This window comes from Leucopleurus acutus (genome assembly GCF_964270905.1).
Source record: "Leucopleurus acutus genome assembly, chromosome: 1".
Taxonomy (NCBI): Eukaryota; Metazoa; Chordata; class Mammalia; order Artiodactyla; family Delphinidae; genus Leucopleurus; species Leucopleurus acutus.
In genome coordinates, this window is record NC_139142.1 from 195380197 (window position 1) to 195518157 (window position 137961).

Here is a 137961-nt window from a genome sequence, read left to right on the forward strand (position 1 = left end):
GAGTTGAGATCAGTCTCTCTCCTCTATTGCAATAGTCTTTTTATGTTTTATTTTTTAATTTATTTGGCTGTGTCGGGTCTTGGTTGCGGCACGCGGGATCTTCATTGCGGCATGCGGGATCTTTCGTTGCAGCGTGCGAGCTCTTCATTGCGGCACGCGGACTTCTCTCTAGTTGTGGCATGGGGACGGGGCGCTCCCGAGCATGTGGGCTCAGTAGCTGTGGCATGCAGGCTTAGTTGTCCCTCAGCATGTGGGATCTTAGTTCCCCGACCAGGGATCGAACCTGCGTCACCTGCATTGGAAGGCAAGTTCTTAACCACTGGACCACCAGGGAAGTCCCTACTGCAATAGTCTTGAATAAATTCTCCCTTGCTTTTTCTGGTGCAGTTTTAACTTTGACAAGGGCACTGACTCAGCATCTCATTTGATCCACCAGGGAAAGAGGGCATAACTCATGTAAGTGGAAATGATCCTTAGGGAGTGGGTCCGTGCAGGTGAGGTCACCAGATGCCATGGCCCAACTGTAAGTGTTATCCTGAACTAAATATAGAAAAACCCTTTGTCTATAGCTAATACTAAGAATATATTATGTTCTTTCATTTCATTTCATTTTCAATGGACTAATTCTACCCCTGAGCACCTCCCCGTGTGGTAGAGGTGAGTTAAGGATTGTACCAAAAAGGGGACTCATGACCCTTGGAAGCAGGAGGTCCTCAGGGCTCGGCCCCCTCAGGAGCCCTCACAGAGCACGTAGATGGACACCTTTCCTGCCGCCTCCTCAGTGAGAAGGAAACACCCTATAGATGTGAATGTGAAGGCTTATTTGTTGGGCAAGAGAGTGAAAGTTTGCAAAATATAAAGTTTCAACTCATTTGAAGTGCCTCTGGATCTGACTGTGTTGACACAGGTGGGTGTGGAAAGTGAGGACTTCGTGAGTCAGGACAACATTTCTAAAACCTTCCTGGTTTCTTATTTTCCTGTGAAAGACATTCATTTCTCTAAGCACCTAGCCAGAGTGTCATAGAGCTTCTTTATAGCTCTTTCCCTCATGTACCATGGAAATATTATCAGTCCCTATGAAAATGGTGTCTAGAAGTCTCCTCCTGAAATTAAGTCTGGCAGGAGATGTCTCCATTCAGTGCAATCGGCATCACTAGGCTAATGTTCTGTTCTCAGTGTGACCAACGACGTCCTTGAGTTTATAGAGAAAATTATAACCCTTTCTCTGTGTCTTGCTTTCCCCACATGCCATGCAAGGAAGCCAAGAAGCATTTGCCTTCCACCATCACCACTAGGTTATATGACACATTAGCGGAGAAAGCTCTGAAAAGGGCATGGGGTATTCTGCAGCTGCATGGAGTACTGCTGTGAATATCTGAGTTGATATTCAGCAGGCAAGCACTGTTATGGCTAAAACAAGTTACTAAAATATCAAAATACTTCCTTATCAATTGTTCAGTATCCACTTTCCTGAGCCATCTCTCACCCACTGTTGCCCCAGGTACCCCAGGCTACCTCGCAGGACTCCTGCTTTCCATAGTCCATTATCCAAGGGGACGATGCTTGGCCCAGCGGGGAACCCTGCTCTGCTCCCACAGCTGGCCTTGATTCTGATTGGTCAATGTCTGTCCTGTGTCAGCTAAACATATTAATATCCCTCTGAATTCAGAGATTTCTAATTACTCACGAGTCATCTAAAATTACATTATATTTTTTCCCACCTCTCCTCTTTGCCACCTTTTGTGTTTCTCACACTGAAGTACTATCCCTAACCCTCACCCAAAATCCCACACCTATTACAAAGACTCATGTGCACCAAGGTTTAAAGTATCTATACTTACAAAAGTGAAAAGTGGAAACAGTCTAAATAAAACAGCAGGGCACACATGATGGTGTATGTGTGAGAGAAGAGTGTGTACCTATTGGAAATGTTACGAAAGATGGAGAACATGATGGTGTAATCGTTGCTGATGAGAAGCCACAACAGTGTAGGTAGCCAGAAAGGTGTTCCACCGTGACAGGTTCTCCTGGTTTGCTGAGGAATCCCTTTAGAGTAGGGGTGAGTAAAGTAAGTTAGTGATGTAAGGGAAAGGTGAGTTGGGCCCATTTTTCTGGAAGGAGATCAATCACCTGGAATGGGTAGATCTTCACTGTTGTGAAAATTAGTCACTTTGGCAGGTCTTATGGGACGCGGAGGGATTGGAGGGGTAGAGGAGGAAGAAGAGGGGCTGGAGGGACGCTTCAGGTCAGTGAAGGGGGGTCTTGGGCAGGTCCTCACCCAGCATCCCTTGGGCTTCTTGTCAGTGGAAACAGCAAGAGCTGATCTTTAAGACTGCTGAGACTTGTCATAGCTTGGGCTTAAGACCCTAGACTGAGAGTCACCTGGGGCTCATCTCCACACAAAGAAACAAAGTGAAGGACGTTTGTTCTACTACCCGTGGCAGCAACTAGAGCAGAGCACGTAGCTTCCACTTCTGGAGCGCCCTGTGTCGCCACGGTCACCTGTGCCCTAACCGTACGAGCCTGAGCCGTGTGACCCAGACTCACTGGCTCCCACCTTCCTCAACAGCCTCTTGCCTTTGACCCATGAGACTGAACCACTGCCCACTTTCCAAGCTGCCCCAGGCTTTGGGAGTAGCATCTTGGTGCCTGGGTTACTGGTACACCACAGCCCTAGCCTTCACTGCTCAGAAGTTGACCCGTCAGGGATTTAAAAAGCCTCCCAGTCAGAGTGGCTTGAAGCCCCTGTCCTGAAGGTGACACTTGAAGGTGGGAAGCCCACCCCCAAGGGTTTACTGCTCTACATGGTGACAACAGCTTAGCAATTACAACCACTTTAGGAACTGAAGACTTGACCCAGCCTGCTGACGGACCCAACTCACCGAGGCCAGGTTCCAGCGCAAACCCTAATCTCACTCAACCCAGTCAGAGTGGCTTGAAGCCCCTGTCCTGAAGGTGACACTTGAAGGTGGGAAGCCCACCCCCAAGCGTTTACTGCTCTACATGGTGACAACAGCTTAGCAATTACAACCACTTTAGGAACTGAAGACTTGACCCAGCCTGCTGACGGACCCAACTCACCGAGGCCAGGTTCCAGCGCAAACCCTAATCTCACTAGGCCATGGTCCCAAGATTAACCTCCCAAAGATGCAACCAAGGCAGATTGTACGGCTGCCTACAGGACCCGTGACGTACAGTGACGTACAGTGGGAACCTGTGATGAACCATAATGGAAAAGAAGGTGAAAAAGAATGTATATATATGTATAACTGCATCACTTTTCTGTAAAGCAGTAATTAACACAACGTTATAATTCAACTATACTTCAATTAAAAAATTTGTTTTTTAATTTTGCAAGGACAGAGGTATTATCGATAACCTAGGTCTGCAGTGGCACCTAGAAAGTTGTGCATTTTTCTCAACAAAGGTGCGCTATCTCTCTGGAGATGAAATACAGAGCTGCTTTCTGGTTTCAGGATGGGCTCTCTGGGGGAACAGAAAGGCAAGGCCCATGGAAGAGCATACAGACAAGGTCTATGGGACAAGAAGTGTGGGCCAAGCTGACTGGGGTCCCTGGCCATCCAGGAATCCTGTGAATATAAGGCTTATATCCTGGGTTCTCCACAGTCTGGACAGCTCGGCACGACATAAGGCAGGCCCAGGGAGGAGAGAAACTAAGTCACATCAAGAAGCTTGGGCCAGGGCTGAGCCGTGTTAAAGGAAAACAGGCACACAGTCCCCCTCAACTTGTCTTGCCCAACTTGTGGGGACAGCTTTGCAGGCAAGACTCGGGTGCGAGGGGACTCTGTTAGGCTAAGTCCTACACGACAGGCCTGGGGAACCAAAAGGACTGGTAAATAGCAGGCAAGACCCCTGACCCTCTTCCTCCCACCAGATGCCAAAATGCATCTCACCGGAGGGAGAGGGCATCATCCTGTCACTCCCAGTAACAGCCCAGCACTGGGGAATATTGTAGGGTGTAGGTTCCCCAAAGTTTGGACACCCTCTACTACAAGATACTCCAAGATGAAAGGCTTCCAGGGTCAAATTTGGGGAGTACTATATAGACTCTGTTCTCCTCCTTTGTGCCAGATTCACAATGCACAGGAGCATATTAAAGGCTCTGACAAGGCCTGCAGCTGGAAAATCTGTTTTTATTTAGCATTCCCCAAATTTAATTGACCATGCCATCTTTATCCCCCGGGATAAGGGAAAGAGTCAGCAGTTAAATTGCTCCGTTGCTGCCCCACGCCATCCTCTGACGGCAGAAGTTCCCCAGGCCCTCTCTGTAGATGTCCCTGTGACCAAGCTGCAGGCTGTTTTGTTGTGAAGCTGTGGCTGGTTCAGTGTCACACCAGCCATCTGGCCACTGCTCCCTCTCCTTCCCAGCCTCCCCTCCTCTCCCTCACTCTCGTCTCCTGGAGTTTCACTCCCCAACAGAGTCAGTGCAGAAGTTTTTGCGTCCAGTTCTGAGACTTAAGGAATCAGAGCTCACACAGACACTTCCTCTACATTCTACCAAGGAAAATAAACCACAACCATGATTTTCTTTGTGATTATAAGTAAACACCAGCAGCAGGTATTCTGAGTGTGGTGTGATAGAAAGCGTCTGATCTAGGAATTAGAACTCCGGGATTTTCCAGTCTCATCTCTTGCACAAACCAACTAAATTACTCTTCAGAGAATGGATTACCAAAAATGGGGCAACACATGTTTGTCCTCATATCTCACATTTGTGAGGATTAATAAGCATTATAGGGATTTCCCTGGTGGTGCAGTGGATAAGAATCCACCTGCCAGTGCAGGGGACACGGGTTCGATCCCTGGTCTGAGAAGATCCCACATGCCACAGAGCAACTAAGCCACAACTACTGAAGCCCGCACGCCTAGAGCCCATGCTTCGCAACAAGAGAATCCACCGCAAAGAGAAGCCCGTGCACTACAACGAAGAGTAGCCCCCGCTCGCCACAACTAGAGAAAGCCCACACGCAGCAATGAAGACCCAACGCAGCCAAAAATAAATAAAATTAAATATTAAAAAAAAAGCATTATAACTAACACTTGTTGAATGCCTACTACACTGTATGATCTCTTTTGATATTCCACCAACAAGCTGGATATTTTTACTTTCAAAGACAGGCCTTATTAATTCCATTTTTCAAATGAGCATTCTGAGACCCAGAGAGGTTAAGTAACTTGCCCAAGGTCACACAGCTATTTAATATCAGAGCCAGGAATTAAATGCAAGTTTGTCTGACCTCCAAGCTCATCTTTCCACCGTACCGTCCTGCTTGTCCAGTGAGGAAATGCATATGAAAATATGTTAAACTCCACAAAACATAGATAGTAAAATGTACTCTGTCAGAGACTTCCCTGGTGGTCCAGCAGTTGGGACTCCATGCTCCCAATGCGGGGGCGCCCAGGTTTGATCCCTGGTCAGGGAGCTGGATCCCGCATGCCACAACTGGGGATCCCACACGCCGTGGCTGAAGATCCTGCACACCGCAGCAAAGACCTGGCACAGCCAAATAAACAAATAAATACTAAAAGAGAAATAGTAGCATCAAAAAGTTTTTAAAAAATGTATTCTGGGAGTTGAAGACACCGCTGACCACATTTATCCTAATAAAGTCTATGTTCTTTGAGGCCTTTTGTTCTGGAAATGAGACACAAAATCAGTGACTTAGACAAGAGTTAGGTCTTTTATGTATATCCTTTTGGCCCCTAACTCCTTCTTTCCACTAGAGATACCTCCACACATTGCCATAATTTTTAAAAATTGTCTCAGACCGGTAACAAATATTGGCCGTCTCTAAGCCGGTGTCCTCTCTCTCCCCGCCTCGGTGGCAGCCAGCAGGTGGCATGTGGCTCACATTCTGTCCCCAGAGCTTGTCCCCAGGTCTTGGCTCCAGAGCAGGGGCCCCAGGGTCAGGGGTGGGGGTGGGAGGGTCACAGCTCTTGCTGCGGCCACTGGCCCAGCCCATCTTTCGTGTGTGCTCTTGTCCACTGCATGCCGGGCCTCCTGGCTGCCTGCATGTTTCTGAGCCCTAGATAGCCTGCCAGCACGGCACATGACTGTTGCCTATGGTCATGATCTGTGTCTGTTGTTTGTAACCAAGAGTTTTGATGGACATTGATGTATATAATTAAGTGGATTCTGTGACTCTATCAGCATCTCCACTGCACCTCAGAGGAGCTCCTTTCTGGGCTACAGACTACACCACAGGTCTCGGGGGTGTCCCTAACTTAATTGAGATCAACAATGGGCCACATCAAGGAAAAAAATAAGGATGTTAACTAAATTTATGGTAGTCACTTTGCAGTATATATGTAAATCATCATTATGTTGTGCACCTAAAACTAATACAATGGTATATGTCAATTATATTTCAATTTTATAAAATAAGAATACATTTTTTTTTTTTTTTTGCAGTACGTGGGCCTCTCACTGTTGTGGCCTCTCCCATTGCAGAGCATAGGCTCAGCGAGCCCGCTCCGCGGCATGTGGGATCTTCCCTGACCGGGGCACGAACCCATGTCCCCTGCATCGGCAGGCGGACTCTCAACCACTGCACCACCAGGGAAGCCCAAGAATACATTTTTTAAAAAGAAAAGCAGAAAAGGGAACAGCCATCCATCACACGTGAAAGCAAGCCACACTCTGCCCTGGGCAGGGCCAGGCTCACGGCACCTTCTCTGTCCTAAAGAAGCACTGTGCGGGGACTTCCTGGTGGCACAGTGGTTAAGAATCTGCCTGTCAATGCAGGGGACAAGGGTTCGAGCCCTGGTCTGGGAAGATCTCATGTGCCACAGAGCAACTAAGGCCCGTGCGCCACAACTACTGAGCCTGCGCTCTAGAGCCTGCGAGCCACAGCTACTGAAGCTCATGTGCCTAGAGCCTGTGCTCCGCAACAAGAGAAGCCACCGCAGTGAGAAGCCCGTGCACCCCAATGAAGAATAACCCCGCTCGCTGCACCTAGAGAAAGTCCGCGTGAAGCAACGAAGACCCAACACAGCCGAAAATAAATAAATTTATTTTTAAAAAAAGAAGCACCGTGGGTGCACCCCAAGCACAGCTGCCACTAGGCCAGATGCTTCTTGCCCAGGTGCAAAGGACTTGTTTGCTCTGCTGACTCCGGGCATTCATCCAGAGCACGGGGGCAAACAGGAGCTGGGGTCAAATCTCACAGGCCACCTGTTTTTGTAAATAGAGCTTCGTGGGGTCACGGCTACTGTGGTCCCCAGCTGCCTCCCGGAATTGTTGCAATAGACGCAGTATGACCGGTGAAGCGAAAAATAAATATTTTTGACTCTTTGACCCTTGACAGAGAAAGATCACTGACTGCCGACCTAGGGCAGAAATCCGGAGAAGGGCAGAGAGAGTTTTGCTTGCACCCCTTAGTGACCAGTCTCTGAGTCACTCTCAGTTTCTTCCTGTTCACTTTTTTTACTTTAAAATTTTGCTTTAGTTTCTGAATGGGGAGTGCATTCACCTGGTTCAATCAAAGTCAAATAAAAGAGAAAAGTCCTGGGCTTCCGTGGTGGCGCGGTGGTTGAGAGTCCGCCTGCCGACAGGGGACATGGGTTCCTGCCCCGCCCACATGCCGCAGAGCGGCTGGGCCTGTGAGCCATGGCCGCTGAGCCTGCACGTCCGGAGCCTGTGTTCCGCAGCGGGAGAGGCCACAACAGAGAGAGGCCCGCGTACCGCAAAAATAAATAAATAAATAAATAAATAAATAAGAGAAAAGTCCTGGGCCTTCCTCTCCCCACCCAACTCTGTTCCAAGAAATGACAGTTCTCAGGAGAATTGTGTGTATACCGGCTTTCTTTTTTGAGGTGACAGAAATGTTCTAAAATTGACTGTGGTGATGGTTGCACATATCTGTGAATCTACTGAAAGCCACTGAATTGTGTATTTTAAATGGGTGAGCCCTCTGATATGCAAAATATCTCAGTAAAGCTGATATTCAAAAAAATCAACAGTGCAGAATATGGGTGCGTGTTAATTAAATTTAATCTGCACCCTCGGAGGGATTAGTCAGCATTGAAGCATCCCCACCAGGAACTCATGTTCAAGTACTTTAACTATCATTATCTAAATCTGCACCAGAGGGTTTGTCATTCCCGTAAGGGAAGATAGAAACGTGCTCCATCCTTAATAGAGGTCGCTTGTGGCTAGAAAGAGTGTGTGGCCACAGCTCTCCTCGCATGTACAACACAGAAGCAAGCGGCCACCAGACCCCAATGGTGTGGCATTCTAGGTCCAGGGACCCTCATTCACAAGGACCCTGTGGCCAGATCAAATGACAAGGCTCACCTGCTCTCAGATCACTGTTTCCTACCCCAGGATGGCAAAGGAGAGAGATCTGAGATGAACAGACCAGGTTAGATGACTGACTCCTCTGTCCCTTTGCCAACAGCTGTTGGAATCGGTAGCAGAATCTATCCTGAGACTTGCTTTTATTGTCCACTTGACAGTTGTTGGAAGCAGGTGACATCAAAATGTTGAATAACTAGTGAGGCTTGGCATGTTCACGGTCCTGGGGCAGGTCCCCTCTGGCCGCTGGATTTGGGAGGTTGTGGGGAGGAGTCCCAGGAAAGAGGTGGGAGCAACTGGGATGGAGAGGCGGCACTTGGCCTGGGGGGCGGTGATGGAAATGCTCGGGACAACGGCTCGCTACCCACTGTTATGACGGTTTTTCCGTATTTCAGCAGCAGATATAACTGCTCTGGTACACATGGGCTCAGTGCCAGTTCTGGTGAAAGGCCAGTTTTGGCCTATGTCACCTTGCATCACTGTTACACACCTCCCGTGACCCTCTTCCCTTTTGCTTTTCTATCCCCATTTGTTGTCTTTCCTTTGTTCCCAAGGCTGTCCCATTTCTCTTATCAAAAAGGAGGAAATTTCCCACTAAGATGTTAGGATTTAATGCCAGACTTCCTGAGGCACTTGAGTTTTAAAAGAGAATGTCTAGGGACTTACCTGGTGACGCAGTGGTTAAGAATCTGCCTGCCAATGCGGGGGACATGGGTTCGAGCCCTGGTCCGGGAAGATCCCACATGCCACGGAGCAGCTAAGCCCGTGAGCCACAACTACTGAGCCTGTGCTCTAGAGCCTGCGAGCCACAACTACTGAAGCCCATGCGCCTAGAGCCTGTGCTCCACAGCAAGAGAAGCCACCGCAATGAGAAGCCCACGCACCGCAACGAAGAGTAGCCCCGGCTCACCGCAACTAGAGAAAGCCCGCGTGCAGCAACGAAGACCCAGCACAGCCAAAAATAATTAATTAATTAATTAAAAAATAAAGTCAATTCCCATTTTTTAAAAAAAAGAGAGTGTCTAGAAAGAGGCTCTGTCCTCAAACTCATGGCTAGGGCGGAATTTGTGACATGGGTGGAAGATGATTTGAAGTGGGAACCTTCTCAGCCCTCTTGCAAACACATGACAAAGGGGGTCAGCCTATGTGGGACCTGCCTTGTTCAGGATAATGGCATTAGAACTAAAACCCAAGAGTGGCTTATGTTTATTTGGAATAATTTTGTCGCTGTGAACTTCCAAAGGTATCCTTCTGAAGAAGATAGAATTGATAGTTCAGAGACAATGTCTTAGCCAAAGACTAAAGTATTGTGAGATAGAGAAGTTTCCAGGTTGGAACAGTGAGGGAATTTACATAATGATAGAGATGTACACCACCTCCCTCCACCTACTCTATTTCAGTAAGGTAGTCAACTTTCAACTGTCCTTATAAGTCTGAGCTAAGAATTTTACTTTGGTTAAAAATATCTAACCCAGCACCACCTCATACCTATTAGGATGGCTACTGTAAAAATACCAAAAATAATAAGAGTTGGAGAGGATGTGCAGAAATTGGAACCCTTGTGATTTTTCGATGGGAATGTAAAATGGTGCAGCTGTTGTGGAAAACAATGTGGTGGGTCCTCAAAAAATTAAAAATAGAACTACCATATGATCCTGAAATTCGGCAAAAGAATTGAAAACAGGGTCTCAAGGGGTTATTTGTATACCACGTTCATAGCAACTTTATTCACAATCGATACAAATTGGAAGCAACCCAAGTGTCTGCAGATGGATGAATGGATAAGCAAAATGTGGTCTATCCATTCAGTAGAATACTATTCAGCCTTAAAAAGAAGGAAGTTCTGACACTTGCTACAACGTACATGAACCTTGAGGACAGTATGCTAAGTGGAATAAGCCAGTTGCAAAAAGACAAATACTGTATGATCCCACTTACATGAGGAACCTAGAATAGTCAAATTCATAGAGATAGATAAAAGGTAGACTAGTGGTACTATGGGTTGGAGGGAGGGGTAAATGAGGAGTAGGGGGTTAGTTTTGCAAGATGAAGAGGGTTCTGGAGATAGATGGCAGTGATGGTTGCACAACAATGTGAATGTACTTAACGCCACGCAAATGTACACTTAGAAATGGTTAAGGTGGTAAATTTTATGTGCATTTTACTACAGTTAAAGATTTTTAAGCATATCCACCTAAAAAATAGACATCAAACTCAACACAATCAAACCCGTTGTGGAGCTTCTGATGAGTAACCAGACTTCTCAGTCACAGTCACCTCCTTTCCCAGCGTCCCTGTCCCCCAACATATGTGAAAGAGGTACTGGTGAAGAGGTGAAGAGTGCAGTGGAGCGAGAGGTGGCTGGAACACTCAGGGGAAAACACGTCAGGAACCGGAAATCGGGGCCAAGGCTGCACAGGCCAAGTGTGTTTAAGAGGGACATGCTCTCTCTCCTTTTTGATGTACAGTGTTGTGTTAGTTTCTGCCATACAGCAAAGTGAGTCAGTTGTACATATATATATATATATATATATATATATATGCTCTTTTTAAGATTCTTTTCCCATATAGATCATTACAGAGTATTGAGAAGAGTTCCCTGTGCTATCCAGTAGGTCCTTGTTAGTTATCTGTTGTGTATATAGCAGTGTGTATGTGTCAATCCCAATCTCCCAGTTCATCCCTCCCATCCACTACCCCGCCTTTCCCCCCTGGTAACCATAAGTTTGTTTTCTACATCAGTGACTCTGTTTCTGTTTTGTAAATAAGTTCATTTGTATTATTTTTTTAGATTCCATATATAAGTGGTATCTGATATTAGTCTTTCTCTGTCTTACTTACTTCACTTAGTATGATAATCTCTAGGTCCATCCATGTTGCTGCAAATGGCATTATGTCATTCTTTTTAATGGCTGGGTCATATTCCATTGTATGTAAGTACCACATCTTTATCCATTCATCTGTCGATGGACATTTAGGTTGTTTCCATGTCTTGGCTATTGTAAATTATGCTGCTATGAACATTGGGGTTCATGTATCTTTTCGAATTAGTTTTCTCCGGATGTATATCCAGGAGTGGGATTGCTGGATCATATGGTAGTTCTATTTTTAGTTTTTTAAGGAACTTCCATACTGTTCTCCATAATGGTTGTACCAATTTACATTCCCACCAACAGTGTAGGAGGGTAGAGGGACATACTCTCTTACGAAAGAGAAACAGTTACAAAAATGAGGGACTTCCCTGGTGGTCCAATGGTTAAGACTCTGCACTTCCGCCGCAGGAGGCAGGGGTTCAGTCCCTGGTCAGGGAACTCAGATCCCACATGCTGTGCAGCACAGCCAAAAAAAATGAGAAGTTTGGTGCTTACATTGAATAAGCAATAAATAGCAAGGGTCTCATATGTGAGGGCACTGTGAGCACTAACAGAGGTGCCCAAAGGAATAGGCAGGACCTTCAAGGGTCTTCACTATCTCTATTCAGGAAGGCAGGGTATTTACAAATGGGAAAACCATACTTTCAGGAAATGTATTAAGTGCCAGGTGGTGGTATGTACTATACATACAGGATGGTTACAAGAGTTGAGTTGAAGGAGAGATTAATTCAGGTTGTGTTGGGTTAGTAAGAAAAGATTTTGACAGGTAAATTTGAGATGGTTTGAACCGTTGAGCTGTATTACTAGAATTAGCTTTGGGAAATGTTATCATGTTTTGTTGATGCAATCATAAGCTTTTCAAACTCATTTAACCTGTGGTTTAAAAGGGGCAAGCTCAGGGGCTTCCCTGGTGGCACAGTAGTTGAGAGTCTGCCTGCCGATGCAGGGGACGTGGGTTCATGCCCCGGTCCGGTCCGGGAAGATCCCACGTGCCGCGGAGCGGCTGGGCCCGTGAGCCATGGCCGCTGAGCCTGCGCGTCCGGAGCCTGTGCTCCGCAACGGGAGAGGCCACAACAGTGAGAGGCCCGCGTACCAAAAAAAAAAAAAGAGGCGAGCTCCAAGCAGATACCAGGAGCAAGGGTTTCTGGTTTTCCTATGATTAGTCCCAAATATAGAAAAAGAGGAGCCTTTCTATTTGTTTTGTTCTGTGCTTTGAGTACCTCATATACTCTTTTTAGATGGGTCTCTGGTGAAATAAACATAAGCCCAGGATAAATCCCCTTCACCCACTGTGAAGCCAGGCTCTTGTTATCTTCCAGGTTTTTCCTTATTCTGCCAAGATCTAGTGATATTCTTATCCCAGCCCATCAGTTTCCAGCGGACATTGGCTCCCACCTTTCCAGGGGTCCCATAAGCAAAATAAGCAGTCAAGTTCATCCTGCTACTGTCTTCGTTCCATACTTGGGCCTGTTACACGGAGTGAATGTGAAAGCGTGGGTAATCGTTAGTCAAATCTATTTCATCTGCCTCCACTAACCAAGGTCGTTTTAATTGTTGCTATACGATGTTTGCCTGAGTTCTTGTCCCAGAACTTGGAGTCAGCTGTGTCTGCTTGGAGGTGAACTGGTTAAGACCGGATGGGACCACCCACCCTCCAACTGGGCATGCGCGAGTCTCCGTTAAGTGACCTTTTGACATCAGGGGGCTGAAGACACCACCCTGGGTCTGTGCGGAGCGCCTGCCTTTTTGAACGTGCAGAGACCTGAGGCTTAGCCACACCTGCGCAGAATAACAGCGATGACCTGACTGCACCTTTCCCCAATCACCTTTCCCACGCTCCCCATGCCTCAGTCCGCCCTGCTGCCTTATCCCATAAACAGCCCAAGCCCCTTGCCTCCAGGAGGCAGAGCTGAGGCTTTGTTCTTCCGTCTCCTCCCTGCTGCAAACCTCGGGTCTCAGCATTTCGGCTTGAAAAACTTTTCTAGAAACTGGTGCAAAACGAACCTGGTTCAGTAACAGATGCTTGGATATTTGTTAGATAACTAGTAGGCAAAAGGGACACGGCTAAGATGGGAAATGTTTCCCAATTGACTAGTTGGAGTTCACTCAAAAATGCACAGGGGGGCTTCCCTGGTGGCGCAGTGGTTAAGAATCCGCCTGCCGATGCAGGGGACACGGGTTTGAGCCCTGGTCCGGGAAGATCCCACATGCCACGGGGCAACTAAGACCGTGCGCCACAACTACTGAGCCTGTGCTCTAGAGCCTGTGAGCCACAACTACTGAGACCACGTGCCACAACTACTGAAGCCCGTGAGCCTAGAGTCCGTGCTCGGCAACAAAGAGTAGCCCCCGCTCACGGCAACTAGAGAAAGCCCGCGCGCAGCTACGAAGACCCAACGCAGCCATAAATAAGCACAAGGGAAGTGACAAATTCTGCTGTCTGGTTTTCCTGCTGAAGTCTACTTTTTCACATTTATTTTAAATTCAAAATTAGTTGGGGGCTTTCCTGATGGTGCAGTGGTTGAGAGTCTGCCTGCCAATGCAGGGGACACGGGTCCGAGCCCTGGTATGGGAAGATCCCACATGCCGCGGAGCAACTAGGCCCGTGAGCCACAACTACTGAACCTGCGTGTCTGCAGCCTGTGCTCCACAACAAGAGAGGCCGCGATAGTGAGAGGCCCGCACACCGCGATGAAGAGTGGCCCCCACTTGCCACAACTAGAGAAAGCCCTTGCACAGAAACGAAGACCCAACACAGCAAAAATAAATAAATTTTAAAAAGAAAAAAAAAAAAACCTTTAAAAAAATTAGTTGGAAAAGTTTATTGCAGAACAGTGCCCCATACATGCTGTTACTGGCTTTCCCTATGTACATTTTATTTCCAATTATTCCATAATCCTTAGACGCTGTCAGGGATTCTCATGTCTTCCCCAGTATCTAGCGAGACCTGAGCTTAAACTGGGTGTTCTTACAGAGAAACTGACAAAAACGGTGAAGCTAGATTTAGGAAAACATGTGCATAGCAGAATGACAAAAACGGGGACTCTTTCTTTCTTATTAAAGCTTTAACTAGAATTCTTAAGAATAAGGACTGTGGCTCCTTGCTGCCCTCAGCTGGTGTAGAAATACAGTGCTCTATTAAATTCCCCCAGTCCACACCACTCGAAATCCAAATCAAAAGTATCTAACCATATGGTATTTATTTTTCTCTTTCTGACTTACTTCACTCTGTATGACAGACTCTAGGTCCATCCACCTCACTACAAATATCTCAATTTCGTTTCTTTTTATGGCTGAGTAATATTCCATTGTATATATGTGCCACATCTTTATCCATTCATCTGATGATGGACACTTAGGTTGCTTCCCTGTCCTGGCTATTGTTATAAAGCAGAAACTAACACACCATTGTAAAGCAATGATACTCCAATAAAGATGTTAAAAAAAAAAAGTATCTAACCATTTTCCAAGACCTTTGAAAGAGGTTAGATTTCATTCGTAAATGCTGCCCTGCCCAATATGAATTGACAGAGAAAGTGACCCTGGTCTTCTCTCTTTAGAGAAAAAGGCTTGGAAAGATCGAGTCTTTAAGGAGGTTGGTTGGGCTGGAGAGGCCATGGAAGGAAATCCTGTGTCAGAACATGAGTCTCCACCCACATTTTTACTCCCTGATGCCCTTCTTAGGCCCTCCACTAACTGTGCCTCTAATATTCATTGTTCCAGATTTGAAAAGAAATCTCTCACAACACGAAATTGGGAGGTGGTGGGCTTTGCGTTTCAGAACATTAATCCCTGCTTGGGTAAAGAGCTAATTGAATGAAAGAAACTGATCGAACAGACTTCAATTATGCATCACCTTTATTAGTTGCAACCCCAAGTTTTCCTTAAAACAGTAATATTTCACTTTTACTGATTTTATGTCCATTAAAGCCACGCCACCGTGCTGCAGAATTACCTGTATGCAATTAAGTACCGGATCTGTGCACTTTGATTTTGTTAACAAGTGGATAGAAAAGATTACATCATCTCATTGAGAAAAGGTTTTCCTCTGAGACCTTGTTCCATCCTGGTTTTCTTGAAAAGAGTTCGAGCAAAGGGCTATTTCAAAGGTTGATTCTTTCTCCTTTCACGACGCGTGCTCGAAATCTCCAAACATCCTGGAAATAATACCAAACACAGTGAGTTTATGGGACACTTTGATTTACCTATTCACCATAAGACAAAGTAGATTACTAGCATCTACAAGTGGTTAAATACAAAAAAGAAAAAAAACCCATCCACAATGGTCATAACAGTAAATAAACCACATTCTGAGAGTCCAGATAATGTACCTGCCAACATCTAAAATCATGTTTTGTAGCCAAGACAGTGAGTCCCCACTCGTGTCAGTCTTGTTTTACTTGGCGCTCGTGCTGATTACAGGTGTTGGAACTGGCGGTTAAGTCTGGTCACAATACAAACAGTTTAGTACCCAAGCTCCTGCTTTCCTTGGTTATGTTTGCCTGCCCCATTCTGAGCCATGTACCCCTGATTAGATCATTATCATGAAAATGATGTCCTGGGCTACTGGTTTGGGTTTTTTCTTCTTTGTTCCTAATAAAACAACTCAGACTTTCTTGTTTATTTTTGAGCAAACAGCAAGGTATCCTGGGAAGAACGATTTTGGAACTGGACCTGACTCTGAAATCTCCGTCACTTACGTAATTGAGGGCAATCTCTTGAACTCTTCATTTTCTCATTAAGAACTTGGAGCTATAATGACTGCTCCACTGGGTTTTGGTGAAGAAGAGAAGAAAAGGGATATGAACGTGCTTTTGTACCTGACAAAGAACTCTATAGCAGAAGTTAGTATTGTTCTTTTAAGTAAAGCCAATGAACTATAGCTGAGAGAGTAACGAAAAATAAATACAGGAACTGATTCATTTAGTACAACTGTGACAGACCTCAGACGTATATACATTTTTTTCCTGCCTTGAAATTCAGGGTGTTGGATGGACGCTCCAGTTGGCAAAATATGTTGCCTTTGTAGGACATTTAAGTACTGGACAAAGGGAGAAGGACAAGACTTCCAGGATGTGCAAGTGTGAGACCAGAGCATTTTCAGATATGGGATACATTCACAGATTCCAAAGAGAAAAGGGGTTAAGGGTGGAGGAAGATTTGTGCTCTGGGAAGTTGTTTCAGAAGGTGGTACCCTGCCTTTGGTGAGCAAGGCTCTTCAGAGTACTAGAAGGCCCTGAGTTATCATTACACTCAGCCTATTTGGGGGTCATGTCGCCCCCAGAATAGATGCATTTAGTTATCTAATGCACATTTAACAAGTAGGGTCAGGTTCTTGGTTCAGATGCTAAAATGTACACAATCTACGATGCAAATAAGTTTATTTGCCTTGACTGATAACTTGTTGTCGATCAGCAGCAGCATGGAATGTTCACCAGTTAAAAACAAATAATCTGCAGATGAGGTGTATTAATTAGGGAAGCATATGGAATACCGTCTTACGCCCGCTATGACAAGCATCCGTGATCTCTCATCTCTGCTGCGTGCAGGCTCTCGTCAAACTCCAGATGCAAACTGACCCAAACAAACACTTGCTTGAGAATTGCTTTCTGGGAGTCTTACTGGAATTCCAAATGCATATACTCTCTTTACAAACAAAGGAGGCCTATGACTGACAGCCCAAACCTTTAAACCGTGTGCGTTCAGAAGGTAGCCTTGTCCTCCATTTGCTCTCCTCTGAATTTGTCATCTACTTCCTCTCCTACCTGTCCGTTCTGCAACACGACGGCCTGCGTGCCACAGGACAGCCCAGAGACTTACAGAATTCAGGTCTCCCACGCTGGGGAAGCAAGTAGTACAAACAAACTCCACTGTCATTCTTAGGTCTCAGCAATGTTTCTGAAACGAGCTCTAAACCCAAGCATTTTATACTTTCAAATTAAATCAGGTATGAGAATTATTAAGCATCTGAAGAAAAGAAAAAACCAACATCTTTACCTTGTCATTTCATACAAACATACATACCTTCAGGCTGACGTCTTTCACTCCATGGATTTTACTGGCTATCTCTAAAACTTCCTCTCCAATGTTTTCTTGACTGGTACCCTTCACATCGATGTAGTGGCAGTTGGCATCCGCAAAATGGCAGGAAATTGCCTGTGCAAAGTGAATCGATTCATGTTACAAAAACAAGAACAAACAAACAAAAAACACCCCGTTAACACCAGCAACCTAGCAAGGAGGCTTCTTTTAGAAAGTCAGTTCTGTCACTGAGAGTTCGATTTCTAGACTGAACGCTGTTCCCACGTGTCCTGAATCAGTCTCTTGACGGCTCAGCTGCTTTTTTCCCACCCAGCTAAAGGCTAATTGAGAATTTACATGACGTTTTTCACTAGCTGTGTTATTTATTTTCCAAAGGTATATACGGGGCAGGGAACAGAATTATGTAAGTAAGAAGTCTTTAACCTTTTAGCATTTGATTTTTCTAATGAGTGGATACTGCCAAGTCCTACAGAGGAATGTATTGCAGGGTTTCTCATCACCTCAGTTACAGAAGTTACTCAGTTAAGTTTGTAATGAGTTGGTATTTCAATGGCCACAGATGATGGGGTGAAAAGACCTTGCAAAGGAAATAATAGGCAGACACCCCTCTTGAATCAGAAGGATGTTTAAAGTTTGATCGCATTCACATACAATACCCACCTCGTTTCCTTTTGAAGGTAGGATGGAAGTTCCTTGGTTCTCCCCATTCTTGAAGGAGTTATAAACAGATCTAACTTGCAAGGCGGTAGTTAAAACTCATCTTCCTTGTCACAGGTTAGTTGTCTTAGGGTGACTGCACCCATCAGAAGAGCTTCCTACTTTGCCCCAAATATCAAATTTCGAGGCAGTTGAGTCACAAACTTTATTTCCCATGGAAGCCCTAGTGCCATACCAAGCCATACTGGAGCCTGAGGCAACAGGGAAAAAATGTACAGTCCTACCTGTACCCTTTTATGTATTTTTTAATGGTTAGTACTTCCCCAAACATAAAGCAGTTAAAAAATATTGAAAAATTATAAAGTCGGTATATTAAAACACATTATTTCCAGCGTAGTGCCTGTACCCCTTTGCACAGTTCTGAGGGTCATGGTAGTGGAGGGTCTGACCTCGTCTTTAAAATTTTGGCGTTGTGCTCACCATGGATTTTTTGGCATTAATTTTGATTTTTTTAACTACTACATTAAAATATTATGTAACTGGACTGTGGAGTGTTTTGGGTACCCCTGAGGGGAGTGCCTTCTTCCGTCATGCCCATCCCTCACCAGGCTCATGGAGCCTGCTGGATATTTGAATGAATGGAAGATGAAATCTGACAACTAACCCCCAGCCTCAGGGAGACACAAGGGCTTGTTGTGACAGACTGGAAAACTTCCCTCGGCCCCAAAGAAGCCCCTAATATTTAGTATAAACAGCCATGTCATCATAGGGAAATGGGAGCCCATAGTATCGTCAGATCTGCGGAATCTTAGAGACGCAAGAAATCTGGGAATTTATGAGAAATTATGTCAATTTTTAATGTAAGCACTGAAATCATGAAATTGAAAACACTGAGGCTAAGGGGTGAAAAACATGGCCATATCTGATTTCCGGGTGGCCAATTCAGACCTTCCTTTGCGATCAATAATATTTTCCCCAGTAGCAAAAATATTACAAACGTTCCTCTTATATGAGCTGTACACATCCCAGATGTTCTTATTTGGTATGTCTGCCTTTGTTTTTGCCTCTGAAACCATAGGCTAGCAGCTTCCAAGTAAGTAAGCTCTCACTCTGAAGCAATTCCATGAATGTTCAGTAGGCTGGGATCCTGAGGTCACCTGGCTCCTTGCTGCTGTGAGCAAGAAAGCGTGACGGAGGCAAATATATTTCCTGCTAAATAAACCAGACTAAAGGGCAGTTTAGTTAAAAGTCACAAATCCTTTAACTTTGAATATATCATGGCACTTTTGTTCCTAACCCGTTCATCTTCAGAAAGAGCTGTGATGTGAATGCATACCTTCCGGAATCCTTGACTTTTGTTCCGACCAGATCCATGGATGAGCAAAGGATGAAAGAAAACGGTGTCTCCTTTCTCCATCAGGAGGTGCACCCGGTCATTATTTTTGTCATAGTCCTGGATCCCGTGGAACATGATGTTAACCCCTCCCTAAAACACGAGAGAAGCCAAGTCCAGATGTGAGGAAGCCACTAATTAAAACCCTATCAATGACTCATCAGGAAAAAACAAAGCTTCTCTAAGTTCTTCCAAGAGAAACAGATAAATAAATTAGATTCAAAAAACCCGAAAAACCTTACATATACCAAAGCTTCTCAGATGACTGGTTTTAAGAAAGCCACATGTTGATGCTAAAATTTTGGACTTTTTAGACCGGATGAAAAATTTGGAATTTCCACCTACCCTTCATTACTGAATTATAAATGAAGATCTAGATCAGCTTTGCATTTTGTGGTAATGCAGGAGACCAGCTTTCCAGGTTAACCCATAATCATTCTTTCCCACCTGGAACTTGGCATAAATCATTCTTCTGTTACTCAGGAGCATCTCTGAGAAGCTAACTATTCTCCCAAACTAGGGGAGAGAAAATACTCAGTTTTTCTGGGCTGAAAAACCACTCATGTCACGTGCAGAGTAAAGAAAGAATAGTAAATTATAACATTATGGGGACTTCCCTGGTGGCGCAGTCGTTAGTAATCCGCCTGCCAATGCAGGGGACGCAGGTTCCATCCCTGGTCCGGGAAGATCCCACATGCCACAGAGCATCTAAGCCCGTGCGCCACAACTGCTGAGCCTGCGCTCTAGAGCCCGCGCGCCACAACTCCTGAAGCCCGTGAGCCTACAGCCCGTGCTCCGCAACGAGAAAAGCCACCGCAATGACAAGCCCGCGCACCGCAACGAAGAGTAGCCCCCACTCGCCGCAACTAGAGAAAGCCCACACGCAGTAACAAAGACCCAGTGCAGCCAAAAATAAATAAATAAAATAAAGAATAATTTTCAAAAATAATAAAATAAATAAAACATTATGTTTGTTTATAACTATTTTCAAAGTTAGTCACTGTATTAGGTAATGGTTATGTCTTTATGGAAGAAGCTAAAACGAGAAGTGACAAAGTTTGCAAACCTTTATGGGTCTTTGGAGGGTAGCATCCCATTTCCTTTCCTAAGACTATCCCAAATACAAATTCCTTTTGGGGAATGACTACTTTCGTACTGCACTGTATTGGAACTTTGACCCAGTGAGCTTCTCTCCGTGCACAGGGTTGATATGTAACCAAGATAAGCTAATCTGACCTCCCACCGAGGCCACTTTGAATCTGAGCAGAGGATCGAAGAGACCGGATGTAGTCAGGGTCCACTGCCCATGCCAGGTACCCCACCCAACTGTTCCCGCCGAGCAAGGACTTCCGCTTTCCTTCCCCATCCCCCAACCCCCAGAGCTGGCCAGCCTTCCCACCGGTTCTGCCTGCCCCTGCAGCCCTCCAAAACATTCCCTTCGGCTGAAGTCAGTGAAAACCCACTTCTGTTGCTTGCACCAACCTTTCCTAAACCTCAACTTAATCGACGAATTTCAGATTTTATATCAGAATCTAGACTAAAATATTTTCACTTAGCACTAATCCTCAGTGCAAGAATTCTAACTAGGCGCTTCCCTGGTGGCTCAGTGGTTAGGAATCTGCCTGCCAATGCAGGGGACACAGGTTCGATCCCTGGTCCGGGAAGATCCCACATGTGGAGCAACTAAGCCCATGCGCCACAACTACTGAGCCTACGCTCTAGAGCCCGCGTGCCACAACTACTGAAGCCCATGCACCTAGAGCCCACGTTCCGCAACAAGAGAAGACACTGCAGTGAGAAGCCTGCACACCGCAGCGAAGAGTAGCTCCCACTCGCCACAACTAGAGAAAGCCCGTGTGCAGCAACAAAGACCCAGTGCAGCCAAAAATAAAATTAATATTTTTAAAAAACAAGAATTCTCACTAGTTGGCACAGAAGTCCTGAGAGCCATATTCTTTACATCCCACAGAACCGTTTCCATTCTGTCTGCCTTAACAACAGGTGCTCTTCCCACCTTGATCATCATTATGGGATTTTTGAGACATTGCCTTATACCTAAAATGCTAAGAGTCTCCTCTCTGGTTTCTCTGCCTCTGGACTCTTATACCTGCAGTACATTCTGTGCCAGACCACAAGGTTATCGCCTTGAAGAACCAATTTGACCTCATCATTCATGGGCCCCAAAGCATTAAACAGTCCTCCAGCATCATCAGCTGAATCGATAAACCATGAACAGCCTCGCAACAGGATACTACTCAGTCCTCCCCAGAGCCTCTCTCTGCCGGTCTGTTCAGCTGGAAGGAGATGATCCCACTTCTTTACTGCGAGACCCACCAATCAGGGTGTAAGACTCATGTGGCACTTGGCACACACATCTGGTGTTGCCGCTTTGTGTCTTACCTCTGCACTTAGGCTTCATAATCTCAGATCTTTCATAGCATCACCAAAGTTCCCCACTTTGGTTGGCTTTCAAGCACTTGTTGAAAGAACAAAGATAATCATTTTATCTGACATCCTTGAATTTTCCCTGATTCTTATTCTAAATCCTAGAACAATGTTTTGCTAAGAAAGGAAATGTCATCTTATTGGCAAAGCTCCTTATGTATACTGATGTGAAATCAAAACAACAAAAGATTCTGATCAAGACTCAGCCTCCAGGCAGACTTACCTCCCACTGGGGATAATCGTGTGTCTTCAAGGGGCCTCTGTGTGTCCCTGGGAGCACAACCAGACAGCCGTTGTCCCGGTTGATGTGCTCCATGGCTGTCCAAGCACAAACGATGCTATTGCTGGGCCTGAAGGGGAAATAGTGCAGATCCTGGTGCAAGGGGTGACGGGATGTCTTCTTGCCTAAAACAGAACCTGCTGTTAAAATAAGTAAACACAAGTCTCAGAATTCTTCTCCTCTGCCTGAAAAACCAGAACAATGACCTATCCCTGCAAAAGCAAACAGATGAAACAATGCTAAAGAAAACCAGCCTCAACAGATAAGCACCAAATTGGAACACTGAATCAGCACAGTGACTGTCTTTTTTTTTTTTGGCCATGACGCGAAGCATGAGGGATCTTAGTTCCCCAACCAGGGATTGAACCCATGCCCCTTGCAGTGGAAGCATGGAATCCTAAGTGCTGGACCACCAGAGAATTCCCATCAGCACAGTAACTCTGGATCCTGTCATTCTTTCTGGGCTTCTGGTAGCCAAGGACTACTTTACACTATTTTCTAGCATGCTGTACATATGTCATCATCTCTGTTGTGCTTTATTCCTTCCTAACTCTGGTTTGGGCACAGAGCTTAGTATTCCCAAAAAAAGGCTGATTAATTAAAGAGAGTGGTCAAATCTGAGGTCCTCTGATAGCCTTCAAAGTGCCTGGTACAAAAAAATATATCGTTAATTAACTAACTAACTAAATAAAAGGCCTCTCAGAGGTTTCCCCACCAAACTAGAAGCATTTGGTGTACAATCAATGTGGATTATCAGAGATACTAGGCCCATGTTTACATTTTTCCCTAGTTTTGCCCTCTGAACGTGGTTCCCCCAGGCCACCAGATCTCTCCAAGCAAGACACCCAAGGAGGGAAAGACTTGATGTTAAACTACAGACCTGTCACATAAACCTCTCCCAGCCATCAGGAGGAAGACAAAGTAGAAAAGGATCCAGAATCTCTAATGGCCGATTTACTACCGCTGGTACAGCTGAATTTCTCAGTGTGGCCCAAGAGCCATCTGCATTAGCATCTCTGGGTATGGTTAATAAAAATGCAGATTCCTGGGTTCTGTTTTCTGAATCAGTCTCTCTAGGAGGGAGGTCTTAGAAGCTACATTTTAGCAAGCACAGGAAATTTTAAGAATAACTGTGGTATATGATTTATAAGAATAGTTTTAACTTTGGTAGTAATAGTAATGGCTTTAGATCAGGAAGGCAAAGTCCACACTCTCATGCATGGGTGAGACTGCTAACAAGGCTTAGAGATGTTGAATAACAGCCTCTGGGGTGTAGGGACAGTCGTGTTTACTGAACTGCATCTTTCAGAGGCCAGTTGTGTAAAAACCCAGCGATAACCCTATACTTCAATGTTTTTATGATGTAAGCTATCTTAAGACTTAAATAAAAGTACATATATTCATTTATGCGAAGTTTAGCAGTTGTACACATTGCTATTAGTTAGGACATCAACCTTATGTACTTAAACACTTTTTTTGTTGTTGTTGTTGCTTCTACTTTACAAATAAGAGCTCTTTACCAGAATCTGGAGGTTTGTTTATCAGCATCGTATGCATGGCCATAATATTGGGTCCGGTGAAGCACTCCACATATTTCAGAATCTAAGGGAGAGGGGGAAGAAAGTTCATGGGAAATCAGATACACAGGCAGGTGGCACAAAGTACATCTGTCTATACAAGAACTCGGATGGCAACTGTTTAAAACAATCAATTGATGTTTCACAACCTTGCAAACAGACCATGGAAAAGTCAGCAACTGGAAATCATTGGAAATTTACAACACTCTGAACTAAACAGGCTTTTTGGAGCCAGCTGGAAACTTGCGTACTTCTTCTACAAGAGAGACGTGAGTTTCTGTGAGACACCAACTGCAAAGGGCAGGAATGCCCTTCTTTCCACCAAAGCTGTTGGCAGTTGCCCAGTGAGAAGGCAGCTTCCTTTTCCTTCACGGAGACTCTTCGTAAGAAGGGACCACGAAAGGCCCCGACAGGTTTGCCGCTGTCATGAGTAACCCCGAGGGCAGGAGAACAGGGGCCTGGAGACCACTTCACAATCAGCATGGCCATTAATTCAACAACTCCCTCCTAAGGTCTCTGAACCAGGCAGAGTGACAGCAAATAGGACACAACAGTGAACAAGATAAGCAGGTCCCTGCCCCAAAGGAGTTTATATGCTGGTGGGAAAAAAGGTGTTAAACACATAATGACGTGGGCCGATGTGGTTGAGACCCACGCTCCGAGGAATAAGCTGCAATGGGAGCAAGTGACAGGGAGGACCACCTCCTGCATCAGACCCACTAGAAAGGGGTAAAAAGCAGAAAGGACCCAACACTGCATGCCTCCTACCTGCCAGGGGCTTTCTATATATTGACACATCAGCTCGGTTAAGCCTCACAATAGTCCCTGAAAATTAATGCCCCCATTCATTAATAATACTTTGAAATGAATGCCCCACACAAATAAGATGCCTAAGTTTGCAGAGCCAGTTAAATGAAAAAGATGGTATTCAAACTCCCTTTCTGTCTGCCTCCAAAAAACGAAGCCCAGTCTACGGCTCTCTCACTATTTGATCTCTTGTGTATAAGGAAAATCGGCAGTTTGAGTATGAAACACTTGAAATGTTACAAAAATCTCAGGAGTCAGGCCTCTTGCTTGTTTTTTTAATAAGAAGTTTGTTTTTGTCTCTTTTTCTTTTGGTATTCACTTAGGCTGCGATTTTCTAAACCTTCGTCATTCAAGAGCCATCCTCACCGTTTCTGTCCTGCTTTGCAGAATTTCCCAATATATTTAGCCAATACTCTCTCTAAATTAAATTAACTCACTTCTTTTACTTAGTTTTTTTTCTTTTTTAAAATATTTATTTATTTATTTATTGGCTGCGTTGGGTCTTCGTTGCTGTGCGCAGGCTTTCTCTAGTTGCGGCGAGCGAGGGCTACTCTTTGTTGCGGTGAGCGGGCTTCCCATTGCGGGGACTTCTCTTGTTGCGGAGCACGGGCTCTAGGCACGCGGGCTTCAGTAGTTGTGGCACACAGGCTCAGTAGTTGTGGCACATGGGCTTAGTTGCTCTGCGGCATATGGGATCTTCCTAGACCAGGGCTCAAACCAGTGTCCCCTGCATTGGCAGGTGGATTCTTAACCACTGCGCCACCAGGGAAGTCCCTCTTTTACTTAGTTTTATCCTGATTAATAATATTCCTGAAATCATGAATTTGAGGTGCTGGTTCATTTTTCCAATACATATTAAAATAAATACCCAGCTATTAAAAGAATGCCTACCTCCCTAAAATCATTGCATGAACCACCAGATACGTGGTTCACATGTTGCAGAGGTAGGAAATCTGAAAGTCCCGATAGAGCTTAATCTACTACATGTTGCCTGTGATTTCCAGCTTTTTATCCTCGATCCACCCACACAACTTCCATTTCTATAACAGGACTTGAGGTTGGGAAGCATGCATGGCTCAGAGGGGCCACTTCTCCTCCCACCCCTAACCCAAGGGGCCCTACATCCCAGGTGGCTCAGCTGTACAGTCTTTCTTCATGAATCAGATTTTTTAACAGCACTTGAGATTATAGTTTCTAATGAGTACTTTGTGCAAAGTGTCCTTTCAAACCATTCTAAACAAATGGTCATAAACTGTAGTACATTTATGCAATGGAATACTATGCAATAGTTTACTAAGTATAAAGTAGATCCAGAGATACTAATATGGAAAGATGTCTCAGATCTACTGCAAGTGGAAAAACAAAGTGACAACCAGTACGTTCCCTGTCACACAAAAGGTGGGGTTATACAGATATGCTTGATTATACCTGAAATAATTCTAGATGAATACATAAAAAAACTGAACAGTGAGTGGTGCTGGGGGTGGGAGAATTCACTTTTCATTTCATGTCCTTCCATACTATTTGGATATTTTTATAAATATGAACTACTCTTAAAGAATAATTTTTTAAAAACTAGTTTACATTTATTCGTTTGCTTTTTTTTTTTTTGGCTGCGTTGGGTCTTGGTTGCTGGGCACAGGCTTTCTCTAGTTGTGGCGAGCAGGGGCTACTCTTAGTTGCAATGCATGGGCTTCTCATTGCGGTGCCTTCTCTTGTTGCAGAGCACAGGCTGTAGGCGTGTGGGCTTCAGTAGTTGTGGCTCTCAGGCTCTAGAGCTCAGGCTCAGTAGTTGTGGCGCACGGGCTTAGTTGCTCCGCGGCATGTGGGATCTTCCCGGACCAGGGCTCAAACCCATGTCCCCTGCATTGGCAGGTGGATTCTTAACCACTGTGCCACCAGGGAGGCCCTAGTTTACATTTAAAAACAAACTCACACCTCTACTGACCAGATCATAAAACAAAATGAAAAAATAAATGGATATTACAGTAAGTAGCCTCAGCATTGTCACCCCTGTAGAAGTGCCTGTATGAAGTGTGAGAAAGGCTCTCTTGCTCTCTCTTACCACAGAATTCCTGCTCTTCTTCACCAAAAATAATTAGCAAAAGCAGGATTTCTCAGTCTTGGCACTACTGACATTTTGGGCTGGATAATTCTTTGTTTGCGGGAAGGGGCTCTTCTGTGCATGATAGCATCCCTGGGCCCAAGTAGCAGCATCCCTGACCTCCACCCATTAGAAGCCAACAGGACACCATTCCTCCTGCCTGACAAGCAAACATGTCTCCAGACATTGCCAAATGTCCATCTCTGACTGAGAACCACCACTCTAGGACCCCAGTAGAAAAGGGCTAGATGAAGTAAAAAATAATAATAATATTTCAGAGGTAGGCATGCAGATGGGCAATTAGCTTAAAGAGAAAGAGAACACAAGAAGGCCTTGAACCTCAGGGAGGGTGCAGTATCTGAAGAGTTCCTTATCTTCTTGGAAATCTTGGACCTTGGTGATCACTTTCTCACTTGGCACATACTCTGATTTTGCAATGGTCACATCTCTCATCACCATCAGTCCCAGTGGTTTCACCTCCATTCTGCAGATTCTTTCAAACTCATCCCTAGAAAAGTCAATTGGTAAATGATGTCATTACCGCAGGCTCCAAGCACCTCCCTGGCCTTGTTCTGTGGAAAGACTCGAAGGTTTGGGGGTGGTTTTTCTGCACCAAGTTGGCCTCTAGCCCCAGGTTGCATAGTTCTGATGGGAGGAAGGAGAAAATGGCCAACTCAGAAGTGCCCGCCTCCTAACTGTGAGGCTGAAACTTGCTCCCAGAGTTCAAATATTCCTTAGCTTGGCAGACCAGTGGGGAAATATTTGTGAGTTGGTTTCATCTGAATGAAAGAGCAAACACCTCCCTAGCACTACAATAAGCCAGGCCCTGTTTAAAGTATTCTCTCTCTATTTTACCTATTTAGTCCTAAAAACAACTCTAGGACATAAGTACTGTTATTTCCCCTGTTTTGCAGATATGGAAACAGGCATGGAAAGGTTAAGGAATTGCCTCATACACACAATGTTAAGCGACGGGGCTAAGATTAAAGCCAGCCACCCTGGCTCGAGCCCAGGTTCTAACAACCCACTTCCTAACAAACCCAATCCCTGAAAAATATCTGTACAGACACAAGCTAATCTTACTCATATTCCCACTATACACATATAATACATATTTCTGTTATATAACAAATAGTGTTACTGTACCTAAAATTTTGAATATCAGCATCAGACACCAAATTTTTAATGACAAGAAATCCATTTTCTTCATAAAATTTTCTCTGTTCTAGGCTTAGAATATTATTATCCCGAGTATACCTAAAGGAGAAAAAAATCTCAAGTAAGTCCAATTTAAAAATCACAACCTAACAGTATGTATCAAGAACCTGAGAAATGTATGTACTCTTCCACTAAGCATTTTTATTTCTAAGACTTTAAGGAAATAATCTGAAAAAAATGTTAAAGCTTTAGATACAAAGCATTAATTACTGTCACCAAGAAATGGAGGAGTAATTAACTAATCATATTATATCCATTCAATGGGACATGACTCAAGCATTAAAAACAAAGAGCCTATAATAGCATGGACAATGCCTATTAAATTAAAATATGACGACAATGATGTAAAACCAAGACACGACTTCTTTAAAAAAAAGACTGTAAGGAAGTACAAAAAAAAATTTTTAATAGTGATTGCCTTTATGTAATGGCATTACGGATGATTTTTTTTTAATTCCTTCTATTTCTCTGATTTTAAAATTTATTCTGTAATGAATATGTATGGTTTTTCAGATGGGGAACTAATATATTTTATGTTTTAAATTGTCTAGTTCGGGGCTTCCCTGGTGGCGCAGTGGTTGAGAGTCCGCCTGCAGATGCAGGGGACACGGGTTCGTGCCCCGGTCCGGGAAGATCCCACATGCCGCGGAGCAGCTGGGCCCGTGAGCCATGGCCTGTGCTCCGCAATGGGAGAGGCCACAGCAGTGAGAGGCCCATGTACCACAAAAACAAACAAACAAACAAACAAAAAAATTGTCTAGTTCGTGCATTCACAGAAGAAATCAAAGTAACAAAAATCTGAATAAGTGTACAGCGCACACACACAAACTCAGATCACCCTGTCCATTACTCTGGTTTGGAACTGTGACCCTATGAGAATATTCCACGGAGATCAATGTTTTCCACTTCAAAGGTGATTTTAAGACAAATCAAAGATGCTAGCTAATACATCAGACTAACCAAACGACAGGCTAATTTAAATGAGATATACGATGCCTGAATTTTACAAAATAAGATTATGCACTTTCTCACATTTTTCCCCCTTTCTGAATTTTAAAATACATATAGAAAAAGTCAGGGTCTTCAAAATTTTCCATGATCGTTAGAACAAATCCTGGAAATGTAGGATTTGTATAATGAATTCTCATCGGGCAACATGTATTTTAAATCCCAGTTACCACTAGAAAAAAAAAAAAAAACCTTTATATACATTGTATGGTTAAAAATTAAAATTAGATCTACTCACTGGAATTGTTGAGGATGGAAGCCGGCAGGAGAAACAGTCCCTGAAGTGTGGTGCGCTATCTAGGATGTGAATTAAGGCAAATGAAGTAAAGTTTAGGTGTCAACCTTTTCTAGAAACGGTCTGCCCTGGATTGGTTTTCACAAGGGAAGACGGGCTCTAAATAGTCACCAAGCAAACTGATGACACACGTAAGCTCTGATGCACTGCTGCTCACCTCATTTCATTTCACAATAGCCTGAGGAGGTGGCTGCAAGCCAGGAGCTTTACTATTCCTGTTGCATAGAGCAGGAACCCTAGGCTAGGAGAGCTCAGTAACTAGTCCAAGGTCACCGAGCAGAAAACAGCTGAGCCAAGGCTTCCACACGGTTTTCAGAGTTTCCATCCATTTCATTCCCCCGGCTATTTCTCCCACCGAACTCCTGAACGAATAAAAATGGAAAGGCTCTATTCTAGAAATAAGGAGAAACCTGTGCTATTCAAAAGAGGAATTTAACTTAGTAGGAGTCTAGTCCAAAATATTAGCAATATTGGCTGGTCATTAGAAAAAAAAAGTCTACCTTTATAGAAAATGTTTGCCAACCCTGGCTCAAGACGAGGAGCTGTTGGGACTTCCCTGGTGGTGCAGTGGTTAAGAATCCGCCTGCCAATGCAGGGGACATGGGTTCGATCCCTGGTCCGGGAAGATCCCACATGCCGCGGAGCAACTAAGCCCGTGTGCCACAACTACTGAGCCTGTGCTCTAGGGCCCACGAGCCACAACTACTGAGCCCCTGTGCCACAACTACTGAAGCCCGTGTGTCTAGAGCCCATGCTCCACAACAAGATAAGCCACTGCCTTGAGAAGCCTGCGCACCATAATGAAAGAGTAGACCCCGCTCGCCGCAGCTAGAGAAAGACCACGCACAGCAACGAAGACCCAAAGCAGCCAAAAATAAATAAATTACAAAAGAAACAAAACTGAGTTATTTGTAGTGAGGTGGATGGCCCTAGAGCCTGTCATACAGAGTGAAGTAAGTCAGAAAGAGATAAACAGATATCATATGCTAACACATATATATGGAATCTAAAAAAGAAAATGGTTCTGATGAACCTAGGGGCAGGACAGGAATAAAGATGCAGATGTAGAGAATGGACCTGAGGACACGGGTAGGGGCAAGTGTAAGCTGGGATAAAGTGAGAGAGTGGCATGGACATATATACACTACCAGATGTAAAATAGCTAGTGGGAAGCAGCCACATAGCACAGGGAGCTCAGCTCGGTGCTTTGTGTCCACCTAGAGGGATGGGGTAGGGAGGGTGGGAGGGAGACACGACATGGAGGAGAACTGGGGATATATGTATGTGTATAGCTGATTCATTTCGTTATACAGCAGAAACTAACACACCATTGTAGAACAATTATACTCCAGTAAAGATGTTTAAAAAAAAGACAGCCCAAAGAACAGGAAAAAATGTTTGCAATCATATATCTGATAGGGGACGTGTATCTAGAATATAATAAAGAACTATTACAACTCAATAATAAAAAGATAAATAACCCAATTAAAATTTGACAAAGGAGGGACTTCCCTGGAGGTCCAGTGGTCAAGACTCCATGCTCCCAATGCAGAGGGCACAGATTCGATCCCTGGTTGGGAGGTAAGATCCCGCATGCTGCACAGCACAGCCAAAAAAAAAAAAAAAAGAAACACTAGTTGCCTTAGACTTAAGATTTGCAGCAATACAGCCTTTCACAGGCCTCTGAATTACCTATGGTTTCTCAAAAGAAAAAAAAAAGTCTATAAAATAAACGATGACTCCAAGAAAAATATGATCCACATAGCAGAGTATCATTTTAAATATCTTACAGAACTAGAAATTCCTTTCTGTTTTCTATCCAGTAATCACAGATGACTGACTTAGCATCTTGGTTTTTTTCTTCTCATTTTTTTCATTGTTTCTTTAGCTTAAAGAGTTACTTTCAGAATGTCACTTCTCTTAAACATGTTATCCTTTTTGAATGATGTCTTTATGTAACTGGGGACAATATAATAGTCAAGGAGATGGGAATTCCCTGGAGGTCCAACAGCGGAGGGCCCAGGTTCAATTACTGGTCAGGGAACTAAGATCCCACAAGACACGCGGTGAGGCCAAAAAGAAAACGTCAAGGAGGGGCTTCCCTGGTGGCGCGGTGGTTGAGAGTCCGCCTGCCAACGCTAGGGGATACGGGTTCGTGCCCCGGTCCGGGAAGATCCCACATGCCGCGGAGCGGCTGGGCCCGTGAGCCACGGCCGCTGAGCCTGCACGTCCAGAGCCTGTGCTCCGCAACGGGAGAGGCCAGGGCAGTGAGAGGCCCGCATACCGCAAAAAAAAAAAAAGTAAATAAAATAAAATGTATCAGAAACAAGTGCAAACAGATCGCTGGGCCCCATGCCCAGGTATTTTGATACCACAGGTCTGAGATGAGCCCGAGTATCTGCGTTTTTAACAATTGCCCAGGTAACGCTGATACTGCTGGTCCGGGGACTGCACTTTGACAACCACTGCTTCCCTTAAATGACCTTGGTCAGGAGTTTTCATCTCCCCTAGCCTCGACTGTTTTCTCAACTGTAAAATGAGATTACAGAGTCACCTGGGTTCCCTTCATCAGTTTGTGGATGAGATTTTAAATTTACAACGGTTCCGATTCATCCAGGCTTGGAATTCAGCAGAGAGAGCAATAGTGAAAGTAAAAGAAACAGCCAGTAAGATCGTTTTAGGAAAGATTTCAGGATCCTAAATATAGCAGAACAGGCCACAAGGGAAAAAAATCCCAGGCCCAGTTTTCTGCGGAGCTTCCAAAGGTTCGCGCCGAACGAGAACACTTAAACTGAGCGGGCAAAAACAATTCTATAAAGCTACTTGACTTCTATGCCACAGTGGCATCTCTCTGGATCCGACGCCCGCAGCGCACACATGCTCTCGGGGAGTAACTTCTCCAGGCCTGACCAGGAGGGGACACAGGGCACCCAGCCCTTCTCCAGGAGCCAGTGTTAGCTCCACGGGGCTCCCCTGGAGAAGCAAGAGCTGCTCCGCCCTGAGAGGGCTCCGCGGCTCCTCCAGGTGGCTCGGCGCCCCCGTTTACGGTCTCGGTCTCTGGGCAGCCGCGGCCATCAGGCGCGGCCAAGTGCAGAAAGCGACAAGGTAGCAGAGAGCAGGCCCGCTCGGTAACGACTTCCCCCCCGCCCCCCCGCCCCCAAAGCCGGGGAACAGAGGCCCTGAGGGCCCGGACGGCTGCAGCGACGCCACTCCAGTCGCTGGGGCCAGCAGTCCCGGGCCTACCGGGCGGGCCGGTCCCCTCTGGGGCATTGGGGACCACCGGCTCCTGGGGTCGCACCGATCCTCGCCCCCAGGGCCCGGAAGAGACGTGACCATTCACGGGGACAGGCGGCGCGGAGCAAGGAAGAGCCGGCGCGGCGGCTGTGTGATGCGCCCTGATAGCCACCACCCTTCCAGCTCGAGACCCCCGCACCCAAAGGATACGACGGCCCCGGCCGAGCGGCCGCCGAGGTGTCGCAGCAAGACGCGCAGGCGGGCGGAGGCGCGATCCTCGTCCATGGCATCGGGCGGGGGGACAGCCGGTGGCCCGGCCTGGGCCGCACTTAACTCCGCGGGCGACCCCGCCTCCGCGCGGCGGGCGGGGCTTGGCACGGACGCAGCTCAACCCGGGCCGCGGGGCTCGGGGAAGCGCCGCCTCCGGGGAGCGGCCTAGGTCGCTACACGCAGCTTCACATGGCGACCACAGCGTGGGGTCGCTGCCTGCGCACCTTGCTTCTAGCGGATCGCAGAGGTCATCTTTGTCGCACAGAGCAGGAAGCTAGTCCCCAAGGGCTCAGTCACTAGGGTAAGATCAACCAGGAGGAAATCCAGCCAGAACATAACATGCTTAATGGCATAGTTTCCACTTATTTTATGCTGTATGACTGATCCTTCCACTAAACTGCTGGAGGAATAAAAATTCAAATGTTCAGCCCTAGAAGCAACATGTGCTTTCCAAAAGAGACCTTTAATTTAGTGGGAATCCAGTCCGAAATATTAGAAACAATTTGGTCATTTTAAAAAAGTGTAATAAATGATTCTATGAAATGTCTAAACCACGGTCTAGTATAACATTTTTTATTTTTATTTTTTTGGCGGGCCACGCAGCATGCGGGATATTAATTCCCCGACCGGGGCTGGAACCCCTGCCCCCTGCAATGGAAGCGCGGTGGGTCCTAACCACTGGCCTGCCAAGGAATTCCCTAATTTTAAATTTAGTGAAGAACCAGAATTTTTTTTTTTTTCCCCAATGGGATGAGTTTGGGGATGAGTGTGTGAAACCATCACCACCATCAAGGACATAAACATCCATCGCCTCTCAGTTTCCTCCCACACTGTTTATCTCATTTGTGTGTGTGTGTGTGTGTGCGTGTGCGTGTGTGTGTATGTGTGGTAAGAGCACAACACAAGATCTACACTTCTAGCAAATGTTAAGTATAGGATGAAGCATTTTTAGCTACAGGCACTATGCTGTATTGCAGATCTCCAGAACTGTTTTCTCTTGCATAACTGAAACTTTGTACCCACCTCTCCATGTCTTCCTCCCACATGCCCTGGTAACCATCATTCTCCTCTGTGCTTCTATGAGGTTGACTTTTTTTTTTTGAGGTTGACTCCTTTAGATTCTACATAGTAGTATCATGTAGTATTTGTCCTTCTGTGATTAGCTTATTTCACTTAGCATTATGCTCTCAAGGTTTATCCATGTTGTCACAAATGGCAGGATTTTCTTCTTTATTAAGGCTGAATAACATCCCACTGTATGTATATACCCCGTTACCTTTACCCATTCATCCATTGATGGACACTTAGGTTGTTTCCATTATCTTGGCTATTGTAATAATGCTGCAGTGAACATGGGGGTGTATGTATCTCTTTGAGATCCTGATTTCAGTTCATTCGGATAAATACCTAGAACTGGGATTGCCCGATCATATGGTAGTTCTATTTTTAATTTTTTTGAGGTACCTTTATAGTGTTTTTCATAGTGGCTGTAAGAGCTAGAAATTCTTTCCGTAAGATCTCTTTTCCATCTAATATCTACAGGTGGCTGGCTAAGAATGTCCTTGGGGTTTTTTCCTCTCATTTTTAAATTGTTTCTTTATCTTAAAGAGTTACTTTCAGAACGTCTCACCTCGTAAACATGTTTTGATTTCTTGATGATGCCTTGATACAATGTGGTGAAACTGCCTTGGTCAAGGAGAGAAGCAGGACTCAGAATTACTGTAAGCTGCTGCCTGTTTTCTCCAAGGCAGAAAGGAGAAAGGACTGTCTTTGGGCTTCCACCTCTGGATTCTTCATTCTCTTTCCATGATTCCTCCTTACCCACACTCCCAGATTCTTTTACTTAACAGGAGGGCCCTGGGCCTTCCCTTATTAGCTCTTAACCTCATTCCCCTCAAACTTCTCATCCCGTGGCTGGAACCTGACCCTGAACTTGTCGACTGGATCTCTAAGGGTTTCCAGGAGATATACTTGTGTTTATCATAGTTTGAAACGAAGTATCTGGCCTTTGATAGGTACACGAAAGAAAATCTGCATCTTTCTGAAACTTTCTGAGAAAAACCCCTGACGGAACGGGAATGGTCAAATAGGTATCTCCTTACTGCCCTCGCGTGGTGAAAAGTGGAGACTGCTGGGAGGAGGCAAAAAAAGTAAATATGTCAATTCAGTCTACCTCTACCTGAATTTTTTTTTTAATTGAACTGTAGTTGATTTACAATATTGTGTTAGTTTCAGGTGTGCAGCAAAGTGATTCAGTTATACATGCATATATATGTATATATAGTCTTTTTCAGATTCTTTTCCATTATAAGTTATTAACAAGATTTTGAGTATAGTTCCTTCTGCTATACAGTAGGTCCTTGTTGTCTGTCTATTTTATATATAGTAGTGTCTGTCTGTTAATCCCATACTCATAATTTATCCCCTCTCCCCCTTTAGCAACCATAAGGTTGTTTTCTGTGTCTGTGACTCTTTCCGTTTTGTAGATAAGTTCATTTGTATCATATTTTAGATTCCACATGTGATATCATATATTTGTTTTTCTCTGTCTGACTTAGTATGTTAATCTCTAGGTCCATCCATGTTGCTGCAAATGGCATTATTTCCTTCTTTTTTATGGCTGAGTAATAGTCCATTGTATATATATACCACAGCTTCTTTATCCATTTATCTGTTATGGACATTTAGATTGCTTTCATGTCTTGGCTATTGTAAATAGTGCTGCTATGAACATTGGGGTCCAAGTATCTTTTCAAATTATGGTTTTCTCTGGATATATGCCCAGGAGTGGGATTGCTGTGTCATATGGCAACTCTATTTTTAGTTTGTTAAGGAACCTCCATACTGTTTTCCATAGAGACTGCACCAATTTACATTCCCACCAACAGTGCAGGAGGGCTCCCTTTTCTCCACAACCTCTCCAGCATTTATTATTTGTAGACTTTTTGACGATGGCTGTTCTGAGTGGTGTGAGGTGATTGTAGTTTTGATTTGCATTTCTCTCATAATTAGTGATGACGAGCATCTTTTCATGTGCATGTTGGCCATCTGTATGTCTTCTTTGGGGAAATGTCTATTTAGATCTTCTGCCCGAATTATTTAAAGATTAAGACATTTATCCTTACAGGACTTGAGAGAAGCCTTGGCTTTCCTGACCAATGAGAAATAGGAATGAAATGAAGTTATCTACACCTGTATTTTTAATGTTACCCTAAAATATCCTCATTTTACAAGTGTGTGAAAATCCCTGCCCTCTCCACCACCAGCCATTTACACAATGGTTGTGTGTAAGTTTATGACTGTTAGAAGAGATGAGGAAATCCCTGAGTACTTCCAGTTGTTATCTGCCTTTTTAAAATTAGAGGCAATGCTGGGTTTAACTTTTCCATCTAAGATTCCATTGGGAATTAAAACAATAAATTGTCCTTTAGGTAAAGAGGCAAATGTTACTAGTTTTTTGTTTTGCTTTGTTTTATCTTTAATGTTACTAGTTTTTTAAAATAGCAGTTTGGGGGGTTCCCTGGTGATCTAGTGGTTAGGACTCTGTGCTTTCTTTGTCGTGGCCCACATTCAGTCCCTGGTCAGGGAACTGAGATCCCACAAGCTGTGCAGCAAGGCCGGAAAAAAAAAAAAAAAAAAGGTAATTTGGATCATTTGGAAATTCCGTACGTAAGCATCTTTAGTAATTGTGTTATTAAAATAAAAACAGTTTACAACCATTGAAACAAAACATTAATGGAATGTGAACATTATCACAGGAGTGACGATTTCTTCTTCAGCGTTTGATATTTATTCATTTCTTATTAAATAAAATATTTATTTTCCCCCCTTCAAGCAATGTACTTGGTTTACCCAAATATTGAAAGTAATCTTGAAGACAAATGTTGAAACATAACAGTTTTCAAAATCATCTAAGGAATAGTTTTTCCCAACGTGTAAGATGTTTAAGGAAATGATTTTTTAGATAATAGCCATATATTTGAGCAGCTAAGAGAAATTAGGGGAATTCCCTGGTGGCGCAGTGGTTAAGAATCCTCCTGCCAATGCAGGGGACACGGGTTCGAGCCCTGGCCTAGGAAGATTACACATGCTGCGGAGCAACTAAGCCCGTGCGCTACAACTACTGAAGGCTGCACGCCTAGAGCCCATGCTCCGGCAACAAGAAAAGCCACGGCAATGAGAAGCCCACACAAGGGAGAGTAGCCCCCACTCGCCACAACTAGAGAAAGCCTGCACACAGCAACAAAGACCCAACACAGCCAAAAATAAATAAATAAAATGAATAAATTTATTAAAAAAAAATTAGGACCTAGGAAAACCTTGGATTAAATTGTTCAAGTGTTGTGCACACTAAGAAAATTTCATTATATGAATGAGAAAATGTAATCAATTCCAGATTGAAAAATGCCATTTCCTTTTGAGAAAAATAGATATGACTATAGGCCACGTTATTTGGTAGCGAGTTGTTTTTTTTTTATTTTATTTTATTGGAGTATAGTTGATTTGCAATGTTAGGTTAGTTTCAGGTGTACAACAAAGTGATTCAGTTATACATATATTCATTCTTTTTCAGATTCTTTTCTCATATAGGTTATCACAGAATAATGAGTAGAGTTCCTTGTGCTATACAGTAGGCCCTTGTTGGTTATCTATCTTATATACAGTAGTGTATATATGTTAATCCCAAGTTCCTGATTTATCCCTCCCCCTTGGTAACCAGAAGCTTGTTTTCGATATCTGTAAGTCTGTTTCTGTTTTGACAATAAGTTCATTTGTATCATTTTTTAAAATTAGATTCCCCATGTGAGTGATATCATATGATATTTGTCTTTCTCTGTCTTACTTCACTTAGTATGATGATCTCTAATTCTCCATCCGTGCTGCTGCAAATGGCATTATTTAGTTCTTTTTTAGGGCTGAGTAAGTGAGCTTTAAAGTGCACTTAAGGAGCTCCCTGGTGGCCTAGGATTCCGGCCTTTCATTGCTGCGGCCGGGGTTCAGTCCCTGGTCGGGGAATCCGCAAGCCAAAAACAAACACACCAGAAGCCAGCACACTTGCCATCTACCTGCAGCTCTGCTGTTGAAGGACCGTTCAGTGCTCCCAGCAAAAGCCAGCCCTCCCCTTGTGCATCCCTTGTCTTGATGTTTCTCCTCCTCTCCTTCTCCATCTTGTTGGGTCCTTCCCCCATCAGCATACAACATCCTCTTTTCCCCCCTATTTTATAAAAGCTCCCGTTGGCCTCACCTCTCCTTCCAGCTGTCACTCACACTTCTCTATCTTTTTGCAGCAAAGCTTGAGAAAATTGTATAAATTCACTGTCTTCAATTTTTCTCGTCTCATTTTCTTTGGAAGCCAGTCAATCTTTCAGCCTCATCATTTCACTGAAACTGCTCCTGTCAGGTTCGCCAGTAATCACGAGCTCGTTGAGCATCCAGTGGCCAATTCTCATTTCGAAACTTACTGGACGCCTGAGCAGCTTTGGACCCAGTGAAACACTGAAGGGGCCACTTCCTGCTCTTTCTCAGCCTCCTCTGCTGGTTCTTCCTCATTCCCTGGGCTCCCAATTCAGTCCTTTTGTTGCAGGAAGGGGGACCCCTTTCAGGGCCCGAGAGTGGGCTCTTGTTTAATGCTTGGAAATGAACTGCCCGAGGAGACACACGTGCTGACAAAGCAAGAGACCTTGCTGGGAAGGGGCGCCCCGGGCGGAAAGCAGGAGGGTGAGGGAACCCAGGAGCACTGCTCTGCCACGTGGCTCGCAGTCTCGGATTTTATGGTGATGGGGTTAGTTTCCCAGTTGTCTCTGGCCAATCATCTTGCTTAACCCGTCGTCTGCCTCAGGGCCCTTCTGGTGGCTTGCGCAGCTCTTAGCCAAGATGGATTCTAGCGCGAGGGTTTGTGGGAGGTTAGCGGGACATATTGTCTCCCCCCTCCTCCTTTTTCACCACCCGAATGCTTCTGGGTTAGTTTTACAAGACATACTATGGGCTGGGGCCTCCTGCCTCCTTGTGGCCCCTCCCGAATGCTTCTGGGTTAGTTTTACAAGACATACTATGGGCTGGGGCCTCCTCCCTCCTTGTGGCCCCTCCCGAATGCTTCTGGGTTAGTTTTACAAGACATACTATGGGCTGGGGTCTCCTCCCTCCTTGTGGCCCCTCCCGAATTCTCCCGGTTAGTTTTCAGCGGCAGCACCATGTTCTTTATCGGGACCTCGTGATGTGAGACAGCTCAGGCCAGCGGTTATCATCGTGCCTGGCCCAGGCGGGTGGTTTCGGTCAATGGTTGCTTAACACTTTGACATCTGTCTTCTATAAACTCTAGTTCCCTCGGTAATCTCCGGCCTCATGATGTTAAGTTCCTTCTGTAAACTGGTGATCCCTAAATTTATATCTCTGGCCTGGACTCTCCAATAAATTCCCAACCCTGTGTATCCAACTGCCTACTTCACGTCGTCACTAGAGTTTCGAACAGACGTCTCAGAACAGAATTTCTGACCTTCCCTCACAGCGGAGGCCCCTCCAGAAGATCTGTCCATGTCCTAACCCCTGGAAAGGGTCATTGTGACCTTGTTTGGAAAAAGGGTCTTTGCAGATGTCGACTGAAACGAAAATACATAGGAGAATTATGTTTTATTCGGCGGACTTGCTGGCCATAAGCCCAGGAGAGAGAGAGCCTCTCAGAGAGGTCTGAGCGACTGTAAGGGAGGAGGGGCCAGGATATAGAGAAGTTTTTGCCAAAAGAAAACCAAAACCAAACCAAAACCAAACCCAGGTAGTTGGAACGTCAAAAGACTACCATTAGTTACAGAAAAACGAGCTGGCCCAAGTTAATGAATTTAGCACTTTTCTTTTGTATGGGAAGATGCAAGAGTCTGGGCTCCTTGAAATCATTCCTCTGATGTGCACCCTAACTATCTAGGGCTGGTATCCCGTGTTTTCTCCACCCTGAGTCCCCTCAGGGCACACAGTCTGGGGCGGCTGCAGTGACTGCTGGAGGATGGCCACAACATCCTTTGTTTCCTGATATGGAAGGTGACATTTTTTTGTCCACACAGATGTGATTAAGGATGTAGCCGTGAGCTTATCCTGGGTGAGCCCTAAACCCAAGGAAGAATCTCTCCAGGTGACTTTGACATATCACTACCCTCACTCCCATCCCATTGAGAACCACTGATTTCTGGCGTTTTTGTGGTGAAGGTAGGGTAGGGAGGAAGGAAACAAGAAAAAAAAAAAATCGCACACACACACAGCACTCATTTCCATTCCTTTAGCTCTGACTTATAATTTCTGCATCTGTCCCATAAAGATCATGGTCTTCTCTTATGAAAATAATTTAAGTAAAACAGCATAAAGATATTTCTAAGGGCACAAATATAATTAAGCTGTGTGTTGAAGTTATAATACAAACCTCCTATAAATCATTTCCAGACAAAGAGATGCAAGTTTATTTTCTCCAAGCCCATTTCTGGTGTCAGCCATAACTAAAACAAGTCTGAAGAGTTGAGAAAATGTGTGGTGCAGAGAGGTTTTTAATCTTTCAGGAGGAACTAGAAACTAAAGGCTATATATGTACAAATTCAGCAGAAAATGAAAGGATAAAATTATCCCTTTATGGAATTGTTAGGATTGAAAAATGTCAAGAGGACTAGGGTAAATTGTCCAACATGAAATGAAGATAAATCAACCAACACAACTTCACACACTTCTTGGGTACCGAATTTGTGCAGGGCTGTCTGCAAAGTACAGGGGGAAATAGAGAGGGATGCGGGTCAGCATTCACGTTAGCAGAGGGTTCACAGTCTAGTTGAAGAGGAAGACAGTAGGTCCCTGGCAAGGGCTTCAGGATCTGTACAAGGCATTTCTCCACGGGGAGTACATGCAGCCAGAGGGGACAGGGGACAGGGAGAGAAGTTGGTACCAGAGACCCTGGGAGCTGGTGGGTCGGAGGGAAACACTATAAACCAGGGGAGGGAAAGATCCTTAGAAGATGTATCAAGTCCAGAATTTCTCTGCTGTTTTACAATTCAAGTATTTGGGGTTTGGCTGTTTCTCTAAAATACCACTTATAACCTGCTGGTTTATCCTTGCACGTCAGAAAAGCAGACTATGCCACAGGGTACCTGTAGGCCCAGGCTTGCCAGGTGCCCAGGGCTCAGCAGTGAGTGATGAAGGAATCTTCCTCCCAGCCGGCCCTACTGGGCAGGGCCGCGTAAGCAATGCTTGTTAATTGATTTTCAGTGAGTGCCCTACGTACGAACCTTCAAGTGTCGAACTTTCCCAGATGAGAACGTGCGTTTTCATGTCCAGTCACGTGGGTTAGTTCACGTGTCCGGCATACACTGTCATGTGAGCGCATCCTCTACAAGTGGTTGCACTTTTGTGTACTTTACAGTACTGCATAGAGTACAGTAGTACAGTATCTTTATTTCAAGCTAGATCTGCGAGAGGACAACCTCATTGAACTCCTTGCTGTGCAACACGAGCTTACTAATGAAGATCTGATGGAATCTGCCTCCAGAGAAAGGACGAAGAGAGACGAGAGGAAGAAGTAAACTGAAAAACTGAAGAGATTCACGACGCAGGAGACGGCAAGGGGATTTTCTGTATTTGAGGAGGCACTGTGAGTTTCTGAGGCACGGGACCTGAACGTAGACTGGTAGACGAAGGTTGCAGCAGCCATTCAGAATGCAATCCAGTGCTACCGTGTCATCTCTGATGAGAAGAAAAGAGCTACTACCCAGACATCACTGGATCGTTTTTCAAGAGGGTAGGTAGACTTGAATTCAGCAAGGAACCAGAACCTGTGCCATCCACGTCAGGCGTGCGTGAAGTTGCAGCTGGCCCTGTCTCCCATCGCTGACGATCCTTCAGCTCTACCATCGCCCACCTCCTCTCCCTCCTCCAGTCAGTAACTCTTCTTGCCGGTTCACTCGATGCCAGCCCCTGGATGCCAGCTGTTGTACTGTACTACTGGGCTTTTCAAGGTACTGTACTGTAAGATTAAAAATATTTTCTTTATTTTTTTAAATTTTATTTATTTATTTTTTTTGCGGTATGCGGGCCTATCACTGTTGTGGCCTCTCCCGTTGCGGAGCACAGTCTCCGGACGCGCAGGCTCAGCAGCCATGGCCCACAGGCCCAGCTGCTCCGCGGCATGTGGGATCTTCCCGGGGCAGGGCACGAACCCGTGTCCCCTGCATCGGCAGACGGACTCTCAACCACTGCGCCACCTGGGAAGCCTGTTTGTTTTTTTATGTATTATTTGTATGAGACTATTCTAAACCTATTACAGTAAAGTACTATATAGCTGATTGTGTTAGTTGGGTACCGAGGCTAACTTTGTCGGACTTATGAACAAATTGGACTTACGAATGTGCTCCTGGAACGGAACTTAAGTACTGTGTTTGAGCCAACACTTGTCGCCTCGAACAGGAGGGAACATTTAGGTTTTCAGCATTTCAAGGATTAGTGTTCAACAAAACTGAAGGTGAGTGAACTGGAGACAATTAGAAGCATCTTCAATATTTCTGTTTCAATGCCCGAGTATCCTACAGCCATACAAGTGGATACTACATGAGGGTTGAAGTGATCGGGGACAGTTCTGGCATTAAACATGATAAGAAATTAGGTCCAGGGTATATTAAGTGAAAAGAAACATGTTGCACAACAATATATCTACTATATGCCAATTTTTAAAAATCTCCATTACCCATTTGGCATTTCTCTTAGTTTCGTTCACCTCCATTATTTCAGACTCTGGAAATTCTCTTTCATTCTTCCCTTAAAATATAAAAACTGCCATGAAAACACTATGGCCAGAGGCAAGGCAGTCTGCCCAGCCGAGGACAGTGGTGTGACGTCCTTCACCTGCCACTTAGTGTCACCGTGTCTGCAGTCTACCTATGTGAGTGGCTTGGTCACCACCGAGCCAGACTGTGTATGTATATATGTATGAATGTGTGCCTGCTGGTGTTATACATGGAGAGAAAGCGAGTGTGGTAAAATGTCAACACCTTCACATTTCTAGGAGAGTCCATTCTATTTCTTCAACTCTTCCATGTTTAATTATTTTCAAAATAAAAAGCTGGGGAAAAGAAATAAGTGTTCCCTGGACTTGAAGCACCACCCCAAAACTTCTTAAAGTAGGTAGACTTACTAGACCGATTTCCCTGGCATAAGGTGGCCATGGCCACTTACTTTTATAACTTATTATTTTTAATTTTTTTACTTTTTTTTTTTTTTTTGGCCGTGCTGCATGGCTTGAGGGATCTTAGTTCCCTGACCAGGGATCAAGCCCGTGTCCCCTGCAGTGGAAGTGTGGAGTCTTAGCCACTGGACCGTCAGAGAAGCCCCCCGGCAATTCTTGAACGTGTCTAGACACCTGTGAACTCCCCATCTTACTGATGGTTTCACTGGATGAAGGCCAGACAGTCCACCGACTCCCAGTCTTTCAAGACACGGAGACTAAACCAGAGGCAAAATGACATTCTGATGCTCCACTTTTAAGACTAGGGCTTTGTGGGTTTTCCTGGTGGGCCCTGGCATGTTTAATAATTGCGTGGTTCACTGTGGATCTTTAATGAGAAAAAGTACAAATTACCGTTCAAAGTAAATTATATTGTCTACACAGCCATTCCCTAATAGAGGGAAAGGGTGAGTTGGTGTGGAAATGAGCAGCTCAGGGAGATATATACACACTTACACACACACACACACACGTGCGCACACGACAGTTAAGTATCTGAAGTATCAATATCTATGCTTGCTTTATTCTAAAAATTAAGACTAGTCTAGTATAGCTATTCTGCTCTTTCTTTACAGAATAACACTGTATAATTTAGAATTCAGATGAACTCTTTCAAGGGTAATGCTAAATTCAGGCTGGAAACTGCTGGCTTATACATCTACAATCAGAATGATTTTGAAACACTCGCATTTATAAGGCATGCAGAATTTGGAAACTACAATATATGAAAGCATGCAGAATTTGGAAACTACATAAGGCATGCAGAATTTGGAAACTACAGTATACGAAGGCATGCAGAATTTGGAAACTACATAAGGCATGTAGAATTTGGAAACTACAATATACTAAGTTATTTAAAAATACTGAGCCCCAAAGTACATATTGCTTAACACAGTATTTGTTTCTTTTCCTGGACTGAATCACAATAAATCCTTCAACACAGCCTGTGCAATTAACAGACCCAGCTTTGATACTCACTGGCAAATGACTCATCTCCTGAAAGAATTACTGAGCTCCCCAGGGTCCAGGCTCTGTAGGCTGTCCTCACCAATGCTGTGCATTCTAACAAACTGTATCTTTGGATGCCAAAACATCATAGGGTTGAAAGGCAATAAATCTCTATACCAAGATGAACATGCCTCAGTGTGGAGTTTTAAAGTGCTACCAGAAAGTCAAATAATTGCCTATTTATTAACTGTTCACCGAATTTTAAAATAGTCTCCATAGATTTTGCCAAGAACTCAAATATTCAGTGACAATCACTTGATTCTTCAAAGAACGTGCAAGATAACTTGGGGGGTTTTTCTTTGTTTTGTTGGACCCAGATGTCAATAAACAGACTGGTCAAGACTTGAAAATTCCTGGAAAAGCTTGTGGTAAAAAGCAAGGTCTCTCCCTCTCTCGGTGCCTCTGCAACGAGTGTGCCTAGCCACGCAGGGCGCTCACTTAAGCAGGCTTCTCTAGTCCCCCCCCCCCCCCCCACTGCAAATTCTGATGCTGTTGGCCTGCGGTGGGCCCAACAGTTTGACTGGGACAAGCATCCCCAGGTGATTCTGATGCAGGTGTGACGTGGACTCGCTCTCTAAGAAACACCCCTTTAAAGCCCCGTTCTTCCAACTCGATTACACGGACTTCTAAGTACCCAGCATTTTCTTTATAAACATGAATCTTCACGAAGATGACTTCCTCAAGTGCATCATTCAACTGGCTCACTTCCTCTCAGCAGACCTGCCACCAAGGAAACCATCAGCATTCAAGACATGATCAACATTGAAAGGAGTTCAGATTTAGCCGCCACGCCTGTATTTAAAGAAAGAAAGAAAAAAAGCTCAACAGTATGTTTCTCTTACTCAGGTTTCCAACACATTTTATTTTGCAGACCACCTGCTTGTAGCTTTTGAGGACCAACATGGGTTTCAATTCCTATAAAACGTCCAATTAATTTCAGTTCTGCGGCAGCCCCTCGGTCCCGCGCACCGAACTTATGGCTTGAGTTCCAGTAACACGTGCGAAGAGGCTGCGCTTTGGCCCCTGAAGAAGGACGCGTCCAGGGTGGAGCCTCTTCTAGGGCTTCGCCTCCCAGGTGGTGGTTTCCTTTGGCAAGAAGTCTGGCTGTTCTCTCGGCTTCGGCGCCTGCAGGCAGGAAGTGCTCAGAAGCTTCCAGCGCAGACGCGTGAGGCATCAGTGCACTTGTGCTTGAGGACAGGAGCCCCCTCCTACTCATTCCGTAGGGGAAAGTATACGGAAGCCTCTGTTTTTAAGTTAACACCGATAAACACCTTTTTAGATTGCCTATTTGTTCTAGAACTACAAAATTTACCTCAAGAAAATATAGGTCCCGTGAAAGACTTAAAAGTTTTATAAAACTAAAATCTAGTTTTCCCCCAATAAACTGTATTTTAGCCAAAACCCTCCCGATGCTTCTAAAATAATACTAAAAGGGGCATCTGATTATACAAGAGCAATAACAAAAATTAAATATTTATTTGAATAACAAGTTGGAAGTCCGAGCTGCACAGCTGGCGATACGCGTTTCCACACAGATCACAGGAAGCGTGCACGGAAAAGTACTGGCGCAAAGGACAAAATAATGCTAAGGATCAGGCTAAACAGCTGCTGATTTTAAGAAATCAAAAGGCCTGAAATCACCATACAAAATATAAAATGTATTAAACACTGCTATCCACAGAACAGTCTTTATTTTTGATTATATTTAAAAATTATTTGTGTAGCTAATTATATGTTGACTTGTAAATGAGTATTATACACGAACCCCCTTTCGGAGGGCAATTCCTTGCTGCGCTATCGAACATCTAATTACATTGCAGAAAGTGTCCTTTTTTGCTATCGATAAAGAAAACAGTTAATATTACTGTAAGTATTAGGAAGGCTACAAATAAAAGAAGTAACATTTCTTTTTTGTCTTCAAAGTGCTTCCCATGCAGAGTTAAGCACTTGCCTGGTTTAACTGAATGCACTCTTGGGTCAAAGAGATGCTATGGAATTAGAAGACTCAAAGGACTCATGCAACCCTCTCGCTACTGGGATACCATTTTGTCACTCACTCACCAATTCTGTCTTTCCACAATACCATTCCAGACACTTCAAAAAGGGTCAGACCGATAATGATAAATATACACAAAATGAAAAGACACAAACTGCTATTTGACACTACAATGGGTAATGTCTGTGCTACGTGAAAGCACCTTTAAAAAGAGCCTACTCGGCGAGAGATAAGTGTCTAAAGATTCAAAATGAATCAACAGTATTGGATAACAATATAATTCTCAACTCAGAAGCTGCCTCAAGATTAGGTGCATCTTCAGTTAATGTAACGGGAAAAAAAGGCAATGGATTTTATTTGATTAATTGCATCCACTCACAAATCGACCTAAGGTCACCAGATGTGTAGACACAATGAGATTTTTTTCATTGTTGTTTATAGTCTTTAATTGAAACGATGATAAAGGAAATAGAGCTATTTAAAAACAAAACCACACAGCTGCCTCGGCCTAGATTAAGAGGTGGCACCAGGTGTGGGGTTCACATTCTGGGTGGCCACCTGTGGCGCGACCTCGATGATCCGGGGTTTGTCGATGATCCTGGCCGTGCGGTTACCCTTCTCCACGATCCCAATAATCCACGCTTGGTGGCCTTCCCCGTATTTGGGGGACTTTATCTCTGCGCAGAACCGAGCTGCCTGCTCACGCGGTAAACAGATTAGAAGGCCTCCTGGCAAAGGGGAAAAGAAGAAAAAAGGATGACCGTTAACTGTGATGCTATGTCTGCAGTTTCCCTGCCACCATCTCTCTAGAAAATGTCCGCACTGAGCTACATTCTACGAAGAAGCCGGCTGCACTGCCTTCACCTCTTCCACACTGCGGAGTCACTGAGCAGCTCCTTGGTCAGCTCCTACTGTATTTCAGAACACACACGACAGAACTTAAATCATGAAAACGCCCCACCTGAGAATCGTCTGACGCTGTGGAGGGAGCAGTGAGGTGTCTGAGGCTCAGTGATATACGTGGAGGCTATCTTTTCCAGGCTGCGCTGAAAGGATTATTTAAAAACAAAAGAGAACCCCTTTTCTATTTGATTCTCTACATGGAGTCCTCATTTTACAAAAAAAAGGCTTTTGGTATATATATACTTTTTAAATTTAAAAATTAAGGTCAGGAAGAAAGTGTGCGTGCCCCAAAGTATCTGGGTTCTGTCACTGGTTCTGTCATTATCTTCAAAATGGAAAAAATATAAGATATATGAAAAGAAATCTTCATTGGTACTTGAGTAGCTAGGCTAGAATATTTCATACATTTGTAAGTAGAAGAAACACAAATCAGGCAAAAGTATATACTACACTTTTACAAAAAAGGAGAAACTTCTCATATTTGAATAGAGACAGGTTGCATTAGTTGGGAACATTCGTTAGTTTATTCCAACTGATTCCATGCCCTCCGGGCGGCAGGAGCTGTTCTACTAGCAGTTCAGTTGCCCTCCTGGAGCTTATTTCTAGGAAATGGATTTCGTATCTATTTCGAGGCCAGGAAGTGGCAGGATCCTCTCTACTGCCATGAGAGGCCCACCATAGACCCCAGGGCCCCCTAAAGGGCTGGTGCGTGGGTGGGGCTTTGTGGTCTTGGCCTCTGGGGGTCAGAATTTCTCACGACCAGGCCCACCCCAGACTGACTTAATTAGGTTTCCTAGGGGTCCAGTCTAGGCATGGGTATTTTTCTTAATGCCCAGGTGATTCAACTGTTTTACCAGGGTAGGGAAACTACTGAGTTATAGAAAAAATAAAATAAGAAGTAAAAGAAACTAGGGGGAGAAAAGAGGGTTGGGGTGGGGTGGGGGACTGAAAAGATGAAACAGAGATCCAGGTAAAAAGAAGAGAGAAAAAAACGGGACAAAAAAAAAAAAAAGGTACTTTGGAGACATAGTATACTATTTCATCTCAAAACAGCAATTTTAGACTTATTTTTGCAAGGAAAAAGTACAGCCTCTTCAATGTAACCTACGGATACATGGGTTATTTAAAATGCTGAGTTGTCAGTGGAAACTGAATGACCTATTTTCCCCATATCCACCCTCCTTCCCTCCCATTCCATCACCAAACACACAAACACTGGACTGAAAATGACACTGCTCATCACAGGCAGGATGGCAGGAGATGCTGCAGGGGGCTGAGAACCCTTGCAGCCAAAACCTCATGTGGGGTTGGGGGGTGGGTGTCCGGCTCCTGGACCTGGCTTCCTCCTCTTCGGGGACATCCCACTGACCTCCCTGCTTAACCCTCAACCCGGCCTGCGGCCCTGGTACCTGATGTCTCTGGGCAGGTCCCGTGCATGAGGCCAAACATGTTCCCGCAGGCCTTGCTCACGGCTGCCATCTTGGCCAGGACTGGGAGGTTGTGAATCACAAAGGACACCTCATTCCTCTGCTGCTTGGCCAGGTTCTGTGCGTGGCCCAGGATCCCGAAGCCCGTGATGTCGGTGGCCGCGTGGGCGTTGAACGTGTGCATGAGTCCCGCCGCTGCCAGAGGACAGAGGAGCCTTTATCATCTGGTGTCGTGAATGGAGACCCCGAGAAAACACCCTTCCTCAACTCAAAATCTTACATATGTTTTGATCTCAAAACTCCTAATTGGTTGGCAACACCATACGATGGAAGTGAAATCAACAAAACCTGGAGTGAAATTCTGAAAGTTGGTTTCCTAGTTCAGTTTGAACCGCTCAGAACAGCAGCTTCAACCAACAGTAAATTCCCAGTAAACTAAAATATCTGTAGAGAGGAAATGCTATCTCAACAAAAGGTAAACCTGTCTAAACTCTCCTAAAATCAAAGAACAAGATCTTCTAAGACTGTCTGACCTAAATTCAAGGTACTTTCCTGATGTCTAAAAGGTTAATCTCTTTTATTTTTTAATTAAAAACAATAGAACACTGTATCTTTTGGAGTAGTCTTAGGGTTAGAGAAAATTGAGCAGAAGTGCAGGAAGTTGCCGTACGGTGCCCCCCAACCCCATTTCTCCTGCATTGACACCCAGCATCAGTGTGGTGCTGCGATGAATCGGTATTGATACATCATTACTAACTCCAGTTCAGTTTACACTGGGGTTCACTTGATGTTGTACAGTCTACGGGTGTCGGCAAATGTATGATCACGTGTATCCATCATTAGAGTATCATACAGAGTACTTTCACTTCCCTAGAAATTCCGTGTTCCACCTTTTCACCCATTCCTCCAACCCCTGGAAACCACGGATCTTTTTACTGTCTCCATAGTTTTGCCTTTTCCAGAACGTCAGAGAGTTGGAATCACTATATTTGGTCTTTTCGGATTGATTTCTTTCACTTTAGTAACGTGTACTTTAGGTTTCTCCGTATGTTCTCATGGCTTGATAGCTCACTTCTTTTTAGCACTGAATACCACCACCGTCTGGATGGACCAGTTTATTTATCTGTTCACCACCTACTGAAGGACTTCTTGGTTGCTTCCAAGTTTTGGCAATTATAAATAAAACTGCAACAGACATCCATGTGCAGGTTTTTGGGTGGACAGAAGTGTTCAATTCATTTGGGTAAACACCAAGGAGCACAACTGCTGGATCTTACTAGTAGATTTAGTTTTGTAAGAAACTGCCAACCTCTCTTCCAAGGTGGCTGTACCATTCTGCATCCCCGCCAGCAATCAATGAGTTGTTATTGTTCCACATACTCACCAGCATTTGGTGTTCTGGATTTTAGCCATTCTAGTAGACGTGGGGTAGTACCTTGTTTTAATTTGTAATTCCCTAGTGACGTATGATGTGGAGCATCTTTTCATATGATTACCTGCCATCTGTGTACCTTCTCTGGTGAGGTGTCTGTTCAGATCTTTGGCCCGTTTTTTGACTGGATTTTCTTATTGTTGGGTCTTGAGAGTTCGTTGTATATTCTGGATTATCAGTCCTTCATCAGACGTGTTTTGTGAAGATTTAGATTTTCTCCTAGTCTGTGGCTTGTCTTTTCATCCTCACTCTCTTTCACCGAGAAGTTTTTTCATATTAATGAAGTCCAACTTGTCAATTTTTTCTTTTAAGGATAGTGCTTCTGGTGTTATCTCAGTAGTCATCACCAAATTCAAGGTCACGTAAATTTTCTTCTAAGTTATCTTCTAGGAGTTTAACAGTCTTGCGTTTTACATTTAGGTCTACAATCCATTTTGAGTTAATTTTTATGAAGGGTTTAAGACCTGTGTCTAGATTCGTTTTTTGCCTGTGGATGTGTAGTTTTTCCAGCACCATCTGTTGAAAAGATTATCCTTTCTCCATTAAATTACCTTTGCTCCTTTGTCAAAGAGCAGTTCAACTATACTTATGCGGGCCTACTTCTGGGCTCTCTATCCTGTCCCATTGATCAATCTGTCTCTTTTTTCATTAACGCCATACTGTCTTGATGTCTGCAGCTTTATATGAAGTCTTGAAGTTGGGAAGAGTCAGTCCTCCAACCTGCTCTTCTTCAACACGGTGTTGGCTGTTCTGGGTCCGCTGCTTCTCCATATAAACTTCAGAATGAGTTTGCTGATACTCACAAAATAACTTGCTAGAATTGTAGTTGGGATTGCATTACTCCTATATTTCATTTTAGGGGGGAAAGTAACGGAAAGGCTAATTTTGGAATGAAATATGCCCTGTGTTTACAGAAGTACTCTGGGGTGAATGCCTTTTTGGGGTCCATTTCCTCTCTTTAGACCAAGATCTCTTTTACTTGGGTGCAATCTCAACGACACATGCAGAAAGGAGAATTGACCCTTCTAGTCCATGCTGCTAGATAAGCAACTAGGACGGCCCATCCTATTAACACACCCGCACCTGGTGCAGTGGGGCAGCCGATGACATTTAACAAAGCCAAGACCTGCACTTCAGCTCTTCCCAAGCTTTGAGGACCATAGTAGATAAGAGGACCCACTGAAACCTACAGTCAATAAGAGGGATTCAATTTTTGAGGTACTGATTACCACTTCTTCCCTGTATGGGGAATTACTGTTGCTAATTTTTACTACGGAAATTTCAACGAAACACAAAGTAGAGAGAGTAGCAGCCCACAACGAACTCCCACGTACCCAACAATGCCCAGCTTCAACCATCACCACCTTTCTTCTGGGGCCTCATCTACTCCTGCCCACTTGTTGGGGGATGTGGAGGGTCCGGGGCGTGGGCAACTTTAAAGCCAACCCCAATCATATCACTTCGCCTATAAATACAATATTTCCGTGTGTGCCTCTAAAAGATAAAAAAACTTTTAACAGCCACAGTATCATTATCACACCAACAAAATTAATACTACATTTGATTGTTCTCTCTTAAACTTCTTAACAGTTTCCCCTCCTTTCCCCCCCACGTCATTTACTTGTGGAAACTGAGCCATTGTTTTCTGTAGCATCTCCTGCATTATAGATGTGGTGATCTCCCCCGATGCTGACATGTTCTACCATCTTCCTGACTTCCTGTACTGGTGTTCAGGACCAAGGCTCCAGGAGACTCAGGTTCATTTTTTGCTGGCAAGAATACTTCATGGGGGTGGGGAATATCTCAACGAGAACCTTTCACCAAAAGGTTTTAGCAGCCACTGATGTTTGCTGTTGAGGTTCATTAAATCAAGGGATCAGCAAAAATGGCAACTTTGTTAATTCCATCATTTTTCCTGTGTTTATTAGATGTGACCTCTATAAAGAATTTTTTAGAAAATATGGTTTCCCTGAAATACACTCCATATAAAACAGGTAAAATAAGGGGTTGATTCCTTTTATTTCAGAACAAGTTGGTGCCCTAGCAACTTCCAAAGGTGACCAGAAGAGTTTTAATTATCATTTGTTTAGATACTTGATACGGTCACTCTTGTCTTTGATACTCAAACTGCACCCCCCTCTCCACTGTGACGGGTGGAAGAGCCTTCAAGCTGTCGGGAAGTGACACGACCCCACTAGTCGCTGACAGTGCCACCACTTTCAGGCACAGGAAGTCCAGGCTTAGCTTCTGTACTTCCTGTCCCCAAAGTGGAATCTGCCATTTCCCCAGGGAGTCCTGGCCCTTTTCAGTGGAGAACATTAACTTTCCGAACAGAATCTGGGCACTACGACTTCAGGCCTGCAGGTTATCACCACTTCTAGGCCTTTTCAGTAGGCACGGAAATGAACATTTTTATAGAAAAAAAAAAAATCCTGAGTTCACACTGATAATTCCGAATTAAAGATTACAGATTTCACTTAGCTTCTTTGATCTTACGACTTCTCTCTTATTCTTAAAATCTTTGTTCCTAACTACATTAACTTATTTGCTTTATCTTACTATGCCAACATTCTCACAAACACTGATGACAATGAAATATTTTTGTGGATTTTTTTTCTGAGGATGTGCCCTGAAACTACCAGGCTCAAAGTGATTTGAAATAATTCTTCATGTGATTTTGCCACTAACTTAGAAATATGTTGAACGACCTTAAAAAAATTTGGTTCGTTGGCAGTCTGTATATCTTCTTTGGAGAAATGTCTATTTAGGTCTTCTGCCCATTTTTGGATTGGGTTGTTTGTTATTATTGAGCTGCATGAGCTGCTTATAAATTTTGGAGATTAATCCTTTGTCAGTTGCTTCATTTGCAAATATTTTCTCCCATTCTGAGGGTTGTCTTTTGGTCTTGTTTATGGTTTCCTTTGCTGTGCAAAAGCTTTGGAGTTTCATTAGGTCCCATTTGTTTATTTTTGTTTTTATTTCCATTTCTCTAGGAGGTGGGTCAAAGAACCCTGAGAAAACCATAATTCACAAAGAGTCATGTACCAAAATGTTCATTGCAGTTCTATTTACAATAGCCCGGAGATGGAAACAACCTAAGTGTCCATCTGATAAAGAAGATGTGGCACATATATACAATGGAATATTACTCAGCCATAAAAAGAAACGAAACTGAGCTATTTGTAATGAGGTGGATGGACCTAGAGTCTGTCATACAGAGTGAAGTAAGTCAGAAAGACAAAGACAAATACCGTATGCTAACACATATATATGGAATTTAAGGGGAAAAAAAATGTCATGAAGAACCTAAGACAGGAATAAAGACACAGACCTACTAGAGAATGGACTTGGGGATATGGGGAGGGGGAAAGGTAAGCTGTGACAAAGTGAGAGAGTGGCACGGACATATATACACTACCAAACGTAAAATAGATAGCTAGTGGGAAGCAGCCGCATAGCACAGGGAGATCAGCTCGGTGCTTTGTGACCACCTAGAGGGGTGGGATAGGGAGGGTGAGATGGAAGGAGATGCAAGAGGGAAGATATATGGGAACATATGTATATGTATAACTGATTCACTTTGTTATAAAGCAGAAACTAACACACCATTGTAAAGCAATTATACTCCAGTAAAGATGTAAGAAAAAAAAATTTGGTTTGGATTTGTAAAATATGCTGTTTTAACTTTTAAGTATAGAAAACTATACAAAACATGTATTTCCAAGTCAAACTTACAAAACAAAGCATGTTCAGAGAGGGTCTGCTTCCTCCCTATTCCCTCTTATATGTAACCATTTTTATTAATGATTTATTTTTTCCATTGTTTCTTTTTGAAAGTATAAAATACATATTATTAATTCATATTCATTTATGAACATACAAATTAATTCATTTATGAACATAATTCATATTCATTTATGAACATGCTTTTTTCATCTGGCTATATCCTAGAGATAGCTCCCTAGTAATAAAGCTTTCTTGTTCCTTTTTATGGCTGTATAGTATTCCTCTGTGCACAGAGATGAGATAATCCAATCAGTCACCTAGTGATGGACATTTGGACTGTTTCCTTCTTTTGCAGTTATAAACAGTGCTTCAATGAATAGCCTTGTACACATGTCATTTCATACTTTGGCCACTGTAGCTCTGGCACAGACGCACAGAAGTGGGACTTCTGGGTCAAAATAAATATACACAGGATTTTGCTAGATATGACCAAACACTCCTGCATAGTGTTCTGCCATACTGTATCCCTACCAATAATGTCTACAACTTAAGGATGGGGAATCTTAAATGCTCAAATTATAAACAAACTAATAACCCACATGGGTAAAAATAAATTCATTACAAATTACTTTCTTATTGTTAAACTACTTAATTTGAAGGACCAAAGAAAGGAAAAAGACTCCTTAGACTTTTTTTTTTTTTTTTTTTTGCGCGGTATGCGGGCCTCTCACTGTTGTGGCCTCTCCCGTTGCGGAGCACAGGCTCCGGACGCGCAGGCTCAGCGGCCATGGCTCACGGGCCCAGCCGCTCCGCGGCATGTGGGATCTTCCCGGACCGGGCCACGAACCCGTGTCCCCTGCATCGGCAGGCAGACTCTCAACCACTGCGCCACCAGGGAAGCCCTCCTTAGACATTTTGAACGGCACAGGAAGAGAAGTACGAATGAAAAGCCTTGGTTGTAAGTGATGAGAACATCTGAGAACACAGAATTAAATAATTACAATTCAACTTAATGTTGAATATTGCCAAAGAAATACTCCTGGAATGCAGGAAAAAAAAATTATAAAAAAATTTGATCTCAAAATAAATTGTTCAAAAGTAGGCAAAAAGTAATTTAGTTATGGTATATCACTCTGGTAGAACATCTGGCCATTAAACATTATGTGTACTAGGATTATATAATATGGAAAAAAGAATTTAGTGATATTAAATGAATAAAAGCAAATTCCAAATATAAGTAAAATGTACACTAACCATTAGTTTACAACGTCAACAATAAGACAACAGTAAACCACCAACCAACCAAAGGAAAAAATCCTGGGAAAATACATAAAAATATTAACAGAAGCTGTTTTTGGCTGGTGGGATTATGAACAATGTTTTTTCTCTCTTTTTTTTCATTTTCTGTAAGCTTTTCTATAGTTAACATGATTTTTTTTTAAACAGTAGAAAAACTATAGAAAATAAACAGGAAGAGAAAACATATTAAAGAATCTTTAAAATGTAGCATACTCTCAAAAACTGGTATACCACCACGCTGGGAATCATTTAGGACCTTCTAGAAAAGCCAAGGCAGTACCGCCCTCTTTCCTACACACGTGCAGCAGAAGTTCTCAGCAGCAGTCAGTCATGGAGTGGAAGATTATACAGTGGTGAAAACAATGAAATCCAGCTACACACACCAGGGATTGACACTCAGGAACATTGAACAGTGTACAAAACAGCAAAAAGGAAATAAAATGACACAGGGATGATTTAGTAAAGCAAAAAATGCAAAACTAACTTATTGCTCAAGGGGACAAGGCTATGTGGCAAAAACAGTTTAAAACACATGAGAATAAACATTAGATTCAGAACAGCGTCGCCCCTTTCCCCGAGCTGGGTGTGGGAGGGGCCCCTTGGGGCTTGTAAGGCCAGGTTCTCTTTCTCACATGAGATGGTAGACACATGGGTACTGTACTGCTGTTCCTTAAGTCCTGCACATATTTTATAAAATAACGTTTGTATCAACTTAGTATCTAATAAAAATTTTTAATAAAGAAGGTGGGAAAGGCAGATGTTGGAAAAAAATCTCTTTTCACATTTTCTTTTTTTATTTTTTAAAATTAATTAATTAACTTATTTATTTTTGGTCGCGTTGGGTCTTTGTTGCGGTGCGAGGGCTTCTCATTGCAGTGGCTTCTCTTGTTGTGGAGCACGGGCTGTAGGTGTGCAGGCTTCAGTAGTTGTGGCTTGTGGGTTCTAGAGTTCAGGCTCAGTAGTTGTGGCGCACGGGCTTAGTTGCTCTGCGGCATGTGGGACCTTCCCGGACCAGGGCTCAAACCCATGTCCCCTGCACTGGCAGGTGGGTTCTTAACCACTGCAACACGAGGGAAGCCCTCTTTTCACACTCTGAAGTGACTTTAAAATCAGAGTTTCGGAGAAGATCTTTTGAGATCCCCTGTTCAACAGTCAAATTTCTTCTTTTTAAATAATTGAAGACTTCATGGCTTAAGTATTACATATATTGGGCTCAGAGTCATTTGGGGTAAGTTGTAGAATGGGAGGGATGAGATTTCTGACTGCTGGCTCAGCGAACCCTGAGTAACTAAATAAACAGGGACTTTTTTTAGGATAAGATTTTTGAACTTCATCTAGAACTTCGTCTTCAAAGTTCCAAATAGGATTCCACACAACCCAAACCCAGGTCCTTAAATACAACATGCAATTAATGATGAGGAAGAAAACTGATATTTCCAGAATAAAACTGTACCAATTTCTATCACAGGCTTATGTAGATAGAACAAGTGGGAGAAACAGTGGCCTTTATAAAGTTGGACAGATTTGGGTTTGAGAATAGACCTGCGTGTATTCCTTACATGTATTTCTTTTCAGACAAAGGAGGAAAAACAGGATCCAATTCACAGGATTGTTCAAAAGATGTCCATGAAGTACCAAAAAGAAGGGCTAGCACAGAGTTCACTCATTCCATCCAGATTTAATGACCCCTGTGGTGTGTCCTTCACTCTTCTAAGTGCTGTGGACACTGCAGTGAACAAAAGAGAGCTCCCTGCCCTCCTGGAGCTCACATTCTAAATGCTGGTTTGCTTCCAAATCCTCTGTACAGAGTGACCCACACAGATGCTTTTCCAGAAAGGGTTCCTCTGGCTGGTCAGAGGTTAGGACTTCAAAGACACCCAACAAGGGCTTCCTTCTTTTTTTTTTTTTTGCGGTACGCGGGCCTCTCACTGCTGCGGCCTCTCCCGTTGTGGAGCACAGGTTCCGGACGCGCAGGCTTAGCGGCCATGGCTCACGGGCCCAGCCGCTCCGCGGCATGTGGGATCTTCCCGGACCGGGGCACGAACCCGTGTCCCCTGCATCGGCAGGCGGACTCCCAACCACTGCGCCACTAGGGAAGCCCGGGCTTCCTTCTTAATTATAAAATATACCTGGTGCTTTCTATACAGGTATGAACGCTAATAAAAATCAACTGTAAGATGCTTAAACTGCATCAAGTGAGTCCCTTGGCAGCCTTGCTGCTTCCCAGAAGATGACTTCTGGCTCTTTCCTGAACTTTCCTGTTTTACTTTAAACTACTTTTAAGATTCTTAGCATAGTACAAAGTACTGGTTCAATTACTGTGCACAAAGACTGTGGAGAGGGCCTTGATTTCTTACTAAATCATTAAGAAAAGGATAGAATATAACACTTAAAGGCATTATAAGCAGTAGTTTCAAAGCATTAAAAGCGTATCTGGCTTCAAATCCTAGGTCCCCATCGATTAGCTGTGACCTTGAGCAAGTTACTTAACCTCCCTGTGAAATGAGAATAATAGTAGCTACCTTGATAAGGTTGTCAGAAGAATTAAATGAGAAAATATGTCAGGTTCCTGGTACATAATAACTACCAAATCAATGGTAACCACTATTATTATTATTACTTTCTAATCAGTATTAAGAAGCTAGAACTAGAAATGAAATGTCAAAAAATTATGGCATGAGTGTCATTACTCATTTATATACACAAATCTGGGAATTAAAAATATGACAATGTTAACACTTTAATAAGTCAGTCAAGTATTTCTGAAAACATGCTATATAAATTTCTCTTCTGTTTTTATTGGGGTGCAGAGGAATTCAATGCTGCCCATAATCACAGGAATGTAGAATTTGAAGCAACAGAGAGAAAATGTGACCTTAGCTCTCCATTTTACAGATTCATAAAGTGAACTGATGACTTCATCCATACTTCTCTGCTTCTCCCCGGTGCCTGGCACTGTCCCCACGGTGAGCGATTCTAAGCCAGAGGGGACACAGATGCTGGCACAGGCGCAGTGCCCTGGAGAACTCCAGACGCACACCTCAGAGAGGAGTGGCTGGGGACAAACGCTCACGGCCTCGCCACCTGACCTAGCGCAACGTTCAGGCCAGTGGCCAGCCGTTTACTTCCTCTAAGGTGAGTCACATTTACCCCACGCTTCTGTCAAGAACACACGACATAGCTGGAGTCCCACCGGTGCTCCAGGCACCGACAGAGGGGGCTCTGCAGTCACTGGCCCAACCTGGCCCATGGCCAGTTCCTCCAGCTAAGAATGTATTCTGTTTTTTTTTTTTTTTTTTTTTTTAAAGGAACGTGTTAAAAGAGTCATGGGGGGAAAAGAAAATCAATGCAACTGAGACTGTCTGTGGCCCACAAAGCCCTAAGTGTCTCCCGTCCCAGCCCTGCTCAGAAAGCTGGCCAACCCCTGGGTGGCGAGCCCTGGCCGCACCTGTCCTGTTGAGCCTGGCCATGTTCATCATCGCCTCCTGGTACGCCAGCTCCACATCCTCCTGGGTGACCACCAGCTTGATTTTATTCCACTTCTCAGGCTAATGACAGGAACACAGGTGAGGGAGCAAAGAGAGAAAAGCGTGATCAGTCTTTGCTTCTAACCACTGAAAGAGTATTTTTTCCTTAGCCATTTTCTGGGGCGTTCTTGCTTCCCTAATTCTGCACACAATATTAAGTTTTCTAACTCTTCCCCCCGTGCCTACTGCTTTAAGTGGCTGTTAGATATATCATCTGGCACCTTCTCTGTCCTCAGCCACACCTCTGTAGTCAAACACTGCAGCGTATTGGAAACTTGAAACCAGCAAGACAGTTCTGAATGTCCTTGGGTTCTCTTCTCCATCTCCCCTAGTAAGCGGATGGCTTTCATTTTTCATGTAATTTGTACTCTTACTGACTTTCCCTGAATTCTGGGATCAAGTCCTCTTGAGGGACAAATGAATGGGAAACAACTTGAACTGTATCAGCTATGAGGACGGCATGGGTGACCACAAAGCACATCCTCTGAAAGACTGCCGTCTTCCCCCTTCCTCCTCAGTCTGATTTTTAAAGGATCTGGCATGGCGATGCTGAGTTCATGACACACAGTCATCACGGTCCATTTTAATAGCCAGCATTCGTGCGTTTGTTCCTTTCTTGGTAATACCCAACATCTACTGCCCAACAAGTAACTTAAGTCTATGTCTGCGTCCTTCCCTTATCCCCCTGCCCCCATCTCTCCCCCAGAAGTAACAATGATTCTGAATTTTACACTTGTCATTTCCCTGCGTTTCAAAAAATAGTATCCTCGTACGTATAGATGCCCAAACAATACTCTTGGGTTGCTTCCGACCTTTATGAAAGGGTATTGTGCTGTTACTTTGCCTTTGAAACTTGCTTTTTTCAATTCTGAGCATCTTTAAGAAACTGGTTAAAAAAAAGCAAAGACAGTGTCAAGCTGGGGGTGGGACAAACAGAAGGATCCCAGAGCCCCTCCTCCTGGACCCCCTCTGCCTCACCTGGGCAGCCGTATTGGAAAGCACCTCTGGATTACTGGCCTATAAAAGCCCTATGGTCTGACTCACAGGTGATCACACCTGATGGGAAATCTCCCCATCCTCACTGGATGAGAAGGGAAAAATAACTAAAGAATGCGGCCTCCTTAAGAGATTTTCTCTGCTCTGTTTGTCAATCTAAGATATACCTGGTTGACGAATAACATAAACTTGTTCATTTTCAATTGTTTCTCAGGACTGATGGTTTCAGATGACAGTTGTAGAAATTAAAAGCATTGAGATATGTGAGAATATACCACAATCATATTAATTTTTGAGTTGTTATGGCAATGGAAAGTCTTAAATGAAGAACAACTGATCATAGCTCACTTGAAAAGTGACTCAGGATAAATATCTTCATATTCTAGATGCTTTCTCCACGACATAATTATTTATCAAAATGTTCTGAGTTACTAATTAGCTTAAAAAGACAAAACAAGCAACCAGAAATGACCAAAAAACCCATGACTAAAATAATTTAAACTGTCAATAAGCCTGGCCTTAAACCTCAAATATCACACCTTGCACATACTCTCCTCTGTATTATTATTACTTTGGCTCCGTTGCGCGGCTCACGGGATCTTAGTTCCCGACCAGGGATTGAACCTGGGCCCTCGGCAGTGAAAGTGCGGAGTCCTAACCACTGGACCGCCAGGGAACTGCCTCCTCTGTATTATTTTTTAGTGATGTTTAAGTATGGAAGACATACCCATCTCAGCACCAAATGAACAGATGAACTGCACTCACTGTCCCCCGAATTCTCCTTATGGATTATCTCTGAACCCCGAGCAGGGGATTACCTACTTCAAGCATTCAATACATGAAAACTGGATCTAATCAAAGAATAGGGACAATTCCCAGGATTTCTGAAGGCCTAGATGGACAGCACACTCCCTGGTACTAAAACTAGAAGAGCTTATTTTAGAAACCACACTGCTGACACCGGAAGGTGAAGGTCACTCACAATGTCCAGCCACTGGTGCACGGCCACAGCCACCTGCGTCCCCAAGGGCTTGGTCAACACGAGCACATCGCCTGGCACTGCGTTATCTGGCCTGAAGAAGAGAGCACAGGCAGGTCCTTGTCAAATCAACCGAGGAGATAAGTTCATCATTGTCGGTTAAACAGGAGAAAGAAAAGGCCGGTAAAACCACTTGTGTGTTTGCAAACACTCACTTATATTTAAGCCAACTAATGCCATGTATTAGAGCTCTGCCGTTTACTATTAGGATGACTGACGAACAAAACATTAAATGAAAAGTGAGGAGGCCGCGGACTTCGACAACACTTAGGCCAGTGACTTATCAGTTTCCCAAAAAAGCAAATCGCTTAGTCTTCAAAGGCCTCATCAGGCCCTGATTCAGCCATGCTCTTGTGTACTTTTTTCTTTTTTTTTTTTTTGCGGTACGCGGGCCTCTCACTGTTGTGGCCTCTCCCGTTGCGGAGCACAGGCTCCGGACGCGCAGGCTCAGCGGCCATGGCTCACGGGCCCAGCCGCTCTGCATCATGTGGGATCTTCTCGGACCGGGGCACGAACCCGCGTCCCCTGCATCGGCAGGCGGACTCTCAACCACTGCGCCACCAGGGAAGCCCTCTTGTGTACTTTTCAACACAGACCCACCAGGGTTCTGAGGCAACAAGACTTCTGGAACAAAAACGGTTGTTTTTTTTCTTTCTTTTCTTCCTTCCTCCCTCCCTTTCCTTCCTTCCTTTCTCTCTCTCCTCTCTTTCTTTCCCTCTCTCTTTCTTTTTTTTACAGTCACTTATATGATAGAGATGCAGGTGGGATTTCTCAGGATGTGGGATTTGGCTAGAATCTGTGGGTCTAATGTTTTGGTGATTTCAGCATCAATGTTTCAAACTCAGAGTTATGACCAATAAGTTTCCTACTTGGTACACAGGGTCCCTGGTTGGTCCCTGTCTTAAAGACAGAAGGCAAATACTAAAAAAACGCAGCCCTAAAAGCAGAAAGACTGTCCCCCCTCAGACAACACTCCCATCTCACTTGTATCCTCACGACCAGGACATGGGTCTAGCACTCATGTCTTTCTTGTCCAAGTTCAAGGAGCTGTCCACACAGCCATCCCGTCCCCTGACAGCGAACAACTCAAATACTCATACAAGTCGATTAAAAAGCCAGGGGCACAGACTTAAAAATCAACAACTAGCTCCTCGACTCATCCTGTAATATCTATATCCATTGTTAGCTTTGAAAAATATTAATTCTGGGAGGATATACCAGAAACTCATTTTCCAAAAACGGGACCTTAAGACGTAAATGCCTTTCAATTCTGACTCAACTGCACCTGAGAGCTGATGTGCTCTTGTGCGTCACTGGTTATGTGCAACCTACAAATCTGTATCAGCAAGTGAAGTATGATAAAATTGCTGGGTTATTTTTTTAAGTTTGTGGGCAGTCTTTTACAAAATATAATCACCTGCATAGGTGCATTCTTATTTTACAAAGTAAGCATACATGTTGTTGACAAAAAATTCATTGAAGCCTGTTTTATTGTTTTTTCCTCTCTCATTTTTTGGCTACAGCTGGGTTCCTTTTCTATGGGAAAGCTGGAATGGGGGAGACAGGTGCAAGTTCTCTTGTCCCATCTAAGTGGAAAGTTTGAGAACTACCAACATAGAACATAGGAAAATAAAACCTGGATGTAGGTAAAAGGCAAGACCCTTAACACGGACGCACCCATCAGTCAAAAAATGGACCAAAGACATGAATACATGAAAATTACACTCACCCTTACTCTCAGGAGTAAGGCAAAGACCAAGGAGGCTGTCACCAGGCTGTGCTAGTTAGGATGGGGCAACCCAGCACTCTCACCCATTGCTGGTGGAGCCTCTACGAAGGGCAAACTGAAGACATCGATCAGAATTATGGTGCACAGGCAATGGACCCAGCAATTCCATTCTGAAAAATTTCTTACCAAGAGTCACACAGGCAATGGACCCAGCAATTCCATTCTGAAAAATTTCTTACCAAGAGTCACACATGCAAGATGATCTACGCATTGGAGTACTATGTGTAATGTCAACATAACTGAAGATAATCTGAATGTCAAGAGTTACTTGGTTAAAAATACCCAAGACTGGTCAAAGTGTTTGCCACTAATGACTGAGGGCAGGTGAGGGATTCTGCACCGCAGGGCCTTTCACACCCCTGGAGTTCTGAACACAGTGCCTGCTCACAAAATCAGATAGAACAAACGGAGCTTTTGCTTCCTCTAAGAATAGGACAAGGTGGCTTTTCTGAATAAGACATCAAACACGAAAAGGGCCAACTTCTGTTAAGAGAGAAACTTCTCCAAGGATCTAGAAATGGCCAGAGGGCACAAGAAAAGATGCTCACAGAACTGGCCACCGGGGAAATGCCAATCAAAACCCAGTGAGATGTCGCCTCATACCCACTTAGACAGCTATTACCAAAAAGACAGTAAAACAAGTCCTGGTGAGAGGATGTGGAGACATCAGGGTCCCATCCATGGCTGTGGGCAGGTAAAACGGTGCAGCTGCCTTAGTCTGTTCCTCAAGTTCAATAGTTACCACATGACTCAGTAATTCTTAGGTATCTACCCTAGGGAATTGGAATGTATATCCACACAAAAAAACTTGCACACGAATGTTTACAGCAGCATCACGCACCACAGGTGGAAATAACTCAAAGGTCCATGACCTATGACTGGATGAATAAACTGTGGTCTGTCCATACAATGGAATGTTATTCACCCATAAAAAGGAATGAAGTAGTGACACACATGCAACATGGATGAACCCTAAAAACGTGCTAAGTGAAAGAAGCCAGACATAAAACATCACATGTTGCATGATTCCATTTATATGAAATGTCTAAGACAGGCAAATCCATGACACAGAAAGTAGATCTGTGGCTTCCAGGGCATGGGGGAGGAGGGAGTTGGGAGTGGCTGCTGTGGATACAAGGTTTCTTTCTTGGGGAGACGGAAATGTTCTGGAATTGGATAGTGGTGATGGTTGCGCAACTTCATGAATACTAAAAACCAATGAATTGCGTACTTGAAAAAGCTAAATTTCATGTTATGTGAAATTTTGTTATATGAATTATACTTCAGTAAAAAAAATCTAAAACTTTTTTATAAACAGGGATGAGGTACTGATACATGCTGCAAAATGGATACACCTTAAAAAGATTATGCAAATATTCTGTGAAGTGGAAGAAGCCAGGATGGAGATGGGGGATGGAGATGGGGGCTGGCGGTGGGGTGTGACAGCCGAGGGGGTAGGTAGAGTTTCTCACTGGGGCAATAAAAGTGTTGTGAAGTCGACTCTAGTGAGGGTTGCAAAACCCTGTGACTATACCAAAGACGACTGAATTTATAAACACTTTAAATAAGTGAACTGTATGGTATGTGAATTAGTATCTCAATAAATATATTTTTAAAGGAGAGAGAGAGAGAGAGAGAGAGAGAACCTGGCCAGGGGACATGAAACCAAAATCAACTTACATGATAAATTCGTTGGGCTGGCAGACAGTTGTAGCCACACCTCCTAGAACAATCCAGGGATTTAGCACTGTTTGGCCGCCGGTTACAGATGTTCCGGCCTCCTCTGCTGCATCTTTAAAACCCTGTATAATTAGGGGCATCACTTTATCCCTTTCCTACGGTTTAAAAGGACACAAATTAAAAGTCACATCATTCAGTTCAAAACCCAGAGAAGAGAGTCTACCCCTGTAGTTATTAAAAGATCATAAAACCCTTACAGGAAGCCCTGAGAGTTTACAGAAGGGGCAGGGAACAGTTCACATGGTATAGCCCTTTTATCAAAAGTCGGAAGAGGCTCTAGGTCACAAAGCGAATGTAGCCCAGACGACAGAGGAGCAAACACCGGAACAGGCTGGGTGCGCAGGGCTGCCCTGTACCTGAGCCAGCTCTCTGGACGGTCCTTAACCATCCCGTGACCAGCTAACGCGTGCCCACGCGCCCGCTCCGGGTGTCTGTGTACAAGCAGTGGCCCGAGAGCACGCTGTGAGGGCAGAGAAGGGCCTGTTGAATGCTCAGTTCTATGCGCAGGGCAAACTTCTGGCGGGGACGAAACCAATTACCTGTCAAAAATAATCTAAACAGGAGTTCACCTCTGGGCCAAGGAGGGGGTCAGGCAGCGAGGCCACAGATGCTAGCGAGTGAGCACAGGGCACCCCAGCCCCACCGCCGTCCACGTCACCAGCCAACCGTGACCGAAGAGGCGGGTGCCCGGCCTGGAGGTGCTGTTACTGCGGCCTAAACGTCGCCACAACACACGCACGCACGCTGGCTTCAGTTTGCCCAGGAGAGAGAAGCGGAAGCAGCAGGTGGGGATGGAGACACGAAGAGGCCAGCCTATTCTAATTCGCTGCTAACTGCCAAAAAGCAGAGGGCGGGTGGGACATGGACAGCCTGACTTCACGGTGGGGAAGGAGGGCCAACCAAACAAGTGACAGGACCACAACCGGGGCCGACGATGCAGCCGGACCAGCTCCTGCTTACCCTGTCGGTCATCTTATTGCTGATTCCAAGGAGCATCAGCATGTTGTCGCATTCTGTGACCCCCATGGCGTAGAGGTCGCTGAGGACGTTGGCACAGGCTATCCTGCCCTGGAAGAGAGGGGAAACGTGAGCAGGCGCCACAGCGGGCTTGCCGGGACGTGGTCCCCGGCTCTGTGCTTCACGGACTCACTGCCTTTCCTCCATCACAGAACCACTCTCGGGCAGTCCCGTTACCACCTCTCCTTTCTCGTGCAGCACCCATCGTCTCCAGGTTCTTTCCCGTTCTAAACTTTAGGGAGAGGTCTGCAATTTATTTGGGTGCGCAACGGAGCGGGGAGATGTCGGGGAAAAGCTTGGAGTGCTTGGTTTCAGAGGAGCCGGAGTGGAAGTGCTGGGAAACGACGGTGCTAAAGAAGACGTGGAGCCACCGCTTCTCCCGAGCAGATCCTTAAAAATGTCACCTTTATTGGTTATAGAGAAGATGGGTTTTATACACCTAGACAGAGAAATCTGGGGAGCTTCTTGTACGAGATAAATAGGAAAATCATCTTGGTTGAGAAACAAAAAGACAGAAGAAATAAACGACACCTAGGCCTGAAATCAGATTGTTTTCTAAAGACAAAGGGAAGCATTTCCCAGTAAACTATAAGGTTTTATTGAGGAACTCTGAAACAGTACTCAACAGAAATGTGGTAATAAAGACTTTCTACTGCCAACAGACATTTAAAAAAATTTTTAAAGTTGCCCTTCTCTAGACAGTAAAGGAGAAAACGACCAATTTTTCTTTCTGACGTAAGGGTAATCAAACCACAAGTTACTATCACTTCCAGCGGCTGTTTCATTGCCCGTTATGCCTGGCAGGTCAGCAGGGAGCCTGATCACCTCCTGTGACTCACTCGAGGTAACGGGCGCGGCGCCGTCAGCAGCTGGGAGGCGCCAACCACAGGCTCGGGCTGCAGCGACCTGCTGCCCCTTCTGCGTGGGCGCTCGGGTCCTTCTACGAGATGCTGGCACAGGATGAACTCGGGTTCTAGCCCCCTGGGCCCCAGGACAGGTGGGACACCGGGGGAGTGGCGTGCGCGGCTCTCAGGACCGCTGCGCCAGAGAAGAGGTGAGAAACAGGTTTCTGGGAGCATGCGTGCTTGTCCCCACCTTCAGACCTCCCGGCCTCAGTCCCTACGTGTGGGGCTCGATCCCAGTGCCCCTGGCAGAAGGAAGGGCCTCCGGCACTTTCTAATGATAGGATGTTGCCATTCTCTTCATCGGCTCCTCCCAGCTGCCAGGGTGGAGGGTCCAGCTAGGAAGAAGGAGGGGCTGCTGGCAGCAACCCTGCAATGAGCAGGACGGGGTGTCGGGGCAGAGCGTGATCAGCAGGCGGATGCACACGCCACACAGTGGAATAAGACACGGGGAGAGGGGCTTCCCTGGTGGCGCAGTGGTTGGGAGTCCGCCTGCCGATGCAGGGGACGCAGGTTCGTGCCCCGGTTCGGGAAGATCCCACATGCCGCGGAGCGGCTGGGCCCGTGAGCCATGGCCGCTGGGCCTGCGCGTCCGGAGCCTGTGCTCCGCAACGGGAGAGGCCACAGCAGTGAGAGGCCTGCATACCGCAAAAAAAGAAAAAGACACGGGGAGGGGGAATGACCAGATTCAGGATCAACGGTCAGGTTTAATGGTGATGAGATGCTAAGCTCTTTCTTTCTGGACAGAGACATCTAGGATCAGTCCTATTACAGAGGATGGTGAAACACAGGAGTGTGGCGTTTACAAATGTCCCAGAAAGAAAAGTGCAAGGAAATAAAGAAGAAAACTACAAACACATCAGTCAACAGACACGCTTAACAGACCACAGGTGTTCTGGCACAGACACACAGGCAGGTACGAAAGCAGCAGGGGACGCCCCCCATCCACCTTAACTGCCTACCTCATGCACGGTGCCAAGTGTGAGCAAGGGATCGACCAGATCAGATCTACAACCACGGGAGTCAGGGCAGGGGTAGGATGAGAGCAATTTGTGTAGAACGAAAACAAAAAAACCCACACAAGAATAACAAAACCCCAGCCACCACCCAAAACCAGAAGAGTAAGCAGTTCCAGATGTAAAAACACGTCGGTTAAACTTACCATCATGTAAGGGTCATCGACGATGGGATAAATGTAATCTGTGGTTTGAACCAAGGAAAGACCGCCGTGCCTCAAAGGAATGACACAGGTATCCATCCCGATGCCTGCAAAGATGGGGGTCATCATCATCCAAAAGTCAACAGGAAGAGCCATGTCATTTTGTACCTGCAGTGTTCTGAATAGGAGGGGTTTTGCATAAGACACTTATGGAACACTGCTCACCGCCAACAAAGCAATGTGTTTCCTATCAAGAAGCATAACTGCAATAAACGTGAAACAAAACCAGCTTAAGATAGAAAATGAGAACACAATTTGTTAGTCATAAGACTCAACTTCAACATGGTACAATTTTTAGATTTTAACGATGCCTTGAACAGAAAGTTTCCTTTGTGTTATTGTATCATGTGACTGGCACCATACAGAATTTCTGTAAAGATGAGAACAGCACAAATGGAACTTGGGTTGTCTTCTCCATAGTTACTTAGGAGTATATCTTTGGGCATGATTCTGTTTTTCCAACAGAAAATCTGTAAAATATTTTACACATATAAAATGCTATTATAGGGCTTCCCTGGTGGTACAGTGGTTAAGAATCCGCCTACCAATGCAGGGGACACGGGTTCGAGCCCTGGTCCGGGAAGATCCCACATGCCGCAGAACAACTAAGTCTGTGTGCAACAACTACTGAGCCTGCAACAACCCGTGAGCCACAACTACCGAGCCCACATGCCACAACTACTGAAGCCTGCGCGCCTAGAGCCCGTGCTCCGCAACAAGAGAAGCCACTGCAATGAGAAGCCCACGCACCTCAACGAGGAGTAGCCCCCGCTCGCCGCAACTAGAGAAAGCCTGTGCGCAGCAACAAAGACCCAACGCAGCCAAAAGTAAATAAATAAATAAAAATTTTTAAAAATGCTATTATACTACATTTTAGTCAAAAATACAAAAATAAGAAAGGAAGGAAGGGAGAAAGAAAGAGAAAGAGAGAAACGAAGGAAGGAAGGAAAGAAGAAAGAAAGAAAAGGACAATGCTAGAACAAGTATTCATTGATTCCAATCAAGCATGTACATAAACACTGTGGCTCCCAAGAAACTTTAAAATTCCATGCATTCCACTCATGAGAAACTTATGTCACCTCTACTAACTTAATGAGCAGGGAAAGAAAAATTTGCTTAACAAGCCTATCGGATATGTTTCAACTTATTAAAAATTGTTTCTAAACATTTAGAAAGACAACACAGACAACTGATGGGCTAATTAGAAACAGTTCCCTTTTCCTGAAATCAGTTTAGAAACAGTCAAGACTAGCTACTGCAGGCTACATTTTTTAAAAAAAATCACCTGTAATGCAAACACTTCAAATTCAGACTGGCCTCTCACCAGGTAAGCCTAATGGAGTGCTTTCCTACACTCACCTCTCTCAAGAGGATGCCCTCTGGCCCTTAGGAAGTATTTCAACCTTGCAGCCCAATGGCCAAAAGCAAAGGACAAATCCCATGAAGTACGAAAGGAAGCAGGTAGATGTTCACCGTCTCGATTCAGAATTTCAAACGGAATAAGAATAAGTCACACCCGAGTCACACAGAGAGGACCACGTGTGGCTTTCTTTCACAACTACCCCAGCACCGTGTCAAGTCCTGATCCATTCTTACTAACACTAAAATAAAAGCAAGTTTAGTGAAAGATCACTCTGTGTAGGCAGGCTGATTTTTTATTCCTACACTAGATGGCAAAGCAGAAACTCCTGGTGGAAGATCCAGTTAGGGAATGGAGGACTTTGATTCAGAATGGCAAGCCTCACAAATCTGTAACAATGGAACGCCCATTACCAGTGATCAGAAAGCATGTGATGATTCATCTCAGCGACGCGTGTATGCAGAAGCGCCCTCTAGCGGGGCTCTCTAGCACTCAAGAGCCACAATTAAACTCATACCGACTGCTCCCCCAAACTGATCTTTCCAACAACTGGGTGTTCCAAGTCTATTACCATTCACTTTGGAAAAGAGGGAAGAAATACTGTTTTTCTTTTAGATTTTCATATAAACTATAGGACTACTGAAAGAGAGACTAAAAAGAGTTGCTGAAAGTTAGCTTTAAATGTTTTGTAATGTGGGAATCTTAAAACTGGAATTCAATCTGCTTTGTAAAGCAGTTAATTTCTCTTGACACCCAGCATCAGAGCGTGTGAACCATGACTCCCCAGCACGCTCCTGGGGCTGACAAGAAGCTTCCATCACCTACAAGTCCTCTCTCTCCACCAGGACACCACTCCGTGTTAGAAGGAGGGTCAAGGGCTGTCCACGTGGGAACCACCAGCCACATGCGGTTACCGAGCATGTGAGACGGGGCAATTCCAAAGTGACATGCGCTGCAAGTGCACACACTCGATTTTAAACACTTAGTACCGAGAAAAACCAACGTCTTGTTAGCAATGTTTTATATTAATTATGTATTGAAATTATAGTTTTTATATACTGGATTAAATAAAATATATTAGAATTCAATTCCCCTGATTCTATTTTTTTTTTTAATGGAACTATCTGTACTAGAAAATTTTAAATGACACAGGTGGCTCACCTCATCTTTCTTTGGGACAGCACTGGTCTGTAGTGACTGGTCTACAAATCACCTACCAAATTTCAAGAAAGGAAGAGAGAGAGGGTGAGAATGGGACAGGCCATGGGCCTTGCAAACGAGGGTATCAAGTTGAGAGAGAGAGGGACAGTACAGGCAGAGGGCAGGTAAATGCCAGAGTAGAGGGAGCCTCAAATACCAGACCGAGCAGGGTGTATGTAACCATCAGTGGGTGGTGACGGGGAATTCTAGGTTTCAGCAAGACTGAAACTATCCATCAAAAAAAAAAAAAAAAACCCAAATCATCACTCTACCCCCACTGCCAGCAGCCATCAACACATGGCAGCTCTTAGGCATCAGGCAACAGGGGTACCAAGTACTAAGACACACGTATCTTAACATTTCTTTAGTTAGAAGACATTTAATAAAGTGTATATTTAACAATTGTTACAGTTCATCCTTAGAATCCAGGAAATATGACATTCTTTTAGAAAAAACATTTTAAATACAGGTCAACAGACTTGTGTGTATACGTTATATAAACATTATACATACATACACAAGTATTATGTACATGGGTACAGGTGCACAGGGTGCATATACATACACACACGGATAATTTCTGGTACTCACAACAGCTGCAAACAGTGAGTATTATCACCCCATTTTACAGATGGGAAAACTGAGGTTCAGGAGGGTTACGAACTTGCACAGAGTAACATTTATTTCTCTTTCTCCTGCCTGGGCCCTTGCTGTCGACATCTGTCCCCTTTTGCCACTGCTGAGTTACAGCTGACGCAGCTCCTCTCCGCATGAACACGTATGGACTTAAAAACCAGATGATTAGCAGTATGGTGGGCGGAGGAACTGGAAGATGTGGATGCCAGTTCCTGACCCCCACCAAGTGACAGGGAACAGGTTACCCGGCCTTCCTGAGCTCCATGGGGTGCTCAAGAAGTCAACGGGGGCGGTTACAGAGGGGAATGATGACTGTATCCATGAGGTTTTGACTGCATTTGTCTCTGCCCATTCGGCCCCAACAAAGTCATCTAAGAGCTTTCTCAGTATATTCTCATTTCTTGACAAGCAAGCTGACATCCACTCCACCTCATTCATGTGGTACTTCTCCACGCTGAGACATCAGCTAGATGAGGATGATTTTCTAACTGAGCTCCTGCAAGCCCTACAGGCCCCAAGAGTGCAGGGTGTAAATTCTCCTCTCCCACCCAAAGCAACTCTGCGTTTATCTGCTTTATACATCAGGAAAGAAAGGAGTACCCTAGGTTCAAAACCAATGTTGTAAGACAGAACATGACCATAAAAGAAATGCAGTTAAAACTTTATGTAAGAAAGCTGATCAACTCATACACCGTAACTACAAAACACCCACAAACTCCTAGAATACATGTCAAACACCCAAAAGGCAAAGTGATCACAGTCTTGCATCATGTACTTAACAAAGCACACAAGAGAAGCTAACAAACAGCATCCCAGTAGCCTAGAATTTCTGAGCTCTGTGTTTGAGAAAAGGCAAACCACTAATGGCAGCAGGAACTGGGTCAAGGAAACACGGCTCTCAAGTCCAGATGCCGTCCTGGGGTCCAGACCCCGTCTACTGTTCTCACCTGCTGTGTCTCCCTCCTCCCCATGGGAGCTTTTCAAACAATGCCTGCTGCACAGGAACCCCGAGTTCCCCCCAACCCAGGCACTGCTCTCTAAAGGTGTCCTGCACGACACCTTTCCTACTCTGATTTAATAAAAAATGCTCTTACTGTAATATAAGTGTCTCAATCGCATAGTAACAGTTTCAAAATGGTTAGAGCATATTTCTTCATGTTTTTCAAGTCGTTCCTCCAAATAAGTTACAATAAGGTAACAGTTACCATTGCTTTGCTCTTTGAATCCTTCTTGCAGAAACTTAAAAAAAAAAGGCAACATGGGAGGAGAAATCTAGTTTTTTGACTCACTGACTACATTGCAGCCAAGATGCTCTACTCAGGGAAATATGAAAGAAACAGCAGTTCACATACCAAGCCTTGGCATAACTGCTCCAAGAAACTGCTCATCTTCTTGGAAGTGGTTCTCCTGTAAGGATTCCAGCAATTTCTGCAGGACATCTTGGGGCACTTTGCAGCCGGTGCCCTTCAGTTCAGTGAATCTGGTTAACCGGAAGCTCTTGTCCAATTCATAACTTTCCGGGTTAAAGGACTCCCGCGCAGACATGGTTCTCGGGCGCACACACCTCACCGCTGGGTTCCTCCCCTCCCTCTCCTACACGGCTGGTTTCTTTACAGATCCACCTGGGTAGCACCGAAACACAAAGACACCATTAAAGAGTTCTTACCAGTACCCGCCAAGAATCTAGTGAGTGAATACATGACAGTGAAAAGTAAACATGAAAAGGGCTGCAATCACCAAGACCACAGGGAAACAGCCATCTGGGACCACAATAGTTTGTCACAGTGATGCATAAGCTAGAAGAAGTCATTTTAAAAGGTGACTGTACCATTAGAGACATATTCTATGGAAGGAGATCTGATGTCTGTGTTGTTATAATGGTGGCTCTGAGGGGCTGCAAGGAAGACGGAACTATGGGCCAGCTGACTTACAGGACACAGTGCCATCTTGAGTAAAAAGTTCCAAACGTTCTTCTAGCCGGCAGCATTACAGGAAAACTAGTCACTTCACCTATCAACCAGGAAGTACTATGGTTTAAATGCCCTGGCTAAAGTGACTTTTCAGGAAGACCTTTTACCATCTTTTGCTATCTCACAAAGAAAGATAATATGCCTAACAGATACTTTTGGTGAAAAGGACATCGGTGGATATGCATTTGATGAAATTCTTTACGACGCTAAGTTCAGTTTTAGAAAAACAGGTTTTCACTCTGAGCCAGAAGTACACGACATGATCCAAAACTAACAGGAAGCCTCTCTAAAGAACACAACTTGAGAACTGGAATGGCTGTTTAACACAGCAAAGCTCATTTTCTACAAGAGAGCAGTGGAAAGTTTTCTGATGTTTTAATTCAGTGCTATTTCCTAGAAAGCAAACACCCCGCCCAACAAACTAGTACACACACACATCATTGATAAAATATGCTACTGCTCGTTACTGTTTCACTGCAAACCTAAAGTGATAAACTGTACTAAATCACTAGCATTTATGGTACTTGGTATCACTGGAAGTTTCTGGAACAAACTTTTCTAAGCTTGAAGCCTTTGGGGCTAAACGAAAATCTTCCACGTGCTCCCGGGGTTTACAAAACTTCCAGACTGATACTTTACTGGGCATAGAATTAGACACCCCAAGTTTTAGGGTCAGTTTCCCCTATAAAATTTATCATTAAGAACATAATTCCCATTTATAGAGTTTTCGATCCCCTGCGAAGCCCATCACTCATTTAAAATAAATCTCCTAGAGCCTGAGTTTGGGCAGTAATCCAAACTGTCTTTACAAAGCCATGTTTGGGGTGAGCAATGATTTCCGTTTGAAACCTACAACCGTAAAGGAGTAAGCCTTCCAACATTCCAAGAAAACCACCTGTCCGAAAGGAGGGCGCCAGGAGAGCTAAGTTATGGAGCTGGGAATTTTGAAGCCATTTTAGAGTTAGGAAAAGTCCAATAGCAGTTTGACTTGGGTTTGGAACAAAAACAACAGTCCTTTCCTCACCAAATGCCTCGCACTTAACACCGCCTCACTCCTACCAGGGGTAAAAAAAAAAATCCAACTCACGAGGCATCCAGTTATTTTCCTACCTCCAATCCCTATCCAAAAAAAAAGAAAGAAAAAAAAAAAGGCGGGGAGGGGCACTTGGAATTCAGGGGTCTAACTTACTTTTAAATCTTCCTAGGTTTTTAAGGGCAAAAAGTTTAAAACACCTTAAGCCCAAAAGGCACTCAGGAGTTTTAAAATTCCAAATGGAACGAGGGACGTAAATCACACACATCACATCCGAATCCTAAAAAAACATTAATTCTTACATTTTTTGGACGGGATGAGAAAATGGGGGGGGGGTGGAGGGGGACGTGAGGAAAGGCGTAATTAATGGTGGGGGGCTGGCATAACGCGCAGACGACTTCAACCCCGAAGCCGCCTGTTTACACCTTTAAACAATGACATGAATATTTAAAAACAACGGTTAACCCTTTCCTTCTCGGCCACGTTTTAATTTTTTCAAACGAGGGCGCCAAGCTGGCCGCAGAGCCGAGGGAGCACGGTAAGTGGGGGTGGGAGAGGGGGCAGCCCCGGCTCGGTACATACCTCCCCCCAGGTTCCCAAGCCTAGGAAATAAAAAACAGAGGGGACGCGGCGACGTGGGCGCAGGGGCGGCGCACCCCTCGGGAAGCACACGTCGGGGCGGCAGCCGGTGCGCGCAGGGCAGCGCTCGGGGACACCTTAAATCCCCGGCTGCCGCCTTTAAAGGCCACCCGGGCCCAGGCTCTTTGTGCGGCGCGGCCCGGTGGAGGCGGAGCGGGGCGGCCAGCGGGGCCATGCCGGCCCGCCCGCTCTCTGTCCCGGCGGCAGCGGCGGGAACCGCGCGGCCCAGGCCGCGGGGCGGGAGTGAGGCGCGCACGGCCCACCGGCCGCGGCGGGTCCCCCGGCTCGCGGGCCGGCCAGGCCGGGACGCCCGGGGTCAGGCTGCGCCCGCGGGGCCGGAGGGAGGGCGCGCGCGGACGGGGGGGGCGGGGAGGGCCCGGAGGCGCCGCGCGCCGCGCCCCGGGCACCGGGCTAGGTTCTCCCGCCGCGCGCGCGGGCCGCCGCCGCCGCCGCACAAAAATGTCGGCGGGCGAAAAAATTAACCCCTGCGTCGCCGCCCTCCCCCTCCACTCCTCCCCCGCCCTCTTCTCCCTCCCTCCTTCCTCGGCCCCGCGCGGCGGCGGCGGCGGCGGCGGCGCGGGCGGTGCTTCTTTTTTAAAGCGGCCCCACCAAGCCCTGGCTCGGCCCCTCTCCAGGCTGCGCTGCAGAGCGCCGACCGTGCACGGCTCCCGGCGCGCCCAGGCGGCCCGCGAGGGGATCCGCACGGCCGCCCTGGGCCTGCGGACGAATATTCCCCTTTAAGCCTGGTGTCTCGCCCCCCCTCCCCGAGCCAGGCGCTTACCGGTTCGCTTTGCGCCCTCCGCCTCCTCCCGCGAACGGGACTCCGCCGCTCCCACAATGCACCGGGCGCCGCCGGGCTCCCTTAAGCGTCGCCTGAATAAAAAGGCCGCTCCCGGCGGCGGCGCGGAGGGCGGGAGGGCCCCGGGCCGCGCCTGGGCGCCGCGGGGGCTCGGCCTGGCTCGGCGGGCCCCTGCCGGGAACGGGGCCGCCGTGCGCCGCGCGCGAGGGTCCTTTAAGGGCCGGCTCCCTCCCTTTAAGAGGCGGCGGGCCGCGGCCAGAGCGGCTCGGTAGCTGCGTGCGGCCCGGCAAGGGGGCGGAGGCGATGTGCAGGCCCGAGCGCGGCAATGATTGGTCTCGGGGGAGGGGTGGGGGGTTGCAAGCCAGAGGAGAGGTGGCATCCGTTGCATGATGCAAAAAGGATTGATTTCAAAAGTTGCGAGTTGCATTGGCAGCAGCCTTTGGCGCCCGGGCCACCTCCTTTTCCTTGATCCGCTGGAAGGGCCGGGAATGTCCCAAAACCTGGCCGGGCTCAACCGCGCTGCATTCTGCGGGACGCTGTACCTGCTCCCCCAAGCGCCCCAAGCGTTGCCGTTGTTCCTACTGGCAGACAATGAGCGTGGAAACAATTTGAAAATCGAATCGGAGCAGAGGAAAGGCCCCCTCTGCTGCGATGAAGGACTTCGAAACACAGACGGCGCGTTTCGTTAATAACGAGTCTCCCTCTATTGTTCAGCCTGGCTCGGGAGTTAATATGAGCCTTAGTGAACGTGCACACGTTCTGCAAAGTTTCTTGAACGTTTCATGTGCTTGGTAGGAAGTCAAAGCTTAAGGTTCATCAGTTACATTGTTTTCTCTCCACGGGTTCAAGTAAACATGGCAGTCTAATACTGTTTGTGTTTGAATGGACACCCATAGGAGCGATTCAGCTTCTGAGATTACTTTTTTCAGGTTTTCAACTTTCTAAGGCACTGCTGAATAAAATAAAGCAAAATGCTTTCCTACGGCGTCTTTTAGGGCTCCCCTTAAAACCGAGAAGTGAGGGAGGGGATGCCGATCAAAGTTTTCTAGAGTGGTTCAACGTTTTCCAAATGTATTTTGGGGCAGGAGCGTTTTTTAACCGAAAGGTGCTGTAGGTTCTGTTGTCAGGTTTGTAGGCTACGCAGATGCCCTTTTCATTCTTAAAATTTCTGCTTGGCAGTTCCCCAGGGTTTTGATCTAGGTGAGGATGCAATCGTGATGCAGTCTAGAATGCAGTCCAGGCTGATGCAGGCTCCTCTCTGTCTTTTCTCTGCAGCCCTACAGGAAGTTAGGAAAGAGCATAGTAGCCTAGATTCTTTGATGTGTTGGACTTTTGTCAGAGTGGCATAACCCACTGGTTGACAAACCTAGATTTGCCTCCGAATCGCCTGGGGAAACGCAGGTACAGGCAATCCCCAGGCAACACTCCAGACCTTCGGGATCAGGGAAGGAGGATACAGATATCTTAATTCCCCTCATCTCCTACCTTTTAAAATCGATTTTGTGAGTTGTTTGGGGCATTTTGGTATGTTGTGTGTATTTTTTAGCAAACACATGTCACAACTAGAAAAAAAAGATTTGGGGGATTGGGGGAAGGTGACAACAGAGGTGAGTAGGGCCCTCTGTGAGGATGCATGTTTCATGCCGAGGAGTTTGCTGTTTATGCCGTAGTCAGCAGAGTTTGTCAGATTTGGGTTTTACAAGTTTAGCTTGTAAAAGAAGGCTGTACCGCATTTGGGAGGATGCCCTCTCCCAGAAGGGAGAGTGGGGCCACATCTCTAATGAGGAGGGAATTGTACTAGTCAAGCATGAGGTCGAGGGTATCCGAACTGAAGTTGCAGGAATACAGACAAAGGAAGGAATTTCAGGTGATTTCGCGTATGGTTGGCGGAAGAGGCGTAAGATGGCACCCAGATTTCTAGTTTGGGGGGAACCGGGTGAGTAGTGAGACTACTAGTTGAAACAGGAACTTATTAGCAAGCAAACAGGTTTGGGGGTTAGTTCAGCTTTGGAAATGTTAAATTTCAGGCACCCGCCAGATGCTCTAGGCAGAAGGCAATTGGTAAAACTAGGTCTGGCTCTTGGAGTAGGGGTGGACTCTGAGTCTGAGATGCAAATGTGGGCACATCAGCATATAAATGGAGTTTGAAGCCCCGGAAAGGGGTGAAATTAACCAGGAGTGAGAGCAGAGGAAGAAAAAGAAAGAGACCTTGGACAGAGCCCTGCGGAGTTTCAAAACTGAATGTCTGGGCCAGCAAGAGGCTGATCCCTGCTTTGTGTGGGAGGCGAGCGTCCTCAGAACCCACTCCTTCCTCCCCCAGGCCCTGGGTTTGGAGCTCTCCGGCAGCTCCAGGACAGCTTGAGTCAGATTCTCCCGAGCGGAGTTTGTAGACTCTGGTCTAAGCCACGATGCCTTGAGCAGCCTGGAGCCAGGCTACAGTGTTGGGGACAGATACTCCACCAGAGCGCTCATCCTTCCCTTCCTTTGCCCTAAACACAAGCCTCTCTCTGTGCTTCCCCCCATCAGCTTTTTTTCTTTCTGTGAGTCTTCCCCAGGCGGCTCATCAGAGCCCCATCCTGTTGTGAACCATCTCCCTTGAGTTCTCAGGTCCTACTGGCTCCAACTGAAAGATGGTTCTCCTGGGTTGCATTACCTGGTGGAGGCTTGTTAAAAATACGCATTTGCCAGCCCCACTCCAAAGATGATATTGATCAGGTGTCATGGGTGGGATTGTGACAAAGATGATGTGCTTGGCCAAACTTCAGTCTGGCTCCTGAATCTTCTCCTAGACCCATCTGGGCACTTCCTTGTAAAATCCAGTTTTAGCAAATCTGATCACCCTCAGCATCTGATCAGGGTCCTCAGGGTCCTGAGGATCAGGGTCCTCCACCATCCCCCAGGTAAACATCTGATCACCCTGGCCTGCCTGCAGCAAGTGCTTCTAGAGCCGTGCTGTCCAATAAATACGGTAACACTCTGTGGTGCGTTTTGAGTGCCTGGAATGTCCCAGCTGAGATGTGCTCTCTGTAAAAAATGCACTGGATTTTGAATACTTAAAATGAAAAAAGAATGTAAAATATCTTTGTGATTTTGCTATTGATTCATCTTGCAACAGAATATTATGGATATGTTGCGTTACATAAAATATATCATTTAATCTCTTTACTTTTTTTTTTAATATGGCCACCTGACCATTTAAAATGACATAGGTTGCTCACAGCCTATTTCTACTGGACAGCTCGGCTCTCTATGATGCCCCAGTCCCCAGAGCCACAGACACAGGCATTCAAGTACTTACATGAGTGTTCCACAGACGCTTCAAATCGAGCATGTTCCAGACCAAAGCAATTCTTTTCCTTCCAACCCTGCCACCCCACCTCGCCCGCCCATCAGCTCCCCCTCTATTTGCCATCTTGGTGGATGGACCGGTATCTGCTGCACTGCACATGCTAGAACCCTGGTAGTCATCCCCAGCTCCTCCCTTTCCATTTCCAGTCTTCACTGTTACCTGTCAGTTCTACCGCCTTGATATTGTTCACATCCAAACCCTCCACTCCCCTCCCACAGTCCCTGTCTCTGTTCATGTCTCATCTCTCCCCTCAACTATTGTGCAAGTCTCCTAATTTACGGGCTTTCTGCTGTGATTTTCACCGGTCTCTGTTCAGTCCAAAGTGATTAATGCTACGGGAATGATATTGATCCAAGGCAACCCTGATCATGTTCTTTCTTTCCCTGCTCAAAACCTTTAGGCGGTTTCAATTCCTCTGGCTCCATTTCTCAAAGTATGGTACTCACTCATGGGTGTACGTGATTTTAGGGTGTACAGGGAAGAACATTTTATAGTTACATACACATTTTAACACACACTGGAAAGATATAACTAACATATAAAACCTGTGATTCTGTGGGCATTATTCTTTAGGGCAAAAAGTGAGTCAACTTAAAGTTGTTTTTTTTTAGAATATTTGCTTTATTTAATTAATTTATTTATTTTTAAGGATAATTCCCAAGGTTTATTTATTTATTTGGGCTGCACCCGGTCTTAGTTGCGGCACGCAGGATCTTTTTTAAGTTGAGGCATGCGGACTCTTATTACTTGCGGCATGCATGCGGGATCTAGTTCCCCAAGCAGGGATCCAACTGGGCCCCCTGCATTGGGAGCATGGAGTCTTTCCCACTGGACCACCAGGGAAGTCCCTAAAGAACGTTTTAAAGAAAAAATAGCACAGTCTAAAGTAATGGCATTGGCCAAGTAAATGCATTTCAGATACATTTCAGACTCAATTTGGTTTAAAAAAAAAAAACAAAACACTTCACGATCCAGCTTCTACTTTTCCTCTCTCATATGATCTCTAGAAGGTACCCTCTTCCTGTACTTCAGCCATGCAACCATGCCGGATGCTTACAGATCTCCAGGCTCACCTTCTCTTTCTACATTTAGCCTCTCGGCAGGCACTAGTCCTTTGCTTGTACCACCTTTTCTCCCCTTCTGGCAAATAAGAACTAACCCTATAAAATTCCCCTCCAAGAGTCTTCTCTCTGAAGAGTTGTCTGGCTGCTCCAGGGAGAACTCCATCTCTGGTAGACAGCAGAGTGGTCCCCAGAGATATTCACATCCTAATCACCTGTGACTGTGTTACCTTACCTGGCAAAACGGACTTTGCAGATGTGGTTAAGGATTTTTTTTTTTTTTGGCCGTGCCACACAGCATGCGGGACCTTACTTCCCTGACCAGGGGTCGAACACATGACCCCTGCAGTGGAAGCTCAGAGTCTTAACCACTGGACCACCAGGCAAGTCCCATTAAGGATTTGTTTTGTTTTGTTTTGTTTTGTTTTTTACAGTATGCGGGCCTCTCACTGTTGTGGCCTCTCCCGTTGCGGAGCGTAGGCTCAGCGGCCATGGCTCACGGGCCCAGCCGCCCTGCGGCATGTGGGATCTTCCCGGACCGGGGCACGAACCTGCGTCCCCTGCATCGGCAGGCGGACTCTCAACCACTGTGCCACCAGGGAAGCCCAAGGATTTTGATTTTTTTTTTTTTTTTTTTTTTTTGCGGTACGCGGGCCTCTAACCGCCACGGCCTCTCCCGCCGAGGAGCACAGGCTCCGGACGCGCAGGCTCAGCGGCCATGGCTCACGGGCCCAGCCGCTCCGCGGCATGTGGGATCTTCCCGGACCGGGGCATGAACCCGTGTCCCCTGCATCGGCAGGCGGACTCTTAACCACTGCGCCACCAGGGAAGCCCCCAAGGATTTTTTTTTTTATGAGATTTTCCTGGGTTATCTGGATGGACCGATGTAACACCAGGATCCTTATACAGGAAAAAAGGGAGGCAAGAGAGCCTGAAGAGTTGTGACAAAGGAAGCAGAGGTCGCAGTGATATGGGGCCACAAACCAAGCAACGTGCGCAGCTTCCAGAAGCTGGAAAAGGCGAGGAAATGGATTCTCCCCTGAGCGCCCTGAGGGAACCAGCTGCGCCTTCCTACTTTGGTCCTTATCGTAGAACTCATCCCCCTGATTTGCAATGATTCCATGTACCTAATCTCTCCTCCACACCTCCCCCACCCCCCCACCCCCCCCACCCCCCCACCCCGCTCCCCCGTCCCACTAAAAGCCACGAGCTCCTGGGGAGACTGAATACCTTTGCCTCCCAGTGCCTAGGGCATTCTCTGGCCTGTGGTAGGAGTGACAGGAGAGAGTTACTCTGGAATTGGGGGACGAAAATTCTAAGAAGGTAGGAGGAGTCAACATTGTCACGTGCTACAGAAAATCGACATAAGGGCCAAAAATAAATCATTGGATTTAGTGGCCTTGGGGTACTTGAGTGCAGGTGGAAGACGGGGTGTAGGGGGCCGAGGAGTGAGTGTGGGTCGGCAAGTGCAGATAATGAGTATAGACTCTTTTAAGAGTCTTTTAAGAGTCTATACTATGCCTCTTTTAAGAAGCATGCTGTAGAAGGGGCAGAAGAAGAGAGACATTTACTTGAGGGGGAGAAGGGGGTTGTTTTTTAGAACCTGAGAAGCTTTGAACAGGTGCATAAAGCAAAGCAAAGGAGACAAGATGTAGGAATGAGGAAGGGTAGCTGGTAGAACAAGGTCCTGGAAGGAGGGGAGAGGCGAGGCATTCTGGCAGCTGGATGGAGACAGGAGAGGAAGCAGGTACGGATGCTCCGGTAGCTAAGTTTAGTGGGTGGATTGTACAGTGTTCGTTCTGCTTTCCTCATGGGCTGTCAGTTCCATGCAGGCAAGGACCATGGCTGTGGGTTCAACATAGTGACAACAGTTAACACTTCAAATCGCTTGCTGTGTGCACGCCAGGCAGGCTTCTGAGAGCGCGGCATAGACAAATTCACTTAATCCTCGTAACAACCGGATGAAGTAGGTACCGTTATTATCCATTTACAGGTGAGGAAATAGAGGCACAGAGACGGTGAGTAACTTGTCCAAAGTCACAGTGGCAGAAAGCGGAGGGCTTGGATTTGAACCGGGGCCGTGTGTCTCCCAAGTCCACACTCAAAGATGCAGGCACTCACTAAGTAGTTATCACGTGACTGAGAACACACTTGACGTGCTCCGCCCGCAAATCGCAGGATGGTTTACCCTCCTGCACCTACCTTCCCCCTCCCCCAAGTGGGGTGTTGTCCATCTGCACTGTCCTCTCACACAAATGAGGGCTGACCAGAAGGGTCACAGTCTGCTGGACCAGGGTTGAGGTCACACAGATGCCTGAGATATTATCCCTTACGCTCCACCTCGAGGCAGGGACTCCAAATGTTCGGTTCCATTAGGATGACACCTTCTGGACACCTTGCTCTCCCCTCTCCCTCCTTCTCAGCCCAGGCCAGACTAGGATCCACTAGGCCATCCCTTGCTCCCCAGCAGGGTACAGGAGTGTTCCTTCTGCACCGCCCATCACCCCCTGCAGGCCTGGCTTTGCAGCCCTAGAACTGTCTGCTAGCAGGGCTTAAGGCCTGGGGGCGAGTGTCAGAACCCTGACGGAAGGTAGGTTTCTGTGGGGGGCGAAGGGGGGCAGAAATTCAGATCCAGAAGCAGGAGTGCCGGAGGTAATAAATTCAGAGGCTGGAAAGGAAAGATGGGGCCTTGGCAGCTCTCATGGGAAAGCAAAGTAGCGTCTGTGCCTGGAACCACTCACTGTCGACCCCCTCACAGGCAGCATCGTCCTGGTGGGCAGGTTCTAGAACGGAACAAGATCCCTAGGGCAGATTTTAGCTGCATCCTGATCTTTTGGGGGCATTCTCTGTTTTCCCCTAGGCCTCTATCTAGGCTTATTCTTTTTTTTTTTTTTTTGCGCGCGAGCTTGTGGGCTTTCTCTACTTGTGGTTAGCGGGAGCTACTCTTTGTTGCGGTGCGCGAGCTTCTCATTGCAGTGGCTTCTTTTGTTGCAGAGCATGGGCTCTAAGCGCGCGGGCTTCAGTAGTTATGTCACACAGGCTCAGTAGTTGTGGCGCACGGGCTCTAGAGCGCAGGCTCAGTAGTTGTGACACACGGGCTTAGTTGCTCCGCGGCACGTGGGATCTTCCCGGACCAGGGCTCGAACCTGGGACCCCTGAATTGGCAGGTGGGTGCTTAACCCATGTCCTACCAAGGAAGTCCCTAGGCTTATTCTTGTAACTACACATCTTTCTAGATCAGTCTAACTCTCTCAAGGGCTAAGGCTGCAGATCCCTGTCTATATAAGAGAAACTGGCTCTTTTTTCACACTATGAAATTTTCCAGTGATCCAAATCCCAGTAAAAATGGTAACAGCTTAAAGGCCAATCAGTTTTTTTTTCTTGAGTGGCATAAACATGCTTTCTCCCTGTTTTTAAATGTCATTTCTCTCATTTCACCATTCTTTTTTTTTAAATATTTATTTGGCTGTGAAGGATCTTCGTTGCTGCATGCAGGATCTCTTTTTTTTTTTTAGTTGTGGCACATGGGATCTTTATTACCTCATGCGGGATCTTTTTTTTCTTTTTAGTTGCAGCATGGGATCTTTAGTTGTGGCATGCAGGATCTAGTTCCCTGACCAGGAATCAAACCCAGCCCCCTGCATTGGGAGCGTGGAGCCCTAGCCACTGGACACCAGGGAAGTCCCTCATTCCATCCTTCTTGCCTGAAAAGTCAGGTGAACAATAAGCCTTATCTTTGAGCAGCTATTAGTTTGCAGGCGCTGTGCTCAGTGTTGGGACTCTGTGAACAGGTCAAGATCCCAATCAATGAAAGAGAATTGCTGTAATACCAAGTGCTAAGTCAAGGTCTCAGCGATTTCTTTTTTCTTTTTTTTTTTGGAGAGGAAGGGCAGGGGGAGATCTATGAACCTTCTGAAATTACGTGCAAAATTGTACCTACTTGTGCATTTCTGGGAAGAGAGTTCCTAGCTTTTATCAGCTCCCCGGAGGGGTCTGTGACCCCCCCCAAACTGAGTAATATGGTGGTGAGTGCTGGGGGAGAACAGAATCTGAATTGAGAGGAGCAATTGGAAATATAGGGAGTGCATTATTATTCCATTAGTTCATAAATGCTACAGTCATTACAATAATTTATTTTCTTCAGTGGTCTTTTACAATCTTTGGTAAAAACCATAGCTTTTTTGGCAAGAAAAAAAGGTCACAAGAAATTCGAGCCATGGTGTTTGAAGTGAATCGGTTATTTCAAAAGGAAGGAAGCTCGTTGGAGTAGACCCCATAGTTAAGAAGTCCCCTGCAGGCCCCCTGGAGGGCCTCCCCTCTCCCCACCAAGCCTGGGGCTCCCCCTGAGACCCACTTCCTGCAGCACCCCGCATGCATGGCTCTGAGTGTGATCGGTCGAGGAGGGTACTCTCCACTGAAACACAATTAACAATATGATGCTCTCCGAAACTCTGGCTCTGTACCACCCAAAATTTAGCCACATTCCACAAGATCCCAGTATGCTGTGGTGTTGTCCCTGGTGAATCCCATTTTTCTTAAGCACAAAAGTGATTAATTTGGTGCTATAAAGTGAAGATTTCATTGTTTGCACCCCGAGAGTAGCAAAGGCTACAAAATTAATTAAGTTTTCCCTTTGTCTCTGATACATGAGAGATAATACGGAGGGAAGTAAAACCAGTTTATTTTCTTTAACTGCATTTTCACATTCCCTCTCTCTTCCTGTCTCCACTGATTAAAATGAGTGAGGTTTTGCCCATAATTTCCAAAAATGCATAGATTACTGCCCCCCCCCACCCCGCTCCCCCTAAATCCTGAGACCTTGAGAACCATCCACTCCTGATTCATTTTCCAGTTTTATCCTCCACCATTCCATTCCCTCTTCCATTAAGGAAAGCTGCTCTTGCCTTCCAGCCAGAGATCCTATCCCAGCCATTTCCAGCTTCCTGTCCTTCAGGGCTTGGTCCTGCAATATAATAAATGAAGGGTCTTGGTTACTTGGTTCGGGTGCATTTCTTCCCGCTTTTCTGAATTACATGTAATTGGCTCTCCCCTGCCCCCTAGTGTCTAAGTCATATTGTAATGAACGATGAGTGTTAGAAGCCCAATTCTCCCTAGTATTTGGTGGGGGAGGAGAAAAGAGAGGAAGAATGAGGAAGGGGAGAAGCAGAGAACACAGGTAGAGATGACATGTCTGTGCAGATATAAGATTCAGGCGTCCTGTCTATTTCCTGCTCTCACAATTGGTTAAACAAAAATTGGCTCCAGAACCAAGCCCTAAGTGGACTAGAGTTCACTGTTCTGCCAGCAGAGGAGCAGCTATTTATTCACATTCTTTGTTCCCCATACTTAATCCGTGGCTGACTTCGCCCTTTGCTCCCAAATACACCATCTCCCTTAATTATCTCCTCTGCTGTGAGGCTGCTTGGGAAAAGAATTACAGATTGAGTTCATCCTACCCGAGGGTTCCTGTCCTTGTCTGGCACTCGCTCTGTGTTGCAACGTGTGAGGCTTGAGCTGGACACGGCTCAGAGGTGGACCCGGCCTCGGGGCCTCCAGACACGAAACTAGACATACAGGATACAAGTGAGGAATAATAAATAAATAACGGCAGAGGCAGAAATCGGTTTTAGTTTAAGTTTCTCAGGGCGCCCACATCTGGAATGCAGGGACCATGTCTGGTTTTGGAAGTGGTTCAGGTTTGGCCCTCCTTGGCTTGAATTTCTCTGAGCTGAGCCAGTCTACCTGGCTGCGGTGGTACTGTTTTCTTCAAAGAGAGTGAGCAGACATGTTTCCATTTCCATGCTTGGTGACCGGGTCCAAACAACACGTGGGTGGTTGTACTGGATGAGCCTTAAGATCCTTTTCTACCTGGAGGTTCTGTGATTCATTTAAAATGGGGTGTGCACCCCTGACAATTTGTTGGTGGTGATTTCCTCTGCTGGGTCTGGCTTCCTGTTGATTCTACTTTACCGAATATTGCCAAATCCATTTATTATTTTCCTCCACCGGTTCTTCCTAAGTTCATATTTCAGTTGCCTGAATGACTTGCAATGGCCTCTGCTATGGACTGAATGTTTGTATCCCCCTAAAATTCATATGTTGCAGCCCTAACCCTCACTGTGATGGTATCAGGAGATGGGGACTTTGGGAGGTAATTAGGTTTAGATTCGGTCATGTGTGTGGGGCCCCTATGATGGGATTAGTCCCCTTATAAGAAGAGAAAGAGACCAGAGCCTTCCCCCTCTGTGATGTGAAGATACAGCAAGAAGGTGGCCATCTACAAGTAGGAAGAGGGTTCTCCCCAGATGCTGAATCTGCCAGTACTGTGATCTTGGACTTCCCAGCATCCAGAACTGAGAGAAATAGATATTTGTAGTTTAAGCCACCCAGTCTATTGTATTTTGTTATAGCATCCCAAACTAAGACAGTCCCCAAACTGATGTCTCTGCTTCCACACTGTGGTCCCAACCCTCATACACATTAAAATGCATGTTAAAATGCATAGATTTAATAAATTAATGCTTTCACACACATACTCACACACAAAAAAATCAACACTTATCAAAGAAATTATAAGAGTTCCTCTTTATGTCCTCAGAACAAGAAGGTGCTCTTAAATAAGTTGCAAAAAGCATCAAGTAAAAAGAAAAAAAAATGATAAATTTGGCTATATTGAAATTAAAACTTATGTGGAATAAAAAAGATACTTACACCAAGAGGCAAGCCACAGACTGGGAGTAGATATTTGTAACTCATAATCAACAAAGGAACACTTTCTAACGTATGTAAAGAACTCCTATGAATCAACAAGAAAAAACAAACCAATAGAAAAAGTGGTAAAGATATGAACAGGGAATTCAGAAAAGGGGACATTTGTGTTGCTAATAAATACGTGAAAAGATGTTCAACCTAACCAGAAATCAGGCGAATGCCAATGAAGGGCTTCCCTGGTGGTCCCGTGGTTAAGAATCCGCCTTCCAATTCAAGGGACATGGGCTCAATCCCTGTGGGGAACTAAGATCCCACATGCTATGGGGCAACTAAGCCCACGCACCACAACTACTGAGCTCAGGCACCTCGACTAGAGAGAGCCCACGTGCCGCAAACTACAGGGCCCACGCTCCCTGGAACCCGTGCGCCACAACTAGAGAGAGAAAACCTGTGCGCCACAACTAGAGAGAAGCCCAGGCTCTGCAACGAAGAGACTGCGCGCTGCAACGAAAAGTCCTGAGTGCCAAAACTAAGACACGACGCAGCCAAAAAAATAAAATAAATATTTTTTAAAAACTGCATGCGTAGCTTGGTTTCACTTAAAAAAAAAAAGAAATGCAAATGAAAATGTGACCCCATTTTATATCCACCAGATTGGCAAAAATTAAAAGTCCAGTGAGACCAAATGTTGTCAGGAATGTGGGGAAATTGGGGTTGTCTTATGCTAATGGCAGGAATAGAAATCAGTAAAGCCATTTTGGGGATGGATTGAATGCTCTCTAGTAAAGATGGATATATCCTCTGATTCTTATTAATTCCTCTCCTAGGGGGATGTATGTACAAAGAAAGAGTCGTATATCAGGATATCTGTAATAGCTGCAAGTTGGAAATAATTTAAATTTCCATCAAAAAGGAGGTGGGAAAATAAAGGTTGCACAGTCCTATAATGGAACGCCATTATAGCAGTTACAGTGATAGAACAAGTCAATGTATCCAGTTGAAGGACCGTGAAAACATAATGTTAAGGGAATTAGTGTTTGATGGGTATGGAGTTTTAATTCAGGAAGAGGAAAAAGTTCCAGAGATGGATGGGTTGGTGATAGTTGCACAACAAAATGAATGTAGTTAATGCCATTGAACTGTGTGCTTAAAATGGTAAATTTTAAGTTATATCTATTTTACCACAATTTAAGGGGAAAAAAACCCCCATAATGAACAGAATTAGGCGCACCATGAAATGCATTGTATGATGTGCTCATGACATTTAAAAATATTAAATAATCATAACTAACTAACTAAAGCATTAAACATATTGAATATGTCTATATATGATCAATTCATAAAGATGTGAAGGAATCACACTGAATGCAAGATATGCTTACCTGCTGGGAGGGAGAGGAGGAAAGTCTGAGGTGGTAGCTGTGGTAGAACTCTATCTGTGACATTTTATTAAAAACAAAAATCTAAGAAAACTCATTAAATGTTAAAACAAAATAGGTGTTACACCCATCTCGACATTGTTCCGTCTGAAGACGGGGGCGGTCTCTGCGTCTGTGATCGGGCTTTTATGTGTCACGTGCTCTCTGGCCTTGCATCTGTTCAGGACCAGCTCTTAGCCTTATATTTCTGGAGGTCCTTTTATGTCTCAGGCACATCGCTAGGCGCTGGGAACTCCATGATGAACAGCACAGGCATAGGTGCTACTCTTAGCATTTTCCTCCCAGGGATGTTCTTGCACAACGGTTTTCCAAGAGAGGCCCCTGGATTAGCAGTATCAGCCTCGCCTCGGAACTTACTGGAAATGCAACTTTGGGGCACCACCCTAGACCTGTTAACTCAGGTGCTATGGGGGTGGGGCCCCATATGGGGTGCTTTCACGAGCCCTCCAGGCGATGCTGGTGCACGCTCAAATTTGGAAATCATTGCTCTTATATAAAGAAGAGAATGCTATCTCCTTTGTACACCCCATCTGAGGTGGAGGTGGGCAGGGGGTGTCCCTCCAAAAGTTGCCCGTGTCCCAAAGTGTTCCAGAGGTGAAGAAAATGCCCTTTCATCACGGTCGCATACACCACCCCGGTTCTGGTGCCCGCTGCCCTGGGGCGCTTGGGACTCCCTCCCCTGTCCCCTCCCCACGCTCAGCCTTGGGGCTTGCCTGGTTTCCTAGTCAGACTCAGCCTCCACGGGCCCTCCCTCGAAGCTGCTCACACCAGGTCCTCTGTCTACCTATGTCCAAACTCCTGGGGCTGACCGAGTTCAAGTCATTTTCCCAGAAGTACTACAACGCCCAAAGGCAAGTTGGACGCAGTTGGTTACCTGGGTACCGGAGTGTCTGTGCTCCACGGGCCCACGGACACTCCACCCCAGCTCCTGCCTGGTCAAGATATCTGACTCCTCTCCTTAGTTTCACATTTAAGACCCTCAGTGACTTGACCCCATGTGCCTTTCTCTCTCTCCCTCCTGAAAGAAGACTCTGGAAAAAACAGCACTTTTCCTTTCTCATAGAAGATATTCACACTTTCCTGTCTCAGAGGCTTGTATTTTCTTTTCTTTTATTTGGATTTCTTCTGTCTGGAGTAGACTCTTTCCATATATGACAACTCCACTCTCCCCACTTCAACCCCCATACGTACTTACCATTTCAGAGCAGCCTCAAACGCCATTTCCTCCCTCTCTAGCTGAAGGCGATTGCTTCTTCCTTTGTGCTCTCCTAGTCCAAGGCTTTATTGGCTTCTGTAACCTGCCATTTCTCTCTCCCATTTCATTTTGTATTCCAGTGTTTTATGTATTTGTCTTATTAAGTCATGAACTTAACTTATTGTCTTATTCAGACATCTGAGTCGAGACGATTCCTTTAAGGATGCTGAGCACACTTTCAAGCTCAGGTGATATCAATAAGGGTATTGTTCCAAAGTGTCTAAGACGTGGTCTTCTGGCTTCAAATTACTGGAGGACTAGAGGGGGAGACAGATACCTTGTTTATGCAAGGCGACAGAGTTCAGGATAGGGTGATGTGTTTGCCTGGAGGAGAGAGACACTGATTCTGCCTGTGAAGGCGTTGGAAGCGGGATGGGTTGACGGAGAAGTTCTGCCTGGAAGCTGTCAGAGTGAGGAGATCTCATTACAAGAAAGTGTAAGACGATGGGAGGCTGAAACAGGGCAAAGATGTCCTCTCCATTTTCGAGGAGAAGAGACAGAAAGGCATAGATGGCAAAGAAGAGGGGTAAGTACAGTTTCACAGAAACCAAGGGAAGAGTATGTTTCTGTAGGAATGGAGTTAGAATCAGCACCAAAAGTTAAGTAGAGAGATGCCTTTGATACAAGGTCATCCTTACTGCCAGACTTTTCCTGCGGTACGCGGGCCTCTCACTGTTGTGGCCTCTCCCGTTGCAGAGCACAGGCTCCAGACGCGCAGGCTCAGCAGCCATGGCTCACGGGCCCAGCCGCTCCGCAGTATGTGGGATCCTCGCGGACTGGAGCACGAAGCCGCGTCCCCTGCATCGGCAGGCAGACTCTCAACCACTGCGCCACCAGGGAAGCCCTACTGCCAGACTTTGCAGGAACTACAGGAGGGACCTAACCTGAGAACAAAGGTAATTGCCTTGCAGGATCTCCCGTGGAAACTGAAGGCAACTCTTTGAATTTAAGGTTTGGTTGCTATTTGAACTTCCTTATTTGCAGGATTTAGAGTGGTGTTTTTTCAATCTACGGACTGTAGGTATATTTAAGATATACATTTTTCCCTTTAGAAAGAGTCTATAGTAATTAAGTTGAGAAGCGCTGAATTACAATTTTCCTTTCAGTGTGTTTTGCGCAGTCTCAGTCTGGCCGGTAGGAGGCAGCATAACCTCATGCTCTGAGTCAGGATCCTTGTTGCTGGAGTCGGCTCTGGCGCAGGGAAGGAGGCTTCCCTCCGTTCTGTGCTTCCGTTTCCTTCTTTACCTCCTGAAAAAGGTAGGAATTAACTAATAGCCAAACATTTTCAAAACGTTAAATGATCTGGGGGTGCCGGGTAGAAATCACAGCTGAATATAATCCCAACCCCTCTCTGACTTGGCCCTGAAATCTGAAAAGCTCAAAGCTTTTCACAAGGGAGTCTTGTTCCTATTTCTGCAAACGGAAACTCTGGTATGTAAATTCACAAAAGACAAGGATGTCCAGTATGTAGATGTAAGTAAACTAAAATAAACATCACAGCAAACTTCCACCTGTAGGTATGAAAAAGTGGAAAAGCAAGGGTTTTTCTGGCCGTTTCCATTTTGTTACTTTAATGCTCTCAAATTGTTTAAAACAATTATATTACTTTTGAATATATTAAAGCAGTCATTTGTCTATTGCAAACACTGTATATTACTATCTGAAAGAGCTGAAATATTAGGTCTGATGTATTATATTTGCAAGTCCCTCCACTTCCCAGAGGCAGCAAAGCATAGTGGAGACGCATACCAGCCCCTCCCTCCAGCTGTGTGACCTCAGAGAGGTGGTCCAACCTCTCTGATCTTCCCAGCACCTATGAAATTGGACAGATCATAATAGTACCAACTGGGTAAGCTTGTTGGTGAACATGAAACAAGAGCCTGGCACATAGTGGACATTCAGTGGATATTTCAGGAAATTATTAGTGGCTGGATGTTTGGTCCCTAATCTAGAATATGACGTGAGGCATTGGATTGGGTACCTTCCAAATATCAGGTTCTATGGGATGTGGTGAAATGATAAAATGTACTTTCATTTTGGTTTTGTTAAAACCACCCTCACGTTGAACACCTACAGAAGAGTTACTCTGCTGATCTTTTTTTTTTTTTTTTTTTTTGTGGTACGCGGGCCTCTCACTGTTATGGCCTCTCCCATTGCGGAGCACAGGCTCCGGACGCGCAGGCTCAGCGGCCATGGCTCATGGGACCAGCCGCTCCGCGGCATGTGGGATCCTCCCAGACCGGGGCACGAACCCGCGTTCCCTGCATCGGCAGGCGTACTCTCAACCACTGCGCCACCAGAGAAGCCCTACTCTGCTGGTCTTGACCATGTTAAAGCGGTCAGGATCACGCGCTACATCCTCAAAAGGCCTCAACTGCTTTTTCTGTCCCCATAAATGAATTTCTTTGGGAGGTGCACTTCTGGGCTGAGCACTGCAGCTACTGTCATTCACTAAACAGGATTCCAAGCCACTCATGGGACTTAATGGACATGATTATGTTTGGGGGACCTGTGAAGGAGAATCAGTATATAACTAGAACAAGAGCCATGTGAAAAATGGTTGTGTGGTCATATGTGTTTGGAAACCCTGCATACTACAGTCTCCTCCTAGAGACTCACCACGTGCTGCCATGGATTAAAAGCTCCAAGCAGCTCTGTCCAATAGAAATGGCATATGAGCCGCAGGTGCAACTTAAATTTTCTAGCAGCCACGTGACAAAAGGAAAAAAGGAACAGATGAAATCGATTTTAATAATGTATTTTATTGAACCCCATTTACCCAAAATAGTACCATTTCAACCTGTAACCAATATTTTAAAAGAGTTTAAATTATCTCAGTCTTTGATAGACGACATGTATTTTAACACCTAGCGCACTTCTCAGTTGGGATTAGTCACGTCTCAGTTGGGATTAGTCACGTCTCAAGTGCTCTGGGACCACACGGAGCTAGCAGTTACGTTATAGTATGACTCAGGCTCAGAGAATCCGTGCTTGGAGGGAACCCCAATAGAACCTGAAAAGGCCCCAAGAAGTTACAGGGAAAATAATGGAAAAGAATAGAAGGCGCATTTACGTTACCTTAAAAGCCAAGATCTTAGAAGAGAGACTGTCCAGAAAAGGCTTAAATGACAACAACTTAAGTTAGGGTTAAAAACTGACCAATCTCAGCATTTTTCTTAAAACCCCAGGCGGAGATGGGCAGAGGTACCTACGGTCCAGATGAGGAGGTGGTATGGTCTTGTGTTTACTGACTGCTCTGAATTCTCCTTTAATCTTGTGTTCCTTTGCTTCTGGGTGTCTATAGGTGGAGGCTGGACGGTGTTGCGTGATTTTTTAAACATCTTCAAATCACGTACGTTAGCAGCAGCCCCTTCTCAAACTCTTCAGCAAGAGGCAATTTTTGTTCCCCGTCTCATCCCACTTTTGTGCTCCCAACCTTTTCACTGTGTCTGCGAGCTTCACTCCCCATCCTGACTCCCCCGACTTCGTCTCATCTTTGGGCCAGCTCTCTTCCCCCAGACAGAAGAAGCCACAGACTTGAAATATTTGGTCCCCTCCTGACCTGTTGTGAAATACTTCCTCTCACGTGCCTCTTAAAAAAAAAACGTTTTATGATCCCGCGTATTAATCCACGTGGTTCTTTATCAGTGCCGCATAATTGTACCATGAACCGCAGCCATAAGTTAAAGACCTTCTCTAAACTCTCAGTGATTGCCCTGGACCGTAGTGTAGGAGGGAAGATGGCAGAAGTTTAATCAGAGACTAGGAGTCTTTCAGGAGAACATCCAACCTACCTCAGGACTCATCCAAAGGCTGCTTACTTTTCCCTCCCAAGCTTTTCGCTTGATCCAAGGTCTGTTAACAATTTGAAAGTCAAATCCCCCTCTCGGGTTACGGAATGGGTATCTCCTTTTGTCGTGAAAGGGGGTGTGTAATTATTCCGTCCAGGTTCAGACACCTGATCCCAGCTGGTAGATCCCCCGAGGACACTCCTTCAGCACTAAGCTCCCAAGTTACCTTCTCAAGTGGGCAGTGCCACGTAACCAAAGCGGCCATCCGATTGCCCCTCCTGGAAGGCAGCAAACATCTGCTGGGCTCCAAGGACCGTGTTTTATGTAAACACACCCAGCTCACTCCATCATCTGGAGACGTGTGTGGAGAGACAGGCAATTGAGCCGGGACCACATGCTTTCGATAATCTTTTGGCAAAGTGAGTGTTTCCCGAAGCCAGGATTTGTCATTATCCTTTCTCTTTCTTAGCTGTGAGAAAAATAGATACATTTTTTGTTGGTTGCACTTTTTGAAAGTCACTTGTCTGTTTTTTGGTGCCCGAAATGACTTCCAAGGCTATGAATGTCGATTTTGGTTACTTTCCCTCCCGTGGTTGAGGTTGCTTTCCTTCTACAGCGGGAGAAGAAAGATGGGCAGGAAAGATGACCTAAAATAACCAAGACAGATTGTAGTTTAGGGCAGAGGGCCCATTCCCCTGTCTGGGCCTGTCTACACCTCCAGCCTGGGCGCCTGCAACTTCCTGCTGCTTCACCCTCATCCTCCCAGCTAACGTTTGCTCTCAGGAGCTGATGAAGGTGATTTATACCTTAGCTTCAGGGTTTTTTTTTTTGTTGTTGTTGTTATAATACATATATCATAAAATCCACTCCTTTTAAGTGGTTTGTTAGTATATTCCAACAGTGTGCGACTATTACCGCTAATTCCAGAACATTTTCATCATCCCTAAAAGAAACTCTGTGTCGAACAGTCATTCCCCTCACCCCCAGCACTAAGCTACCTTCTGTCTCTAGAGATAGGCCTCTTCTGGACATTTCCTATAAAAGGAATCCTACAGTATGCGAGTTTTGTGTCTGGCTTCTTTCACTTAGAAGAACGTTTTCAAGGTTCGTCTATGGTGCAGCATGAATCAGTACTTCATTCCTCTTTATGGCTCAAGAATATTCTGTGTTCCTCACTTGGTTTATCCACTCATCCGTTGATGGACATTTGTGTTGTTTCCACCTTGCGGCTAATACGAATAATACTGTCGTGAACATTCCTGTACAGGTTTTTGTGTGGATATAACTGTTTTCATTCCTCTCGGTTACATCCTTTGGAGTGGAATTGCTGGGTCGTGTGGGAACTATGGTTAACTTTTTGAGAGACTGCCCACTGTTCTCCAAGTTGGCTGCGCCGTTTCACACTCCACCAGCAATATCCGAGGGAGCCACTTGTCCACATCCGCAGCAATGCTGGTCACCGTCTGCCTTTATGCTCGTGGTCATAAGTGTGGATGTGAAGTCCTATCTCGTTGTGTTTTTTTTTTTTTTTTTCCGTACGCGGGCCTCTCACCGTTGTGGCCTCTCCCGTTGCGGAGCACAGGCTCCAGACGCGCAGGCTCAGCGGCCATGGCTCACGGGCCCAGCCGCTCCGCGGCATGTGGGATCTTCCCGGACTGGGGCACGAACCCGCATCCCCTGCATCGGCAGGCAGACTCTCAACCACTGCGCCACCAGGGAAGCCCCCTAGCATAGTATTTTGAGGTTCATCCATGTTGCAGGTTGCCTCAGTACTTCATTCCTTTTCATAGCTGAATAATATTCCGTTGTGTTGCCCTCCTAATTTTTTAAAACAAAGTTCAGGTTAATTACCTATATCCATAAACGAGTAGACCAGCAGTCTCTCCCAGCCCTTCCCAGTGTTATGTGACCACAGCCTGACGGGCGGAATATTACACTAACAGGATTGGACCTCTTCATCACTGTGGTCAAAGCTGACTCTACTTAATCAGATAATGTAAGCTGTTCCAATTTAATTCCACTCAAATAACATCATGAAATTTGGGCACTAGGAAGGATTAGTGGCAGAAGAAAATAAATATGAGTGAAGCTTCTGAACAGACTTGATTCCGGCTGGAGGCATGTCCCACCCCGCTGGTCCACCAACCTGTCACCATCATCAAACTCACAGCCTGCATGCTCTTCCAGTGGGGAAAACACTCCCTGACCTAGAGCTATTCGGACTCCGAAAAGCTGTGATTCTGTAGGTCCTTACGTTGTTTCTGCCCCAAAGGGCTCACATTTCTTGATATTGGAATGTTTAGGGAGAAGAATTGGGAAGAATCAGGGGGACCATGAGCTCAGGAGCACCCCCTGGAGGCAATGAGGACAGGGTTTGAATTCCGTGGAACTCTCGCAGCTAAAGCAGGAGATGGTCACAAGAGCAAGCTTGTGGATGAACCACAGGGCACAGAGATCTGGGGCACAGGATGTGGGTTCTAACTATGGCTGCAAACGTTGAGCTTCCTTTCGGTCTCTCCTTGCTTCAGTGTCTTTCATTCTTCTGCTCAGGGATAGTGGGAGAAATCAGGGAGAAGAAACCAAGGGGTCCCCACTATGAAAGTTAAGGAGCAGAATATACTTTGTTTTTCCAACAGTTTCAGTGGCGGCTACATGAATGAGCTGGAGAGGGAAGAACAGTGAGATTACAGCACTGCACAAGGTAACTGAATCGAGTCATTTGGAGATTGGATCAGAGAAGGAAAAGCATTCATCTCTCAAAGCTGCAGTGTATTCAACTGAAAAATGGGAATGCTAATCAGAAAGCACTGCTCTCTGTAAGGTGCCAGTAGAAAATGTCAGCACGGCTGCACTTATTGGAGGAACCATTGAAGGGTATCAGGAGGTCCCCCCCCCCCCCGCCAAATATGCCACTTTGGCATAAGGATTATTTTGAGCTGAAGGCAACTGAGAATCAACAGATGCAGGAAGAATTCTCTGGCCTCCCCTTATCTACCTACAGCTGGGCATAAATTTCCCTTGGTGACAAGAGTCCCTCTCTCCTGTACCCGGAGGAGGAGAACGACTCATATCACCGGAGAAAGAGAATCAGCACCGAGATGAGTCTGCATAAACAGACTTTACTGAAATAACCCTTATCTTCCATTAGCTCTTCCATGTACATCCTAGTCACTTCCCCACAATTTATTGTGCCTCGAAGCCCAAACCCCCTTTCCTTTGTTAAAATGATATACAAGCCCCCGAGTCTAATCACCTCTTTGAGTTTTAGTTCTTCTCTTTTTAATAATTATTTATTTTAGCTTCGCTTGGTCTTAGTTGCGGCAGGCAGGCAGCATCTAGTTCCCTGACCAGGGATCGAACCCGGGCCCCCTGCATGGGGACTGCAGAGAAGTCCCGGGTTTTAGTTCTTTTCTATAAATTCCCATGCATGTAAAATATTATTAAAAATTGTATGCCTTTTCTCCAATTATTTTGTCTTTTGTTAGTGTAATTTGCAGGCCCCCAGTGACAGAGTTTAAGAGGATAGAGGAAAGGTTTTTCCTCCCTGACACCATGTGTCCTGCAAGATGGGCAGATGACCCAGAGGAGTGCCGCGGTTTTGCCGTTAGAGGTGAGGGGACTCCTCGCAATTTGATTCAATGCCTTGGCATCGTGGGATTCTGCCAAGGCTATTTTTGTGGTGACTGTCCACCAGGATTGCTTGGTAAATACCTGTTGACCGACTGGCTGATGGCATGCTAACGGCAATTCGCAGAGAACACCTTTCTTCTGATGAGTTTTAGTCCCAGACCCAGACTAGAAAAGCGATAGAAGCAGCCAGATGTTAAGGTGAGACTTGGGAGAAGAGACGAAAAACTGCTTTACTGAGAAGAGTCAGAGGTACGAAGTGATACTGAGTTTCTTGTTTTCCATGAGGAGAAAGGGCTGATTTGAGAGGAACTGATCACCCAGTCATTCAGAAAGGGCGTTTTGTCATCTGAACAACATTCCAAGGCAGGAATTTTGTTTAGAGAATTGAGAGTACAAAGTCTTTGACTGTAATCCCAGGAGACACATTGGTGAAATTTAGTTCCCTAGAATAAGTGGTACTAAGCCTTCAAAGGAAGACAATACATGACACATCTTAAAAAGTATTTGGGGATTGATATGGGAGCCTGTGATTTAATTTTCCAGAGGCACAGCCCCAAGCAGGACAAGAAACAAATGCTTTTACGTCTAGAATGAGAAATAACGTGGTTACAAAAGATGCTAGTCTGAGATGGCTCATAAGCCACGACCATGAAATATGCCAGGACAATGAAATGAAATACACAGCAATGAAATACCAAGTGAAATACTGGGCCGGATTGGGGAGTGGACAGAGGAATGTTGCACGTGGCAGAGAGATGATGGAATGATCCTTCCACCTTTGAGAGCAGAGCAAGGTTATACGATTATGAAGAACCCGGGCAGTAAACCTGCAAACACAGGCTGAAGGAGCCCTTGAACACAGGACTCCTGAAACTGACCAGCTCAGGTGTGCAGACTGCAGGGAACTCCTTCCACGACGAGGTGGTACCTGTGGGACTGATGGACGATTCAGTTTGCCCAGCATCAGAATAAAAGAGGTAGGTAGGGGAAGCACATCGAGGTAGCTCCCACAGTGGAGACCAGAGAGCAGAGAAAAAGGGAAAAAGATCACTGGGTTCTGAGTCCAGACATGAAAGGAAAAGTTAGGTCAACTAAAACAAAGGAGAGAACAGGGGAAACAAAAAATGCAGTATGGCCTGGCATTGTGGTCAAAAGCGAGAAACGACGGTGGAAACCAGTCCTTCTTATTCTCCATGGGCAAAAAGAATAAGCCAGTCCAAGGGCAGATAAAGGAATCCGAGGCTGACTGCCAAAGACCGGAGGTAAAAGAGGCAAGCAAGGAGAGTTCAGAAGTTCAGGAAAATAAAAGAGGATTATCATTCAAGGGTTCTGTGAACCAGAGAAAAGGTGAAATGACAGGAAGCTCTGGGAGTGGCTGGGGGGGTGGGGACAGAGGGGGTGGGGGAGGGGAGAGGAGCAGTCACTTGGGTGAACTCCACCGTGTGTGGATGGGAGTCTAAGTGCACTGATGCAGGCGGGCCGGCTCTCTTCTCGCAGAGCACCTAATGGACCAAGTAAACTCCCCCCGAAAGACCGGACTAGATCTGACGGTGGAGGACTGATTCTGGGCTGGCTCCGTTTTACGTTCTTGGAGAGAAAATTCCTACTGCCTTGGCATTTCAATCTTTTAAAAAAGTTTAAGTTTTTCTATTTCATTGTTTTAATTTAGTTATTTATTTTTGGGTGCATTGGGTCTTTGTTGCTGCATGCGGGCTTTCTCTAGTTGCGGCAAGCAGGGGCTACTCTTCGTTGAGGTGCGTGGGCTTCTCATTACAGTGGCTTCTCTTGTTGCAGAGCATGGGCTCAAGGCGCACAGGCTCAGTAGTTGTGGCACTCGGGCTCAGTAGTTGTGGCTCGCAGGCTCAGCAGTTGTGGCACTCGGGCACAGTAGTTGTGGCACATGGGCTCAGTAGTTGTGGCCTTCAGGCTCAGTAGTTGTGGCTCGCGGGCTCTAGAGTGCAGGCTCAGTAGTTGTGGCGCACGGGCTTAGTTGCTCCGTGGCATGTGGGATCTTCCCGGACCAGGGCTCGAACCCGTGTCCCCTGCAATGGCAGGCGGATTCTTAACCACTGTGCAACCAGCGAAGCCCAAGTTTTTCTATTTTAAATAAAACCATGCCAGATTTGAAAAAGCACTCAGAGGGCTGCTTGTAACAAAGGAAGACAGAGGAGTGGGGCATCAGTGGGGATGTCCAGGGTTCCCCCTTTCCAGGGAATGGAGGATGATAGAAGATAATGAAACAGATGTAGAGGTAATAATTGCGGTGAGGGACTTTCCTGGTGGTGCAGTGGTTGAGAGTCTGCCTGCCGATGCAGGGGACACAGGTTCGTGCCCTGGTCCGGGAAGATCCCACATGCCGCAGAGCGGCTAGGCTCGTGAGCCATGGCCGCTGAGCCTGCGTGTCCAGAGCCTGTGCTCCGCAATGGGAGAGGCCACAACAGTGAGAGGCCCGCGTACCGCAAAAAAAAAAAAAAAAAAAAGTGCAGTGAAGGCAGGATAAATTAGAGAACTAAAATACTGCCCAGAATAGGATACAAATCTACAGGAAAATATTGACAGCAAGGAAGAAAGAAATCTCTGTAAATGATGGAGATGAGAGAAAAAATGAAGACATACAAGAATAAAATCCAAAGGGGAAAGGCAAGACAGGTTCTGTTGAAAGCCGGAAGCATGAAGGATCATTGAGGGAAGGGAAGGGAGTCAAAATGTTGGTAAAAATTAGGATAAATAAAACTAATGGGGCTTCCCTGGTGGCGCAGTGGTTAAGAATCCACCTGCCAATGCAGGAGACGCGGGTTCGAGCCCTGGTCTGGGAGGATCCCACATGCTGTGGAGTAGCTAAGCCCGTGCGCCACAACTACCAAGCCTGTGCTCTAGAGGCCGTGAGCCACAACTACTGAGCCCGCGTGCCACAACTACTGAAGCCCGCGCGTCTAGAGCCTGTGCTCTGCAGCAAGAGAAGCCATTGCTATGAGAAGCCCGCGCACCACAACAAAGAGTGCCCCCGCTCAGCGCAACTAGAGAAAGCCTGCGTGCAGCAACAAAGACCCAACGCAGCCAAATTAAAAAAAAAAAACAAAAAAAACAAAAACTAATGAACAGAATTTTCAAAAGTTATAATTTTTTAAAATTTATTTTTTCAAGTATAGTTGATTTACAATGTTGTATTAATTTCTGCTGTATAGCAAAGTGATTCAGTTATACATATATATTCTTTTTCATACTCTTTTCCATTATGTTTTATCACAGGATATTGAATAGAGTTCCCTGTGCTATACAGTCGGACCTTGTTGTCTATCCATTCTCTATGTAATAGTTTGCATCTGCTAACCCCAAACTCCCAATCCATCCCTCCACCGCACCCTCTCCCCCTTGGCGACCACAAGACTGTTCTCTATGTCTGTGAGTCTGTTTCTGTTTCGTAGATAAGTTCAGTTGTGTCATATTTTAGATTCCACATATAAGTGGGATCATATGGTATTTGTCTTTCTCTTTCTGACTTACTTCCCTTAGTATGATAATCTTTAAGTCCATCCAAGCAAATGGCATCGTTTCACTCTTTTTTATGGCTGGGTGATTGTCTGTTGTGTGTGTATATATATACACCCCATCTTCTTTATCCATGCATCTGTAGATGGACATTTAGGTTGTTTCCATGTCCTGGCTATTGTGAATAGTGCTGCTATGAACATTGGGGTGCATGTATCTTTTCAAATGATGGTTTTCTCCGGATATACGCCCAGGAGTGAGATTGCTGGGTCACATGGTAGCTCTATTTTTTATTTACTTGGCTGTGCCAGGTCTTAGTTGCAGCATGCAGGATCTTCATTGTGGCATGTGGGCTCTTTAGTTGCAGCATTCGGGCTCTTGGTTGCAACATGCATGTGGGATCTAGTTCTCTGACCAGGGATCGAACCCAAGCCCCCTGCATCGGGAGCACAGAGTCTTAACCACTGGACCACCATGGAAGTCCCTGGTAGCTCTAATTTTAGTTTTTTGAGGAACCTCCATAATGTTCTCCATAGTGGCTGCACCAATTTACATTCCCACCAGTGTAGGAGGGTCCCTTGAAAAGTTATAATTTTTAGTGTACTCAGAAGTTTAGAAACTTTGTTAAAATGATGCAGATGGGACAGAATATTTAGATTTTTAAAGACTAAAATTAGAGCATAAAGAATGTGTTCTTGTTTGGCTAGACTGTTGGTTTAAAAAAATGATTTTCAATATATTTGGTCATAGGGTTTTGATGCACTCTTGGAAATTTGAAATGACTGCAAAAAGGGAATTCAAAAATCATTTTGTGAAAATGGTATATTTTCTCTATTTCTTCCTTTCAGTCTCTTTCTGTACACAAACTTGAATATTCTTTTTCCTAAACATTTGCAGACATCATGATACTTCAGTATGCATTTCCTGTTAGTAAGAACATACTCTCACCTGCCCACGAAAACTCTATCACACCAAAACTTTTTTTAAAATTCACACCTAAGAAAACAAATAATAATTCCATAATATCTAATAGGCAGTCATATTTAAATATCAGCAATGCCAACAATAATTAAGCTCTTGTTTTTTTAAAGAAGAATCCAATTAAGTTTCACCCATCGCATTTGGTTGTTTTGTCTCTTGAGAGTCTAATCTTTTTAGCCCAAACTCATCATTTCTGACAGGAGAAAAATACTGTTGAGATGAGGTGATTTGCCCAAGGCTGATGCACAGAGCATATGCTCCATTTCACTTAAGTAGGATTTTGTAGTAAGATAGCTTTAAATTTTAAAATAATTTTAAAATGAGAAGTATCAAAGATGTCATCATCATGCAGGAATTTCTTCTCCTCTCTTAGCAATACTGAACCTTCAGGACAAGTCACATATTGTCTTGGACATTTGCATTTGTTAACTTAGTTAACATGTCACAACCCCACGATGATGACTCAGAGACGCTGTCCTGTCACACAGCAGAAACTCAGAGCTGTTGCCATCCTGAGCTGGGTCTGGAGGCTGGCAGAAGACCTGGACGGATCTGCTGAGCCTTAATACCACTTTTCTGCTCTGACTCTCCAGGGCAGCAACACATGCTGCCTCTGAGTATATTTCGAGACTGCAGTGGGCCCTCTGTACCCACGGGTTCTGCATTCGCGGATTCAACCAATCGCGGATTGAAAATACTCGGAAAAAAAAAAAAAAAAGAAAGTTCTGAAAAGCCAAACTTGAATTTGCTGGGCACTGGCAACTATTTACATAAAATTTACATTGGATTAAGTATTATAAGTAATCCAGGGATGGTTTAAAGTAGACAAAGGATTGTATGGTAGGTTATAGGCAAATACTGTGCTATCATTTTCTATCAGGGAGTTGAGCATCCTCGGATTTTGGTATCTGCGGAGGTCCTGGAACCAGTCTCCCGCTGATACCGGGGGGGGGGGTGACTGTATATTTGTAAACTGTATGTAACTTTTCAACTGAAGTCATAAAAATAAATGGTGCCCTCTCCCCAGCGAATCGCCTGCCAGTATTCTCAGTAGCTGGCGCTGGAGAGTCAATCAGATGCCTCTTTGGAGAAAAGAAAAGTGGCGAGCAAGGCAAGGTGAAATATTCAGCCTTTGATGCTTTGGCCAACACAAACTAATGGGGCTCCTAGGACTCATTTTGGCAATAAAGGGTGACTGCAGAACACTTGGTAACAGTAAGAGGAAGAACAGGTGATTCAAATGAGAAATACTGCTGCTAAATGAACCTGGATTGAAAGTAAGATTAATGAAAGTGGATCTTTCTCTTGCTGCTTCTGTTTTTTTTTTCTTGGTAAACTATATGAAGATGCCAAGGTAGATACCTTGGTTTATTTGCCTTCGCATTCCCTGGACTTCATGCATAGTTTGGAATATACATTGGTATTCAGATACTACATTAATTAAGCAAATATTTCCTGAATACATCTGTGTGCCGGGTGCTGTGCTGGTCCTGCCCCGAGATAAGAAACAGGCCATTTCCATCCTGCTTGGTAAGCTTGATGGACGATGGGGTAAGTGCTTAGTGTCGCAGGCTTGGGAGGGACAGGAGGCTTCCAGGAGGAGGTGCCACTTAAGTCGAGACTGAAGGTCGAGTAGTGATTCAAGTAGGCTGAACTGAATGGGTGAATTTTCTTTGAAGCAGCTTAAAGCTACAGGGAGCAGGAAACTATTAGCACAGATCTTTCTTGTTTGAAATGGCAACCAACTGGTGAGAGTGGTAGCCTGTGTGTAGGAAACCAAGGGACGGGGACAAAGACATATATACCCTTTTACACCTTTTATTTATTTATTTTTTAAAATTTATTTATTTTTGGCCGTGTTGGGTCTTCATTGCTGTGCGCGGGCTTTCTCTAGTTGCGGCGAGCAGGGGCTACTCTGCATAGCGGTGTGCAGGTTTCTCATTGCGGTGGCTTCTCTTGTTGCGGAGCACGGGCTCTAGGCTCACGGGCTTCAGTAGTTGCAGCACGCAGCCTCAGTAGTTGTGGCTCACGGGCTCTAGAGCGCACGTTCGGTAGTTGTGGCACACGGGCTTAGTTGCTCCGCGGCATGTGGGATCTTCCCGGACCAGGGATCGAACCTGGGACCCCTGCATCGGCAGGTGGATTCTTAACCACTGCACCACCAGGGAAGTCCCTTACACCTTTTAAATTGTCTACTAATTTGTTTGAGTAATTAAAATGATTTTTTTGTACTTCTTGGCACCCCTTTGAGAAAATTTTAGAAAAACAAACAATGGATTTATGTTCTAGATGGAAGGTCACCGCAGGGGACAGAACAGGGAAGGACATAAATGCATCCCCCTTCAATTGAGCAAAATTTGAGGATGCTGTAAACTTGACAGTGGTCTAAGGGAAGAGGCTGTGATTTCCAATGTGTGAGCGTGTTGTGGGGTTATCCAGCGTCCAAAGACAGGAGACCAGGATGGTGAAGCTGTTAAGAGGCAGGGAATGAATGTGAATGGGTTCATTAAAATCTTGGCAATTTTTTTTTAAAAAGGAAACCTCTAGAAACAGAAACAGGGAGACAATCCGGAAAAAGAAGAGAAAAGAAGACTATAGGAAATATGGCAAATGCATCCCCTAAGCAATTAATCCATTTCTTTTGATCCTTTGTTTTATATAATTGCTGCATTTCACAATGAGAAGCAGACAAAGGGCAGTTTTGATGAGGAATGTTTGTACAGGTGACGAAGCAAATACATTTACAAGAGGGTTAGTATTATCGTGCGAGAGTGTTCAGGTGCGAATTTATTTTATTTTACTTTTTTATTGAGGTATAATTGATTTACAATGTCAAGTTAGTTTCAGGTGTACAGCAAAGTGATTCAGTTATATACATATTCAATAATATATGTATGCTCTTTTTCAGATTCTTCTCCCTGTCGTTATTACAAAATACTGAGTACAGTTCCCTGTGCTATACACACTTCTGCTATATACACTTGTTGGTTATCTATTTTATATATAACAGTGTGTATATGTTGATCCCAAGCTCCTAATTTATCCCTCCCCGCCCTTTCCCCTTATGGTAACCATACGTTTGCTTTCTACGACTGTGGGTCTATTTCTGTTTTGTATATGAGTTCATTTGTATCATTTTTTTGAATTCCACATATAAGCGATATCATATTATATTTGTCTTTCTCTGTCTGGCTGACTTCACTTAGTATGATAATCTCTAGGTCCGTCCATGTTGCCGCAAATGGGAGATGTGAATTTTTTAATGGAGCGATTTGTTTTTACTTTTTGAAATTTGTGTTAGGGCAGCATGTTAAAGAAAATGTAAGTCTTCTAAACCCAGTGCAAACCACGAAGTTTGCGGGGAGGGTACACGTGTTGGGTCAGGAAGGCTGCATTTGAGTCCTGGCTCTGTCACTCACTAGCTCTGGAACTTTGGAGATATTATTCAGTTTCTCCACATTGCGTCTCTCTCCGTGGTATCGAGGTAGTAACCCACGTGAGAGGGTTGTTTTGAAGGTTGACGAAGTGGCGGCTCAGAACACCATCCTCATGTTATTTCCACTGGGCAGGATGGCCAGAGTCCTGGGAGACCACCCAGCTCCTGGGTGGGGAGGTGGTTGCTCCGTAGTTCTGGAAAAAAGACGTACGAAGTGCAGGCAACCCACTGATCAGCGAGAAATTCCTGATGGCTTACTGGGCTGTTCGCTTTCTCTGCAGCCTCCCACAGGAAAAGAGTCGGACCTCCGTAATAGGAACCAGAGAGCCCCAGACCCAGGTAAGTCACAGTTCGTTGAAACAGAGCAGTGGAACAGCTAAGGGAGGAAAGAGGGAAAATCCTCAAGAGAAAAGCAGACATGTCAAGAGGCTTTTACGGATTTGGGGGAGAGGGAAATTGGCAAAGGACGTTTCTGTGTCTGTGGAGGAGGGGCGAAGCATATTCTAGGTCTAGGTGGGAGATGACGAAAAGCAGAGGAAACACAAAACTATCAAATGTCTGCGGTAACGTTTTCGAGCAACTAGAGCAAGACGTGGGTGAATGAGAGGTCAAAAAAGGATTGTATAAGCATATTTTTAAAAAAATACATACAAGAATGGGACTTCCCTGGAGGTCCAGTAGTTGAGACTTCACCTTCCAGTGAAGGGGGTGCGGGTTTGATCCCTGGTTGCGGGGCTAAGATCCCGCATGCCTCGTGGCCAAAAAACCAAAACATGAAACAGAAGCAAGGGCCTCCCTGGTGGCGCAGTGGTTAAGAATCTGCCTGCCAATGCACGGGACACGGGTTCAAGCCCTGGTCCGGGAAGATTCCCACATGCTGCAGAGCAACTAGGCCCGTGTGCTCTGGAGGCCACGAACCGCAACTACTGAGCCCACGTGCCATAACTACTGAAGCCCACGCACCTAAAGCCCGAGCTCTACAAGAGAAGACACCACAGTGAGAAGCCCGCACACCGCAACAAAGAGTAGCCCCCTGCTCACTGCAACTAGAGAAAGCCTGCACACAGCAACGAAGACCCAACGCAGCCAAAAATAAATAAGTAAATAAAATTTATATTAAAAAAACAGAAGCAATATTGTAACAAATTCAGTAAAGGCTTTAAAAATAGTCCACATCAAAAAGAAATCTTAAAAAAATACATACAAGAACACGAAGTTGGATTTATATTGTTTCAATGCCTTCATCAAATAAGTGACAATAAATATATCTTTTAATGTTATACAAACAATTTACAGGTGCTCTACAATGGGTTTGGGCCCTGTTAAAAATATTTGGAGGGAACAGCCCAGGTAAAAATATTCACATGGAATTTGTACTTATATGTGTCTTGGAAGGGCCCTTAGCCCCTGTGGACCATCCCTGCTGGTTATTTGTACTGGCTCCTCCTACTGTCCTGTTGGACCTGATAATTCATATTTGCAAAACACTTTTGAAAAAAAATATCAATACATAAGACAGCTAGAGAAAATCATGTAAGGAAGTCACTTTCCGGGTCAAGGATCCGTAGGCGCTCCCCTTGTCTTGATGGTCAAGGCCTTCTATAACCTGGACCCAAACGTACTTGTCCAGTCTTGACGCCAACTACAATAAATAAATAAGTCATTTATCAAACCCTTGTTGACTTGCTGTCGGGGTCTGGGTACCGAAGGGAGGAAGCCCCCACTGCCCTGTCATCTCACAGGGAATGCCATCCTCTGTGGGTAAGCCAGGCTGCCTCCAGAAAAAAAGAGAGCTGCATCCTCCCTTCTGTTAAGAGGTGAGAAAAAAGAGAATAGCTCAGAGGAGCACAAGTGACGAAGGCATTCCAGAAACTGCTCCCCTGGTGAAGGACCTGGGATTCTTTCTGTTGCCTTGGAAGTTTCCTCAAGCTGCTTCTTCCCCATCTAAGTCCCACCTTCCTTCTCTGGTCACTCAACACATCTGGCCAACAGCCCTCCCCTCAAGGAGTTTGTAAGCTGGTAGAAGAGATTAAACAAGGACTTAGTAACTATGACAGTGGCCAGCATGTGGCAGAAGGAGTGCAAAATGCTACTGGAGAGAGGAGGAGGGTGGAAGAGGAGGGAAAGAAGGTACTAGAATGACTTTGAGAAGGAGGTAACATCGGAGATGGAAAAGCATGGATAGAATGTGGAGAGGTGGTCAAGTTGAAGAAGGGTTGGTTGAGAACCTTGCACGGCTGGATTTGGTACTTTTTTGGGTGTTAGTTTTCAGGTGACAAACCCAGAGAGAGCGATTTGGGCCATCCCGTGAAGAGCCTTTATTGGCAGGCTGAGAAATGTGTACCTAACGTAGTAGCCAGTAGGGATCCATTGGAGGTCTTTGAGCAGCAGAGGGACACAGAACCGCGTGATCTCTGGGCTCAAAGGAACTTAAAGGCCTTTGGTTCCATCCAAAGCTTGACATCTCTGACTGTCAAGTCTAGACTTGGCCACTAGATTCTCCTTGTTGTGAGGGTTTAATGAGATGACACTTGTAAAATGCTTAGCTCAGGATTTGCCAGAGAGTAAAGCTCAGTAAATCTTGACTGCTGTTGTCAACATCACCATACATTGGGTTATAATTTAGGAATGTTTTCCTTAAGCCTTCTTCCACATTTGTCCTGTAGGACTTTGAAGACAGCTATCCCATTCCTATTTGAGCTTTTTCTTCTCTAGACCGAATATTCTTGGTTTCCTCCACCACTCCACATTCCTTTACCTGCCTGACTGTCTCCAGTTCTTATAAAATGTGGTACATAGGACTTCCCTGGTGGCTCTGTGGTTAAGAATCTGCCTGCCAATGCAGGGGACACGGGTTCAAGCCCTGGTCTGGGAAGATCCCACATGCCTCAGAGCAACTAAGCCCGCAAGCCACAACTACTGAGCCCATGTGACACAACTATTGAGCCTGCGCTCTGGAACCTGCAAGCCGCAACTACTGAAGCCCGCGCACCTAGAGCCCATGCTCCGCAACAAGAGAAGCCACAGCAATGAGAAGCCCGCTCACCGCAATGAAGAGTAGCCTCCGCTGGCCTCAACCAGAGAAAGCCCGCGCACAGCAACGAAGACCCAACACAGCCAAACAAACAAACAAACAAACAAATAAATAAATGTGGTACATGGAACCCAGTTGTCTGATCACAGCTGACCAGGGCAGACCCTTCCCTTCTCTCATTCTACGGAAGATGCCTGAAGTGGAAAAATAATTTAAGAATTTTTTGGGAGTCACACTCAATATAATACTGGCACTCATCACACTGAATATGATACTGGCACTCATCTCACTGAACTGATGAACATACTACTGATTTCAACTCCTAAGCCATTCCCGAAGGCACTACTGCTAAGCTATAACCTTTTCTATTCTCTCCTTGTACTTGGTCCCTGCAAAAGACCTCAGATTGCTTTATGATTGTTTCCTCTTATTGTCAGGAAAAATTGTGAAAGGCCTTGAAATGGGCAAAAAGATTACTGAGTTTCCATTCAGTGGATTGCTGGGTATCATCGAGCAGATTCTTCTGGGTTGTCTGGCTTTACGGGGGTCTGTGTCTTTCATTGTTTTTCACAGAACTGTTTTGCAGATATAAATTGTAGAAAACACATAGGAGTGATGCAAAAAATTCTTGTCCAGAAAGAGAAAAATGAATTTTGTCTGGTGGGCCTGCAATTGATTTCCACCCCGTGAAAGAGGCTGCGAGTCTTGCATCGATTAGCAAATTTATTTCAACATTTCTGATTGCTTCTATACTTGTCCATTCTTTGGATTCCCCTTGGAGCCAGTTGTAATGTTTTACTGCCTTCATGGTTAGTTAATGAGTTAATTAATGGACACATGTTCATTTTATATTAGTATGAGAACCCTTATTCTTAAAATTATTTTTCAGCACTGATTTTCTTATCCCTTCACAAATTGGAAAGGCATGAAAAGGGCAGAAATGAAGACTGATCAAGCAATAGAGACCTCATTTTAAATTGACATGGATTGCAATTGCCAAGATATGGAAGCAACCTAAGTGTCTATCAACAGATGAATGGATAAAGAAGATGTGGTACACACACACACACACACACACACACACACACACACACACACACACACACGATGGCATACTACTCAGCCATAAAAAGAATAAAATTCTGCTATTTGCTGCAATGTGGATGGTCATAGAAAATATTATCCATAGTGAAATGTCAGAGAAAGACAAATACTGTACGTTATTACTTATATGTGGAATCTAAAAAATAAAACAAACTAGTGAATAGAACAAAAAAGAAACATTCACAGATATAGTGGTTACAGACTGTGCAGACCCAAGCTATGGTTATCAGTGGGGACAGGGATGGAGGGGGTCACGATAGGTGTAGGGGATTAAGAGGTACAAACTACTATGTATAGAATAAATAAGCCACAAGGATATATTGTACAGCACAGGGAATATAGCCAATATTTTATAAGAACTGTAAATGGAGTGTAAGCTATAACATTTTTGAATCTCTGTGTTGTACACCTGAAACTGACATCATATTGTAAATCAACTATACCTCAATTTTTTAAAAATTATAAGTTTTTTAAAAAAGAAAAGAGATTGACATGGGTCTACCAACCCATATCTTTTGTTAAAGTTGTTCAACAAGTTATTAATCCACTGAACCATACCAACGTGCCTCTACTTACAAACAAGCTGTTCATAAGTCCATTTGTGCATAAATTCCACGTGATTAAGGGGGCTTAAAACTGCTGTCCCAGGACTTCCCTGGCAGTCCATTGGTTAAGACTTCACCTTCCAGGGGCCAGGGGCTGCGGGTTCGGTCCCTGGTCAGGGAGCTAAGATCCCACATGCCTCAGGGCCAAAAAACCAAAACAGAACAGAAGCAATATTGTAACAAATTCAGTAAAGACTTAAAAAAACCCAAACAAACAGCTTCCTTTAAAAAACAAAAAAACTGCCGTCCCCAGGTGTATTCCCTCTAATGATGAATGCAGGTCTGACTTTGATAATTTTTAGATCAGTCATAGATTTCCTATTCCTTGCTCATTTACATTCGAATGGATACCCTTTGCCAAAATAGACCAGTTTTACCTGCACTAAAAGTCCTTAATGATCTTGTTGGAGAGTGTTGAGTAGGAGAACTGTATTGCTTTGGAGAAGGGGAGTTCGGGGGTTGGTTAGTGGAAACAGAATGCGTTAAGTGAATGAAGTTAAGGTCTGTTACCAGCCTGCAGAAATAGTGCAGAAACAGCTAGGAGAACGAAGGTGGCTGCCATGATGACATTTTGGTCTCGAAGACAGTGAGACAGCCAAGATGCAGGTGGACAGAATGGAAGAGAGGCACTTCCTCATGCTAATGATATTAAAATGATAAGTAAACATGAATCTGGTCCTAAGGGAGCCCGTGTCTAGTGGATGCACCTTGGGAGAAGGACAGGAGGGTTTTGAGAGGATGCTCTTGAGCAGACAGAGGACGAGATCCTGGACAGGAAAGGACTGAGTCAGGAGAATGAGAGCTGGTGAAGAGGCCTGGGTGCTGGAGACCTTCTTGGGTATTACAGACTGGTATCCCGGGGTTGGTTCGGGTCTAAGGACATGATAAACCAGGATTATGGCTCCACAGTGCCTCGCCTTGGCCATCGCTACACTAAAGGTAAACTTAGAAGGAGCAGGATAAGTGAGGCAACAAATTGCAGTCACTTTGCAGGACATTGCTTAGCACTTACTGTATTCAGATTCACCACTCTTGACAGTGGAAGTGGCCATGCCCACTGCACCACAGTTGACGGTTGGTAGAGCCCCATCATTGAGCTTTCACTCTGGACCAGCTCTGTTTGCATCGATGTGAGGTCTTCTGCTAAAATGCTTCTGGGTTATATCCACATCACTCAACCTTCTGTCCAAGGATGAGAGACTTATTAAATGACTTGCTCAAGTCCTGACCCAGTATATTTAGTACTTTTTCTAATTTACTGGTTTAGCCATAGAAAGAAATTAATCTTAGACAACACCTTAGAAAGATTATGCCTTAGAAAGATTAATTTGTCATCAGTGTGTAGGCTGTATCAGGAGGGTGCATAGAGAGGTGAGCATGGAATTTGAAGGAGACCACGCTTGCCAGTCGTTGTACAGATGACAGTGATAGTTGACAGTGTAAGATGCTACAGAGAGGATGAGGTGAGTGAAGGCTTTCAGACAGAGCAGGTGGAAGGTCACTGACGGTCCTGGAATCAAGGTCGAAACCACATTACAGGAAGTTAAGGAAAGAGTGAGTGGGGGGGAGATATTTACAACAGGTGTAAACTTCTCTATCAGTCAGATCGATATGAAGATGAGGGAAGAGACGAGATGGGTAGCATGAGTGGGAAGGAGGATTATTTGGGGGACTGGGTAGTTTGAGAACAGTCATAAAAAGAGAGGAAGGAATGAATGTATCTGGAAAAACTGAAGGTAAGAGTAGAGAGAGGAGATAACCATGGAGCAGAATCCTAGCAATGCTGGGAGGGGACATCATTAAGGTCACAAGTACAAGGAAGGAGGAACCAGGGGAAGGAAGGAGGATGTTTGCTCTTGAGAAGAGAAGGATAGGTGGAGAGTCAGGAAGACGTTGACGTAAAGCGAAGGTGTGTTGAAATAGGTCACTTCAGATGCTCTCAGACGTTTTAAGGCAAAGCAGATCTGAGGATGAGGAATAGAGGGAGCTGGAGAGTCCAGTAACCACCTGTTCAGATGCCTTAATTTTGCACTTGCTCCTTGATGCCCTCATGCCCTTGACCTTCCATTGCGTCCAGCCTGCTCAACCTTACCTCCTGGGCAACCCGATCACCTGTTCAAGTGTATCCGTGCGCACACCAGCAGCTGCATGAAGCTAAGGGGGAAAGCACGTGAGCTGAGTGCACCTTTCAAAGGCCGTCAGCCCTGGCTGGAACAGTGACGTCATCTGTTCCCCAGAGCCGCTGCTCTGAAACTCCCCCGAGAGGAAGGAATGTGTAGGTGAGTCCATCGGGCTCTACTTTTCAGACCATAAGTATTTCAGATATTCTCTTTGGGGCTCTTGGTAATAGAATGGTTTTTAAAATTAACAAAAATAATGCTTTATAAACATAATTTATGTATATAGATGTTTTAGAAAAAAAGATTAAAAGCTGATATGTTTTTCTTTTTTTTGTTGTTGTTTTTTTAAAATTAATTTTATTGGACTATAGTTGATGTACAATGTTGTGTTAGTTTCTGCCATACAGCAAAGTGAATCAGTTATACATATACATACATCAATTCTTTTTTAGATTCTTTTCCCATATAGGCCATTACAGAGTATTGATTAGAGTTCCCTGTGCTATATACAGTAGGTCCTTATTAGTTATCTATTTTATATATCATAGTGTGTATATGTCAATCCCAATCTCCCAATTTATCTCTCCCCCTCTTTCCCCCCAGTAACCATGTTTGTTTTCTACATCTGTGAGTCCATTTCTGTTTTATAAATAAGTTCATTTGTACCATTTTTTTAGATTCTACATATAAGTGATATCATATGATATTTGTCTTTCTCTGTCTGACTTACTTCACTTAGTATGACAATCTCTAGGTCCATGCATGTTGTTGCAAATGGCATTTTTTCGTTCTTTTTTATGGCTGAGTAACATTCCATTGTATATATGTACCACATCTTCTTTTTTTTAATAAACATGGTTCTTTTTTTAAATCAATTAATTAATTTTGGCTGTGTTGGGTCTTAGTTGCAGGCACACAGGATCTTCCTTGAGGCATGAGGGATTTTCTCGTTGTGGCGCATGGGCTCTTCGTTGCGGCACTTGGGCTTCTCTCATTGTGGCCTGCGGGCCTCTCTCTGGTTGTGGCATGTGGGTTTTCTCTTCTCTAGTTGAGGTGGGCTCAGTAGTTGTGGCGCACGGGCTTAGTTGCCCCGTGGCACGTGAGATCTTAGTTCCCTGACCAGGGATTGAACCCATGTCCCCTGCATTAGAAGGCAGATTCTTTACCTTTGGACCACGAGGGAAGTCCCATGTGCCCCATCTTCTTTATCCATTCATCTGTCGGTGGACACTTAGGTCGCTTCCATGTCCTGGCTGTCGTAAATAGAGCTGCTGTGAACGTTGGGATGCGTGTGTCTTTTCGACTGTTTCTCATTTAACAAATATTTATTGAGCACTGTCCTTGGTGCGCAGGGATGCAGATTCCCTGCCTTCATGGGCTTCATGTTCTACTGAGATAGTCAGGCAACAAGCAACAACCACAACAGTAATAGTAATAATAATATAACAGGACTCTGAACCAAATTAAGGCAGAGTAAGAGGATAGAGGGTGTTAGCGCAGGGACAGTGGTATCTCAGGATGCTAAGATTACAGATAATTTGCCTTTTTTCTTCGTGTTTTTCTCTATTTTCCAAATTGTTTACAATAAACATGCATTCCTTCTGTAATTAGAAAAAAATAAAAGCGATTTGGAGAAATGTTCTGTTAAGTGGCAGTGACAGATTATCAGCCTTCTGTTCACTTTCTCCCTTGCTCTTTTTTGACAAAGGTCTTTGTTGTTTACTGATCCACTGTGTATGACTTGTGATTTTCCTGGGGAGAACAGGAAGAAAGAAAGGGCAGGTGGATTTACTGGCATTTCTTTATTTACCTCAGCCTGTAAGCAAAGTGCAAGAAACCAAACACTGATCAGGTCACTCTTGGGAAGAAGTGAGTTGGCAGAGCGCTAAATGCAGCCCTGGGCATCTGCCGTCCCACCTGGTTGCCCCTCCTCCTTGGTTCTGTGTCCATCACTGCAGTTAAAGGGCACCGCCGCAACTGGCAGAAACCCACTACCTCCACCATGGGCCACCTGTCCCTGGGGACGATGGTTGAGTCCATAACTCTGGCTGTGACACCCCCGCCAGCAGAGCCTTTGTACCCACCCAGCGCCACCACGTGAAGGACATCCGCAGCCCCTGGCTTGGAGCTCAGGTGACAGAGCCGGCTGTACCTGCCTGAGACTTGATTAGCCATTATCAAGTTCATGGAGCAAAGTCATGTAAGGGTGATAAATGGATAAGAAGCAGCTTGGGAATTCCGCAGAGAATCTTAGGGATTGAACCAACTGTAGGCTGGTGTTTTTAGAGAAAAACCACCAGGATATGCCTAGGAATCAAGATGCTGGTGTTAGGAGAGAGGGTGGAGAGAGGCAGGGCTGGGTATGACCGTTCTGTAGGCGCTGTGAAGTTAATCCTATTATATCTCTAGGTGTCTCTTACTAGGATGTAGATGTCCTTGGGACACGCTGGTTTTTCCTGATCTTTTCGGATACTCTCCAGAACTTCATCTCCCCTCCTAGTGGTTTATCAAAAAGAAAGCTTTTCATTCCGTAATTAGAGATAAGGATGAAAGTGTAAATTCTGTGCTCTCGGCGCTAAGCTTAAGAAGACCTGGTCCCAGCCCTCAAGGGAACGGCGTGATAAGAGGCCAGGCCGGGTGCTACAGGAGTGTAAAAAAGGGGCAAGAAGACGTGGGAGCAGTGAACACAGAATTTGGTCTCTAAATCCAGTCCCGCTTGGGTCACACAGCTCTAATTTTCATAAATCACACAATTCACATATGCATGAATTTTCAGGGTTGTTTTTGCAGAAATATTTTTCTTTGGGATGTCGTTAATTGAATCCATTCCACAGCTTATCTTTTCAGGGAAGGGGACCACGGTCTGACAGCCCGGGTCTCTCGAAGAATCCCAGTCTGATCTATCGCACGTTGGTTAAACTCAGTGGGCCCTTCAGGCCAGTTCATCAGCTCTTCTACCCAAACTGTAGGGTGCTTTGGTGTGGAACTTTAAAAGTCATGTGGATCGACTAAACTGAATCCATGTATCATGTGAGTGAACTATAATAATATAATAAGGTTTTACATCCGTGATTAGTCTCCTATTGCTGCTGTAACAAATTACCACAAACCTAGTGGCTTAAAGCAACACAATTTATTATTTTACTATTCTGGAGGTCAGAAGTCCCGTAAGGGTTTTAGAAGGCTGAAATCAAGATGTTGGAAGCTCCAGAGAGAATCTGTTTTCTTACCTTTTTCTGGAGGCTGCCATCATTCCTTGGCTCACGGCCCTACTCCTTTGTCTTCAAAGCACGTCACTCCAATCTCTGCTTACGTCCTTGCATCTCTTTTCTCTGACCTTGACCCTCTTGCCTCCCTCTTTATTTTTATTGTTGTAAAATATATATAACATAAAATTCGGCATTAACCCTTTTTTTAAGTGTACAATTCAGTGGCATTAATTACAACCACAATGTAGTACAACAGTCCCACTATTTCCAAAACCCTTCCTCGCCCAAGCAGAAACCCTTTACGTGTTAAGCAATAACTCCCCATTCCCTCCTGCCGGCTGGAGTCCATTTGCTGTTTCTACCAGTTGCCTATTCTACATATTTCATGTAAATGGAGTCATGCAGCGTTTATCCTTTTGTATTTGTCCTTCTCACTTAATGTAATGTTTTCGATATTCATCCATGTTGTAGGATATTTTAGAACTCCATTCCTTTTGTGGCTGAATAATATTGCATTGAATGCATACACCACATTTTATTTATCTGTTCGTCAGTTGATGGACACTTGGCTTATTTCCACTCTTTCCATATTGTGAATAATGCTGCAATGAACATTGGAGTACGTTTAAGTTCCTGTTTTCACTTCTTTCAGTTGTATACCTAAGAGCAGAATTGTGGGATTATATGAAGATGCTACGTTTAGATTTGGAGGAGCTGCCAAACTGTTTTCCATGGTAACTGCACCATTTTACATTCCCACCAGCAATGCGCATAGGTTCCAATTTCTCCACATCTTCACCAACATTTGTTATTGTCTGTCTTTATGATTATAGTTATCTTCATGCATGTGAGGTGGTTTCTTGTTGTAGTTTTGATTTCTTTGATGACTAATGATGTTGAGCATCCTTTCATGTGCTCATTGGCCAATTGTATATCTTCTTAGGAGAAATGTCTATTTAAATCTTTTGCCCATTTTTAGTTGGGCTGTTTGTCCTTTTGTCATTGAGTTGTAGGAGTTCTTTATGTATTCTGGATATTAATCCCTTATCAGACATACAATTTGCAGATATTTTCTCCCACTGTCGTTTCACTCTCTTGGTAGCGTCCTTTGATGCCCAAAAGTTTTGCCTCCCTCTTATAAGGATCCTGTGATTACACCTAATAATCCAAGATAATCTCACTATCTCAAGATCCTTAATTTAATCACATCTGCAAAGTCTGTCCCTTTTGCCACGTAAGGTAATGTATTCACAGGGTCTGAGGCTAGGAGGTGGACATCTTTGGGGGACCCAATATTCCGTCTACCACGATTCATTTCAAAATGTCTACAAAGTCAGAAATTGTGAATGTATTTGTGCAAAAAGTTGTAAGCAAGCAACTGTGAAAGAAAGCAACCTGCCTTGTGTGCAGCTGTCATTTAGGGCTTCTGCCCTGAATCCCCGTTTCACCCTGCGCTGGGTTACTTAACTTCTCTGGGCTACTGAACTTCTCTGTTCATTCTTCAGATGAGACCAATTGTCCTTCCTCTTTTCCTCCTGTGGGTCTTAAGGGTGAGCGAGGAGTAGACCCAGTTGGGGCTTTTTTGTCATCTGCATGAACAGAAGTCCTAAATATAAAAGTCACTTTAGGGAACATCAAGAAAACTGGAGCACAGTGAGTGCCTAAATGCAAGCCAACAAATAAGGTTTATGTTTGGATCTGTATCAGGAGGAAAACTAACAGACCTAAGAAGATTAATGAGACCATGTCTCGGAAAACCTTTGAGCTCTTTGGAGGAAAAGTGCTTTGTAAATGCAAGCATTTCTACACCCCTCCTCACCATTTTTTCCCCACGAGCGGCTGCGGTGCTTTTTATTCCTCGTACCTATCACAGCAGCCTGTAATTATTGGAAGTAATAATTGTGCTTGGGTGGAAAGGTGGCAGAGGGCAAAGATACCTTGGTAAGAACATAGGACCAAATGCTGGATTAACATCAGGGGAGGGCCTGACCCACGAAGTCACAGAATCTGAAAAGACAGCTCTTTTCCTAAGTTCCCAAAGCCTTCAAAATAAGTGTATGTACATTAGATAGAGTAATTTCACTAATAGGAATCTAGCCTAAAGAAATGCTGAGAAACACAGGCTGGGATATAAACCAAAGATGTTTGTCATCATTATTTGTAATTGAGAAAGACTGGAAACAACCTAAATGTTGCTTCCAACAGTTAGAAATAGGTAAATGACGTCATGAAACACCACGTAGATTATGCAGCCGTTCAACACGTCGATGAATAATTTTTAACGATGTTAGGAAAGGAGTCTAATCAAGTGTAACAGAAAAAAGCAAGACTGATTTCAATAGGAGCTGTGTTCTCAGCAACGTAAGGTACTGATAGGTAGGAAAAAGGAAAACAGAAAACAAGGAATGCACTAGATGTTGCCACCTGTTATTTCTGCTTGGTGGAATTCTGGTTGTGAGTCCAGTGACCCAGGGAGGCTGGGTTCTTTTGCTTACTGGGTTGCCATTTCCTGGGGATGAGGCTAACATGTTGGGTTGTTTTTTGATATTTGCGTTGCTTTGAGGAAGGATCAGAGAACTGAAGTATTAAAACAAAATTTAGGAGAAAACCATAGCTAACGAGTGCTGAGATTTACTGCTATAGGTGTTGTTTTTGAAATTTCCTTTAAAGGTGGTGAGAATGGAAATGAAGATAACAAAACATAGTTTCTCTGCCTCCTTGCTATAAATTTAGCTATTTCCGATAAGTTAAACAAAACATCTTTGATGGGCCTTGTGCTAACGCTGTATTCAGCAGAACCTCCTCGGTCATTTCCATACTGTATGGGCTGAATTGTGTCCCCCCCTTCCTCCAAATTCATGTATTGAAGCCCTAACCCCCAAAATTTCAGAATGTGACTGTATTTGGAGATAGGGCCTTTAAAGAGGTAATTTAGGCAAAATTGGGAAATATGGATGGGCCCTAATCCAATACAACTGGTGTCCTTATAAGAAGAGGAGATTAAGACTCAGACACCTATAGATTGAATGTTTGTGTCCCCCCAAAATTCATATGCTAAATCCTAGCCCCCAATGAGATGGTATTTGGAGGTGGGGTCTTTGGGGGTGATTAGGTCATGAGGGTGGAGCCCTCATGAATGGATTAGTGCCCTTATAAAAGAGACCCCAGAGAGCTCCATCACCCCTCCTACCATGTGAGGACACAAGGGAAATGGCTGTCTATGACCCAGGAAGTGGGCCGCATCAGACACCAAATCTATCCTCATCTTGATCTTGGACTTCCAGCCTCCAGAACTGTGAGCAATGCATTTCTGCTATATACAAACCACCTAGTTTGTGGTATTTTGTTACAGCAACCCAAACAGACTAAGACAGACTCATACAGATGGAAGACGATGTGAGGACACAGAGAGAAGGTAGCTGTCTACAAGCCAAGGAGAGAGGCCTCTGCAGTAACTGACCCTGCCCACACCTTGAACTTGGACTTCCAGCCTCCAGAACTGTGAGAAAATACATTTCTATTGTTTAAGCCCCTCAGTCTGTGGTATATTGTTATGGCAGCTCTAGCAGACGAATACACATACATATATATTTAAATGTGTTTATGTCAAGTGTTGAGGATCCCAAACACCTCAAGACAGCAATAGTTATGGAGCAGTTAGCGTTAGGAAGATGGGTGTGTGCTGGGGTGGTGCGTGGAGATGAGTACGTGCTTAAAGCTTGTATTGGGTTGGCCAAAATTTCATCTTTAACATCTATGGAAAAACCCAAACAAACTTTTTGGCCAACCCAATATTTAGTAATGAAGGAAGGAGGTGCTGATTTTTTAAAAACTGGAACTTAAAATAAGTTGCCCTCCTCAAAGTTGGGACCAGAGGAAGGAACCCTGTTTCATTCTCTTTCTGTTGGTGTGAATGTCACTAGGGCAGGGCCCCCTAACCAGGAGGAGCCTTGGCCGTGCTCACCCAGAACATCTGACCCAGGTCGCATAGCTGAGGTCAGAGTCCTTCCCACCTCAGAAAGGGCCCTGAGGGGCTTCCCTGGTGGCGCAGTGGTTAAGAACCCGCCTGCCAATGCAGGGGACACGGGTTTGAGCCCCGGTCCGGGAAGATCCCACAGGCCGCGGAGCGGCTGGGCCCGTGAGCCACAACTACTGAGCCTGCGCTCTAGAGCCCGCGAGCCACAGCTACTGACTAGAGCCCGTGTTCCGCAACGAGAAGCCACCGCAATGAGAAGCCCACACAATGAGAAGCCCACGCACCGCAACGAAGAGTAGCCCCCGCTCACTGCAACTAGAGAAAGCCCAGGTACGGCAATGAAGACCCAACGCAGCCAAAAATAAACAAAAACAAGTAAATTTTAAAAGGGGGGTGCTGAGAGGTAGGAATACTTCAAAGGCAATGGCGATGGGTCAACTTAAATGCCACCCGGAAGGGAGGGTTAGGAAGCGGGCTGCCTGCTCACTGCTCTGGGGCCTGGGCCTCCCTGCATCTAAAGGATGCCTTCAGATCTGGGGATGCTGCCTCGAGATCAATCGAAGGTCGCTCACCCTCTCCCAACCGCGCAGGACTTGAACCGAAAGGACACTTTGCCTCCTTGTTGTCTGGCCCTTCCTGCTCTCCGTCCACTTCAGTGACCCAGGGCTGCCCAGCGCCGACACTGGCCCCTGGGTTCCTGACAGTCTGGGATGTGTTTCTGAGTGAGGGAACTCTGAGCTCTAGAGGGAATCCCCACGAGTGGTTTGCACCTTCCCTCTGCCAGCCAGCTCTAACTTTGCTTCATAAATAAGAACTTCTGTACACTGCGGTCCAGCCACCGTGTTTTCTCCAGCTGCAGGCCTGGAGTTTCCATGGCTTTGGTACTGCTTCTGCTTGAGAGGTTTAATTGATAACATAATGAAGCAACTTAAATACAGCCCAGTAACTGCTTCTCTCTAAAGCCAAGGAACTGCACATCTCCTCCCCAAGCCTACCTGTCCTGGGATTGGGGCCCTGACCTGGCCTCCTGGGCTGGCTGAGTCCACGCTGTATCCTCCTAAGGACCAGGAAAGGGGCCATGGGTGATCCCGGCCTTTTCACATGCAGCAGGAGACCCTCTGGTACGTGTTTCCTGGGCATATCTCTGGTCATAGAACAGTTTCCTCAGAGATGATACAGTGGTCGTCCCTGGATGGTTTCTCTTCACTTCTGCAGTGCCAGGCTCCGTGCTGGGAAGTGATGTTGGAATACGGTGAAAGGCCAGGACCTAGCTGCTTGTGGGCTGTAAATTGAATCTTTCATTTTAAAAATTAGTGTTTTATTGTGAAACGTGTATTCTTATAGCATATGACATAATCTCTGTTGGCAGGTAGTACAGTATGTTAAAAAAAAAAAAAAAAAAAAAGCTTAGGCTCTGGAACCAGACCACTTGAGTCTAAATCCTACCCCAGCCAGTTAGAAGCTGTGTGAGCTTAGGTTTGTTCCTTAACATCTCTGGTCACTAGTTTCCATGTTTGTAAAATGGGATAGATAATGTCAGACCTACCTTATAGACTGTTGTGAAGGGTTATATGAGTTTTAAACAAGGAAATCACTTAGATCAGTGCTGGGCATAGAGAAAACATTCAGTAAATAATAAGAAGTTCTTTTTTATTGTGGTAAAATGTACACAACATAAAATGTACTATTTTAATCATTTCTGAGTGCACAGTTCAGTGGCACTAAGGGCATTCACATTGTGCAGCCGTCACCACCATCCACCTCCAGAACTCCTTCATCTTGCAAAACTGAAACTGCACCCATTAAGCAGTAACTCCCCATCTCCCTCTTCTCCCAGCCCCTGGTAACCACCATTCGTTCTATGAATTTGACTGTTCTAGGTTCCCCATATAATTGGAATCACACAGTATTGTCCTTTTGTGACTGGTTTCTTTTACTTAGCGTCATGACCTCAAGATTCATCCATGTTGTAGCCTGTGTCAGAATTTCCTTCCTTTTTAAGGCTGAATAATATCACTTCTATGTCTACACCACGTTCTGTTTATTCATTCATCTATAAATGGACATATGAGTTGTTTCCACGTTTCAGCTACTGTGAATAATGCTACTGTGAACATCGGGGTACAAATAGCTGTTGGGGTCCCTGCTTTCACTTCTTTTGGGTACATACCCAGAAGTGGAATTGCTGGATTCTATGGTAATTCTATGCTTAATGGTTTTAGGACCAATCCTACTGTTTTTCACAACAGCTGCACCATCATTCTCATGGTTTTAAACACTATCTACAGGCTGATGAATTCCAGCTTTATATCTATAACGTCATACTTTTCCTGAGCTGTAGGTAGACTACGCAATTGCCCACTTGGCCTTTCCAATTAGATGTCTCATAGGCATCTCGAGATTAAACACGTCCCAAATTGCACTTCTTACCCCACCCTACTCTTCCCCATTTTGGTAAGTGACACTCATTAAAAATCTGGCTGCTCAAAATGCAAACCTTTAAGCGGGACCAGCTACATAATTTGCCAGACCTGGTGCTCAATGAAGATGGGGGGAAGCCAAATCCCCCTTCTTACAGTTCTGTGCCCCAGCCCCCAGTGGACTGGCTGCCCTGGGGGATCGCAGCCTCCGTGCTGGGATGTGCCCAGTACCTGGAACCATGGTGGCCGAGAGCCACCCTGAGGTCCCCGCCAACCCTGGGTGGGGATGGCTGTTGGCACTGACTACACCCCCATGAAGCTGGCCGTGAATCCTTCAATGAATCCTTTTTTTAAAAATATCTTTATTGGAGTATAATCGCTTTACAATGGTGTGTTAAGTTTCTGCTTTGTAACAAAGTGAATCAGCTATACATATACATATATCCCCATATCCCCTCCCTCTTGTGTCTCTCTCCCTATCCCACCCCTCTAGGTGGACACAAAGCCCTGAGCTGATCTCCCTGTGCTATGCGGGTTGTTGTTTCTTAAAGGTAACTTGGTGATATTTTATTTATTTATTTTTATAAATTTCTTTATTTTATTTATTTATTTTTGGCTGCATTGGGTCTTCGTTGCATTCATACGCGGGCTTTCTCTAGTTGAGGCGAGCAGGGGCTACTCTTCGTTGTAGTGTGCGGGCTTCTCATTGCGGTGGCTTCTCTTGTTGCGGAGCACGGGCTCTAGGCATGCGGGCTCAGTAGTTGGGGCACATGGGCTCAGTAGTTGTGGCTCGTGGGCTCTAGAGCGCAGGCTCAGTAGTTGGGGCTCATGGGCTTAGTTGCTCCGCAGCATGTGGGATCTACCCGGACCGGGGCTCGAACCCGTATCCCCTGCATTGGCAGGAGGATTCTTAACCACTTTGCCACCAGGGAAGTCCCTGCCCTGTGCCACATCTTCTTTATCCATTCATCTGTCGATGGACACTTAGGTTGCTTCCATGTCCTGGCCATTGTAAATACTGCTGCAGTGAACATTGTGGTACATGTATCTTTCTGAATTATGGTTTTCTCAGTGTATATGCCCAGTAGTGGGATTCCAAGGCTTAATTTTATGGCCTATATGACATGCAGAGCCCTGTAGGGGCTCAAGGCCACGGCAGTGATCTTGTAGTAATGGACAGACTGTGAAAGCGTGTCCATGGCGTCTTAAACTTTGGCGAGCAGGCCATTCATACGGCTGGGCTCCCTTGGTTTTGCCTTCCTCTGATTCAGCCCAGGGTTTGTTTGCTCTGCGTGATGGGCTGACATTTATGCAAATCAAGGGATGGTATGTGTGCCTTTTCCTCCTGAGTGTGTTCCAGGGGGAGGAGGGCATCTGTGCTCCAGGTGTGAGTTTGATGTACCTAATAGCCTGATCTTATGGCAGGGTTGGTGAACATTTTTGTGGACAGTCAGGGTTCCGTGAGTTTTTGAAGGAAGCAGTTTGGGAGGAGCTCAATGGTGACTTTGCAGAAAGATGGAGCGAGGGGGCTGTTTTGGTTTCTAGAACGCTGTGATGGTCTCTCTCAGGGGCTGGCATACTGCGGCTCCTTCCTCAGGCTCCTCCTTCGTCCTCCCGCCACCCCATGTTGTCCCTTCCTCCTTTGCTCTCTTGGGTCAGTCCTCCCTGCCTGTGGTAGGAATAGGGATCCCAGACGTTCCCCAGCTGATCTTCTCATTGACAATAGCCCTGTTGACAGAGGCTGTGGTGCTAAGTGACAAGTCTTCCTGTTCTGAGGCCCCTGCTTGCTACTCTGGAGCAGGTTGATGGGTCAGTTTCTACAGACTGACATGTGTCTCTTCTTTGGTATTTACTCTTCACTTAAGTGGGAAGATTCTGTATCAAAAACCAAATGTTTCCACTGAATTCTATCCCTAAGAGCTTACAATCTCCCTAAAGTAGGGTCAGGTTCGCCAACCTAAGTTTGTCCTGAGCTTGGCTGGGTATCCCACTTGTTCTCCCCCCAGTAAGCACTGGGCTGTTCTAATCAAATTCTTCAGTAGGACTCTCCCCCCAACCCCATCCTCTCTGTCGCCACATATAGCTCCCTCCTTCACACTCTGCCACTGATAAAAGCTGTCTCAGCAGGGAGGGTCTTACTACAATGGTCTCCCAGCATCTCCTAACCCCACCCTGCCCAAGGAAGGTGACATTCTGGGCAGCTTCTTAAGGAATATGATCAGAAAGGCTGCGATTACCTCTCCTGCATATGATCCCCAGGAAGGCCCAGACTCAAGAGTCCAGCCAAGCTGATCAGAGGGACACAATTTCTCCCATGCACTGTGATGGACGGTTTTGCAAAGCATTTACTTTTTTTTTTTTTTTGCGGTATGCGGGCCTCTCACTGTCGTGGCCTCTCCCGTTGCGGAGCACAGGCTCCGGACGCGCAGGCTCAGCGGCCATGGCTCACGGGCCCAGCCGCTCCGCGGCATGTGGGATCTTCCCGGACCGGGGAACGAACCCGTGTCCCCTGCATCGGCAGGCAGACTCTCAACCACCGCGCCACCAGGGAAGCCCCTTTAAGCCATTTTGAGTTTATTTTTGTGCATGGTGTGAGGGGACTGTTCCAACTTTATTGATTTACATGCAACTGTCCAGCTTCCCCAACACTACTTGCTGAAGTGACTGTGTTTTTTCCACTGTATATTCTTGCTGAAGGGCAAGCTTTAGCACAGCAGGGCCACACATCATCCTCCTGAATGCTCCTCACAGCATTAGGAGTGTTCAGAAACGTACACAGTGGCCCAACATGGGGAGGATGGGGCGTGTGATTCAGGCTTCTCTCTTCTTTAGGGAGAACGGGCATTAGCAGGTGGGCTGTCTTGATGTCCAGGGCCTTGAAGAGAAGCCTCAACCTGAATGCAGACCCCTGAGCGGCAGGAGACAGGACTGGGGGGAGGAACCTTCCTGGGACCTTAAGGCCTTGAGAGGTTGGGGCAGTGCCTAGCCTAGTAGGGAACCACAGTTAGACTTGGAGAAAGAAGTGCGTGCCATGTGGTTGTGAAAGGACACACATACCCGTGAGATCCCCCCATGAGGTGTCCCAGAAATGATGACAGAGGCTTTTGGGGTGGCCGGGGAATCCTACAATGGTAGACAGGGTCGGAGCTAGAGAACTACTTCATATAATTTTACTGTGTAATGTCTTGTTTGGGGTCTGTCCTGGGCCAACAAGCAGCGCTCCCACCCTCCTACTGAGTGAATGCCCAGAGGTGGAACGGCTTGAGGCCACCAATGAGAGAAGCAGCCACAGGTGGCCTCAGGGCTTGGGAAGCTCACCGAGTGAGCACCCGTGTGTGGCTTGGCTCACGAGAAGGGCATCCTCTCTGCGCAGTAAACCCCAGATTAAGGGCTGATCATCTAAGGTACGCGAGGCAAAGGCGGCAGGCAACCTTCATTAGGTTTCCCGGGCTAGGGCCATGCCTGGTTCACCTTTTTATTACCTTCTCACCTCTCATTGGTACCTAATATATGTTATCTGTAGACTCTGACTGAATCGGATGACAAGCCAGAGCTCCTTCTTGGCCACACTCTACCACCCTCTCTCATCCCTCATCTTTAGCCCTCCAGAGCGCCCCCAGGGGAACTCTAGTAGGTCCCACCTAATGGATCCAGAGTGAGAGGAAGCCCAGAGAAGTGAGGGATATAGTTTGCATGGAGGCAAAAACAGAAGGAATGGAGGGAGTGTGCTCAGTGAATGCCAGGAAATGGGGGAGGGGGCTGGTCACCTAATTACCAGCTAGATTACAGCTCCCTCTGTATCCCTGCTAATCCCCGTGGCTCTCTCTGTATCCCTGGCTGCGCACGTCTGCCCTGTGAACGGCACCACAGGGTCAAAGTAGCGTAACTGAGGTCAGAAGGAGGAGGCCAAACATCCCATGAGCACTGTCACCTCCAGGGCCGACACTGGCAAGTCTCCTGAGCTCTGCATCTGGACGTGATATTAGGAGGCCAGCGAGGGCGTGGCGGGTAGCAGGAAGGTGAGGGCTTGCGGTGTTTACCATCCTTGTTTGAGCACAAGAAGATTCTGGAGGCTGGGCACTTTGAGGAGGTCTTCAGTGACCCAGAGGCAGCGCTCAGTCTCCAGAATGCGGCGTGACACCTACATTTGGGGGTCTCTGTCCTCAGGCAGAGCTGGCTTCCCACAGAGCCCCGTGCTCAGAAGGGCCCTGCACGTGGCTAATGCTCTGCTGCTGCCATGTTATTTAATCACTTTTCTACCGTGGCAAAGTATATATGTCCCAGTGTTGTATGATAATTAGAAATAAAACACACCCACACACTTCATAAAATTTGTCATTTTAAAGTATACTATTGGGACTTCCCTGGCAGTCCAGTGGTTAAGAATCCGCCTGCCAATGCAGGGGACATGGGTTCGAGCCCTGGTCCGGGAAGATCCCACATGCCGCGGAGCAGCTAAGCCCATGCACCACAACTACTGAGCCTGCACTCTAGAGCCCACAAACCACAACTACTGAGTCTGTGTGCCACAACTACTGAAGCCCGCACGCCTAGAGCCCGTGAGCCACAACTACTGAGCCCACGTGCCGCAACTACTGAAGCCCATGCGTTCTAGGGCCAGCATGCCATAACCACTGAGCCTGTGTACTGCAACTACTGGAGCCTACGCGCCTAGAACCCGTGCTCCGCAACAAGAGAAGCCCCTGCGATGAGAAGCCCGCGCACTGCCACAGAGAGTAGCCCTGGCTCACTGCAACTAGAGAAAGCCCACGTGCAACAATGAAGACTGAGCACAGCCAAAACTAAAGAAAATAAATAAATAAATAAAAATTGTAAAAGTATACTATTGAGTGATATTAATGACAGTCACAGTTTAGTACAACCATCACCACTATCTATTTCCAAACCTTTTTCCTTACTCCAAATAGAAAATCTAAACCCATTAAGCGATCACCCTCCCTTTCCCTCTCCCTTCAGCCCCTCATAACCTCTAAGGCATTTTCTGTCTCTATGAATGTGCCGATTCTGGGTATTTCATGTAAGTGGAATCCTACAATATTTAGCCTTTTATGTTAAGATTATTTCTTGGGACTTCCCTGGTGGCGCAGTGGTTAAGAATCCGCCTGCCAGTGCAGGGGACACGGGTTCGAGCCCTGGTCTGGGAAGATCCCACGTGCTGCGGAGCAACTGAGCCTGTGCGCCACAACTACTGAGCCTGCTCTCTAGAGCCCGCGAGTCACAACTACTGAGCCCACATGCCACAACTACTGAAGCCCACGTGCCTAGAGCCCGTGTGCCCTGCAACAAGAGAAGCCACTGCAATGAGAAGCCTGTGCACCACAACGAAGAGCGGCCCCCGCTCACTGCATTTTCATTTTGCACTGGGCTCTGTAAGTTATGTTGCTGGTCCTGCCTTTCAGGGCTATTGTCAGATACTGAAGTCTAAGGCATACTTGAATCACCTCTCCCTTGGATGGTTTAGCATGTGTCACCCCTATTTAACCAGAAATTAGCCACCACACCTACCCTAGAGCCCACTTAGGTTTGCTGTACTCCTGTGGGCAAACATGGTTTTGACTTCTCGGTATATGTCACAGTGCAGAAGGAGAGTGGTTTACTCAAGGTCACTGGCTCAAGGAAAGCATCCATGTCCACAGAGCTTACTTACGTCTGCGTTAATGTGACCTGTACCACGCAGTCTTCACCGACATGACTTGATTCCGCTGTCTTTACCAATGTGATGTGAGCATTGTGGAAACGCTTGCCCAGGAAGATAAAAGCTGCAAATAATTTTATTATTTTAGGAACTTCCCCCAAACCCACTTAAAACTGCTTAGCCTTTCAATAGATAACATCGAATGACTGTTAACACACCTTGCTGTTTCCACAATCCTGAACTATTACATCAGGAGACTTAACACAGTCCTTATGATTCCCGCACTGAAAGACCCACCTTCGACCAGCTGAATATCCTGACTTCACCGGCCTGACTCAGAGACGCTGTCAAGACTGCCAAGTAGTGACCTCTCTTACTGCTGGGAGCTTTGCTTTATCAACAGGCTGTCTTGGTGGTATTTTATGGGAGCCTGTATTCAGTAAGCTACGATTTTACTTTCTGCACAGTGCAGTTGTTCCAACCCTATTTGATCCAATGTACACCCAACCATCCCTCTATTCATTGATTTATTCACTTATTCAACACATGTTTATTGAGTGCCTACTATATGTTAGGGACCCTTAGACACTAACTCCATGATGACTGAGACAGATGTGGCCCTTGTTTTTGCAGAGCTCACCCTCTGCTTCATCCTTCTGTCATGTTCCTGCTGCTAGAGAAAGAGGAGATTAAGAGCCACTTTCAACTTGAATTTACTTAAAAATGGAGTTTTCTGCCGCCAACAAGTTGGATCTCTGCTCTTAAAATCTGGATCTCTGGACTTCATTGGGGAGGAAAAACTTTTCCCCTACTCTCTTATGTTCAGTACCTGAGGGCCTGCGAATTTAACCAGCAAAAGACAGATTAACAGGAGAAAAAGAAGATGAATTTGATTAATATTTTACATGCACAGAGTTCACAGAAAAAAAGTGAAACTCAAAGAGGTAGACTCAATTTGGGCATTTATATCTCATCTTCTTAAACAAAGGAAAGGAGGTTTAGGCTTCTAGAGACAATACATTGTGGAGAAGTGACTAGGAAATATAAGGAGGAAACTAATGGAAGATAATGGTTTTTGTTTGTTTCGTTTTTTAAAAATTTTTGGACATCCCGAGTGGCTTGTGGGATCTTAGTTCCCTGACCATAGATCGAACCCATGACCCCTGCAGTGGAAGCGTGGAGCCCTAACCACTGGACCGCCAGGGAATTCTTGTGGGTTATTTGAATAAGGTCTGTTTCTGCAGATTCATCTCAGTGACAACTCTGTCTTGGTGATAAGAGTCTCTCTCCTCTTTCTAGTACAGGAGAGGGGGAAGCCTTCACCAAGGGAATTTTATGCCCTGCTTTTAGGCAGAAAAGGGGAGGAAGAACTCATCCTGTGTCTTGTTCATTCTCACTTGCCTTCAGTTTAAAATAATCCTTACGCCACAGTGGCATATTTGGGGATGGTACATCCTGGTCCCTTCAACTTGATCTTTGGAAGGCCAGGCAGCAAGATGGTCTTAGGATGCATTTGTCACTCCCAATGATTACCTACCTCGTCAGGCCTGTGTTTCCTTACCTCTAAGGTGAGTCTTGTGTCCTGGTGCCACCCTGTGCAGCCAGTGCGGGGACAGAGCCCAGGGCTGGGAAACCATAAGGTGGCCCGAGTCCCCCAGCACAGCCCTTTCAAACCCAGCTCCCAGTTGGTGAAATGACCCAGTGGCCCATCCCAGGGGAACCCCCAGAGGGATGTTTCCAGGATATGTGATCAGCCTGGTAAGGAAGGGGCCCTATTAGAAGGTATGACGGACCAAACCGGTTTGTAAAGCAGCCCCAGCCACTTGGGGGTGGGGAGTGGACTGTTATGTGTCTAGATGGACACGAATCCGGACGCTCGAACCGTTCTCTCGATGTTTGGTTTGCTTTTAACTTAAGATGGGCTTTCACTTTTCTTCCCTTTTTATCTTTTCTGCAGCCGGTGCTCGAGATGCTCCAGCCCAGCCTGTTTATCTTGGGAGCTGCCGCAGCTCCGTCCCCGTGCGATTACATCTTTCCTTGGTAATGGGGTTTTGACTGGCCTTTTGTATAATGCCAAGCCACAATGGGACTGGAATATTCTCCCCTTATTTTTATCGGGCGCTTTTATTTCCTGAGCTGTTTTGTTAAGTGTGCCTGTTTCTGGTTTTGCTCCTGGTCAGGAAAGGGGCCCAGGATTCAGGGAGAAGATCAGATGCCCTGGTGTGTGAACTGGTCTTTCAAACACCGAAGCAGGAGTTGATCACCTGCTGAAGCTCAGGGCCAATGCGGAGCTACCTCCCAAGAGGCCAATCAATTTCAATTAAGGAGATTAAAAGCCCCGAGCGCAGGGAGGGCTGGTCACGGGCTTCTGAATGCCTTGCTTCTCCAGCAGCCTGAGAGCAGGCCATGGGCCCCAGAAGCGCTGGACGGTGTCCTCTGGGCCAATGTCAAGATGGCAGTGAGGGGTCAAATGCAAAAGGAGAAGCTGGCTGAAGGGGCTCGTGATTCTTCAGGGGCCCTAGTGGCATTTGGGGCAGGACGGACCTGTCAGTGTCCTCAGCCCCATCAAGTATCCAGTGTCCCTAGTCACTGAGCTGTCCCAACCCAACCCAGCCCAATCCCCACCCCCGCTTCCTGGTGGGACCACCCTGGGCTCCCGGCAGCTGCCTCTGATCTGCTGTGTAGGTGAAGGGCAGGCCTTCTGCGGCTTCCGGGTGGAGAGCTGGTTCTCCTCGTCTGGACCCTCCTTCTCCACTGGGCATCCCAGAGGCTCTGTGTCTGCTACCTTTCCGAGCTGCTCGGGCATCCTAGAGGCCACACCCCCGAGGGGTAAGGGCAGAGGCCAGAGTGGGACGTCTGGTGGAGGAGAGGGGGCTGTGGCATCACACAGACCCAGGGCTGAGCCCGCCTCTGCCCCTTACTGGCTCTGCGTTGGCCCTGAGTCAGCACGTGACCAGCCTGTGCTTGTTTTTTTTTAAAACCAGTGGACACCCCAGGGCATCCAATCTGTGCCCAGGCAACCAAGTGAGCCTCACTTTCCATGTTTATAAAAGGGAGCTCTCCACCCCGGGCTCACAGGAAGAACGGCCTGTACCTACAGTGTCTGATGTCCCCAAGCCCCCTCTGATTGTGGTGGCCCAGGGTAGACAGGGGACTGGAGGCAAAAATTACACGCAGCTCCCCAGACCTGGAGATTTTTGTTCAGAAGCCAATAAATGAACAACATCGCGAGGATTCGATGCACGTGCGTTGTACGCTGTAAGCGCTAGGTAGGGGTCAAAGGGCGGGGGCGGGAGAACTGGGGCCGTGGGAAGAGTGTGCAGGATGCAGGGGAGGAAGGAGCCTCCAGGACGGGGAGCGGCCTGAGGCTGACGGAAACCACGGTGTCTGTTAGGCAGGAAAGAGAAGCCAGGCCCAGCTTCGCGGGCAGCAGCAACTACAGAGACAAGCACAGACTTTGCTGGGAAGCCCAGGAGGCTGAAGCCGCCGACCCCCCGGCCCTCGGGGGTGAGGTTCCCTCGAAGGACTGGCTGTTCATCCGGGGGGGGTCTCTTCCTTCTCTCAGCTGCTTACCCTTCTGGCTACTTTCCTATTAACAAGACAGCCTGGGGAACGAAGGGGGCAGGGAGGGAGGCTCCTTTCAGGCCATTTGGCTTCTGGTTTAATCTAAAGGACAGGATGGCCGCTGTAGAAAGTGACCTTATCAAGAAGGATGGGGTCACAGAGCTCCAAACCCTTGTGGGGAGCCAGGTACAGGGCGGGTCACAGACTTACCCAAGGTCACCCTCGTTAACAGCAGGGCCAGTCTCCTGCTGTCCTGCTACACCCCCCAGCCTCCCGGGCCTGCTTTCATCCCTGACCTACTTCTCCCAGGATAATTGAGAAATGAGTGATGGGAGCTGCAGGCTTCTGCTTGCTGTCGAGAGCTGGGTGGCTGTTCATAAAGTTTTAGAGCATCTGGACCTTTCTCTAAAACAACAACAAAATCAGTCTCAGGCACGTTGCGTTATATAAAAATGGTCTTATTCTTGGTACAAATTTATTTCACAAATGCAGAAAAGTGGAACGTACCATTTATACCGAAGAGGAGGAAATGATTGCTATAAGGAGATTTAAGGTTGCTAAGAATGGGGTAGGAGAGTTTCCAAAAGGAATCCCACCTCGAGGTGGGACTGGCTTTGTGGGAGGGATGGGATTATGACCCCTAGCCCTTCCTTCCTGAGATGGAGACCTGAGGGATGGCACGAGGGCAGGTTGTAGCCCCCAAGTCAGGCAGTAGGAAGGGGATGGCGTGTGATGTGTCCTAGGACCTGCCTTCAGACCCAGCACCTTGTAGGGACAGGTTTGTGTCCTGGGGAACTGGCTTTGTCATGTCATGTCATGGGAACCCTGCCAATTTTGCTAAGGACCCGAGGGAGGAAATGCTGCCAGTAAAGGAAGCACCAGACGGCAGGAGGCTCAGCCTCAGCAACAGGGCCTTGGGTTGTCAGTAGCAGAGCCAGAGTCTTTGTCCGTTTGGGTTGCTATAGCAAAATACCACAGACTGGGGGGCTTAAACAACACACATTTATTTCTCACACTTGTGGAGGCTGGAAGTCTGAGATCAAGGTGCCAGCAGACTTGGTTCCTGGTAAGGCCTCTCCTCCTGGCTTGCAGACGGCCACCTTCTCGCTGTGTCCTCACAGGGCGGAGAGAGAACACTCTGGTGTCTCTTCCTCTTAAAAGGGCACCAATTCCATCATGGGGGCCTCACCCTCATGACCTCATCTAAACCTGATTTCTGCCCAGAGGCCCCACCCCCTTATACCATCATACTGGGGGTCAGGGCTTCAACATGTGGATTTTGGGGGGGACACAGACATTCAGCCCATAACACCTGGGCTCCATGCCTCCCCATCATCTCTTTGTCTCCCTATTCATTTATGCTGGCCTCTGGGCAGTGCTTCTCAAGGTGTCCATGGTAAGGAACCAGTTTTTTTTTTTTTTTCTTTTGGCCGCCCCCCTCAGTTTTCAGAATCCTACTTCCCTGACCAGGGATTGAACCCAGGGCCATGGCAGTGAAAGTGCCGAGTCCTAACCACTGGACCGCCAGGGAAGTCCCAAGGACCAGTTTCGTTATTTGCAATGAAGTATGATGTGTGCTGAGAAAAATGAGATGATGGTATGAAATACAAGCTCATTTTTTTTTTATGATTGGGTTCCATGCCCTAGCATTGCTGTTGAATTGGCATGAATGCCCCTGAATGCTCCTGCTTGCTTTCTGTCTCCATCTTATTCTGGAGCAGGGACCGAACCTTTGAGGGCCTCCTGCTGCAGACCACCCTTTCAGTGGCGCTGTTTACAGCTCCATAGAAAGTACGCCATCAGCCATGGAGAGGTGTTATCTGAAGCTTCCAGGGACAAAATGTCACGAGCCCCAGCTCAGCAAGGTCCTCACTGGGCCTTTTCACCTTTGTTATCTTGGGATGTGTGGGGTCTGTAAGGAGGATGGTAATCTGGTTGCCTCTCTCTCAATGGCATTCTGAGGTAGCAGAAGCACAGGCCTGAGTCAGAGAGCGGAAGGCAAACCTACCTCCCCCACTTGTGAGCTGTGTGAATTTGGGGTGAGTGATTAACTGGTATGTGCCTCAGTTTCTCCATCTAGCAAATGGAGGTGATGGTAGCTTCCCCTCAGGGAGGTGAAGATTAAGTGAGACGTGCCTGAACTAGGCACGGTGCCCCATCCCTCTCTCTTCCTCCTTCCTCTGAAGAAGGGCCCCAGTGGAGAGGTAGGACTCTGCCCCAGGGGAGAGAGGCATGCGCTTGACAAGAGCAAAGCGTCGTCTTTCACAAAAATCACAGGATGTCCGAAAAGAGGGTCTGAGTCAGCACAACTTCTGGGAATCCAGACAGGAATGAAGATTTCCCTGGAGAAAATTTCCCCAGCAAGAGCACTGGAGCAAGAAAGGTCGGATGTCAGCTCAACCTCAGACCGGTTGACCAGATAGCTCAAATCCTGCATTCAGATTTTCTGGGGGATGATGCTCTGACCAGAGAGGAGACTGACCTCCGTGGCATCTAAGATAAATACGACGCACGTGAGCACCAAACAGCTGGTATGTCTGTGGTTTCTGGGTTTCGCTCAGTAAGCCTCCAAAGCACGATCTTGGGGCATTGAGACGAATGTCACGAGACCCGGGGCCTGACACTCATCAGCAGCAGAGTGGCAGCAGAGGGCCCTGTATTCGTTTGCTTAGGCTGCTGTAACAAAGTCCTGCGGACTAGGCTGCTTAAACAACAGAAATGTCTTGTCTCACATCTGGTGGCTAGAAATCTGAGATCAAGGTGTGGGCAGAGTTGGCTTCTGCTGAGGGCTGTGACAGAAGGGTCTGTTCCAGGCTTCTCTCCTTGGCCTGTGGTTGGCTGTCTTCCCCCTGTGTCTTCACGTCGTCTTCCCGCTGTACGTGTCTTGTGTCCCAATTTCCCCTTCTTATAAGGACACCAGTCACATTGGATTAGGGCCCGCCCTAATCATGTCACTTTAAATTAATTACCTCTTTAAAGGCCCTATCTCCACATACAGTCACATTCTGAGGTCCTGGGGGTGTATGGATTCAACATATGAATTCTGGGGCCAATTCGGCCCGTTAGAGCCCTTGAACCAACTGGTCTCAATTTCACCAGCAGAGAGATAATGGGTGCGCCTGTGGTTTTCCAGATTTCTCCTGATTTTAAGCAGATTAAGGTTCAGCCCAGAATTGTGCATCAACCTGCCACATGCAGCTGAATGTGTGACTTAGGCCATGTCATCTTTCCAGGTTAAAATTTATTTATAAAGCACAGATAATGAAAATAACATCTATTTATCTCCCTAGGTGTTCTGAGCCTTAAGTTACAGATGCAGGGGTGATGCGTTACAAAACCAAACACATCAGTCCTTGGGACAGGCGACTCAGGCAAATCGACCGTCACCACCACAACAAAAGAAGCTTTCAAACCCACAAGACAAGACAAGATTGTAACGCCTTCCTAACAGCATTGCTTTATTGACGCAAGGCAAGGAAAACGACATTAAATTCTTTTGATTCTCTTTGAGATCTAATAATATGCTTTATTCAGATCTTATTCACATCCCTCTTCTTCCACGGGTCTATCTCAGGAGCTGACATTGGCCAGTTACAAAACAGAATTGGTTCTGCTGTCATTGGAAGTCACAGAGGCGAACGTGTTTTCGAACACAAAATGTATCATGCTTTCTTTGGGAAATAAGGCACAGCTGGAAAAAAAAAATCTCACTGCAAAACAAAATTGAAAGCATGGCTAACTTGAGATTTATTTGATTAGTCTTTCTCTGGGCTAATCAGTTTTAGAACCCATTCCTATTGGCACCAATGAGCCAATAAAATATCCAGCAGGAGAGAAGAAGTATCACATCACTCAGAGAAACAAGGTTGTTCTTTTTTTTTTTTTTTTCGGGGCCCCTCGAGAGCCGGCAGCCTCAGTGAGGCCGCCCTCCCCTCGGCCTCCGGGGCACTTCCGTGGCGGCGGAGGGAAGAGACCCCGAGCTGCGGGAGTTCCAGCTCTGCGGAAACGCGGGCTCCGTTCTGGGCGCAGAGGGTGGGACCCGCTTGTTCATTTTTTAAAAAAGCATTGAATTAATGTTTACACTGCTGAGTCAAGTTATTTATACATATGCTATAGGTTCTGCATCTCCAGAATATGTTTGCATTAAGAGTATGATAAATTGTACCTGACTTACTTGTGAAAAATCATCTTGAGAAAGGCTTTTTTTCCCCTGGGAAAATATGGAAATGACACATGGTGTGTACAGCCAGAAACACTCAGCAGAAGGAGAGGCGGGTTTTTAGCTGTCACAATGGATGGTTAAGAATTTCGGATTTGGGTCAGTGTCATTATGCTCAAGTCACTTCACCTCGAAACCTCATTCTTCATCTCCAGAATAGGTTCCAAACTCAGTGTTTTCTGTAAATATTCAATAGGATAATACGTGCACAGAGTTCAACATTAACCCTCCCAGAGGCCAATAAGAATCCAATAAATGCCAACTTCTCTATCATATTCTTACAGAAGAATGCTTGCCTGCTTTACCTTTCGTCTGTGGAAAAATCACAAAAAGGATTAAGTTTGTTGAAAAGAAAGGTGGGTCTTGGGCCCCCTTAGCACACGTTTTCTCCATCCTTTCTAAAAAGTGATGCTAACAAGCAAACAGGTGTTATAGGGAGAAGGTGGAGTAACCAGAACATTCCTACGTTGCTGGTGAGAATGTAAAAGAGTGTAGACCTTTTGGAAAACTCTTTGGTGGTGCCTCAAAAGTTAAACAGATGTGGCCCAGCAGTTCCACTCCTAGGTATATACTCAGGAGAATTGAAAACATGCATTCATACAAAAACTGGTTCATAAATGTTCACCGCAGGATTATTTGCCGTAGTGGAAAGGTGGAAAGACACAGCTCAAGTGTCTAGCAACTAATGAATGGATAAACAACATATAGGACAGCCGTGCCAGGGAATTTTATTTGGCAACAAGGAACAGTGAGGTACGGACACAAGCTACAACATGGATAAACCCTGAAAACATGATGCTGATGGAAAGAAACCAGTCGCAAAAGGCTACATACAGCATGATTTCATTCATACGGAACATGCAGAATAAACAGCTCTATAGAGACAGAAAGTAATTCGTTGTTGCCTAGGGCTGGGAGGGAGGGCAGGAATGGGGAGCGACCGCTAATGGACACAGGGTTTCTTTTTGGAAGGATGAAAATTTTCTGCAATTAGAGAGTGATGATGGTCATACAACTTTGTGAATATTCTCAGGACACTGAACTGTACCTTCTAAAATGGTGAATTTTATGCTTTATGAATTGTATCTGGAAAAAAAATCAATGAATGCTTAATGTGGAAAATAAGAAAACAAGGAAACAAAAATTGTCATTGTAGCATCCAGAGATAACCACTGCAAATGCTTTGATGTAGATCCTTCCAGACTGATGCAAATATATACATTTTAAAAATAAAATAAAATGGGATCATACCAAACATACTGCTGAGTGAAAGGTGTTTTTTTTTTTTTTTGTATTACTGTTACTTTTCCCCTTGATATTAAGAAACTGCCTCTCTAAACATAGGCGGCATCCACCTCAGAGTCTTCTCAAATGTCTTGCCTTTCCACTTTCCTCGGCCAAGCCGTGCTTCTTCTCTTTCCAAAGCTCTTCTTAGGACTTTTCAAGCGAATCTATTCGCCTTGGATCACCAGAGTGCTTTCAGTTGCTTCCTGTCACAGCTTGACCTGTTACAAGCTATTTCATTCATATCCATGATTTCAGTGGAATTGTTCCCTAAACCCATATTTCTACCTTGACCTCTATTCCATACACTAGTCCTGCATCTCCAAATGCCTACTGGAAATTCCCACTTGAACATTCATCACTGACATTATCATAAGACTAAACTCGAACTCATTATATTTTTCAATGCCCCAGCCAGGCACAGCGGAAGATTTGAATTTTGAAGTGGACGTTCATGCCCACACTTGACCTTTCTCATTCAAGTCAAGCTTTTTAGAAGCCGTGGAAACCTACTCTGGCTAACTTAGAAAAGGTAGGTATGGAGGGAGATGGGGTAGCTCACACAATAGGCAGGGGGGAAGGCCAGGGAACCAGATTTGGAAAAAGGGCAGGAAAATGGCATTCCAGGGGCTGCACGGCAGTGACCACAGCCAGGTCGGCCCCCGAGCGAGGTCTGGGCCGGTGCCTGCTGCTGGTACAGGTACCCCTGCCGCTGCTGCCGGGCATGCTAATGGTCCCGCGTCACTCTAGCAATTGCTCAGAGTGAAGAGAGCAGTCAGATATGGGACAGTGTAAAGAAAAACAAGTACCTATCCTCTTAGCCTTGGTTTCCTTAAACCAAGAAAAATGGAGATCATTTTCCTAACCACCTCATGGGGTTGTAAGAAGGTCAGCTGGTATTTTGGAAGATACTTTGTAAACCACGAGCCCCTCCACAAGTGTGGCTTGTTTCTACTAAGAAGTGAGGTTTTCCTTCCAATCTCTGTTCTGTTCCTGACGGCGTACCTCTCCTCCCCCTCAGGGTTTCCATATCCCCTCATGGCCCCCATATCCCCTCACTGCCTCCTGTTGGCTGAAAAAAATGCACAACATGAGAATGGTGAGTTAAGTTTTATTTGGGGCAAAATGAGAACTATAGCCCGGGAGACGGGATTTCAGACAGCTCTGAGAAACTGCTCCAAAGAGCTGGGGGGGAAGGTCAGTGTATATGTGATTTTGGTGAAGGTGGAGTACATGCAGTCAAGCACATATTTTTTTGTAGACGGTTTCTGCTAGTCTCGTGAAGGTTACTGCTAGTCATGAGGTGCAGACGTCACCATGAAGGATTTTAGTGCTTTTCTAGATATGAGGAGATGCAAGAATTGGGCTCAGAAAATCTTCACCCGAAAATACCTATCTGAAGATCTGTTCTGCCAGTTTTCTCCAGAGCACAGACTGCCTCATTTCTGATCTTCACCCTGAGCTCCCTTCAGGGGGTGTTGGAGGTCAGCAGCTGCAGCGGCTCATAATTGAATCCTTGTAGAGGTAGATGGCAAGTACCAATTTGTAGGTGACACTCCAGATCCCCTCACGGGCCCCACGTCTAAGCCATGCTTATTATTCCTTCTTCCTCCCACCTGTCCCTTCCCATCATCATTGGCCCATAGCATTCAGCTGCAACAATGGAAACCGCTCATTCCCAAGCTTGATGATACATTGGGCTCAGCTGGGGCAGTATTTCTGCTTCAGAGGAGATGTGAGATCTCCCAAGCCATATTCTCAACAAGCTACTGAGGAGATCACAGCGGGAACAGACCCACCAACCCACCAACTGAAATCTACAAACTGAGTTTGTTACATGGAGCATTAGTCCTCTGAAAAAGGGTTCTATATTGAAATGTCTGTAAAACGCAGCCTCCAGAGATTCACAATTGAAGAGGTCCTGCAGGTGAGATACCTGTGAAACTGTCCAATCCAGAATGTCTAAGACCTATGAGCTTGTGAGAGCTTCAGAGGTGTCTCTTGTTATGCTAATGAGGTAACTTTTGGAAGCACCTGAGGATGGGGGGGGCTGGTTGCCACGCAGCCAACCCTGTGATTGGAGGGTTGCACCTTTGAGTCCCACCCCTGCACCCAGTGGAGAGGGGCTGACGGCCAATGATGTAATCACTTATGCCTACGTAAGGAAGCCTCCGTAAAAAATCAAAAGGATGGGGTTCTGAGAGCTTCTGGGTTGGTGAACACATGGAGCTGCCGCAACAGTGGTGCCTGGAGAGGACATGGAACCTCCCAGCCCCTTCCCACTGCCCTGCGCTGTGCATCTCTTCCGTCTGGCCGTTCCTGAGTTACAGCCTCTCGTAATAAACTGGTGATCCGGTAAGTAAAATGTTTCTCTGAGTTCTGTGAGCTGCTCTAGCAAAGTACTCGAACCTGAGAAGGTTGTAGCAACCTCTGATTTATAGCCAGTTGGTCAGAAGCATAGATGGCAACCTGGACTCGTGCCTGGAGTCTGAGTGGTAGTCACCTAGGACTGAGCCCCTCGCCTGTGGGATCTGATGCTGTCTGGGTAGGCACTGTGGGGACGGAGCTGAATTATAGGACACCCAGCTGGTGTCCCGAGAATCGCTTGTTGGTGTGGGATCCCCTCCCCACATTGGATTTGGTACTAGAACTCATTCAGTCCCATAACATCTGTTAAAATTCTACCAAGAGAATATTCTGAGAGATATACTAACACTTTGGGGAAACCCTGGCCTATGGAATCAATTTGGAATTCCTTACTCTGGTTTCCAAGGTTTTTGACCACCTGGCCGCAAGCTTCATTTCCTCCCGTGCCTCTATATATACAGTCAGCCAGGGGATTGGTTCCAGGACCCCCGCGGATACCCAAATCCTCAGATGCTCAAGTCCTTTATATAAAATGGCCTAGTATTTGCATATACCTCATCTAATACAATTAATACCTAATACAATGTAAATAGTTGCCAGGCATGGGGCAAATTCAAGTTTTGCTTTTTGGAACTTTCTGGAATTATTTTCCCCGGAATATTTTCTACTGGTGGTTAGAGGAACTGCGTATCCAGAGCCCCTGGAGCTTGTCCTGCCTCTGCAGTTGTGCTGGGTTGATGTCCTGCCTCCTCAACTACCCCCTAAAAGCAGTAACCAGGTGCTAGGTACTTTTAGTCCCCTTTCCTGGTGCAGGGCCCTCTGAGGTAGGGGCCTGGTAAAT

The 137961-nt window shown here is 45.6% G+C and overlaps 2 protein-coding genes across 7 annotated transcripts; both read right to left on the minus strand.

Moving 5' to 3' along the window:
- Positions 1-15030: 15030 nt before the first annotated feature.
- On the minus strand, positions 15031-32596 carry PHYH (phytanoyl-CoA 2-hydroxylase). The gene is made up of 9 exons (XM_082854870.1): positions 32461-32596; positions 28960-29018; positions 27642-27752; positions 26835-27003; positions 23528-23609; positions 21951-22132; positions 19226-19375; positions 17215-17346; positions 15031-15347 (listed from the first exon to the last, which is right to left on the minus strand). The coding sequence occupies exons 1-9, from the start codon at positions 32533-32535 to the stop codon at positions 15294-15296; spliced, it is 1014 nt and encodes a 337-aa protein (XP_082710996.1). The 5' UTR covers positions 32536-32596; the 3' UTR covers positions 15031-15293.
- A 12063-nt stretch (positions 32597-44659) lies between these two features.
- On the minus strand, positions 44660-74644 carry SEPHS1 (selenophosphate synthetase 1). Of its 6 annotated transcripts, none has more exons than XM_082841577.1 (9): positions 74403-74644; positions 71332-71601; positions 66727-66830; positions 64606-64713; positions 63586-63707; positions 60060-60150; positions 58003-58102; positions 48080-48292; positions 44660-46495 (listed from the first exon to the last, which is right to left on the minus strand). In XM_082841577.1, exons 2-9 carry the CDS (start codon positions 71522-71524, stop codon positions 46281-46283), a joined length of 1146 nt encoding a protein of 381 aa, XP_082697703.1. In that variant the 5' UTR covers positions 71525-71601; positions 74403-74644; the 3' UTR covers positions 44660-46280. The 6 variants fall into 6 exon arrangements, with proteins under 6 accessions (XP_082697703.1, XP_082697699.1, XP_082697701.1 ...); XM_082841573.1 differs by having other exon boundaries at positions 63586-63740; positions 74403-74642; XM_082841575.1 differs by lacking the exon at positions 74403-74644 and adding an exon at positions 73565-73834 and having other exon boundaries at positions 63586-63740.
- Between the last annotated feature and the right edge of the window lie 63317 nt (positions 74645-137961).

Coding starts and splice junctions, on each gene's coding strand:
- PHYH (XM_082854870.1), bottom strand. CDS start 32,535: ATGGACGAGGATCGCGCCTCCGCCCGCCTGCGCGTCTTGCTGCGACAC. Junction 29,019..32,460: donor GCCGCTCGGCCGGGGCCGTC/GTATCCTTTGGG, acceptor TTCACATCCTAG/ATAGCGCACCACACTTCAGG. Junction 27,753..28,959: donor TTCCATCCTCAACAATTCCA/GTGAGTAGATCT, acceptor TTTCTCCTTTAG/GTATACTCGGGATAATAATA.
- SEPHS1 (XM_082841573.1), bottom strand. CDS start 71,524: ATGTCTGCGCGGGAGTCCTTTAACCCGGAAAGTTATGAATTGGACAAG. Junction 64,714..66,726: donor TCGATGACCCTTACATGATG/GTAAGTTTAACC, acceptor CCTCTCTTCCAG/GGCAGGATAGCCTGTGCCAA. Junction 48,293..58,002: donor GGCCAGGCTCAACAGGACAG/GTGCGGCCAGGG, acceptor GTCCTCTGGCAG/CGGCGGGACTCATGCACACG.